The sequence below is a fragment of the Leptopilina heterotoma genome, unplaced genomic scaffold, assembly GCF_015476425.1.
Source record: "Leptopilina heterotoma isolate Lh14 unplaced genomic scaffold, ASM1547642v1 Lhet_228, whole genome shotgun sequence".
NCBI lineage: Eukaryota > Metazoa > Arthropoda > Insecta > Hymenoptera > Figitidae > Leptopilina > Leptopilina heterotoma.
This window is the reverse complement of record NW_025110946.1, coordinates 1,322,158-1,437,371: the sequence shown is the minus strand read 5'-3', so window position 1 is coordinate 1,437,371 and position 115,214 is coordinate 1,322,158. Positions and strand designations below refer to the sequence as shown.

The 115,214-nt window shown below is 29.6% G+C and overlaps 3 protein-coding genes across 3 annotated transcripts; 1 reads left to right on the top strand and 2 right to left on the bottom strand.

Moving 5' to 3' along the window:
• The first annotated feature begins 5,417 nt into the window (after positions 1-5,417).
• Positions 5,418-24,207, top strand: LOC122502365. Its single transcript, XM_043612385.1, has 2 exons — positions 5,418-5,667; positions 23,863-24,207. The coding sequence occupies exons 1-2, from the start codon at positions 5,665-5,667 to the stop codon at positions 24,205-24,207; spliced, it is 348 nt and encodes a 115-aa protein (XP_043468320.1). The 5' UTR covers positions 5,418-5,664.
• A 23,543-nt stretch (positions 24,208-47,750) lies between these two features.
• LOC122502347 lies at positions 47,751-104,286 on the bottom strand. The gene is made up of 4 exons (XM_043612358.1): positions 103,676-104,286; positions 50,204-50,635; positions 48,855-49,047; positions 47,751-48,622 (listed from the first exon to the last, which is right to left on the bottom strand). The coding sequence occupies exons 1-4, from the start codon at positions 103,871-103,873 to the stop codon at positions 48,450-48,452; spliced, it is 996 nt and encodes a 331-aa protein (XP_043468293.1). The 5' UTR covers positions 103,874-104,286; the 3' UTR covers positions 47,751-48,449.
• A 36-nt stretch (positions 104,287-104,322) lies between these two features.
• Positions 104,323-107,683, bottom strand: LOC122502348 (protein takeout-like). The gene is made up of 6 exons (XM_043612359.1): positions 107,499-107,683; positions 106,001-106,093; positions 105,775-105,925; positions 105,439-105,572; positions 104,860-105,009; positions 104,323-104,577 (listed from the first exon to the last, which is right to left on the bottom strand). Exons 1-6 carry the CDS (start codon positions 107,599-107,601, stop codon positions 104,426-104,428), a joined length of 783 nt encoding a protein of 260 aa, XP_043468294.1. The 5' UTR covers positions 107,602-107,683; the 3' UTR covers positions 104,323-104,425.
• Positions 107,684-115,214: the final 7,531 nt, after the last annotated feature.

The following is a 115,214-nucleotide window of genomic DNA, read 5'->3' as shown; positions in this document are numbered from 1 at the left end:
CTCGACGTTTTGGGGTCCCCTGAACCCAGAAATCATGGTCCGGCGATGGTGTCTGTCTGTTCGTCTGTCTGTCTGTCTGTCTGTAGACCAAAATCATGTAGACCAATCATCATGCAAATCATGTTTCTGCTAAGAGAGTTAGTATAATTAAAAATAACTTTTCAATTTTAATCATCAAGACCAAAAATTAGAGTTGTGCAAAAAGCTTGAAGCTTGAATCTTGATCGAGCTTTTTCGAGCTTTTTATTTTTCGAGCCGAGCCGAGCTGTGTAAAAAGCTCGAATAGTTTCGAGTACTCGAATTCACTCTAGTGCTCAAATTTAATCGAGTCCTCGAATTTACCCGAGTTCTCGAATTTTTCGAGTACGTGAAGTCACTCAAGTACTCGAAAATGTCGAGTACTTGATACATCGAACCGGCTTGGACTTGGCTCGTATCGACATTTCGAGCTTTTTGCACATCTCTACCAAAAATATGCATTTTAATCCACTTAATCTCCCAATCATCAGCAAACAAAAACATGTGATGAGAATGTAATCCTTAAAGTCGTAGTAACTTTAAGAAAAAAAATATTTTATTAAACATATAATAGGAAATAATAACAAGAACACAAATAATGCAAAACAATTTTAGACAACCGCGAGCCAATTGCGCGCGAAGCGCGCAACATCAAACGGAGCGCGAAGCGCGACGATCAATATTCGCGCGCCCCGCGGCGCGCTGAAACTTGCGAGCCCCCGCGCGAAGCGCGGATGAGAATGTGTCCGCGCTTGCGCAGACAGATTTTTTATTATTATTTTAATTATGTACATAATTTTTATTATTATTTTTATTTTGTCTATTTTTTTGGATAGACTCCCTGAAGAGGAAATCATTTAGATTTCGAAACGTTGGAGTAAATAAATATTTTATTCATTGTCCGAATGTTTTCGTTTAATTTGCCTTAATTTATAAAGGATCTCGGACGTTAAAGATTATTTAAGTAATTATATTATTATAACAACTTTCATTAAAAATTATTTAAAACTCTATTAAAACCAGAAACGGGAAATATTTGCATTATAAAACTGTGACTTCATAATGGTTCAAATGCCCACAATTAAATATTTGAACAAGCAAAGGATAGAAATAATACAGATGAGGAATTCCGCTCACGTTGGAAGAATAATTGTTGAAATGATACTCAGTAGTATGAGAAATTGGCGAAGTCATGTGTGCATACACATGACTCAGAAGAACGCATTCTTTACTTCGTAAACACAGTAAAGTCATTGGAGTTTGAAATGATGACAGTTGGAAAAAATGGCACTGTTTGCGAAAGGTCGTGAACATTACACGCACGAACGATAAATATTGTTTCAAGAACCTTGCGCGCAAGGCTGTTACATGACCGATGTAAACACCCACAAGTCCAAGAACATCCCTAAGGTCATCACCTTTACCGATTGTTTGAAAGCATAGAAATTGTCTATAAGATTTACCCGATATATGATAAAAGTGTATTCTTGTGGCTTTTGACACAAGAAAGGAACGTACCTCACTGCTACCCAAGTAGCACATAAAAATAATATTAACCTTTTAAGGACCAAATTTGTACAAAAATTTTACTTAAAGTTTGGCAATATTTTCCAAATAATAAGAAAAATTTGGCATCTGTCATTTCTTATAGCCTAAATGGTGCATCAAAGAATACTGTAAATTAAAAAATAAACAAATTATAGTGAGTTAATAAAAAAATGTAGATTTTTAATGTTAATTTTTTAATTAAAACTTTTTAGACAATTTATAACTTTTAAATATCTCCGAAAGGAACAAATATGGCGTCAAAAATGTCTAAGCTTTGATATGGTAACATAGATTTAATTAAAAAACAAAATGGGGGCACTGAAATATTAATTAAATTTAATTTTTAATAACAAATATACACCTATCCTATTGAAAAAATACACGTGTAGATTTGGCCATTATGTGTATTTTATACTTTGATATTTTTTCAAAATTTGAAGAATTTTTACACGTGTCATTTATACTTTACAATTTTGAAAGAATAACAAAGTATAAATTACACGTGTAACAATTCTTAAAATTTTGAAAAAATATCAAAGTATAAGTTACACGCGTATTTTTTCAATAGGGTAGTTTCAAAAAATTAAAAAACTTTACGGTCTAACTCAAAAATCGTTACTCGGGGGTTTTCGGGGTCTCTGATTACGAATCCGTTGTCGATCTTAAATGTGATTCCCCTGTTGGGTGCCGGACCAGCAACGAATAATGACACCATTTGTAGTCGGCAGCATTGTATATTATAGTGCCGAGCCGGCACTAATACACAACCGGGCCGGTACTATGCCGGCACCAAAAAATTACATTTCAGTCTACTTAATTGTTTAATTATTATTATTATTATTAATAATTCTTAAACAGAAACAGTAGATATATTAAATTTTGAAACAGATAAACATAAACAATTAATGAAAAATCTGAAGACTCGAAGAATTGAACTCCGGACTCTGAGGCTGCAAAGTCGACGCAACATCCGCTAACCTGAACCTGCATATAAAAGTAAATGCAAAGTGTGCTTATAAAGTTAAACTGGTATTCCAGCCGGCAGTAGTTTTGGGCCGGCACTGATATACAACCAGTGCTGTACCTGTCCGGTACTTGTTTTTTCAATTTTACAAATTTATTAGTTAATTTTTTACTTTTTTCTTGCACCAGTATAATACCGGCAAACAACAGGCTAGGTACCGGGCCGGCATCAATAAACAAATTGGCCGGTACTAATATAATTGCCGGCATAACTAATGAGGCTGTGTAAAAACACAAGTAAATTTACATACTGGGCCGGTACCAATATTGTTGCCGGTATAAATCCTGTGGCGGTTAAACATAATTAAATTTCGGTACCAGCCCGGTACTAATATTCTTGCTGGCGTAACTCCTGTGGCGGTATTAAAATATAAGTAAATTGTGGCACCGGGCATGCGAATAACATTTTAGAAAGAACGTGCAGCGTTATACACCAGTCTTCAGCCTACATAAGGGGTCGTCTATATACCACGTGGACAGTTTAGGGGGAGGGGGGGGGTTCGCAAAAAATCCACGATTTTCCACGAGGGGGAGGGGGGTCAATACAAATGTCCACGTGGACACAAAAGATTAATTTTATATCTTTTTTTTCTTTTTATTCAACTTTATTATTAAATTATTATTAGATTGTGATCAGAAAATATTTGTAATCCGAAATTTATTTAACTGTCAAAAAACGCCAAATTCTTTTTTAATTTATATTACAAAATCATTATCGTAAATACACAAATATGAATATATGCAAATTTGACAATTAGGAATACAAAGCAACCTCTACAAACTCTTACAAATCCAAAAAAAAAATAATTTCTATTATTGTTTATGTGAAGGCTTAAAGCTGTTGGATTTTAGAAAATTTAAGATTTGTTACCGAAGAGATTAAGTATTTCTACTAATATGATAATTGAAGATATATTTCTGCCAAAGTCCTCTCTATAATACTAAAAATGGTATTTACCTATTTAATAATATTTTAAGATAATTTAATCTTTATTGAATTTTAAAGAAGTTTGTTATAAAAAAATTTAAAGAATTTTTTAATTGTATTTCTTATTAAATATCTTTTTATTATTCACTATTTTAGAATAAAAAACCCGATTGTCCACGTGGACAATCAGGGGGGGTCAAAAAGTGTCTAAAAAGTGTCCACGTGGTATATGGACGACCCCTAACTTGGCTATACAAGTGTCTCTGTAGAATTTCTTAATAATAACCTTAACTAATTTTGCGTCTACAGAACGACTTGGAAATTAGGAATACTTGCATTTGCCTGGACAACCCGTCTAATGGGTTTTCTCGCAAGTGGAGAGGGAAACTGTAGAAAACCTCTCCAAGTATTTTATTCCCTATCACCCAATTCTAAAAGAGAAGAGTTTAATAACGAGATTGAGAGCGGTGTTCAATGCTTTATCGAAGACGAGTTCGGGTGTTCTTGAACGAGATGATGATGGTGAGACCGACTATTTAGGATGCAGTAATGGAACTGATGCTTCGGTTCATACTATCTGTGATTGCCCCTGGAGCGGAAATCGAGAAAATGTATCGTCAGTTTCTCATTTATCCTGATGATCGAAAATATCAGAAAATACTTTGGCGATTCGATTCCAATCAGCCGCTGAAGGTCTATAAATTGAGAACAATTACGTATGGCACGGCTTCAGCCCCGTTCCTGGCGACGAGATGTTCCGGAAGCAGCAACAGCATTGCGAAACGATATCTATGTAGACGATGCAATGACTGGAAGAGATTCATATGAGAAAGCTGATCTTCTGATCAAGGAATTGATCAACTTAAAATCCAAGGTTGGTCTGTGATTATGCAAATGGGATGCTCTAGTGCCAGAGGAAATGGAACAAAACTGGCGAATGCTTCGAACAAGCAAAGTAGAAAATTCTTCTAAAGTGAATTTAAGTTTTCCCATAATTCGACGAAAATGATTTTTAACGCTTCTTACCCCCACTTCACATAATATTCCGAAATGAGGAGCATGAGAAGGGGCAAAAAACTAATTTGCAGCTAACCGACAGATTAGTTTGGTCGGATAAATTCCTTGCTCGGACAACGTTGTAGGACCAAGGATACTTGGTTCGCGCCCATTATCCTGGGATTTTTCCGGCACGTGAGATAATCTGAGCGGGAGGTTTGACGTCGAGGTATAATGATGTGCACTGTCGATTATTGTCCGGTATACACGATTAGAACTCGACTGTCGATAAACCGATTGTATTCGGAGAGGTTTTCTACAGTTTTCCTCTCCACTGGCGAAAAAAACCATTAGATGGGTTGTCCAGGCAAATGCGAGTACTCTTAATTTTCAAGTCGTTCTGTAGACACAAAAATTTAGTATTAAGTTATTCTATAGACAAAAATTGTAAGAGAAATTGTAGAAACACTTGTATAGCTAAGATATGTAGGCTGAAGACGGGTGTATAAACAAATAATAATAAAAACTGATTTGCAGCTCCCACAAAAAATTTTACCGTTATCGCTATACATATGTGAAGGCTTACCACGTCTCGAGACAAATCGCTGAAAGGCCGCAAGAAAGGCATAAGAAGTCAAGTCTGAAACCAACTGCGGAGATGAACCGCGCGAACGCAATAAATAAATAAAGCTATGTGAGCTTTATGGCTTTTATAACCTCTGTCTGAACTGGTTTTAACTTTAAAGGGTCCATTAGAATCTACCAAAATACCTATGTGTAAGTGTGAATTAGTCTAAAACCAACTCGAGATGAACCGCGGGAACGCAATAAATAAATAAAGCTATGTAAGCTTTATGGCTTTTATAACTTCTGCCTGAACTGGTTTTAACTTCAAACGGTCCATTAGAATCTACCAAAATACCTATGTGTAAGTGTGAATTCAAAGACGCACTATTTAAAGTTAGACTTGAGCCGTTAAACACTACACGTAGTACAGTAATAGAACTATTTATTTTTATAATACAATGATGCAGTATATAAACTATTTGGTCTCCTTTATCCTCTAAACTAACCAAACGTATGTGATTTAATTAAACACTAGTCACTAATTTTGCGCGCTACGCACGCCCCCTGTCTTTCTGCTATTAAAAATGGTAATGTTTTTACACCGAAAAGTTCTAATATTATTCTAAAGATAAATACATAGTTATTAATAACATTTTATCTTTAAAGGATTAAATTTTGTAAACCTAAATTGTCTTTAAAAGATTAAATTATTGTTTTAAATTTTCTATACCTATTCTCTTTTTGAATAATATGTTCTGGTAATATAACATTATCACCTGCATCATTTAATTGACCATTGCCAACTTTAAGTAAAAAATCTACAAATTCCATTTCTTGTGGTAAAGCTCTCATTTTATCTGTTAATGTGTTTTTTAAAAATATTTCCATAGTTTACTATTTTTATTGATAAATTTACTATTTTTTATTAATAAATTTACTATTTTTGATCTAGTACCCCGTTCTTTAATTGGTAAAGTTTGTCGAAAATCTCTGCCTAGAATTACAATTTTACCACCAAAAGGTTCGTTGGAATTCATTATAGTTTTAATAGATAATCCATAATTTCTAAAGCATATTTTGGAGCCATTGGTGCTTCATCCCAAATAAAAATATCTATATTTTTAAAAAGAGGTCTTCTTTAGATTGAACTTCCCTCTCTAGGGGTTTCAAGACCTTGCCGTTGGTGGGAGGCGCACGAGAGGCTTTAACCCAGTGGGAGGCTACTTCTCGATATTTCTCGTGGGGACTGAGGGGTCGAACCCTTCAAAATAGGTCGGCCGCTACAGAAACTGCATCTTCTGTGTTTCGCTGGGCTGTCCCAGGGCACGGGGATTTAGAGAAATATCGAGAGAGACGGGATGGACAGAGGCTTCACCGCGGGATTATTCGGAAGACTTCCTACTGGTGGAAGTATAAACAAGAAGAAACCCTTCCATGGTTACGTTGGCTGTGCCTATCTTATCTTGGACGAGACTCTGGGATACCAGGTGACCTCTCAGATGTAATTTAGCCTTTTCCTTAAATAGAGGCTCTTTAAGGATTGACCTTCTTTTCCTCTTTTCTCGTGGGAGCATAATGGATACTACAGAAATTAATTAAAATAAAACCACACACGTGAGCGTCGAAGAGCCCTTTTTGGGGGATCACGATGCTGGCGATAAAGGTGTGAACGCGACAAAGGAGACCGTGAGTCAGTCTTAAATATGGCTGCTTCCGGGATCCACTGTATGCAGATTAACTTGCATCATTGTAAAGGCGCTTCGGCGATTCTAGCCAGGAACTTTACAAGGATGCAGGCAGATATAGCCTCTGTTCAAGAACCTTGGGTTTACAAGGGTAAGATTAGAGGTCTAAGTGTCTGTGGGGTGCTAGTTAGTTCACCACAGGAATCAGTTCCAAGAGCTTGTCTGATCTATAAAGGTCTAGACGCTTTCCCTCTATTAGAATTAACTACCAGGGACTTAGCTGTTGTTAAGGCTAAGTACTTGGAAAAGAACGGAAATAAAAGGGAGGTTGTAGTAGCTTCCGCTTATTTTCCGGGATCGGGGGATGACCCCGCACCACCTACAGAGGTGGAGAAGTTTGTAGATTACTGTCAACGGCAAGGTCTTCCTTTGATAATAGGTTGTGATGCCAATGCGTACCATGTCGTATGGAGCAGCTCTGACATTAACGACAGAGGCAGAAGACTTTTAGATTTTCTGATAGATACGGATTTAGAAATTTTAAATCAGGGTAATGAGCCAACTTTCGTAACTGTTAACAGAAAAGAAGTGTTAGATATTACGATCTGTTCCAAGTCTGTGTGGAGTGTTGTGAGAGACTAGAGGGTGTCTGATGAAGATTCCCTCTCGGACCGCAGACTTATTACATTCAGAATGGAATCGAAAGATCGGGAACATAAATGGGGACGTAATCCTAAGGGTACTGATTGGATTTCATATATTGAGAACCTCAAGGTTTCTATAGAGTGCTTCCCCACCTCTTATAGAACATATGAAGAGTTGGAACTCGTAGCGGAATATCTGCGAGATTCGATTTTCTGCTCTTTTGCAAGAAACTGTATAGCCAAAAAAGTGGACTCTAACAGGGGTAGCAAATGGTGGAACTCCTGTTTGGAGGGACATAGGCAAACAGTAAGAAAGCTTTTCAATAAAGCCAAGAAACGTAAGAATCAGCAAGCATGGGATGAATATCATGCCGCTCGTAATTCTTACAAGAAAGAGGTAGAGAAGGCACGGGGTGTCAGCTGGAGGAGCTTTTGCGAGGGAATCGAAAGAGTACCAGATGCATCCAGACTCCATAAGGAATTTTCAAAATTCACTGATTTAAAATTTTCCGCCAAATTACATAGTGAAAATTCTACCGATATTGGATCCGCCATTTTAAATTTTTGAAAAAATTAGGTCAAATTTATCATCAGCGACCCCAAAAACCCCCGAGTGACAAGTTTCAAAAGAATACAATCATTTTTTAAATTTTTTTCGTCCGCCCTATTGGATCCGCCATTTTGAATTTTTGAAATCTAAGGTTATATTTGTAACCAGCGAACCCAAAAAACCCCGAGTAAGAAGTTTCATGAGAATTTGTTTGATTTTTAAAAATAAGTCTGCCATTTTAAATTTTCGAAATATAAGGTTATATTCGTTATCAGCGACCCCAAAAGTCCCCGAGTGATAAGTTTCAAGAGAATACAATCATTTTTTAAGTTTGTCGTCCGCCATATTGGATCCGACATTTTGAATTTTTAAAAAATAAGGTCATATTCGTCATCAGCGACCCCAAAAACCCCCGAGTGACAGGTTTCAAGCAAAGTTAACTATTTTTGTAAATTTCCTCCATTTGTTTATAATATTGTTTAAAAAAAGTAACTTTGGTCGCCATTTTGTGGCAGCCATTTAAAAATTTAATTCCCAAAATAGTCCTATCTTGTAGCCCAACTATTTTTGACGCGATATTTATAACAGTAGAAGGTATGCTGAAGGGTTTAGCTATAACAAATTAAAAAAAAAACAAATTAAAATTCTTAAAAAATCGTGTTTTTTGTTAAAAAATGTTAAATAAATTGTTTATTTAACATTTTTTAGTTTTTTTCAGCACGCCATTCTAAAAAATAGCGATACATAATTTACCTCTTTGAGAATGTTGTTTTATCAAAACTCCAGCCATGTGGGATAAAAGGTAATTGTTTATGCAATTTGTAATTCCTTTAATCTTAGCACTGGATAAATAGTTTTTTTCACACAAAAAACCAACTTTATTTATTTAAGCCAATTTAAATTTTAAACTGACATGTGTCGATAACAGGAGCGACGTTTCAACACGTCTTTAATGCATGACTGCTCGAACTGAACTCCCAGTTCTCTCTTATCCAGGTTCGACTGTATTTGGAAACTTTTTTAACTGAATTATCTTAACTACATAATATTGAATTGAATGTCAAATGGACTTTAAAACTGAGAAATAAGAATTTTTTTTGCAAGTACACTACCGGCGGAAATTGTACGACCGACAACATCTCGAGCTATTAAAAAACACACCCGCACAAAAACAGTGATAACTCCGTCAAAAATGAAGCTAGATGTTTTTTTTAAATTGCATTGAAAAGCTTATTAAATTTTCAATGAAATGATACTATTTTCATTTGTATTCCATAAATAGGAAGCGAGATATCATGTTATAAACAAAAAAGAATAATTCTATTTTTTTCGCAATTTCTTACCCTGACTTTGACTCCTGGCAAAATTTAGAAAAGTTGATGAAAAAAATTGTTACTTTCACAGACTATTCCTTGCAATCTAAGCTTTAAGTAGAATCCAAGAACAGCAAAAAATATTAACGGGTTCCCGAGATATTACAAAAAGAGTCGGACCGTGCGAAGCAAAATTTTCAATGATCGTCTTCTCTAATTTACCCTTGAGTCAGTTACGTGGCTGTGAAAAAAAAGTCGAAAATAAATTTTATCAAGTACATGCTTACTGGGATCCTCTATGTAAATATCATAATAAATAATAAATTAAATTAAAAATTGGATCCCAGTAAGAATGTACTTAGCAAAATTCATTTTTACTGGGATCCACTTTTTAATTTAATTTATTACATAATGATATTTAAATAGAGGATCCCAGTAAGCATGTACTTGGTAAAATTTATTTTCGACTCTTTTTTCACAGCTACGTAACTGACTCAAGGGCGAATTAGAGAAAACGATAATTGAAAATTTTGCTTCGCACGGTCCGACTCTTTTTGTAATATCTCGGGAACTCGTTAATAATTTTTTACTGTTCTTGGTCTCTATTTAAAGCTTAGATTACAAGGAATAGTCTGTGAAAGTAAAAATTTTTTTCATCATTTTTTCTAAATTTTGCCAGAAGTCAAAGTCAGGGTAAGAAATTGCGAAAAAATAGAATTATTCTTTTTTGTTTATAACATGATATCTCGCTTCCTGTTTATGCAAAACAAATGAAAATAGTATCATTTCATTGGAAATTTAATAAGCTTTTCAATGCAATTTAAAAAAAGCATCTAGCTTCATTTTTGACAGAGTTATCACTGTTTTTGTGCGGGTGTGTTTTTAATAGCTCGAGGTGTTAGCGGTCAATCTGCTCGCTGCTTGATAGAAACAATAGGCAAGGTCACACAGCATGGTGGTATTATAAACAACTAAAAAGAAAGTCTAAACAGTAGCAAATATTATTTTCATACTACTTAAATTCAGCAAAGACTTGGTATTATGAATATTCTTTTCTGCTTCTTAAATTCCTATTTTCCAAATTTCCTGCTTCACTCTGATTCTCATTGTGCTTGCGATTAGCCTGTGTGAATATAATTGCTTTCGAAATTGGTAAATAATAGTTATAATACACTACAATTTAAAATACATTTTTTTATATTTAATAGGGGAGATTGGGGAATTGTGGTCCACCTCAATTATTTAATAATATTTACAAGTTTGATCATACAATTTTTTTAAATTTTCTTTTGTTTGTCAAAAGTAAAGTTTTCATTCGTATTTCATGACTTTACAACGCTTTACAATTACCTACAAACCGTTAACAAAAATCACCTGAAAAATTGTATTCAAATATTTATTTTTGGCCTTCATGTTTTTATTGTTTTTACAAGGATTTTCAAGAATTAATTATGGAAAATATTTTTTTAATTATTGTGTGTCATTGGTACTTTGACTCCAAAAAGAAATTTTACATTAAATTAAAATGATTAAATAACACAAAGCTTTTTGTAAAATGAAGCATTTGGGGAATTGTGGGACACTTTTTTGGAGGAAGTATTTGTTGCTTGTTTTTGGCTACTTAATTGCAAACATTATTAAAATCACTCATAGTTATAGTAATTTAACAAAAACAATTATATTAATTGTGATTCAAGCGATAGAGCTGTTCACCTAAAATGTGTAATTAATTGAGCCTAGTTTACTTGTTTAAATTGTGATTCCGATTAATTTCATTTTCTTGGTTTTTGTTTTCTAATTTTAAACTAATAATTAAAGATTTTTAATATTTCTAACCATTTAATAAATATATTTCATCGTTATTTTTGATTTTAAACTCAATTTAGGCAGTGTCCCCAACATTTTTAAAAATCATAAAAGTGCACTCTTTGGTAAAACTGAAATTTCTTTTAGATAAGTGATAGTTTTGGTAAACTGATTAAAACTAAAATTTCTTTTAGATAAGTGATAATTTTGGTAAACTGACTATGATATATAATAGTTTAGACCTCCTACTAACACGAAAAATTTGAAAATTTGAAGAAGAAAAAATTTTTGTGTAAGATATTGAGCTAAGAAAAAGTGTGGCCCAAAATACCCCAATCTCCCATAGTTATTGGAATTGACCATGGGGATAGCACTCGAGGCTTTTTTCGACGACACGTTTAAGATTTGTAAATTAATTTATAATATGAGCAAGAGAAAGTGCGTTGTTTCAAATTGTCCGGCAAAGGTTGAGAAAACATTCCTCGTCTTTCCAGCCAATAAGATCTTGGTAGAAAATGGATAACAGCGATTGACAGTCCGATTTTGAAAAACTTATCTTATGAGGATATTAGGAAGAAACAGTTAAAAGTGTGCAAAGGACATTTTAATGATAATGCGTATATGAGCGGAATTGTCAACCCTAATCTAAAGTTTGATGCAGTACCTACAGTTAATGTTTCAAATCCTAATATCATTGAAAAGGGAGTCATAATCTATAATCAAGAAAATTTTGAGTCTTTTTGTATTGATTTAAGTGAGCAACGAACAATGTCATCATTAACGTCAGATTTATCCTACTCCTCGATAAATAATGCGGATAAAGAAATAAGAGAATCATCTTTAAATTCCTCTTTGGAATTCCCTGAAAATTCAAATCTTCAGAATAAAGACGAGCGAATGATTAGCAATAATTTTCAATCACATTAAATAGACAATACCCTATATTAAAGAACCAGTTGAGACTAGTAGAAATTGAACGTGGATCTACTGGTGTCAACTTGCTTTCCAAATTGAAAAACTTTTCCGTGTACACGGAAAAAATTAATTTAGTACATTTTACGAAACTAATTTTGGAATAGCGGATACGGAGAGGAGTTTAGTATAAGATAAAACAGAATCAATAGTAATATATGATGACTGCGTTTCTCGAAAACTCAAAAAAAATTCTATGGAATTCACAAATGATCGGTTGGACGTTCTAATTCAAGAGTTTTGTAAAATGTTTAGCCTGAAGCGCATGCGCCACGGAAAAAAATATTCACGGAGAAAAAAACGAATAAAGCAGAAAAAAGAATTTCTTAATGTACCAATGAGCTCTCAAGACCATTTTTTCTCGTCTTCTATAGGAGATAGATGATTGGTTCGACACATGTGACTGCACTCTACAACGCAATGGTTCGCTTGGATTGGCTTATTTTATTCTGACACTAACTTAACGGAAATACGCATACATATAAACGAATTCTGACGCAACGCACATACAATATAACTCGCACTTGTAGATGAAAGAATTGAGTTTCTTTATATACTAACTGAGGAGATTAAAACTGCGCTTGTGAGAAATGTCAATATACTGAATATTAATTTTTAAAAAAATCATTTTTTTAAAAGTTATACAAAATATTTTATGGTTTTTAAAATAACATTTTTTGATTATAATTAGTTATAAAATCTCTATAAAATTTTTCAATTTTTAGAAAATAATTTTATTCTTAATTTTAAATTATAAATATATTGACAAAAAATTTTCAAAATTAAATTCAAACTCAAAAAATGTTTATATTAAATTGTCTAAAATTTGAAGTAATAACAGTTAAAACTTGAGAAATTAATATATATTGTCATCGGTAAATATTATGATAAACTATAAAATTTATTGGACTGTAAATTAAAAGAAATTAATAATAATTAAAAGTTTGGATTACAAAAGCACATAAAAAATGTTACGAATTTGGAACAATGAAATGTGAAATACGTAAAAGAAAACAATTATATCCAAATGTTACCGGCAGGTAAAGCAGTTCTCTTTTTCCTTCCACATATTATATCTATATACAGCAGACAAGTTAATATCGACGCGACGAGACAAGCTTCAACATATCTATTTATAACGCGACTTTTGGTACACCCCGTATAGAATTTTACGAAACTCTGTGTTCGAGGATTCACGATAGACAGCGAAGTGAAAACTCAAACCACGCGTTTTTAGATTGCACGAAACATTTTTACCATTTTCTGATAAAATGTTCACCAGAAAATACGAAACATTTCTACATTCAAGCTTGTTTTATAAATTACAACACTGGTTGCAGTTTCTCGAAAATTGTTCTGCTTAAAGTAGTGAAAGTTTCTGGGTTTTTGAAAAACTTCGTCAAGGAATCTTAAATATCCGCTAGTGCGAAATTAGTTTCGTAAAATCTGCTGAACTTATTTTTTCCGTGTAGCAATTCTACTGGTTTTAACTTGTAAATCCTATTTATGTAACTGAAACGGATATCCAAGATAAAATTAAAAATGGTTCTATCTTGGATTGTCCTCTTCAATTTTTTTTTGACTTGTTTTAACATGGATTTCCAATCTTATCATTTTTACTTGTATTTCCAAGTTCGCACGTACTACAAGTATCAGCTTGCATTTCCAAATACAAAAATTAAGTTTAAGTATCTACTTGGTTCAATTTGGATTCTCGAATACTACATTTCACTTGTCCTGTCAAATTAAAAATCAACAAGCTTGAGTTTGGAACTTCCAACTCCAAATTTATATAGCACAGTGAAGGATTAATGTCATCTTGGTTTAATTTAAATCGGGGATGCATTCTATTTGGAATTTCAAGTTCAAATTTAAAGAGTTTGATTAATCGCTAATTGGAATTCATAAAATTGTCATTTTCGCCAATTGTTATTTTATAAATTGTTATTTTTGCAAAGAATTATTATTACAAATTTACATTTTTACAAATATTTATTTTAGTTAACTGTTATTTGCAAATTTTATTTTTGCAAACTTGCATTCTTCGCAATTGACAGTTTTACAAATTGGTAGATACTTTTGCTAAATGTTATTTTTTGCGAAACTGCTTTGTTATGAATCATTATTTCTGCTAATTGTTGTTTTGCAAATTTTATTTTTTTATGAATTTGTTACTATTGCATAATAGTAACAAACAATGTAAATTGTAATTTTGTGAATTTTGTAATTTTATGAAAATCTGTAGTTCACAACAAAGCAAAAAAAAACACTTTTAACCTTTTTTTTAAAATTTGAAATTTTTGTTATTTTTTGCATTAACAAAATATTACAAAATTAAAAAAAAAATAATAACTCAAAAGCCATTTACAATAAATTATCGAAACTTATACTATTTACACAAAATTGTTCACTCTTTTAATAGAAAATATTTTCATGATTATTGTTAAAATTCAGTCTTTCATTAAAAGAAAATGTATTAAAAACAAATAATAATTGTAACGTCTAGACTGAATTTTCCACGACAATCAAATTTTTCCTATTGTGGTGTGGACGAGCGTTCCCAGTAATAAGGGGTGAATTAAAGTGGATTGGCACTTTTATGCCCTTAAATTCAAAACCAATTCCGTTTTTGTCCGCAATCTTAATGAATTCTTTTTCTATTGTTAAATTGATAATTTCTATCTAATTCAATTCTCTGTAACCACGTGACCAGAGTCTGAATTTACTTTAATGCCGTTTAAGGGAATCATTTTGTGTGGAGTTAATGCCTTTTAATTAACATTGAATTCTTTAAAGGGCATTAAAGGGGATTCAAATTCTGGTCACGTGGTTACAGAGAATTGAATTGGATAGAAATTATCAATTTAACAATAGAAAAGGAATTCATTAAGATTGCGGACAAAAACGGAATTGGTTTGGAATTTAAGAGCATTAAAGTGCCAATCCACTTTAATTCACCCCTTATTACTGGGTTTTTAATAAAAAATTCGTTATGTACATTCCAAATTGAAAATACAACAATTTTTTATTAGGGGCTTCAAGAAGAGACCCCAGATAGCACGCAAGCTTGCTGCAAACTTGCAGCAAACTTGCACTGTAAGTTTTGCAAGATTGCAGTGCAAGCATTCAGCAAGTTTGCAGCAAGCTTGAAATGTCTGGACTGCTGCAAACTTGCACTGCAAGCTTGCAGAAAGTTTGCACAGCAAGTTTGTAGAACGCTTTCAGCAAACTTGCTGCAACCTTGCTGCAAAGTTGCAAAATTTTTTTGTATGCATAAAAAATTATGTTTTTTTTTTACCTTTTTTTGCAAATAATTTTAATTTTATTGAATTTTAAAAAGGTACAAAAAGCAGAATTTTTTATGAATATATAAAAAAAATTTGCAACTTTGCAGCAAGATTGCAGCAAGCTTGCTGTGCAAACTTTCCACAAACTTGCTGTGCAAACTTGCTGCAAGCTTGCAGTGCAAGTTTGCAGCAGTCCAGACATTTTAAGCTTGCTGCAAACTTGCAGAAAGCTTGCACTGAAATCTTGCAAAACTTGCAGTGCAAGTTTGCTGCAAGTTTGCTGCAAGTTTGCAGCAAGCTTGCGTGCTATCTGGGACTACTGAGTATACCTCCTATATGAGTTTCATTGCAATTGGAGGGGTAAAACACATAAATAATTCAAATTGTTTATAAAATTGTTAATAAAAATATGGAATTTTCAAATTTACAATCATGCAAATATTTTCTTTTAAGAGAGTGAACAATTTTGTATAATCAGTGTAAGTTTTATTAATTTATGGTAAACGGCTTTTGAGTTATTAATTTTTTTTAAATTTTGTTATATTTTGTTAATGCAAAAAAATTTCATATTTCAAAAAACGGTTAAGAGTGTTTTATTGTTTTGTTGTGAACTACAGATTTTCATAAAAGTTTTAGCATTTTAGAAAATCAATGGAATTTTTTTAACACAGATGAGTCATTTTGCGAATTTTAATTTTTACGAATTTTCTGTTTTTTATTTCGCTTAATGTTATTTTTTGCAAAAAATTACAACGCGGTCAAATGACATTTGAGCAGAAACTTATTAAATATTTAATTAATATTTTTAACATAATAGCATATATTGCAAATCTATATAAATATTTTAAATTCTGCTTGTATTTTTATACGTACTTACAAAAATTATAATATTTTACATAAACTTACGTTTTTCAAAGTTGCAGTTTATATAGACAGGTCGAAAAATATTTCTCACGTCGATTCGATAGACGCGGTCGTTAAGCGTTTAGATAGATAGGTCATAGGTGCGGGGTTTGATTCCTATAGGGTACAAGTTTTAATTTAATTCTTCTAGTTTAATTAAAATGTTTGTATGTTTGGAGCGTGCTAAGAATATGAAGTTATTAATGGTCATAAGAATCTTTTATTATTTTTTCCACAAATATTTTTTTTCAAAACTATCTGTTCAATTGTAACCACCTTGGATTTCCAATTATGAATCGATATCCAAGTTGAAACAAGTTCATATTGTACAATGTAACCTACTTGGAATTTCCGGTTGACTGTAATGTTCAAACTGAAACCAGTTCCTTTTGAACTTGACATTCCGAATTCAAACCAGCTGAAAATACATATCTACTGGTTTGAAATTGGAACTTACGTGACAATAACCAAGTCAAAGCAAGTAGGCTCCTGATTCTACCCGCTTCTACTGGTTCTTTAATATAGGGTAATCATCAAAACCTAGAGTTTTTAACATCACAAAACAGAAGCAGATCCTCTTCCTTGAAACTTAAAAAACGTACCCTTAGAAAACCTTACAAGGTACAAAACCACGAAAAAGTGAGAAAGCGTTATTTTGACACAGCGTACCGTTTAAAAAGGTGCAATTGAAAGTTCTTTTTTATCGACTTTAAGATTTTAAATCTGGCGCCAACGCCAGTACATGTAATACTCGCTTGACTCGTGTATTACTTTATTTCCGGTATTATCACGGCTTCGTTTTTCGATTAGCGTCTGTCCGACTACTTCCGGTTCGTGCCTTTTGAGCGTCTTAACGAGACAAGAAAGTTTCTTTTATTACGACTGTTCTGTTAAGTATTTTATAATAAACGTTAGTTATTCTAAATATAAAGTGGTGTTCTGATCATTCTACTCATAATTGAATAAGTCAATAGGTTATGGAACCAGCACGCGTTCCCTGCGTTGTGTTCAGTGCATTCTTGTGAACATTTTTTTCTCTCAGCAAGATGGCTACCTGAGTGGTTTGAACAAAGAAAAGTTAAGAGAAGTGAGAGACGAAACTTACCCGGCAAAAAGGCTTGCATTAAAAAGTATTGATAAAATTGAATTCCTTTTAATTCCTTTTTTGTCCTGAGTTTCGAATTCCCAATAAAAGTATACAAACCCTACTAAAAATAAAATCAGGAATGGTCAGACAAATGGTCAGGCCGCCTGACCACTTTAATCCAGTTTTCTTACGATTCTGGATGGATCTCGTCAGAAATCTATCACAACTAATCAGGAGGAAGTTTAAAGTGGTCACAAGTTTGCTACTATCCCCTCCTCTTTGTTGACCCCGCCCATAATTGTTGACTATTTGAGACCATTTGTATCTCATTTTTGACCATATTTTTAAGCCACTTCTGTTTTATTTATTTAAACAATATGCAAAAAGTTGCAACAAATTAATTTTAAAAAATATATTTTATTAATTAATATCAGTTTGTTTACATACGGAACAACTGGAAACTAATTCCCGGAATTAAATTAAAATTTGGACCCTACGGGGATCGAACCCCGACGCATGACCTAACCTAGTGCCTAAACTAACTGCCCTAACGACTGCGACTACCGAACCGACTTACATATTTCTGGATTCAACTGTCTATATAAAGAGCAACTGTAAAATAGTAAAATTCATTTACCAATATTATCAATAAATCAGAATAAACTGTTAAATAATTTTTATTAATTAATTATATTTCAATTTAGTCATAATAGGTTATGTGAATTAATAAAAATTAACATTATTAATTGAATCAATAATAAATTAAGTCTTAACTTTACAATTTGGAATGTTTCATAAACTATAATACGAATACAGATTAATAATAATTATTATTATATCTGCATTTAAAATGAATTTAGTATTTAATATTAATTTAATTTAACATTATAATTTATAATAATAATGAATTATTAATGCAATATTGAAATTTTTATAAATTTAAAATTTAAATTATTAATAATCATTATAGTAAGAAATTATTCTATTAATGATTAATAATAATTTAAATATAACTGTATTTCAATTATAATGCAAATACTTCTCATAATAAGTACTGACTGGTATAGTAAATTACTAATATTATGAAACAAAATTTATTATTAATTAACTATATTAAATAATTACAAGTAAATATACATATATTAAATTAATATATTATAAATATACATTAAATAAATATATTAAATAATGTTAAAAGAATGGTCCGAATGTTTTGATTTATTTACCTACTTTTGCTGTATAATTAATTCAATAATTATACCAATTTGAAAAATGAGAACTTTTGTTAAGTTAGAAGAACAATTTTTATAATAGAATAATGTATTCTGAAATGTAAAAAATAAATTTGAAAGATTTTATATGTATATATAAATTTTCATGAGACTTTACCAAAATTAGAAAGATGTACCAAAATTTTTATAGGTTATGTGTTTACACATTTCAGAAATAGTCAAGAATTTCAGAAATGGTCAGGAATTTCAGAAATGGTCACAGCTTCGAAAATGGTGGGAGTAAAGTGGGAGGAGCTTGGAAAGTATTTGGTTAGGAATGGTGAGAAACGTTCGAAAACGTCAGAAGTGGTGAGACTGTTCAGGAATGTTCAGAAATTCTGACCATTCATGACGATTCCTGATTTTATTTTTAGTAGGGAATAAAAGATTTTTAATTCCCTTTAATATCGTCACATAAACGTTGACCAAGGGGACCAAGGTATAAGAAAGGAATTAAAAAGCACATAATTTTAGGTTAGGTGTAGAAAGGTATTCAATTTTAAATATAGGTATTTATAGAAAATGTGATGCTCAGGAAGTCAATTTTTTATGAGTAAGTGAAATAAAGGAAAGTAATAATTAAAATTAAATGAAGTTTTAATAAAAGTTTTACATTATACGTGATTTACATAAAAATCACACAGCACCAAAAATTTCTTGAAACTTGACAGGAAATCGCTCAGTTTATATTAGCAGACGAAAATTTAATAATTGGGCGAATATTGCATGCAACATTGATACAATATTGCCTGAACATGTCAAGTTATTATTCACAGTAAAATTATTGCTCAAGTTTGATATTCAATATTTCCTTATTATACGCCCCAGATAGCAAACGTGCCTGGCACGTCACAGGCACGATGGGCGGCGGACCGCGTGCCGGCTATTACGCACCGTTCTTGCCGTTCATTATTTTCAAGACCAAGTGTGCCTGCAATATGCCGGAATGTTTTCAACACTCTATAATTTGCTATTTATTAATTATTTTTTTTTGTTATTTAGTAATTACATTTAATATATTTTAATTATTATAACTTAAAATAATTATTAACAGAATTAATAGTTACATTGTTCCTTTTGAATTAATGTTGAATTATTATATTATCTGCTCTGGTATAATATATTAATTAAAAAAATGAATGTCATTCTTCTTAAAAATTTATATTTATATATAATATATAAAATTATATAATATAAAAAATTATTATAGATTATTAAAATAATAATAATAATAATTTTGTATTATTACGAATAATAAAAATATTTTTTTTATAAAAATTGAATCCTTATAATTAATATATGTACTAGTAAATAGTACGCGCGAAATATTTTGTTGAATTTATTATTATTATGCAAATAACAAAACATTTTATTTTCAAATATAAATTTTTGAAAAGTTTCAGATTCAAACTTTCAAAAAATTAAATTTTTAACTAATCTACTAATTAATTATTCTTGTTTATTAATTCCTAAATTTTCAATAAAATTCTTTCCGCAAAAATACAATTATTTTCATAAAGAACAATATTCTTTGTATTAATTAAATTATTTTTATAAATAAAATATTTCAAAAATTAAATTCACTTATTTTTAGAAATAATAAAATTTCACGAAAGAATTCATTTTTTTTAATTTTTAAAAAAATTTTCGATAAAATTAAATTATTTTCTAAAATTTTAATAAGTCCTTGGAAGCAATTCCATTATTTTTAAGTGTTGCAGTTAAATTAATTGCTAAATTAAATTATTTTTGTAAATAATAAAATTGTTCTGAAGAAATTTTATTTTCAAATTGAATTTTGAAAATAATTGAATAACTCTGAAGAAATCTATTATTTATGGACAATATTGTATTATTAAGAAGAAACACAAATCAATAATTATTTCTTTAAAGAATTTTATTAATATTTGAAAATAATTGAACTCCTGTGAAGAATTTTATTATTTTAGAAAATAATTGCATTTTTGTGAGGAGTTTTATTAATTGTTGAAAATAATTGCATTCTTTCCAGGAAATTTATTATATTTGTGAAAATGTAATTGAATTCTTGAATAAAAAAAATTAGTAAAATCTTCACAGAAATTCAATTAATTTCAAAAATAAAAAATTATTCCAATTTTTCGAAAGACTTCAATTATTTTCTAAAATTAGTAAAATTATTCGTATTAATTCAAATATTTGCTTAAATCATAAAAATTCTTCACAGAAATTCAATTATTTTTCTAAAATCTGTAAAATTCTTCTCAGGAATTGAATTATTTATAAAAATTAGTAAATGTTTTCACAGGAATTGAATTATTAAAAAAAAATTGAAAATAATTCTTAAAAAAAATTTAATTAGGGTTTTGAAATATTTTTTAATAATTCTTAGCGAGAATTTAATTATTTTCATAAATAATAAAATTCTTTGAAGGAATTTAATTATTCTAAAATTTTTTGCAAGAATTCAATGATTTTCAATACATTAATTTTAAAATTAAAAATATTGAAAAAGAAAAATTAATTATATTGCGTTTTAATAAAATTTTTCGAAATAATCAAATTTTTTTCTCAAATTTTAATAAATTTCAATTATTTCTATAAATAATAAAATTGTTTGCAAAAGTTCGCAATACTTTTTAATGAAATTTCTTGAAAGAATTCAAGTTTTTTAAAAACTTTTATAATATTTTTCGAAAAAAATAGAATTTGTTTTTAAAATTTCAATAAATCCTTTGAAACAATTCAACTTTTTAAAATTTTTAATAAAATTCATTGACAATTTTAAAAAGCTGAAAAGAATTTTTTGTTTAATTCAATTATTTGAAAATTTTCATTTCAAATTATTTTAGAAAAATTACATTTTTTTATAAAAGAATATATAGAAATACTTCAAAAAAAATTTAATTAATAGAAAAATTCTAATAAAATTTTATAAAAGAATTTAATTTTTAATAAAAGTTTAATAGTAAAATTATTTATGAAAATTATTAAGAAAATCGATTATATTCAATAAATTAAAGAAATTTTATGAAGGAATTCAATTATTCTCAAATTTTTTGCAAGAATTCAATGATTTTCAATATATTAATTTTAATGAAAATTAAAAATATTGAAAAGTAAAATTATGAAAAATGTTAGGAAACAACAACTAACTTCACACTGCGAACAGAACGAATGAAAAATCACAGTGATTAATATAGTTAATTCCTTATAATTAATAAAATAATAATTAAAATTAATAAAAATATAATTTTATCGGTTTACAAATAGCAGGCACGTTCGTGCCGGACCATTTCTGGCACGACTGTGCCAGACTGACGGGCTGGCAATATCGCTAGCTATGGCGCGCACATTCAGCTGCTTATGTGCCGGCATTTCGGTCCGATTAATCGGCCCGAGGTCCGACAAATACGCACCCTATTAGCGGACATTTTGTTATCTGGGTACGGACATTTAAATAACCTCACATTCTCCATGACTTTTACCACGCAATATTTATAACCTCGCTGGGCGAGATCCTGTCTAGTTTAGGGAAATTCTCGGTGCTATGTGGGATTTTATTTGCACTTTGGTAATTTGCACCCGATTATATGCACGTGGACAGTCGCAGTTGACGCCATTTATCACCAGTTACAAAGTCAAGCACATTACAACTGTCAATGAACAGAGCCATTTTCTTTTCTTTTTTCATTCTTTTCTCAAGTAACTTGGATTTTGATTGGTCAATTTTTGTTTTGTCACCAGCAAGCATTTGATTTACAAGGAATTAAAAGGCATTAGTTAGATCACAAATTTATTCCACTTTAAGTGATTAAAAAGTATTCATTCTAATATTGTAAACTTTGGGCATTGAAAAGGATTCATTTTATAGTAGAATTTGACTTAATAGAAGTATTAAACTTAGCGGACAAAAAAGGAATTCAGAAGTATTTAAAATTTTCGTCTTTTTATTGATGATGAAATAATTTTTAATACCTTTTTATTCAAGCCTTCTTACCGGGTAGTGAAAAATACGATTGTTTTGTGCTCAAGTGAATTTTTTTTTGCTGCGACTTCAATCTTTTAGAAATGATGACCGCGCTGCAGAGTTCGAGCACGCTTGCGAAGTTAGTGGAACGATGCAGAAAGGCGCTACACTGTAAAAAAATCTGCTGTAAATTTACTATGTCCGACGTTGGAAAGTTTGGTCACTATGTCCGACGTGGTATTTTTACACGCCGACTGTAATCTACATAACCTGCAAATATTTTTTGAAATAATATTTTCAGTCGTAACTTTTTGTATTTATGAAATATAGCCCAAAACTTTTTGTTATATTATTATTTACTTATAAATTAGCATATACTTTCTATAAATGTACATTATATACACTTTTTTAGAGTTATTTATAAAAACTTGAAAATTTTTTGAAAATCTTAAAGGAATAAGAAAATTACATTTGCCATGTAATTGTACAGATCGTGCGACGTAATATTACGTCAAAGTGTAGAAATACACGCAATGTAAAAATACCACGTCGGACATAGTGATCAAATTTTCCTACGTCGGACGTAGTAAATTTACACAAAACTATTAAATTACATAGTCGTATAATGTAAAATTATTAAAAATAGTAAAACTACTTTTGGAACGAAATAAATTTACTACGTACAACCTATAATTTTGATGTGTGAAATTACAAGTTTCGTGTTATTTTACACCAGATTTTTTTACAGTGTACTTATCGAGATGACTGGGAATCTTTTGTCTATTATATACGAGTGTAACGATTTTTTCTCTTCTTCACGAGATTATGTTCCCAAAGGTAACCGAGATTTCTCTTTAATGAAATTTTCTTCGTCTTATCCAGAGTTAACAAAAATGATTGGTAACAAGAGTATGATTGTTGTCGTCGACGACACACATAAATTTTCTTTTTCTTTGGTAGGTGTGTCACCAGCCACAGGAAACTGTTCCGCACTCAAAAAAAAAACTAGTAGATTTGACTACTTTTTAACTACCCTGAGTGATTCAATAGGTCCTCAACTGAATTTAAAAATTTATATTTACTACCGAAAGTAGTAAAAAGAACTAAGAATTTAGTTGATGTAATTAGATTTTGTAGTTGTTTTTGCAATTTAACTACTTTTTTTAGTTATATAAACTATTATTCTTCAACTATATTCAAAGTAGTAAAATCAACTACACAAAAATTGTTAGTAAAACTAAAAAAGTAATTAATTTGACAACTTTCAACTCAACTAGGTAATAGTAGTTAAAGATTTCGACCGAATTTTTTTCAGTGCGGAAACGATGAGGATCAAAAAAAAATTTCGAAGGACGATACAAATCGGATGCTGGCTAAACCGTCGGAGAAAATCGAAGAGTCAGAAACGGAAGTCTCTTATGCCAAGATTCAAGAAAAATTCGACAGTCTATTGGAGGGAATGGAAAAAATGATGAGCGTGACGATAGCCTTGCATTCGAAAATGCAAGAAAATATAAAATTGTGGTTCAAGCAGCGCGAGTTGGACGAGGAAAGAGCGAAAAAGATTAAAATCACTTCAGACGTAGCGCTTTCACCTAGTGAAAAAATCCCTTTAATGAAAGCAATAAACGAAAACCAAGTTCCGAAGCAAACAGAATAATCAATTTCTTCTGATAGAACGAGCGTAAACCCTCCCTAAATTTCGTCAAAAGAATCGAATGAACCTCGTTTTTATCGCAAATCACTTAAAAGAAGCTATTAAAATAGAATTGATACACTGAAAAAAATTCTTAGTAGATTTGACTACTTTTTAACTACTTTCCTTAGTTCAATAAGTCCCCAAAGATAATTTTGAACTTACATTAATTATCAGATATTTAGTTGAATGAAGTGATAATACAGTTGCATTAACTACTTTTCTTAGTTAAATAGGAACCAATGACAGTTTTGCAGTAGAATTAACTGCTGATATGTAGTTAAAGTTACTAAGATAACTCAGTAATAAAGTAACTACTGAAAATGGTAAAATAAAATTATTTATAATTTATTATAAATATTATCGAGTTGTATTTTTTTATATTTCCCCCTACCCACTTTTGTTTACCTATACCTTATTTATTTAATGTCTATATACCTAACGGAGAAAAATCTCTAAACGTCGGGAGTTGAACGCTCGACCCTAACATTCGTAAACCGATAACCCAACCACCTAACCACGCTCGCCCGCTTCGATGAGTTGCTTAATACTTAAAGGCATTCCAGACACAGTTCAACTGATAACTGTAGTTAATTTTACTACTTAAAGTAGTTGCATTTACAACTTCTCACAGTTGATAATCTTCTATAAAAATCTATAACATAAATTACATGGAAAATAATTCAACTCCTAGAAGAAGTAAAAACTACTACAAAATTAGTCTATCGAACTACTTTAAGTAGTAGAATCTACTACTTTCTGTAGTCATTTCTATAACATACTTGCAGTTACAAAGTTAACTGTAAAATTACATTAATTTAATTAATAATTTTTAACTACATAAAACAGTTAAAATAAGTATTAAAAGTAGCCAGACTAACTAAAAAAGTAGTTCGTTTTATTACTTTTTACTCTACTAAGGGGATGTAGTTGAAAATGTCTCATGTATTTTTTTCAGTGTAGGTAAGGACAATCACATGAAACATGACTATAAATTAGAGTCACGTATTAAATTTGATCATTTCTATGAGTTCTTAACTTCTGAGCTAAGAACCATAGACTTATTGTATGTAATAGACAAAAGTATTGATGTTCCGGACGGCATTAACGAAAGTATATTAGAGAAACACAAGTTCTAGGTTCGCGACATCTTAATCAACAGGATCGATAAAATTTATCACAATAGAATACTACAGATCAAAGACCCACTCGAAATGCTAAATAAAATAAAAGATATTAAACGTTGCGAAGTTAATGTTACGAGCGTTAGTGTTCGGAAACAATTATACGCGATTCAATATAACGCCAATCGTGAATCAGCTAATTCATTTCTTGACCGCTTTGAGGAAATATTACATAATTACGAAACAATTCCGGGTTCTACACCACTTTCTGATGACGAGAAACGCAACGCATTATATAATGCCATTATGAATCAAGTACCTGAAGTCCAGTCCGTGGAATTCATAACAAAAAATCAAAAAAGAAAAAGTTATTAAGATATGATCTTTTAAAAATGTTTAAAATGCAAGCAGAAGCTAATCGGTTACAAAATACAACAAATAATCACCCGGAATCTAAAACAATAACGGTAGCATCGGCTTCATTTACAAATTCAAATTTAATTAAATGGTCTAACGAAAGATGTTTTGAATGTGGGGACATGAGTCACTTGAGAAACGAATGTCCCCGCAAAGGTCAAGGTGTAAAGAAGTGTTACGAGTGTAATCAGTTCACTGATCATATAGCTGCTGATTGTCCTCAAAGGTTAAACAAAAACAGAACAAATCCGAATAAAAGCATTGCGGGTGAAAAGCGCTACAGGAATAACAATAATAAATATAAAAATCTGTCCGCGCAAGCGCAGACACATTCTAATCCGCGCTTCGCGCGGGGGCTCGCTTCGCTCGCAAGTTTCAGCGCGCCTCGGGGCGCGCGAATATTGATCGTCGCGCTTCGCGCTCCGGCGATTATTCCACACGTCGCGCTTCGCTTGCGGCGGTCTGCAATTGTTGTGCATTATTTGTGTTCTTGTTCTTGTTTCCTATTATATGTTTCGTAAAACATTTTTTTTTCTTAAAGTTACTACGACTTTAAGGATTACATTCTCATCACATGTTTTTGTTTGCTGATGATTGCGAGATAAAGTGGATTTAAATGTATATTTTTGGTCTTGATGATTTAAATTGTGAAGTTATTTTTAATTATACTAACTCTTAGTAGAAATATTATTTGCAGAAGCAGATTTCGATTTACGATTTTTAAATAAATTACAATTATTCATTACGCCCCTTAGCCATTATGTCCCGTTTTCCCTATATACGTGATTTGTAAATATATATCAAGTGTATGATTAAAAACATGTAAATTTGGATACAGTGAATGTGATATTTACCCATCGTTTTAACAAGCAAAAGTAAAACACCTCCACTAAGCTGAGACAAAAAGTCAAAAATTCGAAAAAAGTTTTTGAAAAAATTAAGTTTTTCAAAAGTTATCGTCGGACAGACAGACAGACAGACGTAATCGACAGACCATGTTTCTTGGATTCAGGGCACCTCAAAACGCAAAAATTTCATAAAATTAACAAATAGTATATTAAGCAACAAGGTACCGTAAAGGCAGCCTTTAAGTCCCGTGTAACTTACGATATTTTTTATTCCAAAGGCACAAAAGTGGCGATTTAAGATAGCAGACGACAGGGAGTAAAACTCATTCACTTGTTCGACTTCTATGAAAATGGCGGCATTTTTTTTCCATGAGCAAAAATAACGCATGGGACTAGCTGTTTTTTTTGTCCATGGGAAAAAAAGGTCGCCATTTTCATTCAACCTGAGGTATAAAAAGTCAATTTTTCATTAAATCGAATACCTCCTCATGTGATTAGAATGTAAAAAACCATTTCCAACAAGATAGGACCAAAAATTGAAATGTAAAAAAGGGTCAGACCAGCCAAACTGCATTAAAAAAATTTCATTGATTTTCTAAAATGTTAAAACTTTTATGAATATATTTTAGTTATAACATTTTAGAAAATCAATAAAACTTTTTTAACCCAGTTAAGCTAGCCTGACCCAAAAACTTAAAAAAAAAATTAATTTTCTATGAAAAAATGTTGTAGAGGAAAGTTGTTTGTATTTGTCTAATCTAAAGTAATATAAAGTTAAAAATAATGAAATTTGAAAAAATTGAATTTTCAAAATTTTGAAACTACTGTAGTTTGCGTAGTTTTCGACGAAAATGGCTGGCTAACGAACTCGATCTGTATTTTAACACTAACTTTGTGCATACAAAGTTGCAAGTTGATGCAATAAGTTTTTCAAGAGTTATCGTAGGGACACCATTGTGTCTACAGACAGACACGAAGACAGACATACGGACAGACACTTTTTTTAGACCATGTTTTTCGGACTCAGGGGACCCCAAAACGTCGAGATTTCATGAAATTAGCGAAAGTCAATTTTCGACCAAAACTAATACTTTCTCATATGATGAGAATGTAATAAAAAATTAGTTTTTTGCAAATAAGTCGAAAAGTTTTAAGTTTAGTGAAAAGTTGTCAACAGCAAAGTTGTAGCTGATGGTAAGACGAGAAAAAAAGTCTCTGGTAGCTAGCTCCCAGAGGCAATAGTTTTGGAGATAATTGAGTCGGAATATGGATTTTTTGTTAAAAAAATGATAAAAAATATATATATACAATAATTTTTCCGGAAATTACTAGTTTTTGATTAATGTGAGTGTTTTTTAAGCACAATGGGGTGAGAATATGTGGAAATTAATGTTATAATTTTTTTCCTTTGAGAAATTTTGATTTTTATCGTTATTTTCGGATTTTTTAGTATTTTTTTGCTATTTAAGAGCCTATAACTCCGAAATTTGACTTTCTATGAAAAAATGTTGTAGAGGAAAGTTTTTTTGTATTTGTCTAATCTAAAGTAATATAAAGTTAAAAATAGTGAAATTTGAAAAAATTGAATTTTCAAAATTTTGAAACTACTGTAGTTTGCGTAGTTTTCGACGAAAATTGCTGGCTAACGAACTCGATCTGTATTTTAACACTAACTTTGTGCATGCAAAGTTGCAAGTTGATGCAATAAGTTTTTCAAGAGTTATCGTAGGGACACCATTGTGTCTACAGACAGACACGAAGACAGACATACGGACAGACACTTTTTTTAGACCATGTTTTTCGGACTCAGGGGACCCCAAAACGTCGAGATTTCATGAAATTAGCGAAAGTCAATTTTCGACTAAAACTAATACTTTCTCATATGATGAGAATGTAATAAAAAATTAGTTTTTTGCAAATAAGTCGAAAAGTTTTAAGTTTAGTGAAAAGTTGTCAACAGCAAAGTTGTAGCTGATGGTAAGACGAGAAAAAAAGTCTCTGGTAGCAAGCTCCCAGAGGCAATAGTTTTGGAGATAATTGAGTCGGAATATGGATTTTTTGTTAAAAAAATGATAAAAAATATATATATACAGTAGTATAGCTAGGCCGGTTCTAGGACATATCGGTAATGTAGATTCCTACTTACCGACCGCGAGGGTAAGTTACAGGGCGTTAGTGGGGTATATGTCGGTAATTTACCGGACGTTGGTGGGGGTATGAGTGTCTGTCACTAGATGGCGTTAGTGGGGTATATGTCGGTAATTTACCAGCCATTGGTAGGGGTATAAGTTTCTGTCACTAGATGGCGTTAGTGGGGTATATGTCGGTAATTTACCAGCCATTGGTGGGGGTATAAGTTTCTGTCACTATATGGCGTTAGTGGGGGTATACATCGGTAATTTACCAGCCATTGGTGGGGGTATAAGTTTCTGTCACTAGATGGCGTTAGTGGGGTATATGTCGGTAATTTACCAGCCATTGGTGGGGTACCTGATTTGCATATATTTAAAGTAGTTAACCCTTTTAATTGACGTTAGTGGGGTATTTGATTTGCATATTTAACTTTCATTGTTAACCCTTTTAGTTTATGCAAATTCCACCCACTATCCACCTTTTTGTACGTAGAATATGCAAATACCACCCCCTCCCACCACCCACTCACCTATGTAAAATACATTGCTCTTAGTTAACCACCACCCCCCATCCACCCACTTTTTTTTCTATTATATACATATTTCCAATACTACCACCCACCACCACCCACTTAGTATAAACCAGAAATTTCAAAAATCATATAGAGAAGCGCAAGGGACTAAGCGTTCGCGAGATACCGCGCAGGCGTTGTGGGTAGTGGGAGTGGGTGGTGTGGTAAGGCCCAGTGCGCAGCAAAAGTGCGCGTACGGTTACCGCGTTGAGTGAGTGAAAGTTCCATGCGTCAGACCTGTCTGTCTGACTCTCACAGCTTGCTTTACTAATACTATAGCACCATAGGGATAAATGTATTGTCCAAAAATATGTAAGCAAGTTTCAACTTGTCTTTTTCCAAGATAACAATAGTATTATTTGAAAATCTTTAAACAAGTTTCAACCTGCATCTTGAATAGAATAAAGAGCTTGTCTAAAAAACCTTTAGACAGGCTTTAACCTGACTGTAGATGAGAACAAAGACATTCCTTAAAAACCCTTTTAGTGACGTCATTTTATGCGAGTTTGAATACGTCTTCTAAATGACTCTTCTTTTGAGGTAGTTGCGTGCGCAGTCGTTAAAGTGGGGGTAAAAGAGTGAGAGTTGAAGAAGAGTGGGATTTAAAAGGTATAAGGTAAGTTGGAATCCACATTCGACACTTCTGCTTCAGTTTTCATCATCATTAGTAACTCCAACAGAATCGACAGTATCAACAACTTCAGCATCTACAGCAACATTAGCAGTGTCAGCGGCTTTAACAACTACAGCAGCATCTATTCCTATAATAGGTGAATTTTCTTTCTTTAATTGAATCAATTTTTATTCTAAATTTGTTTTTTTAAATTCAATATTAAGAATACATCTTTTTTCTTTGCTTACAGATATTAAAACAATGGAGTTCCAAAAAGTCAACGCCATTGGTCGTATGGAGAGATTTCTACCAACGAAGCCACTTTCTGAGTTGACTGTGAATGAGTCATACAATGTAACTAAAATAAACAAGGTGCAGACGAAATATGGTTCCAGGATTGTAGTAGACCTGGATGCTGCTTTTACAACTTTTCTTCCGGCAAGGTTCGCAAAACTATTTGAAGCTGACCCTACCTCCTTCATAATGATGGAAGAAGCCGTGCAATCGGAGAAGTTGCGTTTAAAATATATTGGTGGTAAATTTAATGTTATTGAATTTGAATAAAAATAAATATTATAAGATTATACCGTAAAAATTATGTAAATATTTAAAGGCTTATAATAATAATAAAAAAAATTACTTTTAAATTGCTTCTTTTCTACCTTTTCTACCTTTTCTACCTTCATATTTCAAACAAGCTTTTAAATAATTAAATTTTGTATAAAATTGTATAAGTCAATTTTTATTAAAGTTAAAGAAAAAAAATTTGTTTTTTCAAGTATATAGTATTAAAGGAGTATGTATACAAAGAAAGAAAGACAACATTTTTAAAATTATAAAATTCATTTATTCAAATGTATATAGAAATTTAAACTTATTACAATAGTTTTTCATAATTTTCATAAAATGATTTTAAATTAGTATTCACATCATCCACTTCATCGATACCATATGAGAAGTTTCTCAGTTCACTCGTTACATTTTAAAACCAATTTCAAAGCTTAAATATATTATTTACTGCACAATTTTCAGTTTGTGTAATATGATGTGTACATGTGGGTAGTAAAAAATGCAGTTTTAATATTCTTAAACGCTGGACAGTCAATTTCTTCTAAATTGTGTACATTCATTAAATATTTTTCTAACCACTGCTTTTTTCACAACCTTTAACATAGATAGTCTTTGCTCCTCATAATACGTCCTGTAAAATGGTTCGCACTTCATTGTAACACACATCTCCAGCCATCCAAGGGATTGAATGATAATTGTTTGTAAACCACAGGTTTTCACGTTTGTAACGTCCAGGTAGTGAATTCCAAGCACAAGATGGTTCAAAGAGGTAAACTCTTGGTTGAGCATCTGCCTCCAGAGGAACTATGGCCAATTCTTTAAAAATAAACTCATTACATTGCTTTTTGAAACCTTGAACGCCTACTATAAACTCCATTTTAGATTAGAAATGAGTTTCTACTTCAGGAAGGTGTCTTACATACCTCTCCACTTCATTCTCCCCACCACTTCTTATAACTTCTTAATAATCCCAATGATTGGTTTATACTGTACTACACGATCATGTATAACGAGACAATATGCAGTTGTCTGCTCAGGCAACGTCATTATTCACGTAAAGATCAGTGAATATTTGCATGAAGACATCCACTGTTACAAGAATACATCTTATTAAGTTTAAAAATATTAATGTAAAAAAGTTATATATATATATAACGTTTCTTAAAGTTGACTTGAATTTTCTACAAAGTAAATTCAACTTTTCCAAATGTTAACTTTAATACTCTGTCTACTAATGTGACAGTTACCATCTAAAATCTTCTACTTGAGTTGTTGGATAGAAATTGACTACTGACACTTTTGCATCTACAGTTCATGCTTACACAGAATTCTTTAAAAACGGTTACAGTCATAAGCTTCTGCACCAGCAGTCTGGCATTCTGACTTAGTGAATTGATCACATGAATTCAGCCACATTGTGAGGCTTTACTAGATTTGATAGATGGTTAACTTTTTCAAATGTTAGCTTTAACTTTTATAAAAGTTAACTTTAACTTTTCCAGTAGTTAACTTTAACTTCCTAAAAGTTAATCTTAACTTTTTTAATAATGCATAGAGAAAAATGGAGTATTCAACAAACTATCTGGAGGGACAAACAGACTGTATTTAAGGTTAAATGTTTTGTAACCATCTCGGAGGGATAAATAGATACTTTGAAGATCAAGTTGACTATCTCGGAGGAAAAAGTTAACTATCTAGAGAATCAGGCTAACACTTAAAACCTAACCCTCTCACTTTGGCTATCCAGTTTTCTCAGTGTGAAGGAGCAGAGAGAATTCCTTGCAAACAACATATATACACCGAAAAAAATTCTTGTGAAATTTACAGGATTTCCTGCGCCATCTATGAGCCACGGTTGTAGTCAATCATATTTAAATGTAACTCTGTGATTTGTCTCTTTGTATTACTACAATTTTTATATTAGTTTTACCTATTCCGTTTTCTGTCTGATTCAACCATACTGAGTGTCAGTATTAAAAACCCAGCTTTCGTGTGTGAAACAGGATGTTAGGTGCGTTTGTTAAAAGCGTTGTGCGCAGACAAAACAGACGAAACAAACAAAATGGAATGGCAATATGGTTGTATTAGCCAGAATTATCACAGTAATCACGAATAATTTCTTTCAGTGTCAATTCGCCTGTATAAAGCACAACTTAACCTATTCGTATATTCTACAAAAGACCTTGTGTTTTTCACAAGAAATTTTTTTCCGTGCATGTATCCTGACGCGGTGGATGGGACCATGCATTCAAAAAGTGAGTTATACAGAAAGTGTAAAGTTGAGCCCCCAATTAATATCTTTTGCTTAAGCATACAAAAGTATGTGAATGACATGTAAGGTAGTAGACGAAAATACAGAGGGACTGATTTTTTGAAGTGCCTTCTATCTGCATGTAAAAAACTTCAAATTGACAAAAGTTTTACCGTTAAGAATAAAAAAATGTATAAGTAAAAACAATTTTTCACTTTTGTATATGAAAAAACAACTGAAAAACTATATAGAATTGTATTAATAACTAAGACTTAATTTTTTTGGACGTAAGGTTCCCTTTACTTCGTGAGGATACATATGAAATTTAAATTACAAGTTAATAAATTTAAACTGAAAAAATTGAATTTCTTTTAAATATTTAAAAATATGAATTCATGTAAAATATATACTACACTAAGAAAGCTTTGGGTCAGTAGCAGACTTTAGATAGGCTGCTACTGACTATTTTGGTGAAACGCTATAAGACTATACTTTTGGGTTGCTGCGGAAAAATTTTGGGCGCGTGACAGTCCTAAAGTTGTTAAGCTGCAAACCAATGGCGGTATCCCCACTACTTTGGTAAGCTGCTCACCAACATTTTGGACAGTCACACACCCAAAATTGTACGGCAGCGCACCAAAACTGTAGTGGAGCCGCTGTCACATATGTTGTTTCGCTACAGTTCCAAAGGTCTCTCAGTGTATATTTTGAGGTTATCATGCTTATACTAATTCAATTAAAAACGATTACAGTCCTAACACTCCAGCATTCTAACTCAGTGAATTGATAACATGGTTTCATTGACATTGTGAGGATTTAATAGGTTTGGTAGATGGTTAACTTTTCCAATTTTCAAAAAGTTAACTTTAACTTTTTCAATAGTTAACCTTAACTATTGTAAAAGTTAACTTTAACTTTTCCAATAGTTAACTTTAACTTTTCCAATAGTTAACTTCAACTTTTCAAAAAGTTAACTTTAACTTTTCCAATAGTTAACTTCAACTTTTCAAAAAGTTAACTTTAACTTTTCCAATAGTTAACTTCAACTTTTCAAATAGTTGACTTCAATTTGACTGGTATCATTGTTTTCTTAATACAAACAGTATAGTAAAAATACAATCTTTGTATTATAAGGACACAATGATGCCAGTCAAAATACTTTAACTTTTCAAAAAGTTAACTTTAACTTTTTCAATAGTTAACCTTAACTTTTGAAAAAGTTAACTTTAACTTTTCCAATAGTTTACTTCAACTTTTCAAATAGTTGACTTTAATTTGACTGGTATCATTGTTTTCTTAATACAAACAGTATAGTAAAAATACAATCTTTGTATTATAAGAAGACAATGATGCCAGTCAAAATAACTTTAACTTTTCAAAAAGTTAATTTCAACTATTTAAATAGTTGACTTCAACTTTTTAAATAGTTGAAATTAACTTTTTAAAAAGTTGACAATTGTGCTAAACAAGATATTCTTAGATGGTCACTTTAGTTACATAAGCTGACTTGGAAATATGTTAACATCATATAGGGTAAATGCATTAGTGGTCGGACACTTAAGGTCATGTTATTTAGTGGTCACGTGTCCCATATACTTTACTATAAGTCACGTGACCATTGAATAACATAACCTTAAGGATACGATCTTATATTATTGACAAGTAGCTACTTGCTTTTTAAGCTTATTATCGATTAAAGGAGTCTTTCAAGAATAAAAACTATATAAACTTGTTACAAATACTCAAGTATTTAATAAAATATAATCATTTTAATGAAAAATAACGACAGCTTCAGTAGGCGGAGTTTTTTTTTATTTTTTCTATAGTCGGACATGTGTCAGATGAACTAGGGATGTCAGATGTACTAGGGATAATATCAAAATTGTAGTATTTTTTCACCAAAACTAAATTGAACTTAAAAAAAGTTTATGAAAATATTGTATTTTTGTTAATTGATTTTGGTGTTATATATTGTAGAGTTAATTAATTCATAAATGAAGTCATATTTTTTTAAATAGTTTTATTTTTATGAAACGCTTATGTGTCCGGTACTAGAGGACTTCCCCCTACTTATGCTAACTCTCTGATATTAGTCACTAATATCAAGTATTGTCGAAGTTTAACGTGAGTGCATGCGTTGACTATGACAGCACGTTTCAATTCTATTGAAAAAATTCGTGAGTGTTTCCGAATTCATCTAAAATGGTTAAATTTGTAAGAAAATATTTCAGTGGTGTGGAATATGGAATCTTTGATTCCAATTTTTGTCAGTTAGTTAATGATTTTTGTTTGAGTTGATCAAAGACTAAACAATATATATATATATATTTATAACCTCAAAATTTTAAAGGATTGTATTTTCTTTTAAAATGACAGGTTAATGCTTACACAAGCTACTTTCATTTGACAATAAATTTTTTAAAAGTGTTGGAAAGTCTGTGAAATTTGTAAGTTAAATGAGACTTCCGATTATCGCCCAATAGAACGGCACTGACTGGTTTAAAAGACCTGAAATAGGTAAACAAACATTTTCCAACAAATTTTTCTCTGAACACAGATACTTTTTACAAAATCTGCATTCATACACTAAATACGCGTCTTCTAAATTATAATCACCGAAAAGATTGTTTAAATCCATGCGTAAACGTTATTGTAAAATGAAAAATTGGAAAGTAATGTAATTCAAAGAATACGACAGCTCAGCCATTGTGCTTGCTCTGCATACTTCTACCCTCTTCTGGCGATTGGCAACAATCTCTGATCGTATAACATTTTTAATATCAAAGATTGTTACCTCAACAATCAAGTTTCAACAATCTTCTAATAGTAAATCCCGTGTGGAAATTGAAAATGGGCTTTAATAATACCCTGAATAGATTCCTTTTCGCTAGTGAGGCTCAAACTAGAAAAATTCGTCACGACCTATCTAATTTCGTCACGTTTGAAATATCAGTTGATGATGAAAAATAGAGGTTCTAACTAGATCGCGTTGTCAGTACCTGAGTAGAATATCAGAATGTATGAATTTAACTAGAGGCATTCTAGTCAGGGCCGGATTGAAAAATTTAATAGGGATATAAATATATCCAGATAGATTTCCCTATCTGAAGATGAGGGCATTCTAGTCAGTGTCCGATTATCACCTATCTAGAAATTATTAGTGTGCTTGGCCATACTAATTCCTCATCAGCGCCCCTTTTTAAATAAAGCGAAGTAGGGAAATTTCTATACGGTATACTACAAGGATGTCCGTATATGTAGCATTAACGATGGTCACCCTAACCATATAGGAGTGATTACCCACTAGTACAAATTTCTCTCCGTGTATAAGATTTAATATTTATTATTAATTATCAACAAAACTTTGTGTTACTCATTGTGCTACTCAACAATGGTTGCATCTATAGTCGGACACCATGATTTTTTAAATATTGAATATCATATTTCTTGTTTAATTATTTTGTAAAATAACACTATTTTCATAAAATACGAACTTCACGCGTTCGTTCAAGTATATACTTTATATGGGTGATTAAATTTAAAATGTCATTTTTGATCCTACTAACTTTGATTTTTCGATGTTGGATTTTAAACTTAACGATACTCTATTTTTGTTGACTAGAATATATGATGGACAAAAATAATAGTGGTCGAGCAGGTGGAAGCAAATTTTAATTTTCACCAGGTGAAAAACGATAGGCAGAAATGATAAGAAATTTTCTGTTTTCGTTTATTCTTTTCTCAAATAAATTCTTACAACATTAAAAAGTTAAAATATTTCAAATTACAATAATGAATGTTTCAACATGACTTAAAAAATATTTGTAATGAGTTCTGCCATAAATTAATATACTTTTGAAGACCAAAAAGACATATGAACATTGAGGGACACCACTGACATTTTTGAAAGATTTCACTGATAATTTTTTTTGAATAGTGAGAATAAAATCAGCTTACAAATTACAATCCAGTATCAAATCTTCATTAACTTCATATAAGGAGTAAATTTTCTTTTGGCTTTTTCTTTGGCTTTCTGCCACCAACCGTACAAGTTATAGATGTGATAGAATGTTGTAATGTTTTTTCTTTAAGAAGCTATACATATCACCAATACTATTAACGCTTTATAAGGCAATTATCTGCACTAGGTTATTTAAATATCAGACATGATATTCAAAATTTGCGATAATTACTTAAAAATATGAAACTTACGGACAGGCGATTTTGATTTTTTTTCTAGCACTGAATCAAAATTATTCTGCTAGCACAATTACTATATAAAAATATAGACTCTTAGCTGTACAAAATAATTTTTCTGGTACTAAAAATGTGAGAATCAACAATTTTTATTATTAGGTAAAGTTCTGATTTCTTAAGTACAGACAAGGGACACCACTGACATTTTGCTTCTAATTCTTCTGCCAATTTTTTTCAGAGAACTTCTAGCGACTAAGAATTATTAATTTAAGTAAAAAGAGTGACTAAGAATATTAATTGACTTCAAAAACTTTAATATATAAACTAGTATTCCAGATTTTTGGGCAGGACATGAAAATGACATTTTAAATTTAATCACCCATATACTTTATAGTAATTATAATAGTGCATTATTATTTATTTGACAAAAAACTCAAGAGTAGTACTACTCAAAAGTGTTCAACTACTAGTACTGTTTTACTATACCTACAGATTAAGAAAACAATGATACCAGTCAAATTGAAGTCCACTTTTTGAAAAGTTGAAGTTAACTATTGGAAAAGTTAAAGTTAACTTTTTGAAAAGTTGAAGTCAACTATTCAAATAGTTGAAATTAACTTTTTGAAAAGTTAAAGTTATTTTGACTGGCATCATTGTGTTCTTATAATACAAAGATTGTATTTTTACTATACTGTTTGTATTAAGAAAACAATGATATCAGTCAAATTAAAGTCAACTATTTGAAAAGTTGAAGTTAACTATTGGAAAAGTTAAAGTTAACTTTTTGAAAAGTTGAAGTTAACTATTGGAAAAGTTAAAGTTAACTTTTTCAAAAGTTAAGGTTAACTATTGAAAAAGTTAAAGTTAACTTTTTGAAAAGTTAAAGTTATTTTGACTGGCATCATTGTGTCCTTATAATACAAAGATTGTATTTTTACTATACTGTTTGTATTAAGAAAACAATGATACCAGTCAAATTGAAGTCAACTATTTGAAAAGTTGAAGTTAACTATTGGAAAAGTTAAAGTTAACTTTTACAAAAGTTAAGGTTAACTATTGAAAATGTTAAAGTTAACTATTGAAAAAGTTAAAGTTAACTTTTTGAAAAGTTGAAGTTAACTATTGGAAAAGTTAAAGTTAACTTTTTGAAAAGTTGAAGTTAACTATTGGAAAAGTTAAAGTTAACTATTGGAAAAGTTAAAGTTAACTTTTACAAAAGTTAAGGTTAACTATTGGAAAAGTTAAAGTTAACTTTTTGAAAAGTTGAAGTTAACTATTAGAAAAGTTAAAGTTAACTTTTTTAAAAGTTGAAGTTAACTATTGGAAAAGTTAAAGTTAACTATTGGAAAAGTTAAAGTTAACTATTGGAAAAGTTAAAGTTAACTTTTACAATAGTTAAGGTTAACTATTGAAAAAGTTAAAGTTAACTTTTTGAAAATTGGAAAAGTTAACCATCTACCAAACCTATTAAATCCTCACAATGTCAATGAAACCATGTTATCAATTCACTGAGTTAGAATGCTGGAGTGTTAGGACTGTAATCGTTTTTAATTGAATTAGTATAAGCATGATAACCTCAAAATATACACTGAGAGACCTTTGGAACTGTAGCGAAACAACATATGTGACAGCGGCTCCACTACAGTTTTGGTGCGCTGCCGTACAATTTTGGGTGTGTGACTGTCCAAAATGTTGGTGAGCAGCTTACCAAAGTAGTGGGGATACCGCCATTGGTTTGCAGCTTAACAACTTTAGGACTGTCACGCGCCCAAAATTTTTCCGCAGCAACCCAAAAGTATAGTCTTATAGCGTTTCACCAAAATAGTCAGTAGCAGCCTATCTAAAGTCTGCTGCTGACCCGAAGCTTTCTTAGTGTAGTATATATTTTACATGAATTCATATTTTTAAATATTTAAAAGAAATTCAATTTTTTCAGTTTAAATTTATTAACTTGTAATTTAAATTTCATATGTATCCTCACGAAGTAAAGGGAACCTTACGTCCAAAAAAATTAAGTCTTAGTTATTAATACAATTCTATATAGTTTTTCAGTTGTTTTTTCATATACAAAAGTGAAAAATTGTTTTTACTTATACATTTTTTTATTCTTAACGGTAAAACTTTTGTCAATTTGAAGTTTTTTACATGCAGATAGAAGGCACTTCAAAAAATCAGTCCCTCTGTATTTTCGTCTACTACCTTACATGTCATTCACATACTTTTGTATGCTTAAGCAAAAGATATTAATTGGGGGCTCAACTTTACACTTTCTGTATAACTCACTTTTTGAATGCATGGTCCCATCCACCGCGTCAGGATACATGCACGGAAAAAAATTTCTTGTGAAAAACACAAGGTCTTTTGTAGAATATACGAATAGGTTAAGTTGTGCTTTATACAGGCGAATTGACACTGAAAGAAATTATTCGTGATTACTGTGATAATTCTGGCTAATACAACCATATTGCCATTCCATTTTGTTTGTTTCGTCTGTTTTGTCTGCGCACAACGCTTTTAACAAACGCACCTAACATCCTGTTTCACACACGAAAGCTGGGTTTTTAATACTGACACTCAGTATGGTTGAATCAGACAGAAAACGGAATAGGTAAAACTAATATAAAAATTGTAGTAATACAAAGAGACAAATCACAGAGTTACATTTAAATATGATTGACTACAACCGTGGCTCATAGATGGCGCAGGAAATCCTGTAAATTTCACAAGAATTTTTTTCGGTGTATATATGTTGTTTGCAAGGAATTCTCTCTGCTCCTTCACACTGAGAAAACTGGATAGCCAAAGTGAGAGGGTTAGGTTTTAAGTGTTAGCCTGATTCTCTAGATAGTTAACTTTTTCCTCCGAGATAGTCAACTTGATCTTCAAAGTATCTATTTATCCCTCCGAGATGGTTACAAAACATTTAACCTTAAATACAGTCTGTTTGTCCCTCCAGATAGTTTGTTGAATACTCCATTTTTCTCTATGCATTATTAAAAAAGTTAAGATTAACTTTTAGGAAGTTAAAGTTAACTACTGGAAAAGTTAAAGTTAACTTTTATAAAAGTTAAAGCTAACATTTGAAAAAGTTAACCATCTATCAAATCTAGTAAAGCCTCACAATGTGGCTGAATTCATGTGATCAATTCACTAAGTCAGAATGCCAGACTGCTGGTGCAGAAGCTTATGACTGTAACCGTTTTTAAAGAATTCTGTGTAAGCATGAACTGTAGATGCAAAAGTGTCAGTAGTCAATTTCTATCCAACAACTCAAGTAGAAGATTTTAGATGGTAACTGTCACATTAGTAGACAGAGTATTAAAGTTAACATTTGGAAAAGTTGAATTTACTTTGTAGAAAATTCAAGTCAACTTTAAGAAACGTTATATATATATATATAACTTTTTTACATTAATATTTTTAAACTTAATAAGATGTATTCTTGTAACAGTGGATGTCTTCATGCAAATATTCACTGATCTTTACGTGAATAATGACGTTGCCTGAGCAGACAACTGCATATTGTCTCGTTATACATGATCGTGTAGTACAGTATAAACCAATCATTGGGATTATTAAGAAGTTATAAGAAGTGGTGGGGAGAATGAAGTGGAGAGGTATGTAAGACACCTTCCTGAAGTAGAAACTCATTTCTAATCTAAAATGGAGTTTATAGTAGGCGTTCAAGGTTTCAAAAAGCAATGTAATGAGTTTATTTTTAAAGAATTGGCCATAGTTCCTCTGGAGGCAGATGCTCAACCAAGAGTTTACCTCTTTGAACCATCTTGTGCTTGGAATTCACTACCTGGACGTTACAAACGTGAAAACCTGTGGTTTACAAACAATTATCATTCAATCCCTTGGATGGCTGGAGATGTGTGTTACAATGAAGTGCGAACCATTTTACAGGACGTATTATGAGGAGCAAAGACTATCTATGTTAAAGGTTGTGAAAAAAGCAGTGGTTAGAAAAATATTTAATGAATGTACACAATTTAGAAGAAATTGACTGTCCAGCGTTTAAGAATATTAAAACTGCATTTTTTACTACCCACATGTACACATCATATTACACAAACTGAAAATTGTGCAGTAAATAATATATTTAAGCTTTGAAATTGGTTTTAAAATGTAACGAGTGAACTGAGAAACTTCTCATATGGTATCGATGAAGTGGATGATGTGAATACTAATTTAAAATCATTTTATGAAAATTATGAAAAACTATTGTAATAAGTTTAAATTTCTATATACATTTGAATAAATGAATTTTATAATTTTAAAAATGTTGTCTTTCTTTCTTTGTATACATACTCCTTTAATACTATATACTTGAAAAAACAAATTTTTTTTCTTTAACTTTAATAAAAATTGACTTATACAATTTTATACAAAATTTAATTATTTAAAAGCTTGTTTGAAATATGAAGGTAGAAAAGGTAGAAAAGGTAGAAAAGAAGCAATTTAAAAGTAATTTTTTTTATTATTATTATAAGCCTTTAAATATTTACATAATTTTTACGGTATAATCTTATAATATTTATTTTTATTCAAATTCAATAACATTAAATTTACCACCAATATATTTTAAACGCAACTTCTCCGATTGCACGGCTTCTTCCATCATTATGAAGGAGGTAGGGTCAGCTTCAAATAGTTTTGCGAACCTTGCCGGAAGAAAAGTTGTAAAAGCAGCATCCAGGTCTACTACAATCCTGGAACCATATTTCGTCTGCACCTTGTTTATTTTAGTTACATTGTATGACTCATTCACAGTCAACTCAGAAAGTGGCTTCGTTGGTAGAAATCTCTCCATACGACCAATGGCGTTGACTTTTTGGAACTCCATTGTTTTAATATCTGTAAGCAAAGAAAAAAGATGTATTCTTAATATTGAATTTAAAAAAACAAATTTAGAATAAAAATTGATTCAATTAAAGAAAGAAAATTCACCTATTATAGGAATAGATGCTGCTGTAGTTGTTAAAGCCGCTGACACTGCTAATGTTGCTGTAGATGCTGAAGTTGTTGATACTGTCGATTCTGTTGGAGTTACTAATGATGATGAAAACTGAAGCAGAAGTGTCGAATGTGGATTCCAACTTACCTTATACCTTTTAAATCCCACTCTTCTTCAACTCTCACTCTTTTACCCCCACTTTAACGACTGCGCACGCAACTACCTCAAAAGAAGAGTCATTTAGAAGACGTATTCAAACTCGCATAAAATGACGTCACTAAAAGGGTTTTTAAGGAATGTCTTTGTTCTCATCTACAGTCAGGTTAAAGCCTGTCTAAAGGTTTTTTAGACAAGCTCTTTATTCTATTCAAGATGCAGGTTGAAACTTGTTTAAAGATTTTCAAATAATACTATTGTTATCTTGGAAAAAGACAAGTTGAAACTTGCTTACATATTTTTGGACAATACATTTATCCCTATGGTGCTATAGTATTAGTAAAGCAAGCTGTGAGAGTCAGACAGACAGGTCTGACGCATGGAACTTTCACTCACTCAACGCGGTAACCGTACGCGCACTTTTGCTGCGCACTGGGCCTTACCACACCACCCACTCCCACTACCCACAACGCCTGCGCGGTATCTCGCGAACGCTTAGTCCCTTGCGCTTCTCTATATGATTTTTGAAATTTCTGGTTTATACTAAGTGGGTGGTGGTGGGTGGTAGTATTGGAAATATGTATATAATAGAAAAAAAAGTGGGTGGATGGGGGGTGGTGGTTAACTAAGAGCAATGTATTTTACATAGGTGAGTGGGTGGTGGGAGGGGGTGGTATTTGCATATTCTACGTACAAAAAGGTGGATAGTGGGTGGAATTTGCATAAACTAAAAGGGTTAACAATGAAAGTTAAATATGCAAATCAAATACCCCACTAACGTCAATTAAAAGGGTTAACTACTTTAAATATATGCAAATCAGGTACCCCACCAATGGCTGGTAAATTACCGACATATACCCCACTAACGCCATCTAGTGACAGAAACTTATACCCCCACCAATGGCTGGTAAATTACCGATGTATACCCCCACTAACGCCATATAGTGACAGAAACTTATACCCCCACCAATGGCTGGTAAATTACCGACATATACCCCACTAACGCCATCTAGTGACAGAAACTTATACCCCCACCAATGCTCAAAGTTAGCCATTACGCTCCGGTCTACACTACACAAAAACCTTGATACTAATACTTTAAGAATATTTTATCTGCTTCTGCAAATAATATTTCTACTAAGAGTTAGTATAATTAAAAATAACTTCACAATTTAAATCATCAAGACCAAAAATATACATTTAAATCCACTTTATCTCGCAATCATCAGCAAACAAAAACATGTGATGAGAATGTAATCCTTAAAGTCGTAGTAACTTTAAGAAAAAAAAATGTTTTACGAAACATATAATAGGAAACAAGAACAAGAACACAAATAATGCACAACAATTGCAGACCGCCGCAAGCGAAGCGAGCCATTTGCGCGCGAAGCGCGCTGAAACTTGCGAGCGAAGCGAGCCCCCGCGCGAAGCGCGGACGAGAATGTGTCCGCGCTTGCGCGGACAGATTTTTTTATCTAATTCCACTTTATATAACGCAATAATAGATCCAATTTTATGTTTTTAAAGAAATTTTTGAAAGGAGCTTCCGTCAAAAATGAAAGACTAATATAGGACAATAGTATAATATGCAAAACTATATAATTACTATAATTTATTTATAATAAGCACGTTATTAATTTTTCAAAAATTATATATTTTAAATTATGAAAGCTAACCTAATTTTTAATAACATTATTTTTGTTAAAAAAAATACAAAAATTTTTTAATCTTTTTGTAATAAAAATAATAATATATACAAAAAATCTATATAATAAATAAATAACCATGTTTAGATTTTTTGTAAAATAAAAATTGTAATTTACAAAATTTTTAGTAACCTTTAATGAAGTCCTTTTTCAATAATTTCAAAGACTGAATTAATTTTTTTAACCTGAACTTTATGTTCGAATTAATTGCTTAATAAAATATTAATTTTGTATTATTTAATCAATTTTCATATTCGCAATTAAAATATATTAACCCAAAAGAGACAAATCTGTTATCTGCAGGTTAAGGTGTAATTATATTACTATGCATAGTTCATACGATAGTCCAAACATTTTTCCGTGTATCTGGTTATGCAGTCTAACATAACCCATTTTGCGAAAACTCAGTATAAATCATTAAAAATAGATTAAAAATACTGATTTTTATTTTGAATAAATATATTTTTCTGTATCCCTTTGCCGAAAGTACTGTCTTCCCGGTCTGATTTGGCTCCGGGAATAGCGACTTTTGTGGCCGGCTCGACAGACCCAACGAGCGCTCTGATTGGTTACAAGAATTTCAACACACGTACATGTTAGCATAGCAACCACACAGACACGTTACTTACAGAGCTCACGTTTTGAAAACAACTGACAGTCATCAAAATAATGCATGAAATTTCTTATTTTCTTTTATTATTTTTTAATTATTAAATATATATTTGTAAAAGAAAATTTCTTGTTTACTATTTTTTAAATTTTACTTCCAATTATTTTTTACTTATAATTTTTTTTTCATGCCCGCCCCGACCAGCTAAGTCTCGGCTTCGCCTCGACTTTGCAAAAGTCGGGCGGGCAACTTATTGAGCTATTTTATTATTCAAACAATAATTATTTAACGTACTTTCGGCTGGGGATACAGAAAAATTGTATACGACACACGGCCAGAAATTTGGATACCCTAGCGAGCGTGATATATAAAGCCTCGGCTTCGCCTCGGCCTTATATATCACGCCGGCCAGGAAATCCAACTTTCTGGCCTAGTATCGTAATATACTATTTGCTAAATTCATTTAAATAAACGAAAATTATTTGAAAATAACTCACCAGAACAGATAAATCAGAATTTTTGTGTACTTGCACAGTATAATAAACATGAATTTCTTTTTCTTATATCTTCTGTGGAGAAAAAGGAATTTTCACGAAACATTTTTAAATTGATTTATTTTAAAATTATAAATTTATTTAAATTGGAATTTTTTTGGGACCTGTACTCATTAATTATTTAATAAATATGAAAAGTTATATAAATTTAACCTGATTTTCATTGAATTTTTATTTTCATGACTGGACTGAAGTTCATCACCTTGTCGTTCGTTTAAAGAAAACGAAAACGTTTAAAATTTTCATGACTAGACTGAAGTTAACTTCAGTCTAGTCATGAAAATAAAAATTTCATCAAAATAAGGTGAAATTTATAAAATTTTTCATATTTATTAAATAATTAATGAGTACAGGTCCCAAAAAAATTCCAATTTAAATAAATTTATAATTTTAAAATAAATCAATTTAAAAATGTTTCGTGAAAATTCCTTTTTCTCCACAGAAGATATAAGAAAAAGAAATTAATGTTTATTATACTGTCCAAGTACAAAAAAATTCTGATTTATCTGTTCTGGTGAGTTATTTTCAAATAATTTTCATTTATTTAAATGAATTTAGCAAAAATATATTTATTCAAAATAAAAATCAGTATTTTTAATCTATTTTTAATGATTTATACTGAGTTTTCGCAAAATGGGTTATGTTAGACTGCATAACCAGTTAGACATTTAAAAAAAATATTTAAAATAATGTAAAATATTTGGGGCTATAAACCACTAAAATGTAATACAATTTTATTGAAGAATATTATATATTAATCACATCATTTTTTAAAATCTTCGAGCAACCAGCTCTAGACGGTTTTCATTGGAATGACCCAGCAATGAGATGTAGGTGATAATTTTTAAGCGAATCCAAAATTTTTTTTAAAAAATGTCCGACATTGGATTTTCCATTTTGAATTTTAAAAAACTGACATCGGAATCGTCATCAGCGACCCGGAAAACCCCCGAGTGACAAGTTTCAAGCGAATCCAAATTTTAAAAAAACAAATGTCCGCCATATTGGATCCGCCATTTTGAATTTTGAAAAACTGACATCGGATTCGTCATCAGCGATCCTGAAAACCCCCAAGTATACATTTTGAATCGAATTTGCAAACTTTTTGAATGTTGGTTTAAATTTTGATTTTTTTACTATAATGCATTTACTTTTTCAAAACTTTGATTCCGCCATCTTGAAATCAGAATTTCTCTATTTTATATTTTGAAAGTTCAACTATTTTGCCCACCAATAGCATACTTAAGAAAGGTTTTAAAAAACTTTTAGATCTGAAAAAAAATATTTTTAAAAAAATGTACTTACTTTTTTGTGTTTTTTTTCAAAATAGCCGCTATATTGGATATTGTGTTGATCGAATCGCTATTTTGACCCCAGAATCTAAAAGAGCGACCCCCAAAACCTCCTACATCTCATTGCTGCTAAAATTTATTGACTATAAATACTTCAAATCGTGTATTGAAGTCCAAGTAAAAATTTTGGTCATTTGGGCGTTAATGGGTTAAAATCGGCCAAAAATATTTTTTTTCTATTCTGTATCGAAAAAAAACATATATGTATTTTTTTATTTTTGTTTAATTGACCAAATTTTCGAGTTATGAATTTTCGAAATTTTGGACTTTTAATTGTAGACCTATATTCAGTAGCTTATAAGTCCGAAAATATTGAGTTTAGGAAAAAGTTGTCAAAGAATAAAAGTTTTAGTTTTCATTCGAATTTTAATAAATGTAAACAAAAAAATTGTACAGCGTAGACCCTTTAATTTAAAACAAAGAACACTCAAATAGATTAAAAATTATACGCTGTAGACAGTTTTAAAAAGTTAATTGTAAAAAAATCCCACTGTGATGCTTGCAAGTGATTTTTGAAAATGTTTTAAAACTCATTTAACACATGAAGCCCATTTCGGGACTTTTTGGAAAATCTTCTCTATATTATAAGGTATAAATAAATTTAAAAAAAATAAAAAAAATCCGGCCCAAAGTTAAAAAAAATTAATTTGTTTATAAAAAATTTTTTTTTTTAATAAAAAATTAAAAAACAATTTTTTTGTTTACATTTCTTAAAATTCAAAAGAAAACTAAAGTTTTATTCTTTGACAACTTTTTCCTAAACTCAATATTTTCGGACTTATAAGCTACTGAATATAGGTCTACAATTAAAAGTCCAAACTTTCGAAAATTCATAACTCGAAAATTTGGACAATTAAACAAAAATAAAAAATACGTATCTGTTTTTTTCGATACAGAATAGAAAAAAAATATTTTTGGCCGATTTTAAGAGGTCGACTAAAATCTCACGTGGAATTGCCCATATGCATCACGAAATAGTGCGTTCACAGGTTATTTACATTATTTGAAATTCTTCATGGTTTCGGAAATATTTGACTTGTCCGGTTTAGCCCCAGTCTCCCCTATGAATGAAAAAGTAGATGGATTTTGGATGAAAGTGGGCAAGGGGCAAAATAGATGAATAAGAGTTGGATGAAAAAAGGGAGTTATTAGAAGTATCAGGAGTGGGCGACAACGTTGGGTATAATTAAGGCCAAAAAGGGTCAAAGAGACAAAAAAGGGAAGCCACCGGGCTTCCGTTTCCCTCTGGCAAAGAATGGATGAATTAATGCGTGATATGGAATTGTATATATTAGGTTAAACTTATTGTAAATTCATGTTAAGGCAAATGTAAATATAGGTTAAGATGTATTTGTAAAAAATTTTGTACTTGGATCCTCAAACACTGCTCGTTGCGGGGAGAGTAAATAAATATAATATCATTTTTTTATGAAAAGAAATATTTTTATATAGAAAGTATTGAGTAAATATTACATTTTTTAACAAAAATAATTCCATGAAGAGTTTAAGTGTTAATGTTTTTTTAATAGAAGAACATCAGTAGTACAAATAGTATATAAATTTGAAAAATCTTTTCAAAATAGTGAATGTAATTTTAGGCCTAAATATCTAAGTTAAATATAAACATTTTATTGTTTCACTCTTTTGTACTTTTATTAGACCGCATTAAAATTTCATCAATAAATTGACACACTCTTGAAAATGAATAGGTTGTTTAACCATTAACTAATATAAATAATTTGAATATATAATTGATAATAATAATTGTTATAATTATTATTTATTCACGTTAATTAGTTAAATAATAATAATAACTATTTATTGATTAATCATTATCAATCAATATATAATAATTAACTATTATTAATTAATATATTTTTATAAACTTCTTAAATCTCACTTTATGAAACAGCAAGTTTTAACGACATTTCTTAACAATCAATGATATATCACACATTTGAATATATAAAATATATTCCAAATACTCGTTTTGAGTATGGAAGTCAACTTTAAACTTTACAAATACTTATTACTCGTTAATAATAAATGCTTTACGCTTAATATCTAATAGTTATCACGCTTTGATTTATCAAATCGATATTGAACAGTAGTATAATTTTTGTTATTCATTTTTCGTTTTAAATTTATTTGTAAGAAGCGAGATGGATATTGTTACCATTTTCCAGTGACAGTTTTCTTTGATAACACAAGAATTTTTTGTCCTTTTCTGAATTCGTAAAAACTGATACCTGAATAGCAACCCAATCAGTTACAAAGCCCTCTGGTGCTCCCACGGCAATAAAATTGACACTGTCTCCTGAAAATATAAATAATTAAATTTACAATCTTTTAAGTTTATTGCTTCTTTGAAATTCGATAATTTCGATAATATTTAATATATTTATTTAATTGTTTTATTTTGATAATTTTAATATAAAAAGAGAGAGATAAAGTCGAATGTATCTTCGGTAGATGTTCAAACTCAAAAGCGTTAAAATTTCGATATTGTAGATTTTTATTATTCCAACTGATTTCAAAGAGTCACTTACCTTCGACGAAAATTTGATTTAAGTCCACATTAGCCAAGCATATTTTAAAAAGGAAAGCATTTTTTCGATGAAATAATACTGTTTGAAATTGATTCACTCGGAACTGTCCCAGTATTATTCCTAAATCTTCGTTGAAGATGTTTATAATAGTTCCAGTTCCAAAGAAAAATACTGTTCGAGCTTCATTTGTACACTAGAAATAATTTTTTTACATAATACAATAAAATTAATTAATTATAAATGAATAAAATTATACCGAGAAACTCTTAATTACAATAATTACTTTATTGCATTTCGATATATCTAATACAACATAATAATTTAGGGATAGTCGAGGTACGATGATGATAGTTTCTTATTATAATAAAAAATAGTGTTACTTTTATCTATTTATTGTAATTTTTAGAAACCAGAAGTTCGCATATGGGTAGTTCTACAAAAGAGAGAATTTGTGATGTCAAAGATTGCTATTTACATTAATAATTTTGATTAATGATTTGAAGTAGATAATTTAGTACGTTAAAGTAATAGATTTAATTTTTATAATTGACGAAGCCAAATTTGGTACAAAAAAATTGGAAACGGAAACCCAAGCACTTGGCAGATAGACTTAAATATATATATTTGTATTAGGTTAAGATTAAGATGTTACGAGTTGTAAGTTAGTTTTAAGGATTTTGGTATTAGAGTTTTGTCTCGAACCCTGCTGTTTGTGCAGGGAGAGAGCAATAAAATAAAAAAAACTTGCTTTTTATAACTTTTAGTCAAATATGGTTTAGTTGCAAACTTGACACTCTAATAAATTTACGATTTTCGTAAAGAATGTGTAAAAATGTTAATTTTTTTAGAAAAGACGGCTGACAAAAAATTGCTATTTTAGTGTTTGGTTTGTTTACATTTCATAACTTGGACATGCCCATAATGTTTCTACTATCATTTGTAGATAATATAATTATGTGTCTGAAGAAGTATAAAATTTTTGCGACTTGTTACAAAAAGAGACGTCAACTATTTCTTTTCATAATCATTATTAGAATTTTTCTAACTATATACCTCGATTACCCCTAAATTCTTATATTTTATTGTACATAATGATGAGCAATAAAGGGATTAGGGGCCGTTCAAAAAATACGTAACGCTATTTTTCGGAAATTTGGACCCCCCCCCCCTCCCCCCATATGTAACGCAATGTTGTATACATTAGCGCCATTTTTTCAGCTGACCGTAACAAATAGCTCGACCCCCCTCCCCCCAAAAAGCGTTACGTATCTTTTTACCGGTCCCTTATTGTTACCAAAAGTTTCTCGGTGTGTCTGAAAAAAATGTTTTCTAACCATTAAAAAACTTACTCGACTTATGCAATCGTAGATGTAGGATTTTTGTGGTTTAGGCTTTTCATCTGGACGTTTTCCTCTAAAAACAAGAATCGCAAACCAATTGCAAAGAAACTCGTTTTCTTCGGGAATGCATGGAATTGCATCAAAAAATACGATATCGTTTACTTGTAAAACTTCATTGAGAGATCTAGACGATGGAAGTCTTTTACCATCGATGTAATATTTACTTGCTAGAAAATAAACCATTTCTGAATTATGATCCGTATAAAGAACACCATGTCTTTTTTGAACATCACGAATGCATCCAGAAATATTTACAAGACCAGTTTTTAAATTTAATTGTTTATTGACTTTTTCTTCGTAATTTTGGCATATTACAATGTACCAAACTGTTTGACCATCATTGTTTTCTTGATTATTTAACACATGGCACGAAAATACTACCTAGAAAAGATCAATAAATAATTAGAAATCAATTTTAAGCCGATTGAGAAAAAAAATTTTTTTATTTATTTGATATAATCGATACAATTAATTCATGAAAATTATTTTTCCATTAATTAATGATAAATCGTCCAAGCGCCCATCCTGCCGGAAGGACGTTCCGAAAAAAAGGCTTTTAAAAAAAGGGAATTCAACTTTTCTTTTCTGGCACTCTTTGGGGTTAAAGTAGACGAAAAGACGAAAAAATACATATTTTTGACTTTTTAAAATAATAATATTAAACCATTTTTCAAAGCCTTCAAACTTGCTATGTTTTTAAACAGTGAAAAAAACATTTTTTCGTAAATTTAATGTAAAATCCCCAAAAATCAATATTTTTTGACCGGACGAGTCTCTTTCTCTTCAGAAACGTTCAAAGAATGAAACCTAATTTTTTAATTAAAAAAAATTCATTTTTAATATTTTTCAGTATATTTGAGTATAGACTCAGGCGCGCGTCCCTTAGAAATTGCTCTATAAAATTAATATGGAAGCAGATAAATATAAAACTAAATATATCGTTGGAAAGGTAATGAAACAAGCTTTCAAATGATGTAAATATCGAGTCTTTAAATTTATAAACCTGGGCTAGGTAGCCTCTTAAATAAAGCGAAAAGCGTCCTGCCGGCAGGACCGGGCTTCGTCATTCTGTGACTAAAAATTATGTGAATTTTTGGAACATGTAACTTCTTCAAACTACCCAGCCCTTAGTTTTGAACTTACAAGCTCGATATCTATATGCGCTGAAAGCTTGTTTCGTTATCTTTCCAATGATATATATCATTTTTTATTTATCTGAATCCATGTTAGTTTTCTTTAGTGATTTCGGAGGGACTCACCTGAGTCTTTTTCGTCCTGCCGGAAGGACGTTGGACGATCTATCATTAAGTATAATTTAAATTTCTAAAAGTACTTATGAAGCTTAAAATTTAGCTTAGTTTTTAGAAATAAACTTATTTTACGTATTGCATTAAATTATGTATTAATTGAGCAATTACACGGAAAAACAAAGAAAGAAAGATAAAATAGAAATTATAAACTGGGCCAAAAATGAGTAAGATCTGAAGTCGAATTTTCAAAATTCAAAATGACAGATCCAATATGGCGGATGACGAATTTTCGAAATCTAATTGGATTTGCTTAAAACTAGTTACTTTTTACATTTTTTGTTTTAACACATTAAACATAAGTAAGTAAATTTAAAATTAATTTCCCAGGAGGAGAAACTTTTAAATTCTCACATTAATGTACACTGAGAAAAATAAACATAACTGGGTACTGTCCGGACAGGAATGATCCCTGTCCAAAATTTTTTTTTTGTCCTTCCTGCACGAAAACTATGTTATTTCGGGCACTTAAAGTGGGCGCAAAGTAACTGATTCTCGCCCGGGGTCGAGGAAGCGGGCGCGTACTAAGTTCCTCCTTATAACCCATCAGTCAATAAAGTAACCATTATAGCCCTAGGGAGATAAAGGGTACATTATTGACCGCTCACAGGTCAATAAAGTACCCTTTATCTCCCTAGGGCAATAATGGTTACTTTATTGACCAGCTGGGTTATATGGGAGAACTTAGCATACACCGGTACAGGTAGCATAGAGTAACCATAATACGCCTTTGTTGTATAAAGCAAAGTATGGAACAAGGGAGGTAAGTCCGAGTTTATGTACCGAGCACAATATTGAAAAATGAGTCGTAGCACGAGCGAAGCGAGTACTACGACTCATTTTTCAATATTGTGCTCGATACATAAACTCGGACTTACCTCCCTTGTTGCATAATGTACTATTACGCCCGCTTCGCTCGTGCCCTCAATGCCATACTTTTCATGCAGTTAGAAGTTAGAGTTAAAAATTATGTTCGCAACATGGGCGCAAAGGTGATTACGACTTTGGCGAGATCACCTATTTTGCGCCCTTGATACGATAATAATTATTTCGTTTAGACAGTACTCTTTGCTTTCTGGACAGAAACCATTCCTGTCCAGGCAACTTGCCGCATTAAGAAAACAGCCACTGGTAAAAATTTCGGACTAATTCCGGATTAAATACGGACAGATTAGTACGGATTAGTCCGAAAATGATCCACGCTAGTCCGATATCAATCCGAACAAAAACCTGATTTCGAAAACACTCCGGAGTAATCCTGAATGTCTACGAATTCAGTCCGTAATTAGTCCGCAACAATCCAAATTTATGACCGGTGAATAATTCTTCTAAAATAAGTACGGAATTATCCGATATCAATATGTAAAGAATACGGAATCAGTCCGCAACAATCCGAGTTTATCTAGTTAAATAAAACTTAATCCGCAAAATGTCCGGAGCAATCCGAACTCTGTAAGCAAGAAATCTAGTATTAGTCCGCAACAATTTGAAATTAAGTATGGCAAAATCCTATTCCGAAAGAAGTACGAAACAATCCGAAAATTGTCTGCAACAATCCGAATTTAATCCAACTAAAAGGTATAATCCGAAACAAATACGAAATAATCCGAAATCTGTACACAATCAATCCGACATTAGTCCGCTTCAATTCGGAATTAGTGTGGTAAAATTATACTCCGAATAACAAATACGAAACAATCCGAAATATGTATGCTAAGAATCCGATAATAGACGGCCACCCGAATCATATTATATCCCTGGTAAAAATTTCGGACTAATCCGGATTAAATCCGGGTATATTAGTGTGGATTAGTCCGAAAATTGTACGAAAATGATCCGCGTTAATCTAACATCAATCCGAGTGAAATTGTGAATCCTAAATCAGTCTGGAGTAACCTTAAATGTCTATGAATTAAGTCCGTAATTATTATGCAACAATCCGAAATTATGTCCGTCAAAAAACTCATCTAAAATAAATACAAAATAATCCGAAATCAATATGTAAATAATACGAAATCAGTCCGCAATAATCCGAATTTAATCCAGTTAAAAGATTTAATCCGAAACAAGTATGGAACAATCCAAAATCTGTATGCAAAGAATCCGGTAATAGTCAGCGTCAATCCGAATAATATCTGATCAAGACACCACAGTCCGAAAATAAGTCTTATTATTATAAGAATTTGTAAATATATATGGGTGAATCTCTCAAAAAAGACAAATGACACGTTCAAGACATTTTTCTAAAAAATATTTAAAATTAATAAAAATAATAGCAGCCATATGATAGTATTTAACACGATTTAATCAGGTCATATGAGAAAAAAAATAAAAAATTTATATTATCTGAAATATCCATATTCATATGGTGCAAAAACTCCATTCCGTTACCGTGCATGAAGCTAATCTTACTCAAAGAATGAATATTACTTCCCATTTAAAATCTAATTTCATCCCTTGTTTAGTAATATCCCAGTAAACGAAAACTAATTGAAATGAATTAAAAAGAATTCACAAAGAGCTTTCGTGAATCCCGCTTTGTGACAAATACGAATTGGAGCCATGATGCAATTTTCCTGAATTCGTGAAACTGTATTGAACTTCCGAACCTTCTATCCGTACCAATTCACTAAACAAGTTTTGAGCCTTTAATTTTTTTCAATTCGTTAGCACGAATTCAATGCATTCCTTGGCCATTTCTTTCGAATGCGAATTCGTTTGGACAAATTGGTACATATTGAATTAAATTCAATTGAATATACAAAGAGCTTGAGTGAATCCCGCTTTGTGACAAATACGAATTGGAGCCTACCAAAAATGTTAATTCGTTTCAATTCATTTGAATTAGTTTTTTTTTACTGGGATTTATTATTCTTTATTTTATTTAAATCCGGAAAAGGTAAGGCAAAATATTTCAAATTCTATTTTCTAGAATTAAATTAGTTTTGTGCGCCATTGAAAACTCCATTCCGTTACCGGTCACAAATATGAATATTAAAGGCAAAAAAACATGTTAGGGGAGCAATACAGAGGTAAATAGTATTTAGAATACTAGTGTAATTGAAGATCAGTGCGAATTAGGATGAAAGAAAAGAAAATATTCAGTATAAATGAGATTTTCAGTTGAGTAGTCGGCATCGACAGAAAGAAAACTCCATTCCGTTACCGCAGTATATTCTAAATTTTGTAAGTAAATGATAAATATTATTATTAATTTATAGAATATTCTTTTATTTGAATAAAATATAGCAAATACTTTTGATTGTTTGTTAATAAAATTTTATCTTTTTACATTAGAATCAATATATTTCGGAGCTATCGAAATTAGCAAAACTCCATTCCGTTACCCTGACGGAGGGTGTTGACTGAATGTGCGCTTATAAAGTGCACATTGGGTGCACATTTTTTTAATATGAAAATATTGGATAAAATTGATGAAAAATGTTGAAATAAACATTTTCAGTGAATAAATAAACATGTTTAGAGTAAATAAAAAAAACATTTATGATAAATAATGTTGAAACTAATTAATTATTAATAATTGAAGTGTGTAATGTTTGAGGGTGAGTCAAACAGTGCATGCCATTTCTTTTTTTTCTTGGTGAATAAATGCTTATAATATAAAAAAAGTGTTTGAAATACATAAAGAAATGTTTAAATTATTATACGTTTATTTTATCTTGTATTGTTAATTGTTATTTATTTAAGAAAAATAATTTCTTATAAAATGTGTATTTTCTAGTGAGAAATCTAGTAACATTAGTTTTTCTATGAACCGGAAGCCGTGAATATTTGTATGTTTAAAGGTGCAATCACACTTTTCTGTTGAAATCCAGTTCACAGCTAGTTAAAAAGGTGTTTCTACAATAACCTGCAAATGCATTTATTTTGTTTGATACAAAATAATTGCACAATCTGATTATAAGTTTCTTTAAATTAGTAAATTGAATATAAATTATCATCAATTCATATGCAGAGAAAAATACATGTCTATTTTTTTGCATCTGCCTCGTGCATTTTTCACTTATTTATTAGAATTATTAAAAGTTTTTTTTTGAACTTGACATGTAAACATAACCTATTATATTTACATTATTATCCGTGAAATAAATTCTTTTTGTCCACATCTAAAGTTTGACTTTTGTTTTGTTTGTTTTCTTGTTTAGAAAATACGGATGTATTTTTCATGATTTATAATAAAATAATATTTTAAATTGGGAAATTTTAAAAAATTATGATTAACAAATAAATGTTGTTTTTTGTACGATTTTTATAACAAATTTTGTTTGAATGATCTGAATTATGCAAATTTTTTGTATTTTTATCTATAAAAAATATAAGAAAATTGTTAAAAAATTATCATTAAGAAATAGGAGATGTATCCAATATAAATTTTCATAAGAAAACAATTTGAATTACAATTGCTTTAATAAAATTCAAATTTTTTTAAAAATACTTACAAATTCTATTTGTCAATTGCAAATTTTTTGATTTTTATAAATGAAGGAAAACATTTTACTTAAAAAAATGTTCTGTTACATTTCTTTACGAATTTCTTTAATTGTAAAATTATTCAAAAACAATCATTTCTTTTTTAAATATTTAATTATTATTATTTTTCCACAGGAATTAAGATTTTTAAAAATGTCAAATTCAAACTTTTTTGAAATTAAACAACGCTTATAAAAGTATTATTATTTTATGTTAAGAATATTGTTACTGTAACTTCTTAAAAATTATTTCTAGCATTTGAAATCAATTATAATTTTTTAGAATTTTTAACTAAAACTTTTGTCTAAATCAACAATTTTTAATAACTTATGAAAAAGTTCTTTGAGAATTTTTAAATACATATTTGCTTTAAAATTCAATTTTAAGAAATTTCGATTATTCGGAAATTCTTCAATTAAATATATTAGAAACTAAAAACGATAAATAATTCAAAAAAATTCTATTAAACAAATTAAGAAAAATTAGTTCTATAGAATTCTTAATTAAAAATATGAAAAGTTTAAATTTTCAAAGATTATATTTTGAAATTCACTTTTAAATCCATATTTATTAGAAATTTCTAAGACAATTCAATTATTTAACTATAAAAATAAATATTTTATTAAACAATTGAATGTTTCTTAAAATTTTATTTTCTAAAAAAATTTTATCAACAAATTTTTAAATAATTGAATTCTCTTCACAAATTTTAATAAAACTTTTTTAAGAATAATTGCATTTTTCGAGAAATTTGATGAATATTGTATTAAAAATAATTGAAATTTTGCCAAGCATTTTATAAAAAGCTTTGAAAATAATTCAATTTTTGAGAAAAATTTTATTATTTATAATGTTAATCGAAATTTTGACAAAAATTTTTGAAGATTTTTAAACATAATTGAATTTCTGTGAAGAATTTTATTAAAATTATTTTGAAAAAATTAAATTCTTAAGCAAAGAATTGTATTAAAATTTTTGACAATAATTTTATTCTTTAAAGAAATTTAATTAAAAATTTATTGAAAATAAAACTTAAATTCTAGTAAATAAATTGTAGTAAAGGTTATTAAAATAATTAAATATCTGATAAATTTTAATAAAATTTTTAAGAATAATAACATTTTTCGAGGAATTCTACTTTTTCTACTTGCTACGAAACTAGAAAAAACAAACAGGAAATTTTTTTCGCTATCAACAAAGTTTTTTCTAGTTTCATAGAAAGTAGAAAAAGTCTTTATAAAAGGTTTGAGAAAGAAGCAAAGATATCCGAAGATTTTCAATAAAAAATTTTGAAAATTGATGAACTTAGCCAAAAATAAATATAAAAATTCCAAATCTTTACAAACAGGATATTTTTTTACTATCAACAAAGTTTTTTCTAGTTTTGTAGCATGTACCGAAAAGTCTTTACAAAAGGTTTGAGGAAAAAGCAAAGAAATCCGAAGATTTACTATAAAAATATTTAAATTCGTTGAACTTAGTCAAAAAAAAAAATAGGAAATTTGTAATTTTGTATTTTTCTGTCCAAGTTCATCAATTATTAAAAATTTTTCAGAAAATCTTCGGATTTCTTTGCTCCTATCTCAAACTTTTTATAAAGACTTTTTCTACTTGCTACGAAACTAAAAAAAACTTTGTTGAGGAAGAAAAAAATTTCCAGTCTTTAAAAATTTGGAATTTTGTATTTTTTTGTCTAAGTTCATCAATTTATTATTAAAATTTTTTCAGAAAATCGTCGGATTTCTTTGCTCCTTTCTCAAACTGTTTCTAAAGACTTTTTCTACTTGCTACAAAACTAGAAAAAACTTTGTTAATAGTGAAAAAAAATTTCCTATTTGTAAAAATTTAGAATTTTGTATTTTTTTTGTCTAAGTTCATCATTTATTAAAATTTTTTCAGAAAATCGTCGGATTTCTTTGCTCCTTTCTCAAACTGTTTCTAAAGACTTTTTCTACTTGCTACAAAACTAGAAAAAACTTTGTTAATAGTGAAAAAAAATTTCCTGTTTGTAGAAATTTGGAATTTTTATTTTTTTGGCTAAATTCATCAATTATTAAATTATTTTTAGAAAATTTTCGGATTTCTTTGCTTCTTCCTCAAACCTTTTGTAAAGTCTTCTTCTTCTTGCTATGAAACTAGAAACAACTTTTTTGAGTAAGAAAAACATTTCCAGTGTTTAAAAATTTGGAATTTTTAGGGTTCCGTACCCGGTAGGAACCCTATTAAAACGGTTATGGAAAATGACTATGTACCCCCCCCCCTAGCGCTCACAGTTTTTTACCTAAAGAGCTGAAAACTGATACACTTTTGTATTTTCACGTGTAGATTACAGAAAAAATATAGTAGAAATGATTAGAATTGATCTTCATTGCGTTTTGAGCGAAAACCTAATTTTTTTTTTAAATTTTTGACAATAATTATACCTATGCTAGTTCTCTCAATTCTTAGTCTAGTGGACTGGCGTTATACATTTTTATTTATTTTTTCGTCTAGATTTCAACAAACATACAGAAAAAATTATTGGAGTTCATCTTCATATTTTTTTTTGCGAAAAACTAAAAAAATATTTCGTTTTAGAAAAAAAAGTGTGTACCCCCCTCCTTGGTTTTCACAATTCTTGGCCTATTGGACTGCAGTTTTGCTTATTTTATGTAGTTTCGTGAGTAGATTTCAGGAAAAATAAACTGAACATGATTGGATTTTATCTTCATATTTTTTTTAGCCAAAAACACAAAGTTTTTAAAAATTCTGTCAAAAATGCGTGTTTTTTACCCTAGCGCCCACAGTTTTTTATCTGAAGAGATGAAAATTGGTTATTTATTTATTTTCACCTGTAGATTACAGAACAAATACAGCGAAAAATATTGGAGTTGTTCTTTATATTTTTTCAGCAAAAATGTAGAAGTTTTAAACGTGGGTATGGAACCCTCGGTTTTAGTACGAGTTCTACTCGCACTTGTCCGGTTTTTGTATTTTTTTTGTCTAAGTTCATCAATTATTAAAATTTTTTCAGAAAATCGTCGGATTTCTTTGCTCTTTTATCAAACTTTATCTAAAGACTTTTTCTACCTGCTACGAAACTAGAAAAAACTTTGATGATAGCAAAAAAAATTTCCTGTTTGTAAAAATTTAGAATTTTTTTTTTTTTATTTTTTTTTCTTTTATCTTTTTTGTAGACTCTTTAAGAGTTAATATTTTTATCTTCATCATTGTTATGCATATCATTGTTATATTTTTTATATTAAAAAAGATTTTTCAAAAGGTTTGAGGAGGAAGCAAAGAAATCCGAAGATTTTCTAAAAAAATATTTAAATTCGTTGAACTTAGCCAAAAAAAATAGGAAAATTCCAAATTTTTAAAGACAGGAAAAATTCTTCTCCATTATCAAAAGTTTTTCTAGTTTCGTATCAAGTATAAAAAGATTTTTCAAAAGGTTTGAGGAGGAAGCAAAGAAATCCGAAGATTTTCTAAAAAAATTTTGAAAATTGATGAACTTAGCCAAAAAAATAAAAATTCTAAATTTTTACAAACAGGAAATTTTTTTACTATCAACAAAGTTTTTTCTAGTTTCGTAGAAAGTAGAAAAGTCTTTAGATAAAGTTTGAGGGATAAAAAAATTTTCAGTCTTTAATAATTTGGAATTTTGTATTTTTCTATCTAAGTTCATCAATTATTAAAAATTTTTCAGAAAATCTTCGGATTTCTTTGCTCCTATCTCAAACCTTTTACAAAGACTTTTTCTACTTTCTATGAAACTAGAAAAAACTTTGTTGATAGCAAAAAAAATTTCCTGTTTGTAAAAATTTAGAATTTTTATTTTTTTGGCTAAATTCATCAATTTTTAAAATTTTTTCAGAAAATTTTCGGATTTCTTTGCTTCTTCCTCAAACCTTTTAAAAATTCTTCTCTTCTCTCTTTTTAAAGACTGGAAATATTTTTCTCATTCAACACAGTTTTTTCAAGTTTCGTAGCAAGAAGAAGAAGACTTTACAAAAGGTTTGAGGAAAAAGCAAAGAAATCCGAAGATTTTCTGAAAAAATTTTGAAAATTGATTAATTTAGCCAAAAAAATGTGAAAATTCAAAATTTTTACAAACAGGAAATTTTTTTCGCTATTAACAAAGATGTTTCTAGTTTCGTAGAAAGTAGAAAAAGTCTTTACAAAAGGTTTGAGCAAGGAGCAAAGAAATCCGAAGATTGTTTGCCAAAAAAAAGGCAAATTCCAAATTTTTAAAGACAGGAAAAATTCTTCTCCATTATCAAAAGTTTTTCTAGTTTCGTATCAAGTATGAAAAGATTTTTCAAAAGGTTTAAGGAGGGATTTTGTAAAAATTTAGAATTTTGATTTTTTTGGCTAAGTTCATCAATTTTCAAAATTTTTTTAGAAAATCTTCGGATTTCTTTGCTTCCTCCTCAAACCTTTTGAAAAATCTTTTTATACTTGATACGAAACTAGAAAAACTTTTGATAATGGAGAAGAATTTTTCCTGTCTTTAAAAATTTGGAATTTTCCTATTTTTTTTTGGCTAAGTTCAACGAATTTAAATATTTTTTTAGTAAATCTTCGGATTTCTTTGCTTTTTCCTCAAACCTTTTGTAAAGTCTTCTTCTTCTTGCTACGAAACTTGAAAAAACTGTGTTGAAAGAGAAAAATATTTCCAGTCTTTAAGAAGAGAGAAGAGAAGAATTTTCAAAAGGTTTGAGGAAGAAGCAAAGAAATCCGAAAATTTTCTGAAAAAATTTTGAAAATTGATGAATTTAGAATTTAGAATTTCCTTTATTTTGTTCTAGGAAAACCATGAGAACAATTTTTAAAGTACAATAAAATACATAATATACATTATTCATATAATAATAATTCATAATTTAATCTTAATCAAAAGTTGCATAACAATGATGAAGATAAAAATATTAACTCTTAAAGAGTCTACAAAAAAGATAAAAGAAAAAAAAAATAAAAAAAAAAAATTCTAAATTTTTACAAACAGGAAATTTTTTTTGCTATCATCAAAGTTTTTTCTAGTTTCGTAGCAGGTAGAAAAAGTCTTTAGATAAAGTTTGATAAAAGAGCAAAGAAATCCGACGATTTTCTGAAAAAATTTTAATAATTGATGAACTTAGACAAAAAAAATACAAAAACCGGACAAGTGCGAGTAGAACTCGTACTAAAACCGAGGGTTCCATACCCACGTTTAAAACTTCTACATTTTTGCTGAAAAAATATAAAGAACAACTCCAATATTTTTCGCTGTATTTGTTCTGTAATCTACAGGTGAAAATAAATAAATAACCAATTTTCATCTCTTCAGATAAAAAACTGTGGGCGCTAGGGTAAAAAACACGCATTTTTGACAGAATTTTTAAAAACTTTGTGTTTTTGGCTAAAAAAAATATGAAGATAAAATCCAATCATGTTCAGTTTATTTTTCCTGAAATCTACTCACGAAACTACATAAAATAAGCAAAACTGCAGTCCAATAGGCCAAGAATTGTGAAAACCAAGGAGGGGGGTACACACTTTTTTTTCTAAAACGAAATATTTTTTTAGTTTTTCGCAAAAAAAAATATGAAGATGAACTCCAATAATTTTTTCTGTATGTTTGTTGAAATCTAGACGAAAAAATAAATAAAAATGTATAACGCCAGTCCACTAGACTAAGAATTGAGAGAACTAGCATAGGTATAATTATTGTCAAAAATTTAAAAAAAAAATTAGGTTTTCGCTCAAAACGCAATGAAGATCAATTCTAATCATTTCTACTATATTTTTTCTGTAATCTACACGTGAAAATACAAAAGTGTATCAGTTTTCAGCTCTTTAGGTAAAAAACTGTGAGCGCTAGGGGGGGGGGTACATAGTCATTTTCCATAACCGTTTTAATAGGGTTCCTACCGGGTACGGAACCCTAAAAATTCCAAATTTTTAAACACTGGAAATGTTTTTCTTACTCAAAAAAGTTGTTTCTAGTTTCATAGCAAGAAGAAGAAGACTTTACAAAAGGTTTGAGGAAGAAGCAAAGAAATCCGAAAATTTTCTAAAAATAATTTAATAATTGATGAATTTAGCCAAAAAAATAAAAATTCCAAATTTCTACAAACAGGAAATTTTTTTTCACTATTAACAAAGTTTTTTCTAGTTTTGTAGCAAGTAGAAAAAGTCTTTAGAAACAGTTTGAGAAAGGAGCAAAGAAATCCGACGATTTTCTGAAAAAATTTTAATAAATGATGAACTTAGACAAAAAAAATACAAAATTCTAAATTTTTACAAATAGGAAATTTTTTTTCACTATTAACAAAGTTTTTTCTAGTTTTGTAGCAAGTAGAAAAAGTCTTTAGAAACAGTTTGAGAAAGGAGCAAAGAAATCCGACGATTTTCTGAAAAAATTTTAATAATAAATTGATGAACTTAGACAAAAAAATACAAAATTCCAAATTTTTAAAGACTGGAAATTTTTTTCTTCCTTAACAAAGTTTTTTTTAGTTTCGTAGCAAGTAGAAAAAGTCTTTATAAAAAGTTTGAGATAGGAGCAAAGAAATCCGAAGATTTTCTGAAAAATTTTTAATAATTGATGAACTTGGACAGAAAAATACAAAATTACAAATTTCCTATTTTTTTTTTTGACTAAGTTCAACGAATTTAAATATTTTTATAGTAAATCTTCGGATTTCTTTGCTTTTTCCTCAAACCTTTTGTAAAGACTTTTCGGTACATGCTACAAAACTAGAAAAAACTTTGTTGATAGTAAAAAAATATCCTGTTTGTAAAGATTTGGAATTTTTATATTTATTTTTGGCTAAGTTCATCAATTTTCAAAATTTTTTATTGAAAATCTTCGGATATCTTTGCTTCTTTCTCAAACCTTTTATAAAGACTTTTTCTACTTTCTATGAAACTAGAAAAAACTTTGTTGATAGCGAAAAAAATTTCCTGTTTGTTTTTTCTAGTTTCGTAGCAAGTAGAAAAAGTAGAATTCCTCGAAAAAAGTTATTATTCTTAAAAATTTTATTAAAATTTATCAGATATTTAATTATTTTAATAACCTTTACTACAATTTATTTACTAGAATTTAAGTTTTATTTTCAATAAATTTTTAATTAAATTTCTTTAAAGAATAAAATTATTGTCAAAAATTTTAATACAATTCTTTGCTTAAGAATTTAATTTTTTCAAAATAATTTTAATAAAATTCTTCACAGAAATTCAATTATGTTTAAAAATCTTCAAAAATTTTTGTCAAAATTTCGATTAACATTATAAATAATAAAATTTTTCTCAAAAATTGAATTATTTTCAAAGCTTTTTATAAAATGCTTGGCAAAATTTCAATTATTTTTAATACAATATTCATCAAATTTCTCGAAAAATGCAATTATTCTTAAAAAAGTTTTATTAAAATTTGTGAAGAGAATTCAATTATTTAAAAATTTGTTGATAAAATTTTTTTAGAAAATAAAATTTTAAGAAACATTCAATTGTTTAATAAAATATTTATTTTTATAGTTAAATAATTGAATTGTCTTAGAAATTTCTAATAAATATGGATTTAAAAGTGAATTTCAAAATATAATCTTTGAAAATTTAAACTTTTCATATTTTTAATTAAGAATTCTATAGAACTAATTTTTCTTAATTTGTTTAATAGAATTTTTTTGAATTATTTATCGTTTTTAGTTTCTAATATATTTAATTGAAGAATTTCCGAATAATCGAAATTTCTTAAAATTGAATTTTAAAGCAAATATGTATTTAAAAATTCTCAAAGAACTTTTTCATAAGTTATTAAAAATTGTTGATTTAGACAAAAGTTTTAGTTAAAAATTCTAAAAAATTATAATTGATTTCAAATGCTAGAAATAATTTTTAAGAAGTTACAGTAACAATATTCTTAACATAAAATAATAATACTTTTATAAGCGTTGTTTAATTTCAAAAAAGTTTGAATTTGACATTTTTAAAAATCTTAATTCCTGTGGAAAAATAATAATAATTAAATATTTAAAAAAGAAATGATTGTTTTTGAATAATTTTACAATTAAAGAAATTCGTAAAGAAATGTAACAGAACATTTTTTTAAGTAAAATGTTTTCCTTCATTTATAAAAATCAAAAAATTTGCAATTGACAAATAGAATTTGTAAGTATTTTTAAAAAAATTTGAATTTTATTAAAGCAATTGTAATTCAAATTGTTTTCTTATGAAAATTTATATTGGATACATCTCCTATTTCTTAATGATAATTTTTTAACAATTTTCTTATATTTTTTATAGATAAAAATACAAAATATTTGCATAATTCAGATCATTCAAACAAAATTTGTTATAAAAATCGTACAAAAAACAACATTTATTTGTTAATCATAATTTTTTAAAATTTCCCAATTTAAAATATTATTTTATTATAAATCATGAAAAATACATCCGTATTTTCTAAACAAGAAAACAAACAAAACAAAAGTCAAACTTTAGATGTGGACAAAAAGAATTTATTTCACGGATAATAATGTAAATATAATAGGTTATGTTTACATGTCAAGTTCAAAAAAAAACTTTTAATAATTCTAATAAATAAGTGAAAAATGCACGAGGCAGATGCAAAAAAATAGACATGTATTTTTCTCTGCATATGAATTGATGATAATTTATATTCAATTTACTAATTTAAAGAAACTTATAATCAGATTGTGCAATTATTTTGTATCAAACAAAATAAATGCATTTGCAGGTTATTGTAGAAACACCTTTTTAACTAGCTGTGAACTGGATTTCAACAGAAAAGTGTGATTGCACCTTTAAACATACAAATATTCACGGCTTCCGGTTCATAGAAAAACTAATGTTACTAGATTTCTCACTAGAAAATACACATTTTATAAGAAATTATTTTTCTTAAATAAATAACAATTAACAATACAAGGTAAAATAAACGTATAATAATTTAAACATTCCTTTATGTATTTCAAACACTTTTTTTATATTATAAGCATTTATTCACCAAGAAAAAAAAGAAATGGCATGCACTGTTTGACTCACCCTCAAACATTACACACTTCAATTATTAATAATTAATTAGTTTCAACATTATTTATCATAAATGTTTTTTTTATTTACTCTAAACATGTTTATTTATTCACTGAAAATGTTTATTTCAACATTTTTCATCAATTTTATCCAATATTTTCATATTAAAAAAATGTGCACCCAATGTGCACTTTATAAGCGCACATTCAGTCAACACCCTCCGTCAGGGTACCGCCAGTGGCTTTTCCTTTTTTTGGAAAGTAAATGAAAATTGTTATTAATAATTCTTAGAATAATTTTTTATTTTTATAAAACTTAACGACCAATATTCATTATTTATTAAACCAATTTGTTGTTTATAGGAGTCATTCCATTACACAGCCCCACAAAAAAAGAAAAGTACCCTGCGCGAAAGTCCACAGTACTATACCCCTATGTATTTTGATGCGCTGAACACGAATCCGAAGTCAGATTTGCTCCATCACGTCAGGATTTTTTTCTAACCTCAAAAAACATGTCAGATTTTATGTAATTTATGTAAAATAAATTTTTTTTAAAAATTGATGAGATTTGTCTCAAACTTGTTTCTCGGCGGTTTTTAAGATCGCTGATTACGAATCTGCAGTCAGTTTTTAAAAATTCAAAATGGCGGATCCAATATGGCGGACAAATTTAAAAAATTTGTTGGATTTTCACTTTACTTGGTATATAGGGGTTTTCGGGGTCGCTGATTACAAATTTGCAGTCAGATTTTAAAAATTCAATATGGCGGATCCAATATGGTGGTCATTTTTTCGAAAATTGATTTATTTTGCTTTAAAATGGGTACTCAGTGGTTTTTCGGATCGCTGATCACAAATTTCAAATCAGACTTTAAAAATTTCGGATAACTGGTCCAATATGACTTGATATGCAAGCATTTTGGGAGTCGGTGAATTTAAAAGTTTCGAAAAGTTTGTTGGTAAACATTTATGCAGCAGCAAATGCAGATTTTTGGTAACCTGAATGCCTAAAGTAAAATGTGTTTATCGAGACGACATCTAGGAACATTTCTAGAGAATTAGGCATAATTTCTGGATGAAGTTCAATTCAACAATTGCAGAATACTTACTTCTCTTGGACGCAGGCCTGCTGGGACATAATACAGTATTGAATTTCCGTTGTGCTTTGGCACAATATTAATCCTGCTGCTTCGATAGATGTAGTAGGCGGCGATGACAACTGCCCCGAAAGGGGATGTGCAGAATGATTTGCTTCCTGTCTATCGAAGTAACGAAGCCAGCGAAGGCGCGTTGCCTTGCAGGGGGACGTTAGGGTGTGAGGATGATTCCGTAGTGTGTCCTACGACGAGTTGACAATGTCCTCGTCAAAGTCGGAAAGCTCTCATACTTAGGCCTAGGGAGGTATGAGAGTTATCACCCCTAGGACGGTGGACTCGCCTGCGATCGGACCAGGATCTCTAGCTTGCGGGCATTTTCCTAAATATCATGGCTTTCAAAAATCAAAACAATAAAAAAACTTCAAACGCTTCAAAAGTTCTTTTTGGTGTGTCAACCTCACAACATACATGTGACAGCAATGCAGATGTATTTTGTTACGTATGAGGACAATTTGATATCCCGAAGAATCGCAAATTAATTAATGAAAACATTAAACAAATTTACAAAGATTGTTTTGATTTTGAGATAGTCAATCAGAATAAAAAATGGGTTCCACATACAATCTGCAGTTCCTGCTACACAATGTTAACTCGTTGGAATGATACGAAAGAGGATAAACACCTGAAGTTTAAAAAACCAACATTGTGGAAAAACCATTGAATCGAGAAGATTGCTACTTTTGCATGACCAATGTAAAGGGCTATAATAAAAATAATAAAAAGAATATAATTTACGCATGTGTAGTATCTGTGACAAAACCCGAAATATTAAGTCATTTAACTCTTTCTTCTGCAAATATGGAAATCGACAGTTCACCATTAGAGTGTGTACTTTCCGATATAAGTGATGAGATTAGTAATATTGTAGAAGACAATGATGATATTTATATTCCAGATGGTTATCAGGAAGAAAAGGTTAAAGAAGGCTTTACGCAAGAAGAGCTTAGCAACCTCATCAGCGATTATAAATTGCCCAAAGATGTAGCAGAATACCTAGCTTCAGTTTTAAAAAATTGGACAAGTGCGAGTTGTACTCGCACTGCAATGGCGGGTTCCGTACACAAATATTAAAACAATACTTGCAACATTTATCGGTAATTGGTAGAATTAAAATAAACAATTAAGAAAATATATTAAAATCATATGATAAAAAAAATTACTAAAAAAATTAAAGTATTGTATAAATCTAATATTGTAAACAATAATAAGCAGAGGAACAAAATTTTCAAAATTATAGTTCCTCTGCTTATTATTGTTTACAATATTAGATATACAATACTTTAATTTTGTTAGTTATTTTTTTTATCATATGATTTTAATATATTTTTTTAATTGTTTATTTTAATTCTACCAATTACCGATAAATGTTGCAAGTATTGTTTTAATATTTTTGTACGGAACCCGCCATTGCAGTGCGAGTACAACTCGCATGTGTCCAATTTTTTTTTATTTTTAGTTAAGAAATTAAAGTCAGAAAACAATCTCTTATTTATTCTCTTAAAATTTCACTCTTCCTTAAAATATTTAATGCCACGTGTTTAAACTAAAAAAAATTAAAAAAATTTTTTTTTTTTGAAAAAAAAATTTAAAAAAATTTTTTTTTTATTTTTCTTCAAAAAGTTTCTTAAATAAATTTTTTGTCGTCAGACTGTAATAATACACCAGGATACCAATTTCCAGCTCATTAGGTCAAATAATGTAAAAGTTAGGGAAAACAAATTTTTTTTTTTAATTTTTTAGTTTTTCCTTGACAACGCTATGGCCATCATTACATATCAAGTTCTCTATATTTTTCCTGTAATATTCGAGTAAAAATACACCAGCATGCAAAATTTCAGCTCTCCATGTCGAATAGTTTAGAAGTTAAGGGGAGGGGAATGGTCACTTTTTATGCATTTTTGGCCAAAAATCTTGTTATTTCCTTGACAACGCTATGCCCATCACGTCCAATCACATTCGCTATATTTTTCCTGTAATCTACGAGTGAAAATACATATCTGGACCAAATTTGAGCTCTTTAGGTCAAATAGTTTAGCCGCTAGGGGGGGGACACGATTTGGCTACGGACGCAAGAGTCTCACCAATAGGGTTCCGCCGTTACACCGTAGGTGTACGGAATCCTAAAAAGAAAAGTTTGTTATCTAAAAGCACCACAGCTTACTTTTATCGTGACAGAGAAAAGGAATTTCGGAAATATTTTACAAAAGACGATGAGCTTTCATTAGTATATTGTTCTGACATTGAAGAACTAATAAATGAATTGAAACCAAACGTATATGAAGATCAACATTGGAGGTTATTCATTGACTCTTCTAAAAGAAGTCTAAAGGCAGTGCTAATTCATAACACTAATGTTTTTGCTTCAATTCCTGTAGCCCATTCCACTGAACTTAAAGAAGCTTATGAAACTGTCAAATTAGTTTTGGAGAAAATTAAATATAAAGAACACAATTGGCAAATTTGTGGAGATTTTAAAATTATAAGTATCATGTTGGGCCAACAAGCAGGTTTTACGAAAACACCTTGCTTTTTATGTTTGTGGGACAGTAGAGATAGAAAAAAACATTACGTACAAAAAGAATGGCCCAAAAGAACATCCTTTACACCAGGTTCTAAAAATATTATAAAGAAACCTCTAGTTGAACCTACAAAGGTAATTCCAACACCTTTACATATTAAACTAGGGGTAATGAAACAGTTTGTAAAGTCTTTAGATAAAGAAGGGAAATGTTTCAAGTACCTGGAACAAAAATTTCCAGAGATATCTGATGCTAAATTGAAGGAAGAAATTTTTGTTGGCCCTCAAATTCGCAAACTAGTAAAAGATGAAAAATTTATCACAGTAATGAGTAAAAAGGAGAAAGCTGCCTGGCTTAGTTTTAAGGGAGTTATTGAAGACTTTCTAGGCAACCATAAGAGCGAGAATTGTGAACTAATAGTGAATGGTATGATCAAAAACTTTCAAAAATTGGGATGCTTGATGAGTTTGAAGCTCCATTTCCTACATTCACATCTAAGTTACTTTCCCAAAAATTTAGGAGACTACAGCGAGGAACAGGGAGAACGGTTTTATCAAGATATTAATGAAATGGAAAGCAGATATCAAGGCAGATGGGATGTAAATATGATGGCTGACTATTGATGGATGCTAAAAAGGGATATTGTTCCAGGAAGAGTAAACTTAAAAAGAAAACCACTGCACAGGTCTTTCGAAGACAAACGAGTCCGTTACAATAAACAGACATAAATATAAATTACATTATTTTCAAACGGACATTTTGATTTTTCAAAATCTAATTAAAGATTTGTTACCAGTGATCCGAAAAACCACTGAGTACCCATTTTAAAGCAACATAAATCAATTTTCAAAAAAATGACCACCATATTGGATCCGCCATATTGAATTTTTAAAATCTGACTGCAAATCTGTAATCAGCGATCCCTAAAACCCTTATATACCAAGTAAAGTGAAAATCCAACAAATTTTTTTAATTTGTCCGCCATATTGGATCCGCCATTTTGAATTTTTAAAAACTGACTGCAGATTCGTAATCAGTGATCTTAAAAACCCCCGAGAAACAAGTTTGAGAGAAATCTAATCAATTTTTAAAAAATTTTGTATTTTACATAAATTACATCATAAAATCTGACATGTTTTTTGAGGTTAAGAAAAAATCCTGACGTGATGGAGCAAATCTGACTTCGGATTCGTGTTCAGCGCATTAAAATACATAGGGGTATGGTACTGTGGACTTTCGCGCAGGGTACTTTTGTTTTTTTGTGGGGCTGTGTTATATTTCGACTAAAGTCGTTGCCGACTAATTTTAAAAAATTGTAATATTTTGCAGGAATGATTTTAAAGATATTAGAATCACCGAACAAAAAGAATTTTTTAAATATTTTTTATATTTATTGTAAAATAAGCATCTAATGTATATGAAGTCGTAAAAACTGTCACATTTTCATCTATTGGAAAATATTAAAGAAAACACATAATTTACTATAAAAACGTAAAAAAATTGTAAGAATTTATTAAGAATGAATTGTTTTATTATTATAAATTGATAGAAACAATTATTAATAAGAAATATTAAATAAAAAATGATTTTAAAGTTCACCTGCCAAATAACCTACTTTTGCAAATTTCATTCACTAAATGTGAGAAAGAGAAATCATTAAATTGAATAAAACCTTATGAAATATAAAGTACCTGTGATTAACTTTTAGTTTTTCTTATCACTTTCTTCTGTTTAATAAATTGAATTGAAATTCACTAAAACACTATAGAGTTCAAAAGGAAAATAAAATACACTAATAATAAAGTAACTTATTTACAAATACAAGTTTATTTAAACATTTGTTTAAATGTTAATAAAATAGATATAAAGTCAATATATAGAAACACTTTGTTGTTTTTGTATAAACGCACTTATTGTTTTATATAACGGAAAGTTCATTTAATTAAGTCCTTTTGAGATCACTTTAACACTTAAAAATGTCAGATATACAGTAAAGAGAAGTTCTAGTTAAGAAAAAACCCACTTTTATACACAATTATTAAAATTGCTTATTAAAAGAAAAAGATATTAAGAGTACACATTTTATCAGCGATGACCAAAGGTTCGCAAAGGACTGACTTTGAAGTAATTAGGAGATAAAAGCGGGGAAGTGGAGAGTGGAACCAGGTTTCTACGAAGAATAGGGAAAGAGACAAGGCAAAATATTACAGAAAGGCGAATATGACTCACACTTTGTTTTAAATGCGAAATTAATTTGATATTTTCGAATCTGCTTCCTTTCCTTTTTCAACATTTTCCGCCCACCATGGCAACATCGTTGACAGAATGATTTTGAGTAGTCTGGATTTGATCTGGAGAGTCCTTTTGAGAAAGTCCTGGCAAAATTGCTAATTTAGAGATAGGTCGTTTTAATATAGATGAAGCAGTACGTAAAGTAACCACATGAGTTCGACCATCATTTCCAGGATGAAGAGTGATTATTCTAGCTAGAGGCCACTTGTTAGGTGGTAATCGTTCATCTGATATAAGTACTAATGATCCTTCCTTTAGAGAGTTCAAGGGATGATGCCATTTGGAGGTGGATAAGAATCGTTGAAGGCATTCAGTGGACCATCTTGTCCAAAAATGTTGTACTCGCTGTTGTAGAAATTGCCATCTAGCAAGACGAGAACTGGAGAAATGCTCAAGAGATGGTTCTGGAATTGAGTTGAGTGGTTCTCCAATAAGAAAGTGTCCAGGGGTGAGAGCTGTGAGGTCTTCAGGGTCATCCGAGAGTGCTGAGAGAGGACGTGAGTTTAGAATAGATTCAATTTGGATTAGTAGAGTAGTAAGTTCTTCAAAAGAAAATCTTTTTCCAGTGAGTGTATCTAGTGATCAATTAATTATTGCCCAATTTTCGTAATTTTTCATTTTTCTGGGCAGAAGTTATTTACATTTTAAAATCGTGAAAATAAGCAAAGTGCCAGTTTTAATTGCTTATTTTTTAACATTTATGAAAAAAAGGAAGAAAGTGATAAGAAATTTGCAAAATTAGGTTATTTGGCAGGTGAACTTTAAAATCATTTTTTATTTAATATTTCTTATTAATAATTGTTTCTATCAATTTATAATAATACAACAATTCATTCTCAATAAATTCTTATAATTTTTTTTACTTTTTAATAGTAAATTATGTGTTTTCTTTAATATTTTCCAATAGATTAAAATGTAACAGTTTTTACGGCTTCATATATATTAGATGCTTATTTTACAATAAATATAAAAAATATTTAAAAAATTCTTTTTTTCGGTGATCCTAATATCTTTAAAATCATTCCTGCAAAATATTACAATTTTTTAAAATTAGTCGGCAACGACTTTAGTCGAAATATATAATGGAATGACTCATAGAATTGTTTATAGAACCCATAGTTTATCAATAATAAATCATACTTAACCCTCACGGGCTCGAGCCGGGTCCCTCGGACCCGGAGGAAAGTTTTTTTGATCTACTTCCGGTTAAAAAAATATTATTGGAAAATCAACTTCACATTAGGCTTGGGGACGTAAAAACACACATTTTTCATCAATATAAACAATTCTTTATTTATAAAATATTCTGGAAAAATTACCTTTTAAGTCGAACATACGTAAGGGCTCAAGCCGGGTCCGAGGGACACGGGCTATGAAAAAAAATTTAAAAATTTGCAATTTTTATGCAATATTGGATTTATTTATGGTATTTTTATCAACAACTGCCATAATAAGTGATAACATATGCTTAATACATCCGTAAATTTAATAGAACAAAAAATGCACATTAAAAAAATCTTGCTTAATAAGTATGTAGTTCGATTTATTCAAAATGACTCATTAAATTTATTAAACAAATTTTAGTTATATATTGATTACTTTTTAATATTTAAAATTTTTTATGCAAATATATCATTAAAATTGTATTAAATATAGAAAATATGAAGCACTTTGCTATTAAATTTTATTTTTTATTGCATTGAAACATCCGGGTCCCTCGGACCCACCTTGTGCGCGCATTTCAAAAATCGAACTCGAGCCTGTGAGGGTTAAGACGGGAATAAGACGAATTTTAATATTTAAAAAATAAAACTGTTCCGTCTTGAAAAGATAAAGTGAGCGGGTTTACCCTGGAAAATTGTAATTTCCAAATTTGGTATATGTGTATTAAAAAGTTTCTCTAAGTAAATCTACAAAAGATAAATCAAAAAATCTTTTTTATTTTTTTAGTAGAAATCATAAGCTTTTAAATGACATAAATTAACTTGGATTTGGAGAATAATTTCCTAGATTTTTACCGATCTGAAAAAAGTGAGTAGGTTTACCCCAGTCTCCCCTACTAAATTTTATATTGTTAGAGAAATCTGTGTTTTCGATTAAATATGTGTTTAAATAGCTTCTTAAATATGTTTATAATTAAATTAGTCATATATTAAACGTTTAACGTATTTAACATTAGCTTTGTTTAAATTATTTTAATGCTTATATTTTATAAATTATATACCAATGAAAATAAAGTATAGACGTATACGTATTTAAGAATATATTAAATTCATATAATCCACACCTCTAAATGGTTTTAGCTTTTTTTAATTATGTTTTTCAATTTTCTTGCTATTATGGTTTTTTATTTTTTTCTAATTGAAATCAATTATCTTTAAAAAATTGTTCCAAATCCGGCCTTTATTTTTAATTTTTTTATCTGACCCTTGAACTAACATTAACTTTACAGATGTAGAAAGAAAATAGTTGCTTTGGAGAATAATTCCAAAACAATGGAATTTATGAAAATGACTCAAAAACTCAGCAAAATTCAGAAACTATTTGTGCAAATGATTTTGAAAAATAATTTTAAAAAAGTTACTACTGAAGAAAAAATTCTATCTCTTTCAATTTATAAAACTTCGCCAAAGGCCTACAGATATTTGAGAAGATTGCTTGTCAACCTTCCTTCTGCGAGCATCTTAAAATTAATTGTCAAAAATATTCCAATGACTGCTGGAATTTCGCAAACCACTAAACAAAGATTGGAAGAAATGTCATCAATGTTTAAAAATGATAAACAAAGGACAATGATTATCATGTGGGATGAGTTAATGTTAGCTTTGGAGTTGCAGTACGATCCTCAGGCGGACAAAATAATTGGTTTCGAAGATTGGGGCTACAAAAGAAGTGACCAATATGCGGACCATGCATTATTCTTTATGCTGAGGAGCGTGGAGACTGGAGACAATTTACCCATATCATTAAACTTTTGTACTGGGACAACTGTTTCCACGCAGCTTCAAAGATGCATTAAAGAAGCCATTAAAGTCGTTACAGAAGCTGGCTTAAAAGTGATTGCATCAGTTTGCGATGGTGCTGCGACAAATGTTAGTGCTATCAAAACACTGATAGAAGACACTAAAAAAATACACGGATTAGAGTATGTCCTAAAGAGTCAGTGATTCTATATCAGAAATTTTTTTTAATTGTTAAATTTTAAAATATTTTTTTTAATGGTTAACTCGACAATTTTAACCGCAACCAAGTTTAGTTCATTCATTTGTTTTGCTTCAAATTTCTTTAACTTTTCAAAAAATTTGGTAACTAAAAATATTATATTTTCTAAAGTGATAGAGAGTCCCCCTTTTTTATTGTTGAAATAAAATCTTAAAAGTATTCTCTATTTGATTATTAAAAAAAATAAATAAAAAAGATGGAGAACAAATTTTTTTTTAACCCCAAAAATTAAAAAGTTAATTTATTTAAACAAATTATATTTTTTAATTAAAATTTTGATCATTTATCTAAAGTACAATTCTTCAGGTAAACTCTCCTCCAATTTTTATTAAAATCGGTTCATCCGATCGCGAGTAATTAGCTATTTACTAAAACGCTACAAATTACTTTGACCTTGAATAACTTTGGCAAATATTCGAATTTCGGAAAACTATTTACAAGTTTTTATTATGCCATCATAGGCTATCGAAACATATAAGAATGAGAAAAATCCACCGACCCAATTAAAAATAGGGGCCCACTTCAGGAATTCTTACCCTTATTTGAGTCTTTTGGGGTTTATATTTTTATATATGTTATAACGGGTGTCTTACTATTTTTATAATTATTTGAGAAATTACTCTTAATTTTGTTACTCTAAATGAAGTTATTTTATTTCAAGAATTTATTTATGTTTACTTCAGGATCAACTAATTAAATAAAACACACGTTACTTTGTTGTTTTGAATTTATGCCCGAACGCCAGAGATATTTTATGGAAAAATATTCAAACCTATTATTTTAATTAATTTTATGCTAGCTCAATCTTTTCAAGGAGAGCGCGGGGTAAGAGAAATCACCAGTTAGTTTGTTTTAGTTTTTGATTTAATCACAAGAAATTACAGGTCCAGACGGGACCTGTTTAAAAGTTACAAAAATGACATGTCGTGAAACAAAGAAAATTGACAAGTTTATTCTTGATCGAATATTCCGTCAGGAGACAACACATTATTACTTTTGAGACTCACCGGAGATGCGTAGACGCCCCCGCATTGTTCCTCGGCTCATCTTATCAGGAGGTTTACACACAATATGAATTTTATTTAATTTTTATAACAAAATTGGTCCACTGCGACCTGACATTAACAGACGTCAAATTGAGAATGAATTAAATGGCCGACGGGGACGCTGAAGCAGACGCGCATCTCTGCTTCGTGGTGAGTCTCACGCGCACTTGATACAAAGATTTTCGGTAGGTAATCGATGCGCGACAGTAAGTAATTCAGGTCATTTATCGACCGTCGAAAAAGAGTTCATCAAAGTTCGTTTAGTCTCCGCGAGGGGCACTGCGCGACGACGTCCGATTCGCAAGATGGCTGCAGCCAGTGTTTTGACAGCTGATGTCCTCGTCGATGGACCTTCGCCTTTTTGTCACTTCGCATGACCCGCAATGATTACAAGTAAACACATTACTTGTTGTAATACGAAGCAATCTTTCGGCAGTGATCCCGAAGATTGAAAATCCGGATCTCGCGATGACAGTTGACATAAAAATGAAAAACCGAGTATCACCCTCTTATGTTTACAGAAATTGTGTTGACCAGCGATCTGACGGTTCGCTAAATTACAGTTTTAAATAACAATATTTTAAGAGAAACTAAATTTTACAATGGTGGAAAAATTTTAAAGTAAGTTTTCTCAGAAGGAGAAAATGATTGTTGATTCTCAGTTTGACGTGAATCAATAAAATTTAAAGTCTATTATTTAAGGAATATTAATTTGTACGCGGCAAATAAAATGCCGCGTTACAATGTATATATATTATATTTTACATACAGTAGGATCTTTCAATAGTGCAGTTCTGAACAGTGCAGTCATTAGTGATTTGAGTAGACGAGGGGTTCCGGGAGGCAAAGGGAAAGGGAATCTGTGACGTCAAATACAGTGCCGTCGGTCATTTAATTGTTTAGTGTCATTTAGTGGTGCCAAGTATTTAGGAGTGGGGGACCATTTATTTTCTTGACACGATCCTAAATTATTACGTTTATGCACTCTTCAAATAGTGCACAATATTCCCGACGACTGCACTATTGGAAGATCCTACTGTATATTATAATTTTATATTTATATATATTTACACAAACTATTTAAAACACCGCTCTTAGTCGAATCCGGAGTCACGAACTATTTAATTTAATTACTATTATTAAATTTTTTAATATAGATTGATTTTGAGTATTTTACAATGTTTTAAAACATCGGACATATTAGATCCTCTGCTTGAAGTTTTAAGAACTAATTTGAGAACTTTAAATTTCTTTGGTCGCCATTTTCGAGCCGCCATTTTGAATTTTGAACTTTTGATTAAATATTTGGATTTAGAGACCTCAAAAACCCCCGAATGAGCATTTTCAGCCAAAGTCGTAAACTTAAAAAAATCTTGGTCGCCATTTTAAAGCCGCCATTTTGAATTTAAAAAATTTTAACCAAATATTCGAATTTAGCGACCCCAAAAACCCCCAAGTAAACATTTTTAGTCAAATCCGTAATCTTTTAAATTTTTTGGTCGCCATTTTGGAGCCGCCATTTTGAATTTTAAATTTTTGACTAAATATTTGGATTTAGGGACCTCAAAAACACCCGAATAAGCATTTTCAGCCAAATTCGTAAACTTAAAAAAAATTTTAGTCGCCATTTTGAATTTAATTTTCAATAACGGATTTGGATTGAGACGCATGCATATCCCCTAATCGCCAAGTCGTCGAATGATCAAATAATCGAATGCCAAGTAATCGAATGGACAAAACGTCGAATGCTAAAAACATCGAATCGTCATTTAGTCGAATGATAAAAACATCGAATCGGCATTTAGTCGAATGTTCAAAACGTCGAATGATTAAAACGTCGAATGCTAAAAACGTCGAATCGTCAATACGACGAATGTTCAAAAAGTCGAATTATCAATTCGTCGAATGTTAAAAACATCGAATTGTCAATACGTCGAATGTTCAAAACGTCGAATGATAAAAACGTCGAATGCTAAAAACAACGAATCGTCATGTAGTCGAATGCTAAAAATATCGAATCTTCAGTTAATCGAATGCTAAAAACATCGAATTCTCAATTCGTCGAATGTTCAAAACGTCGAATGTTTAAAACGTCGAATGCTAAAAACGTCGAATGTTCAAAATGTCGAATGCTCAAAACGTCGAATGATAAAAACGTCGAATGCTAAAAACTTCGAATCGTCATTTAGTCGAATGATAAAAACATCGAATCGTCAATACTTCGAATGCTAAAAACATCGAATTGTTAATTCATCGAATGCTTAAATCATCGAATTTTTCATTCGTCGAATGTTCAAAACGTCGAATGATCAAAACGTCGAATGCTAAAAACGTCGAATTCTCAAATCGTCGAATGCTCAAATAATCGAAACGCCATCTGTTCGAAATGTCAAGTAGTAGAATGGTAAAGTAGTCGAATGGTAAAGTAGTCGAAACGCCATCTGTTCGAATTGCCAAGTAGTAGAATGGTAAAGTAGTCGAATGTTCAAAACGTCGAATGATAAAAATGTCGAATGCTCAGAACATCGAACTGTTAATTCGTCGAATGCTCAAAACGTCGAATGATAAAAACGTCGAATGCTAAAAACATCGAATCGTCAAAAGTTCGAAAAAGTTGTTTGTTTTAAGTTAATGTCTACTGAAGACAAAGAACTTTTTCGAACTTTTGACGATTCGATGTTTTTAGCATTCGACGTTTTTATCATTCGACGTTTTGAGCATTCGATGAATTAACAGTTCGATGTTCTGAGCATTCGACATTTTTATCATTCGACGTTTTGAACATTCGACTACTTTACCATTCTACTACTTGGCAATTCGAACAGATGGCGTTTCGACTCCTTTACCATTCGACTACTTTACCATTCTACTACTTGACATTTCGAACAGATGGCGTTTCGATTATTTGAGCATTCGACGATTTGAGAATTCGACGTTTTTAGCATTCGACGTTTTTAGCATTCGACGTTTTGATCATTCGACGTTTTGAACATTCGACGAATGAAGAATTCGATGATTTAAGCATTCGATGAATTAACAATTCGATGTTTTTAGCATTCGAAGTATTGACGATTCGATGTTTTTATCATTCGACTAAATGACGATTCGAAGTTTTTAGCATTCGACGTTTTTATCATTCGACGTTTTGAGCATTCGACATTTTGAACATTCGACGTTTTTAGCATTCGACGTTTTAAACATTCGACGTTTTGAACATTCGACGAATTGAGAATTCGATGTTTTTAGCATTCGATTAAGTGAAGATTCGATATTTTTAGCATTCGACTACATGACGCTTCGATGTTTTTAGCATTCGACGTTTTTATCATTCGACGTTTTGAACATTCGACGTATTGACAATTCGATGTTTTTAACATTCGACGAATTGATAATTCGACGTTTTGAACATTCGTCGTATTGACGATTCGACGTTTTTAGCATTCGACGTTTTAATCATTCGACGTTTTGAACATTCGACTAAATGCCGATTCGATGTTTTTAGCATTCGACGTTTTGTCCATTCGATTACTTGGCATTCGACTATTTGATCATTCGACGACTTGGTGATTAGGGGATATGCATGCGTCTCATTTGGATTCAGCGACCCCGAAAACCCCCGAGTAGGCATTTTTAGCAAGATTTGTTAACTTTTATATATCTTTTTTTTCGATGGCGCTATAGCGGTCATACACACTGGGGGAACGAATCATTTTTGCCTCTATAGACGTCAAACACTATGAAGGGGTTAAGAAAAAAATTGGACAAGTGCGAGTTGTACTCGCACTGCAATGGCGGGTTCCGTACACAAATATTAAAACAATACTTGCAACATTTATCGGTAATTAGTAGAATTAAAATAAACAATTAAAAAAATATATTAAAATCATTTGATAAAAAAGAATAACTAAAAAAATTAAAGTATTGTATATATCAAATATTGTAAACAATAATAAGCACAGGAACTATAATTTTGAAAATTTTGTTCCTCTGCTTATTATTGTTTACAATATTAGATATACAATACTTTAATTTTTTTAGTAATTTTTTTTATCATATGATTTTAATATATTTTCTTAATTGTTTATTTTAATTCTACCAATTACCGATAAATGTTGCAAGTATTGTTTTAATATTTGTGTACGGAACCCGCCATTGCAGTGCGAGTACAACTCGCACTTGTCCAATTTTTTTTTATTTTTAGTTAAGAAATTAAAGTCAGAAAACAATCTCTCATTTATTCTCTTAAAATTTCACTCTTCCTTAAAATATTTAATGCCACGTGTTTAAACTAAAAAAAATTAAAAAATTTTTTTTTTTTGAAAAAAAAATTTAAAAAAAAAATTTTTTTTTAAAAAGTTTCTTAAATAAATTTTTTGTCGTCAGACTGTAATAATACACCAGGATACCAATTTCCAGCTCATTAGGTCAAATAATGTAAAAGTTAGGGAAAACAAATTTTTTTTTTTAATTTTTTAGTTTTTCCTTGACAACGCTATGGCCATCATTACATATCAAGTTCTCTATATTTTTCCTGTAATATTCGAGTAAAAATACACCAGCATGCAAAATTTCAGCTCTCCATGTCGAATAGTTTAGAAGTTAAGGGGGGGGGGGGGGGGGGGGGGGGGGGGGAATGGTCACTTTTTATGCATTTTTGGCCAAAAATCTTGTTATTTCCTTGACAACGCTATGCCCATCACGTCCAATCACATTCGCTATATTTTTCCTGTAGTCTACGAGTGAAAATACATATCTGGACCAAATTTGAGCTCTTTAGGTCAAATAGTTTAGCCGCTAGGGGGGGGACACGATTTGGCTACGGACGCAAGAGTCTCACCAATAGGGTTCCGCCGATACACCGTAGGTGTACGGAACCCTAAAAATTGATAAAATTAATCAACAATTTAATTTTTTTCATCAATAATAAAATTTCTACAGGAATTCAATTATAATTTAGAATATCATTTTTAAACGTTTGTTGGTCGTTTGATAGTGATTGATAGTAAATAATAAACGTTTGATAGCAATAATTACAAAAGGAAAACATAAATCAAATATTGCAGTGCTACTTTCACAATGCACCCCAACTTAAATAAAAAGCTAATTTATCGTTTGCAAACGTTTGTTGGTTGTTTGATAGTGAATGATAGTCTATTTTAAAACGTTTGATAGTTGAAATCCTCTATATTATATTAAGTTAATGTACGACCGACCGACCGACCGACTCACACCTCTTTCTATCTGTCTAACATCTATTAGAATACTTCACTCACACACATGTCCAAAAAACATATGCCCATGTATGTTACACATACATATCGTCGGCTTAGTGGAAAACTGTACCATTTCAGGTATTCGTTATAAACTATACCATTTCAAAAGTTTGTTATAAAACATACCATTTCGATGAAGATCTATAAAAGCGTTGCACTAAAGAATTTCTAATGATTAACAAGCAATTAATTTAAATTATTAGAAATTTTGAATTAATACATTGAAAAGATGAACAAGAGTATATTTAAGATATCGTTTTTTAAAAAAGCATAACCTTATTTTATGTCTAGCAGCAGTGTTGACAAACTTGAAAAAAAATCAAAAAACTTTTTTTCTCGAAATGGTATGTTTTAAAACAATTTACCGAAATGGTACAGTTTATAACGAATACCTGAAATGGTACAGTTTTCCACTAAGCCGACGATATACTCTAAACACATATGTACATGTCATGTCACGCATGCGCAGTAGTATCCTATCAAAGTTAGGCATGCGCAGTAGTGTTCTACCAAAGTTAGGCATGCGCAGTAGTGTTCTACCAAAGTTAGGCATGCGCAGTAGTGTTCTACCAAAGTTAGGCATGCGCAGTAGTGTTCTACCAAAGTTAGGCATGCGCAGTAGTGTTCTACCAATGCTAGGCATGCGCAGTAGTGTTCTACGAATGTTAGGCGTGCGCAGTAGTGTTCTACCAAAGTTAGGCATGCGCAGTAGTGTTCTACGAATGTTAGGCATGCGCAGTAGTGTTCTATGAATGTTAGGCATGCGCAGTAGTGTTCTACGAATGTTAGGCATGCGCAGTAGTGTTCTACGAATGTTAGGCATGCGCAGTAGTGTTCTACCAATGTTAGGCATGCGCAGTAGTGTTCTACGAATGTTAGGCATGCGCAGTAGTGTTCTACCAATGTTAGGCGTGCGCAGTAGTATTCTACCAATGTTAGGCATGCGTAGTAGTATCCTATCAATGTTAGGCATGCGCAGTAGTATCCTATCAATGTTTTGCATGCGCAGTAGTGTTCTAGCAATATTAGGCATGCGCAGTAGTGTTCTATCAATGTCAGGAATGCACAGTAGTGTTTTATCAATGTTACGCATGCGCAGTAGTGTTCTATGAATATCAGGCATGGGCAGTGGGTTTCTATGAAAATCAGGCATGCGCAGTAGTGTTTTATAAATATCAAGCATGCGCGCAAATCACCCACACATATACACTAATCACATGTACATGTATGCTCACACATATACATAAATTACATACACATGTATACTGACTCATATGCAGATATAAAATCATACATATACACAAATCACATGTATAGATTTAATAAACGATTGATAATATAAGTTGTTGAATTTTTTAATTTTGTGTATTTACTTATTTATTTGTTTGATAGAAATTAACAATAATTTTTTAAATGGATAATCAGTGAAAAATGACTGAGATTTCTGTAAGTGTAATTTTCTGCTGATTTTCAGTAAAATTATTTGTTTGACAGAAATTTACAATAATAAAAAAGACAATAAAATGACAATCAGTGAAGAATGACTGATATTTTAGTACTTTTCAACTGAATCCAGTATAGCGGACGAAAATGAAAGATTTAGTAAGAGAATACGTAAAAATAACATTTCGTATAATGTACAATGACAATTTTTTAAAATGTCACTTCTTAATTTTTGTCTTATTACACAATGATTTTAAATAAAATAATTTTTATTCTTATAAATATTAATAATTTTTTACATTTTCTAACCACTATAACCCAGTGTACACGTACTGGAACAATTCTGGAACCGTTCCAGAACTGTTCTTTATTTCCATTAACTGTTCTAGAACGTGCACACTGGGAGGTTTTAATTTTGTAAATGTTCAAACTCTGGTTTAGAAAGAAAAATTTATATTATTATACAACTATATTGTCTAGACTTGCAAAAACCCAAAGTCTAGACAAAGTCGTAACAATATTGTTACAATATATATTGTAACAATATTGGTGACGGTGGTCTGCGTAAGAATAGTGCAGTAAAAATTTCAAAAAAACATTTCTCAAAAAAATTAATAAAACAGCATTTTTATATACTCTGCGAGATAAAAATTCCTAAAAAAAGTGTTGAAATTATTTGATTGGGGAGCGTTTACAAATGATGTCACGCAATTTTTCGGGATTTTATATACCCCCCCTCCCCTCTGTCACGCAATTTCATGCAATTTCACATGTAAAAATACATTGTGTCACGTTTATTAGAGACCCTCCACCCTCGCCCAAAAAACGTGACATCATTTATGAACGCTCCCTTGCAAATATCTTGCAAAATATTAAAAATTTTGTAAAACTTTTTGGCACACTTATTTAGGACCCTAAACACTATCAAATTACAAAGTACCCAAGTAGCACGGAATATAACCTTAAGGTACTACTACACTTTAGAAGGCTCTTAAAAGACCAAATTTAAAAAATTTTTTTCTTAGGTCTTTTATTATAAATTTTTAAAATACTTTTTTGCCTATATTAGTACATATTTGGAGAATAAAAATAATGGTTTGTTTTTAATTTTTATTTAATTTCATAATCTGCAGACAGCATTCAGATTGAAACTCCAAAAAGTTAGTTGTCCAATTGCGGACAGTTTATCTCAAGATTGACAAATCGGAAACAAAAAATCTAAATTGCTTTTTAAAAAGGAAGGTATCTTGCATAGAAATCTACCACCATTAATAAAAAATGGACTAAAATAAAAAAATAGCAGATGTTTCAATAATTTTTGTCAAAATACACTATGTTTTTCAGTATTTTTCTTGTCTGCAAAAATGTTTTTTTTAATTTTTTGACCATTTTCTGGTAAATTCTCACACAGGACATGCTAACAAACAAAATGAGTTATTATTTATTAAAATCGGTTCAGTAGATTCAGAGATAAACTATCCGCAATTTGAGAAAACGTTATTTTGAGAAAAACGCGTTTAAACTTAGATGTATCGTTAGAGGCCATCCATAAATTACCTAAAATTCTTTTGCAAATTGAAACCCCACTATTTTTTTTATGTCAGACACTGTTACATACATTAGCACCAATGTTTCTACTGGTCGTAACAAAAAGCTGGACCCCACCATCCCCATTTTTTTTTAAAATTTACTTTTATTTTTTACAATTGGTTTTAAATACTTTAGAAGGTGTTTTTTGAAGTCATAAGGAGTTAAAAAATACAATAAAAAAAAAAAATTTTTTAAATTCTTAAGTGTAGTAGCACCTTAAATTGAAGGGAATAATGCATTTTATACTGGGAATATTCCAGTGGAATGTTCCAAAGATCTTAAAGTAATATTAAAATGTCCGCCGCACAGGAATATTCCAAGATAACATTTAGGGAATGTTCCACGGTAATATCGAAGTAATATTCCAGGATGATGTTGAAGGAATGTTCCACCGTAATATTAATGGAATATTCCAGGGTGATGTTGAGGGAATGTTCCCAGATAATATTAAATATGTTGAAAATACCATTGAATTCGTTTTTACTAAAAGAAAGAAGATAAAGAGAAAAAAAGTCAAATTTTTTCAAAGTATGAAATTTTGGAATATTTTCAGGGAATATTCCCTTAATATTCATTCAACATTACCTTGGAATATTATATTAATATTACGGTGGAACATTCCTCAACATCATCCTGGAATATTACTTCGAAATTACCGTGGAACATTCCCTCACACGGAGAAAAAAGAATAATCAAATTTACCCTGAGGAGTGTCAAATTTGAAAAAGTTGATACTGTTCTGTTTACAACTTAACCTGAGGAGAGTTAAATTTACATCATAGTAAAATTAATTATCCTTAATTATTCTTTTTTCTCCGTGTAATGTTATTTTGGAATATTCCTGTGGGGCGGACATTTTAATATTACTTTAAGATCCTGAAACATTCCACTAGAATATTCCGAATATGAAATGTAATATTCCCTTCATTTTAAGGTTATATTCCGTGCTGCTTGGATATAAACAAAACCAAAATTTCGTCGGTGCATCCCAATGGGAAATTTACAACTGGCGGAGTACTGCGCCAGCACTGTCAGCTACGCTGACAGACAGCACTGGCATAACGCTGGCGAAGTACAGCCTGACCGTGCTGCCAGACAGCGCTGGCGCAGCACTGGACCAGTGCTGGCTGAGAATATTGCCTCAATAAATGGCGTATTGTTATTATAATTAGTCGTAAATTCATAATTATAAATAATTTAACAACAAAATGGTAAATAATAGTAATAAATAGTTATTATTCACAAAATATTTCTCTTCTTAAAGAAATTGTATTAAAGATGGAGACTAACAATGGATATAGTAAATGAAGTAGAAAAAATTGTTTATAACATGTATAACATTTAAAAATTAAATAATAGACAATTACAGTAAGTGTGCATTAGATTTCCATATTTTAGTACCTAACGATTGGGATCTAGAAATATCGCAAACCTATGAAAATAAACAAAATTGCTCACGAGAGGGGAACCGAACCTACGACCTACGGACTTACAGACTAACGCGCTAACCACTATGCTAACGACACATGTGTACAGGAAAGTTTTAATATCTCAGTATCATTCAGACTTACAATTATTGAATCAAAGATGAGAAAGAAAAAGATACGTTAGAAATAATAAATTAAACTAAATTTTTAATAATAGAATTAAATAACTTTACTTATTGCATTTAACATTTTACAAGTGGTAATTTTTAATAATTTTTTATTCATAGTAAGAAGTATAATAGTATTTTAATAAGAACCAAATTATTGTTGACATTGAAGTTTAAAGTTTGTTTATAATTTTAATTTGTTTAAATAATTTATTATTTATAAAATTAGACAATTATGTTAAATTATTATTAAATTAAATAAAAATAAAAAATGAATAACTGAAAAGTAAAATATTAATTTTATTCAATAAATTTGTATTTATAAACATTCATAAACTTTTTTTATAATTTTTTTCAAGTTTATGTCAAAAAAGCAATGTTGGTAAAGAGCGTCGTGAACAATTTTTCTATATACTTAGTCAGCATTTGCCGCCGTGAAAATCGACACTCCTTTACAGAAATTTGGTTAAAAAAATTTCTATTTAAAAGGTTCATTTTTTGATAATTAGAAATGATTTAAGGCTTAATTATTTATATGTTAAAAATAACGAAAATCACAAAATATATCTTGAAATATTTAAAAGTTGGGTATAAATTGGTTTTTAAAAACATTATTATTTAATAGTTAATTGCAACTTTCCCTTAATTTTACACTTTAATTTGATAGCTTAATAGTGAACTAATTAAATAAAAAAAAATTTATTTAATTTGCATGCACAGTTTTCGGGCTTTTAAAGTTTAAAAACTTTAACATAAAATATCTCCGTTCGTCGTTTTTTGTTATACGCCCTTCTTGCACCCAACGCTTCAATTTGTGTTTAAAGATTTTCAATGCGATAAGAGCAATTGTTTAAAAGATAAAAAAACACAAACTTTTAGAGGCAAGAAAGGAGATATTTAAAAAAATCCTTTTTTCCCCACTTAATTCACATCAATATCAAACATCGGAAAAAAACCTCGATACATCGAAAATATCAAAATTAAAACATCGATGTTTCCGATGTCGATATCCCATCATTACAGAAAATCCTATTAGTAAGAAAAGAATAGACGTATATCTTCATCCTTTTCTTACTAATTATCCAGAGAACTAACATTCAAAACCTAACCTTCTAAGTTTAACCCTCCATTTTTCTCTGTGTACAAATAAATATTTAGTTATTTCAAAAAAATTATTTTATTGATGCAAATAAATATTTATTTTAATTAAAAACTATCCATTATTGAATCCAATAATTTTCATAATTGATTTAAAGCAATATTTATTAGATCAAATTATTCCATTTAATTGACTTAAGTAATTTGTATTTGGTTCAAATAACTATTTATTTGATACCATAAATTAAAATATTTATGTCCAGTAATTATTTACATAGTTTAAAGAAATAAAAATAAATAAGTAAAAACAAATAAGTTTAAATACAACCGAACGAGCGTTAGCGAGTGAGGTATATGTCGCTAGTATTAATAAATATTAAAATTACTAAAAACATTCACCAACCTGACATACCGAACTATGCGCATGCGCAAAACATTTTCCACCGGCAAATTCAAATAATATTCAGAAATCAAGATTTTTTTATTCAAAAAAAGGAAACAAATATAATACTTTAAGTATTGTATTCGTTTGTTGGTCGTTTTGTAGTAATTGATAAACGTTTTTTATCGTTTGTTAGTCAAAAATAAAAATTCTACAATCATTTTCATGTTGATTTTAAAATTGTTTATGCATTAATTGCTATACAAAAAAATATTTTATATAAGAATTTGTAAATTTAATATTTTTGTGTGGAAGAACACAATCCACAAAATTTTTAAATGTTCACTTTTTTCCGTAAATAATAAAATTAATTAAAAATGCTAATTAAAATTTAATAATGGAGTGCCATCTTCACGCTACACTGCATTTTTCAAATTTTTCAAATTTTTAACTTGTATTCGTTTGTTGGTCGTTTGATAGTAATTGATAGTCGTTTTTTATCGTTTGATAGTCAAAAATTAAAATTCTACAATCATTTTTATATTAATTTGAAAAATAAAACGTATAATATATACCAACCCCCAAAGAAAAAATAGATGATTTAGACCAATTAAAATAAATTTAAACTTCTCCTTTTTAAAGAAAGATATTTTTATTCGTCGGTTCAATACAGTAAAATTGAGAAAATATTAAACTTTATAAAATATAAAATTTAGTCTCAACCCCCTCACGAAAAAATAGACTGCTATATATTAGCCAATAACAAAAAGATTCAAGCTCCTCCTATTCAAAGAAAGAAGTTTTTTTATTCGTTGGTTTAGTTTAACAAAATGGAGAAAATTAAAATTAAAAAAATAAAACATACATTCCCAACCCACAAAGAAATAAAAATGTGTAATTTAAACCAATAACAGTAATAAACAAACTCCTCCTATATATAAAATCAATTTTTCTATTTGCTGGCTGAGTTAAACAAAATTGAGAAAATAATTTAAATTTGAAAAATAAAACGTTTAATGTCCCAACCCTCAAAGAAAAAATGGATGATTTAGACCAATTAAAGTAATATTTAAACACCTCCCATATTCAAAATCGATTTTTCTATTTCTTTTGGGGGTTGGGTCTAAATTTTCTATTTTTTAATGTTTAATATTTTCTCCATTTTGCTTAAGTTAAACAACAAATAAAAAATAGCTTTCTTTAAGAAGGAGGAGTTTAAAATTTATTTTGGTTGGTCTAAAACATCCATTTTTCTTTTGGGGGTTGAGATTATATGTTTTATTTTTTAATGAGGCGCAGTAATTCTTCCCAAAAGACATTTGCTCGAATGGACATTTGATCGAATAGACATTCGATCGAATAGACATTTGATCGAATGGACATTTGCTCGAAAAGACATTCGATCGAATAGACATTTGATCGAAAAGACATTTGCTCGAATAGACATTTGATCGAAACGACATTCGATCGAATAGACATTTGATCGAATGGACATTTGCTCGAAAAGTCATTTGATCGAATAGACATTTGATCGAATGGACATTTGCTCGAATGTCTTTTCGATCAAATGTCTATTCGATCAAATCACTTGTCGATCAAATGTCTATTCGATCGAATGTCTTTTCGAGCAAATGTCCATTCGAGCAAATGTCTATTCGATCAAATGACTTTTCGATTAAATGTCTTTTCGATCAAATGTCTTTTCGAGCAAATGTCCATTCGATCAAATGACTTTTCGATCAAATGTCCATTCGATCGAATGTCTTTTCGAGCAAATGTCCATTCGATAAAATGTCTTTTCCAGCAAATGTCTATTCGATCAAATGACTTTTCGAGCAAATGTCCATTCGATCAAATGTCTATTCGATCGAATGTCTATTCGATCAAATGCCGTTCGATCAAATGTCCATTCGAGCAAATGTCTTTTAGGAAGAATTACTGCGCCTCATTTTAATTATTCATTTTTTCTCCATTTTGTTTAACTCAATCAACAAATAGAAAAATTGATTTTAAATATAGGAGGAGTTTGTTTATTACTGTTATTGGTTTAAATTACACATTTTTATTTCTTTGTGGGTTGGGAATGTATGTTTTATTTTTTTAATTTTAATTTTCTCCATTTTGTTAAACTAAACCAACGAATGCAGTGTAGCGTGAAGATGGCACTCCATTATTAAATTTTAATTAGCATTTTTAATTAATTTTATTATTTACGGAAAAAAGTGAACATTTAAAAATTTTGTGGATTGTGTTCTTCCACACAAAAATATTAAATTTACAAATTCTTATAGAAAATATTTTTTTGTATAGCAATTAATGCATAAACAATTTTAAAATCAACATGAAAATGATTGTAGAATTTTTATTTTTGACTATCAAACGATAAAAAACGTTTATCAATTACTATAAAACGACCAACAAACGAATACAATACTTAAAGTATTATATTTGTTTCCTTTTTTTGAATAAAAAAATCTTGATTTCTGAATATTATTTGAATTTGCCGGTGGAAAATGTTTTGCGCATGCGCATAGTTCGGTATGTCAGGTTGGTGAATGTTTTTAGTAATTTTAATATTTATTAATATTTCAACTATCAAACGTTTAAAATAGACTATCATTCACTATCAAACAACCAACAAACGTTTGCAAACGATAAATTAGCTTTTTATTTAAGTTGGGGTGCATTGTGAAAGTAGCACTGCAATATTTGATTTATGTTTTCCTTTTGTAATTATTGCTATCAAACGTTTATTATTTACTATCAATCACTATCAAACGACCAACAAACGTTTAAAAAAGAAAAAAGTTAATTTTATTAAAGTCGTGGTGCTAATTTCACATCCATACTCCGATGATTAATTTGACTAACTCGGAGGGAAAAGTTAACTATCCACAAAATCAGGCTTACACTCAAAACCTAACCCTCCAAGTTTGACTATCCAGTTTTCTCAGTGTATGAAAAGATATTAGAAATAACTTAATTTGTACAAACTTAAGAGGCATTTCACGTCAGAAATATCACGATTTGTAAAGGGTATGCCGATTTTCGCAAAACTTCGTGGGATTATAGTTCTATATAAAAGACTTTTTTTTTTGAGTTCCGCTCGAACTAGCATCGAGTTCGCACGTCTTTTCTGTCGTTCTTATATTTGTTTAATTTTGTGTTTAACTATTAATCGTTTTTCTACCTCTTTTTTTTGTTTTGAGACCCCCCGTGCATTGTGGTTCAGTGGACCTCTGTTTGGATGCTTGTGTTGTGTTTCAGTGCCCTGGGATAACTCTTGTTTAAACTTTTTAATTTTTCACTGTGAAATAATTTGTGATTTCTCTATCATACTTGAGATTTCTCATTGATATTTGTGTCTACGTGTGTGTTCAACTTGGTTAGTGCCTTTTGTTTTCAATTGAACAATGACTGCAGGGACGTCATTCCTGAAACAGAGAATGAAAGATGGAAATATTTGTTTCTATCAATTAAGGAACTCACAAACTCTATAGCAGATTTTAAACAACAAGGCCTTACCTCGTCTCGGCAATTGGAATCTCTAGGAAATAGAATGACTAATAACGAGGAAAAAATTCGTTCCATTACGGATTCAAATCGTGATAAAAATATTATTCTGTTTAACCTGGAGGATTCAGAAGAGATCAATAAAAATTTATTTCAAGCACTACACAAGCTTTTTGACAACGTCAAAGTACAAATACCAGACGCTGCAATCACGGATGCCTTTCGCTTGGGCAAATCTTTAGGCAGTCGCCCCGTGTTGATTAAATTTGTGGGGTCCAGATGGGTCAAATTGCTTTTTTCCAAAGTTAAGGAAATTAACGAACTTAACTTGAGAATTTCCAACGACTTTTCTAAAGAGGAGAGAATTAAGCGCAAGAATTGGCTGGATTTGATTGGACAACTACGTGCTCTTGGTTATAAAGCTTTCTTAAAAAGGAACATTATCGTAGTTAACGATAAGCCTACCAGTGTGGAAGAAGTTAACAAGCTGTTGGCCAAGAAAAGCTCCAGCAACTTGCATGAACATCACCTATCCAATGTTCAGGGCGCATCTTCAAATGGATTCTCGACTCCTCAGGCTCCTACCCCTATGGGCAGAGGCCGACCTGTTGGATCAACAAAGAAAGTCAGGAAACCCAGGGCCACGACAAAGCTTGAAAATTTTTTGGGCAACACTTCCCCCTCTCAAGAAGATGGTACTAATAATTTGTCTCGTCCCAATACCTCAAAGAGATTGGTCCTCTCAGAAAAGGGAAAAGAATAGCAACAAATTGATTCACTCCCGGCGCAGCTTCTTTCTTCTCAAGGTCGACTGATTTTTTGGAATATACATGGCATTAAAAACTTTAAGGATTTAGAAAGCAAGGTGGGAGTCAGTGACATTTTGTGTTTTACTGAAACATGGATCGAACACGACAGACTCATCGCTCTTTGCAACGCAGGTTTCCAGGTTTGTGTTTCTCCCGCTGTTAGAGACTTTTCTCGTGGTAGAGCTAAGGGTGGCCTTTGTATCGCTTTTAATAATAAATATTATGAAGTTGTTGTTATCTCTTCTCAAAGTAATTTTTTATTTGTTAAAATAATCTCTCAAATATCTCAATTCATTTTAGGTCTAATATACGAAGCCCCCGATAGCAATTTTAATTTATTTATTGAAAATTTATCGTCTACTCTCGATATGTTAATGTATACGTTCCCAAACATTCCCGTCGTGGTGGGAGGTGATTTTAATTGTAGAGTTTCGAATCTTAATCAGTTGGACCCTGCATACATTCAATTCTCTTATTCTTTTTTCTCGGAGAGACATTCTTCAGATGTTTTCGCCAATTCTAGGGGCATACATCTTGTAAATGTTATGGAGACTAGCGAATTTATTTTATTGAACGGGCGCGCGCGCTCTGACTCGCCGGCGAATTTTACTTTTGTTGGTCCTCAAGGTAACAGCGTAATCGATTTAATTTGGTGCAATATCAACGCTCTCAGTCTTTTCACCGACCTCCGAGTTTTGCAGATCCCGACTCTTTCCGACCATTTTCCGGTTTCTTTATCTTTTGTGGGGACCCAGCAACCTGATTTGAGTAGGCGTTCCACTTTTCCTGTTTGGAAGTGGGATTCTGAGAAGTCATCTCTTTTTGCTGAGTCCATAGCTTGGAGGGAAGTGGTGGCGGAGGTGGACTCGGGGGTCGATGAAATGAATGGGTTTCTCACAAAAACTATTAAAAGTGTAGCGCTTAATTTAGGAATGCAAAAAAATGTATCAAATCATGTTCAAAATAATAAAAAACCATGGATCGATAAAGATTGTAAATCAGCTAGATATACTTTCAAATCGGCATTAAAGGTTTTTAAAAAAAGCAATTTTTCTATTATTGCGAAGGCATCTTTTCTGAATGCGAAAAGGGAACTAGCTTGGTATGACTTTTTGTTGAAATGTTACCCAGTTGTTAATGTTACCTTGTGTCCAGCTGTGACTCTGCCCATACTGTCTGTCCCCATGCTCGACGAGTGTATTACAACTAATGAATTGCTTAAAGTTTTAAATAACTGTAAGAATGGAAAGGCTCCTGGTTTAGGTGGCCTTAATTACGATTTTTATAAGAATTTACCACAAAATTGGGTTTTTTATATGGAAAATTTATTCAATAAAATTTTTACTACTGAAATAGTTCCGAAAGACTGGTGCAAACTTTCTACCTTTATGCTATATAAGAAGGGCAGCTCTGTTGATCCGGAAAACTACAGGCCGGTCACTTTAGTATCTTGTGTGGCTAAGATATTAACACAAATTCTGTGTGATCGGCTTGCACGTTGGACTTCAGAGTTTAACTTTATCCCGGAATCGCAGAATGGGTTTAGAAGGGGCAGAAGCTGTCTGGATCATATTTTTACGCTATCATCTATTATTCAAATTCATTTAAGTAGACCAAACACAGCAGTTTATGGCGTCTTCGTCGACCTTAAAGGAGCCTTTCCATCCGTTGCTCATCATTTACTGTGGAACAAGTTGCACTCGCTGGGCATGAGCTCTAAATTCATTAAGATTTTATTAAACTTTTATGATTCCTCGACTACGCGTATTCGAACAGGCGAGGGATTTACTAAGGATACTCGAGTTACACAGGGAGTTCTCCAGGGTGAAGTGCTGAGCCCTCTATTATTTCTTGTTTATTTTTGATATAGAGGACTTTTTTGTTGGGCAGGGTTGCAGAGGTCTATCCATTAACGAAAAAGCAGAAATCCTAATGCTATGTTACGCTGACGACTTTGTCCTGCTTTCCGATACTCCCTCCGAATTGAACAAAAAGCTCAGAGCTCTGCATTTGTACTGTACACAAAACAATCTCACTGTAAACGTCGAAAAAACAAAAATTGTCATCTTTAGCAAATCTGGAAATTCGTCAGCAAAAAGGTTTAAATCATTTAAGTTTTCAGATAAACGTATTGAAGTCATCGAAGAATACACATATCTGGGTGTTGCTGTGGGCTCGGTCCTTAGGGTGATTCACACGTGTGCAATAAGTTCTTTTTTATGCTATTCAAGTGTGGGGTGTAAATTACCTAGACCGATTAGAGGGTGTTCAGCTACACGGAAAGAAAAAGTCCGTCAACCATTAATGGATTAGTATATTACTTTGAGACGGGACTCTTTTTCCGTTGATGGTTACTTAACTTTACTTAACGATTGAAAACGAGTCATGGATTGATTAGAATGCCAGTATGTGACCAATTGTTTTAGATTTAATGCTGAATTGTTATCAATGGCTGTTTGAATGTTTACGAATCATTAGTGAAAGTTTGTGAAACGTTAGTTGACTCGTATTCTAAATCGGCGCTCTTCACTAGCGCATTGTTGCGCAGTGTACCGATGCGCATTTCTTCCGGTTTCTCTATAGTCCATGTGTTTTTGCTGTCTGCTATACATATCCCTATATACTATTATGTGTAATGTGAATATTTAACTTAACTAATAATTTGCAGTTGAATTGCGTCTAGAAATTGACCTCGATAAAAATATATTTTCTTTTATATTTCTCGCTAATTAAAAAGTAGTTATTAGTGCAAAATCATTTCTCACAAGTTGTGAAAAATTTTGTTATTTGGTATATAAGAACAGTTCGCTTCTAAACTTAAAATGTTATAAGTGTGCGTTTCTACGTGTAGTTATTATAAGTGCGAAAATGTGTTGGAAAATGTGTTGGTCTAAAGCGTCTAAGAGTGTAAATAAAATATCGGAACTGTGCAACGAAAAAAATGTGTTCATTCTGTACCAAATAGTGTCTAAAATTAGGGATAATTCTGAAAGAAGTTGAATTTTTTGAATGCTTTTGATAGTCATAGAAAATTTAATAGACAGTTTTCTAAATTTTAGTGAACGAGTTTTATATATTGATGACAGTTTTCTAAATTTTAGCAAGCAACTCGTCACTGATTGTGACTCAAAGTATGTTATCCATTCAATGATTTTGTGTCCCGTCTCAAAGTAATATACTAGTCTATTAATGATTGACGGACTTTTTCTTTCCGTGTATCATTTTATAAGAGACTCTGATCCCTGCCTTTATGCACGCCAAACTACGCTGTCAGGCTAGAAACGGGCTCTCCACATATCGCGCTTTTAATATTCAAGATGGTTCTTTCTTGGCTTAACAAGATAGCTAAAATGGAGTCTTTTAGATTTCCAAAATTGTGTCTTGAAAAACTAAAGTCCCTGGCCTTGAAGGATCCTTCTTCGAGATTTAATTGGTTTTGTCAGATAAAAAGGTTTTTTGTGGACTGTGGTTTGGCGGGCATGTGGCTGGATGTGAGCCTCGAAGCAGACCCGCTTGATACAAAATTACTTTTAGATAAATACGAGCTTTTTCTGAGGGAAAGGGACATGTCGTCTTACGCGCGCTCCAGAAGCTTGCAATTATACCCGTGTCTTTCGCTTGGTACCGGCCCACAGTCGTATTTGCGCATGAAGTTGCCTCTATCCTTCAAAAAAATAATGGCTCAAACTAGGCTGATTAATATCCATGTTTGCAGAGTTATTTTTGATAAAAAGAAAGTTTATCGCTTTAATTTGGAATCGACATGTAAATTCTGTAGATTTGAGAATGAGTCTCTGATGCATGTCCTGTGTGGTTGTTTATCGTGCAAACATATTTGTGAGTCTCACTTCCCCGAGCTGAGGAACGACGATTCGTTAGTTTTTTGACTAAACGTTTTATCTTCAAATAATTACATTACTATTAAAAATTTTATTATTTTAATTAAAACAATTCTATCCGCTAGACATAAGTTATAGTTCGGTAGCGTGCGTTTATTTCTTCCTTGTTGCTACATACTATTTTGTAAATATATATATATATATTAATTTACGAGCGAAACCCTCTTGTACGCATTAATACATGCATAAACAAGTGTAATAAAATAAAATAAATAAAAATAAAAGACTTTTTTCCCCCAAATTTTTTTTAAAAAAATTCAAAATTGTTGAAGATACGCCATTTTGAATTTTAATATTAATTTTATAAATTTTGAATTTTTCGAAATATTGTTTATGGATTTTTATGAAATTTACACATTTTTCAGGTAAAAGTATGTACTATAAAATGCAAATAAAGTTAATAAAAAAAAATTAATTTTGAATTAAAAAAATTTAAAAAAATTTTTTGTTTATTTACTCCTTTCTGAGAAAAATGTTATTAACATATTTGGATTCATTGTGAATTCACCTTTAATTTCATAAAAAAAAATTGATGGAGACTCAACTGGTTCCAGAGATATTGAATTTTTTGTAAAAAAAAAGCGTCGCCGCGCCATAGCACCAAACTGCACAAGTCGCGTAGTACGTTACCGCAGTCGTGCATTGCTGCTGTAACTATGACTATTTTTTACAAAAAATTCAATATCTCCGGAACCAGTTGAGTCTCCGTCAATTTTTTTTTATGAAATTAAAGGTGAATTCACAAGGAATCCAAATATGTTAATAACATTTTTTTCAGTAAGGAGTAAATAAACAAAAAATTGTTTAAAAAAATTTTTTTTAATTTTTTTATTTAAAAATTAATTTTTTTTTATTAACTTTATTTGCATTCTAAAGTACATACTTTTACCTGAAAAATGTGTAAATTTCATAAAAATCCATTAACAATATTTCGAGATATTTAAAATTTTATAAAATTAATATTAAAATTCAAAATGGCGTATCTTCAACAATTTTGAATTTTTTTTGAAAAAATTTGGGGGAAAGAAGTCTCTTATATAGGACTATAATCCCACGAAGTTTTGCGAAAATCGGCAGACCTTTTGCAAATCGTGATATTTCTGACGTGAAATGCCTCTTAATTTTAAATAAAGAAATAATTATTAAATTAAATAATTAATGTTACTGTAATATTACATTTGTATATGAAGTAATTAAAAATGACTATAAAATGCATATCTAATGATTAAAGAAGAAATTTTTTTCTTATTTTATAAAAAGAAACTTTTTTGAGAATTTTTCCTAATCCTGTAATATTATAGTACTATTACAGCGTAATATTACTGTAATGAACTGTAATATTACGTGCTACTTGGAATAACTAAACTAAAATAGCATTGTACATTACCTAAGCATAATTCGCTCGCACTCATGTAACTTGAAAGATGATACTACTTTATGGTATACGTAAAACTTAACATTTATATCAATGTTTAAATTTCATATTTTCGAAAAAAATAACATATCATTGAAATCGTTAGACGTTGTAGATTCTGAATATAATGTTTAAAATTTTCAAAATATGTTATAAAAAATTTTCTAATTTTTTTTTGACCCTTTAAACTCACTTTTATGGAAACCCTCATAAATGTGAAACCGAAGAAAAAAATTTTACCTAAAGTCAGATGTTTAAGGGGAGCTAAGACCACGACTCAAACTCATTTTTTCTATCGAAAAAGGCGTTTCTATATTAAAAACCACACCAACTTTTTCATTTTTACAACATTCTGCGCGAACTAGACGAAAAATCGTCCTTTGCCGAGGTCATTCTCTCTTTGAACAGAGTATAGTAAAATCGAACTTAAAATGCATTAAAATGTGAATAAAAAACAGAAAACACATGAAAATGTAAACTCCAGTTCCAAATAAAAAAAATAGTGGGGAAAGTATTAAAATAGTACATTGCGTAACAAGTGTGAACTAGCGGCCTTTTTGGAACGAGTTACGAAAAAGTAGCGCGAGTTCCAAAATGCCGCCACACGTGTTGCGCACGATACTTTTCATAACAAAATCATAAAAAGGCGTTGACACTGAAAACATATTTAATTGAAAAGAATGTTGAGAAACGCGTACATAAGATTCGGAACACAGATCCACTATCAAGCGTATACGTTACTAGTTGATCGCGCGGGGGGGTTCGGGGGGTCTCCCCCCAACGGGGTCCAGGAACGGAGCCTCGGTCAGAGGGTTCGGGGGGCGAAGCCCTCCGACTACAAAAAAACTGACTCAAAAGAATAATAATAATTTTCGACATTTCAAAGAATCGCATTTTATAATATCCCAAGCCACTGAACGCGTCGGAGGGCGAAGCCCCCCGAAACCTAGTCGTATACTTCGACGTACTAATAAAAATAATATCATTAAAGAATAAAAACAAAATTTTTCACACGAGCGATCGCGAAAAGGAGGTTAGAAACTCTCAGTATTTGACAGATGCTGTGTTGCAGCTGTAAGACACGGTAAAAGTAGGTAACTGAACGAAAACATAATCACGCCTCTACTGGACGAAATTGCAACTACTCGAGCGTTACAAAAATACTCGAACAAGTACAAACAAAGCTCTTTTTTGAACTGAACTGTCATTCGCAGTATTTTCCTAACTACTTACTAAAAAGTCATTCACTTGTTCGACTTATATGAAAGTGGCGGCCGTTTTCTCCCTTGGGCAAAAATAATGCATTTTTACTCCCTGTCGTCAGCTATCTAAAAGCGCAATTTTTGTGCATGTGGGATAAAAAATGTTTTTACACAAATTTATTAATGAAAATTGGAAAACAACACAAGAAAACTTACTATTTGAGATGAACTTTCGAATGGAAGAAACAAAAACAAGATTAAAATAGACTTTGTGTAAAATAAACCGTATTAAACTTCATGATTTCTGTGGAGAATCGAGAAAAGTGCACTTTTGGGTCATTTACAATTAAGTCATAACTTTCGTTTAAAATAAAAATTTTTTTCGATTATAATATTAATAAAAAACATGCTGAATATTAATTGTGGAAAAGTTTGAAGCAGATTAGAAAATAATTGTTAAAGTTATTTAATAGGGAACAGTGGGGAAACAAAAGTGACCACTGAGTGAAGAATCACCTATATAATACTTTCTCTCTAAATTTGAATTAGTAAAAATGTTTACTAATTGGACTAAGTGACTGACTTTTTGCTTTTGAATTAGTAAATTTTACTAATAAATAGTCGTTTCTACTAATTTAATAGTAAAATTTACTAATTCGAAAGCAAAAAGTCAATTACTTATTCAAATTAGAAAATATTTTTACTAATTCAAATTTAGAGAGCTTAATATTCAGTTATTATCTAGAATTTTAACTGAAATTCATGTTTAAATCAATTTTTATTGAAAAATTCTACGAGAATTCAATTATTTAAGTACAAAAATAAATAATTTATTGAAGAACTGAATGTTTTTTAAAATTGAACTCTCATTTAAAGAATTTTGTCAACAAAGTTTTAAATAGGTAATTAAAATTCTTTTGACGAATTTCAATAAAATTTTTAAGAATAATTTCACTTTTCGAGAAATTAGATTAAAATTGTATTAAAAATAATTGAATCTCTGTAAAAAATGTGATTGAATTGAGAAAATTTTTTGAAAATAATTGAAATTTTGCCAAGAATTTTATTAAAATTTTTGAAAATAATTGAATTTTGGAGAAAAATTGTATTATTTATAAAGATAGGGTAAGTGTGCCAATTATGGCGCGGTTCTGGTTTAGCCGTCTTTGAAATAGAAAATTCAAAAATTATAATGAAAGAAGTAAATTTATGGCTTATTAAACTAAAAGCCCGTGTCATATAGATAATAAAACTTTTATAAAAACTTTATAAAAATTAATTATTTAAACAAAATTAAAGCAATAAGAATTAGGACTAAAAACGTCAATTATGGCGCGGTTGAGTCAATTTCGGCGCGCCAATTACGGCGGGGAAAATAACGTGTATTTAGAGGTTGTGTTGCGCCCCATAACTGGAGCACGCACATTCAATGAAAATGTGCCAATTATGGCGGGGCACAATTTTTGTACTTAAATAATTAAACCAATAATAGTTCAAATGTGTTTTTTTTCGTACAATTATATCGAGTAAGGTCGAAAATAACTTTTTCTATCATTTTCAAATAACTATATTATTCTAAAATAGTAAATAATTCTATTTTTTACAAAGTCGCCATAATTGGAGCACCCGCCACAATTGACACACTTACCCTAATTGAAATTTTGAAGAGAATTTTTTTAAACTCTTGACCATAAAAAGAATTTTATTGCTTTTGAAAATAATTGAATCTTGGGACAAATTTTATTAAATTTCTTTATAAATAATTGAATTCTTTTGTGAAATTTTATTGAAATAGTATACATTGAAAATAATTGAATTTTGATAAATTATTGAAATTAATTAAAGGGCTTAGGGGGTTAAGTGTGCAAAAACTGCCCCCGCATCTATTTTTCTCAAATTTGGCCCATATATTACTATCCATATAACTATAACTTTCTGCAATTTTGAACTCAAAATTCGCTTTTTTGGGGGAGTTATGGAGGGGGAAAGCAAAATCAAAAAACTTATTTTTTTCGAAAACTACTGAACCGATTTTAATGAAATTTTAAGAGGTTGTAAATATAGATAAAACGATTTTAGAAAAAAAAATCAAAATTTTTTTTTCAAAAAAAATTTTTGAAAAAAATTTTCAAAATTTTCAAAATTTTTTTTTAGGGTTATTTTTTGAAGTGACCACTTTCTCTTTTGTTGTAAAAAGTACCTTATAATGTCCCCTTTAACATATATTTTTTCCAAATTTTTTAAAAATATAGTTTTTGAGTAAAATGTCAAAAACCATGGTCATGCTATTTGCCACGTACGGTAATGCACATATATACATAGGGGCGGTATTAATCCTACACAAATAAACTCTACACAAGAAAATTCTACACCGCTAACTGTACACGAGAAAACTCTCAAAAGAATTTTAAAAAAACTAATGCTACACAAGTAAATACAACATCCTAAAACCCTACACAGTAAACTGAAAACTAAAAAACTCTCACCGTAAACTGCACACGAGTAAACTCTACACATGCATGAAAAAATGAAAATAACATTTTCAAATAATTCCACACAAATAAATCCTACATTAGTAAACTCTCCACAGCTATAAAAATGAGTTAATGAATTCTTTTTATAATACTACACAATTAAATACTACACATGAAAATTGGGCGGTATTAATCCTACACAAATAAACTCTACACAAGAAAATTCTACACCGCTAACTGTACACGAGAAAACTCTCAACAGAGTTTTAAAAAAAATAATGCTACACAAGTAAATACAACATCTTAAAACCCTACACAGGAAACTGAAAGCTTAAAAACTCTCGCCGTAAACTGCACACGAGTAAACTCTACACATTCATGAAAAAATGGAAATAACATTTTCAAATAATTCCACACAAATAAATCCTACATTAGTAATCTCTCCACAGCTCTAAAAATTAATTAATGAATTCTTTTTATTATACTACACAATTAAATTCTACACATGAAAATTGTCATTAATCATTTTGGTTTATGTCTAAATTTCTACACAATTAAACTCAACATTTGTAAATTCTACACATAAAATGAAACTTAATAAACCCTACACAAGTCAATTCTACACATTATGTGAAAATTAAACTCCACACGAGGTAACTGTACACATGTGTCATTTGTTGTTTGGAAAACGTTTCTCTTTTGTCTCTTTCGTAACGACATTTAATTGTTAACAACAAATGACACATGTGTACAGTTACCTCGTGTGGAGTTTAATTTTCACATAATGTGTAGAATTGACTTGTGTAGGGTTTATTAAGTTTCATTTTATGTGTAGAATTTACAAATGTTGAGTTTAATTGTGTAGAAATTTAGACATAAACCAAAATGATTAATGACAATTTTCATGTGTAGAATTTAATTGTGTAGTATAATAAAAAGAATTCATTAATTAATTTTTAGAGCTGTGGAGAGTTTACTAATGTAGGATTTATTTGTGTGGAATTATTTGAAAATGTTATTTTCATTTTTTCATGCATGTGTAGAGTTTACTCGTGTGCAGTTTACGGTGAGAGTTTTTTAGTTTTCAGTTTACTGTGTAGGGTTTTAGGATGTTGTATTTACTTGTGTAGCATTATTTTTTTTAAAATTCTTTTGAGAGTTTTCTCGTGTACAGTTAGCGGTGAAGAATTTTCTTGTGTAGAGTTTATTTGTGTAGGATTAATACCGCCCCATATACATATGGGCAATTTCATGTGATAGGGTATAGCCAAATAAGTATGGAAAAAGTGACCCGAATATATTTTTCCCCATTCATTCCTACCCACTTAAAAATAACTTTTTGAAATTTTTAACTCAAAATTTTGAGTTTTTTGGAACTTATGGAGAGGAAAAAAAATCGAAAAACGCATTATTCTCAAAAACTACTTATGCATTTTTTGGATTTTTATTTGGAAATAATTTTTTTTGACATCGATTACAGATTTGTATTCAGAAAACCCATTAGTATTAATTTGTAATTAAATAAATAATTAATTAATTAACCATTTACATACAACATAAAAATGTACCGGGTAAGTTTTTGAGTTATTTACCGTGACACACCCTAAAATCATGTCGGACAAAATTTAAATATTGAGTAGATCACACAAGAGAATGAAATGAGAAAATACATAAAAATGTCACTTTAATAGAACTAGAAAATCTTTTTTTGAAAATTTCAAAAAATTTTCATTTTAAAATTTTCAAAAAAAAAGATTTTTCAAATTTTTTGAAAAAAAAATTTGAAATTATTTTTTGGAATCTCTTTAATTGTCTTTTCAACATATTCAAAGCTGATTAAAATGCATACAGTAGTTTTTGAGAATAATGCGTTTTTCGATTTTTTTTCCTCTCCATAATTTCCAAAAAACTCAAAATTTTGAGTTAAAAATTTCAAAAAGTTATTTTTAAGTAGGTAGGAATGAATGGGGAAAAATATATTTGGGTCACTTTTTCCATACTTATTTGGCTATACCCTATCACATGAAATTGCCCATATGTATATAATTATGTGCATAACCGTACGTGGCAAATAGCATGACCATGGTTTTTGACATTTTACTCAAAAACTATATTTTTAAAAAATTTGGAAAAAATATATGTTAAAGGGGACATTATAAGGTACTTTTTACAACAAAAGAGAAAGTGGTCACTTCAAAAAATAACCCTAAAAAAAATTTTGAAAATTTCAAAAATTTTTTTCAAAAATTTTTTTTGAAAAAAAAATTTTGATTTTTTTTTCTAAAATTGTCTTATCTATATTTACAACCTCTTAAAATTTCATTAAAATCGGTTCAGTAGTTTTCGAGAAAAATAAGTTTTTTGATTTTGCTTTCCCCCTCCATAACTCCCCCAAAAAAGCGAATTTTGAGTTCAAAATTGCAGAAAGTTATAGTTATATGGATAGTAATATATGGGCCAAATTTGAGAAAAATAGATGCGGGGGCAGTTTTTGCACACTTAACCCCCTAAGCCCTTTCTACAAAGAATTTTATAAAAATTAATTTGGAAAAAAATTGAATTGTTAAAAAGAATTTCATTAAAATTTTTGAAAATAATTTAATTCTTTCAAGAAATTTATATTAATTAAAAATGTATTGACAATAATACGTAAATTCTAATAAATAAATTATAGGAAGGCTTTTTAAAATAATACAATTTCTTTGATGAATTTTAATAAAAATTTTAAGAATAAAATTACTTTTTTCGAGAAATTCGATTAAAATTTGTATTAAAAATAATTGAAATTTTGCGATGAGTTTTATTATTTCTGAAAATAATTAAATTATTGCGAAGAAATTTATAAAGAATTTGTAAATAATAGAATTCCTGTAAAATTTTTATTATTTAATTATAATTCATTCAAAATTAAAATTTTATAAAATTGCGAATTAAAACTTTTTGAAGTTTATCTATTTATGAAAATTGTAAACGCAACTCTTTTAAAATTGAATTATTTTTGAAATATTTAAGTAAAATTAGATTTCAAGAATAAGCACAATAACATTAGAAAACAATAATTTTCCAGGATTCCGATTAAAATTCCCTGACATTTCCAGGTTTTCCAGGTTGCGTGGCAACCCTGTCTTTTTCTAAAAAAAACTCATGATTTTAACAAAATAAGATTCTAAATCGATGAATGTCCAAATATTTAAAAATGATTTCGTAAATTTTAAAATAGAGTTCTAGAATTCCAAAATCGTGTTCAGAAATTGCGGAAAGGCGTACTTTAAATAATAAACATATAGCACAATTGCCAAAAATCAAGTTTTGAAATTTTCAAATAAATGTGCAGTAATTAATTAAGTACGAAAACAATAGAAAAAAGTGCACATGTAAAAAATATTTTAAATATTAAAAAAGTAAGGAAAATTTTGTATAAAAATTGTGATTATAAAATAAATATTAAATAATTTTTTCATGTGTTTAAAAAAAATTAATATTTCGTTAAAAGTGGTAATTAACAAATAGAAATTAAAATATGAATTTCAGTTAAAGAAATACATAATTGAAAATAAATTAATTTTTGTTTTGTTTTATTTTATACAAGTAAACTTATAATAAATACTTTTTGACATAATAATCAGATTCTGCACTACATTCTAGCTAGTAAACAAAATAATTTTAATAAATTTACCTTGGATCCAACAATAATATAATCAGTGAGATGTTCACTTTCTGGAACGTGTTTTCCATAATAGAAAAATTTGTTCTTCCATAATAAAGCTTTTTCAATTTTGTTGTTTAATTCAAATTCTATTTCCGCTTTATCCAATCCAATCATATCGGAGACAGTTCCAATGCGATTAAACAAATATTTTTTGTTGTTTTGCATGTTTTATGTAATTATTTGTAATTTTAAGGTTATAATTACAACTAATTGTCTTACTATTATTATTGAAGACGATTAAATTTTCTTATAACCAAGACAATTTAAAGTAGTTTCCATTAATTACAATAATGCAGAGTACAACAATACATATTTTTTTTATGTAATCCAATTAATCAATTAACTCTAATCACTCTAATCAAAACAATTTCCAAACAAAAATGCCTAAAGGAGGTAAAGATACAATCCAATGTCAGCGTAAAAACGTATAACGTGAATATAGCACATATGACAGAATCAGGTTTACCAATATAAAAATTGGCGACGAAATTCAATTCTTTTCAAATTTAACAAAAACAAAAATCTTTAATAAAATCATTTATCATGCATTAGGGACAAATAAATTTCAATTTGTTTATAAAATGTTTGATTTTATTTTCTTACACGATTTCTTCACATGCAAATTTTATATATATATATATATATATATATATATATATATATATATATATATATATATATAAATCTTTGACTAATATTTAAACTTGTCTTAAAAAATCATTCTGGAAATATTTCTTTCAATGTTACTCGACTAAATAATTCATTTCCTATTTGTTTGAAAACTAAACCAAAACTAGTTTCATATGAAGATTGAAGTTCTTTAAATAATATATCTGAATTCTCATCCAAGAATTTTTCCATTGGTGGAGCTGAAAATTATTATAAATTTTACTAATGTATGTAATTATGTAATTATTAAACTCTTAATTATTATTTAATTATAATTAATTAATAATTTAATTAATAATTATTTAATATTAATTTTTATATATTAAAGATCATTGGATATTATAATTTTGTAATAATATAGGTAGTAAAGCTATAATATATTATAAAATTATGATTATAAATATATATTTATCTACCTTTTATTTAATGAACTCTCTTAAATTAAGGGGAAAAAATTAAGAGAGAAAACTTGGGTAACTTACCTAAGACTGGATCTCCATCGAAAAGATTTTTAAAGATTAAATGAACTTTTTCTGGTATAAATTTGACTTTAAAAGTTTTTATTTTCGCATATTCCTCTCCATTTTTTGTATATTTTTCAAATTGTAAATTGACCCTAGTAATCAGATTCACTGAAATTTCATAAATATTGTTAATATTCTAACATTAATAATATTTCTAATAAATTTAAAAAATTATTAAATTTTAAATGTAAATAAAAATGTAAATTTATAATTTATTTATTTATTTATTTATTTAGTAGATAAACAGGTGAAAAATACCCTTTACATAATATAATACATATGATACATATGAGTAATATTGTTTAATTTTGTTTAATATAATTAAACAATATACTAAAATTAACATTAAGAAATAAATATTGGTTTATAAAATTAATTAAATTCTTTAAAATTCAGTTTTGAAATTTTCGTTTAGAATTTGATTTCAAAGAAATTGAAAAAAAAAATTTTTAATGAAAACAAATTGAAATGAAAAATGAAAAATTATTACAATACATATTAAAGAAAACTTAAAATTTTCTTATGCCTAATACTTACACATAGTAATGTTGGAGTCTCCGGAACCTCTTATTGGTAATAATAAAACTTTTCCTTCAACTTTATACTTTCCTACAAAATCAACTTGAGGGTTGTATGCTTCAATTGAAAGTATAAGTTTGTCCCAATCGAAACTAAAATATTAAAATTTTTGAAATATTAATTCTTTTTATTTCACGTATCAGTAAAATAAACAAAATCAAAAATTTATATTCCCAATAAAAAAATATTTTTAGATAAATGGTATGTAAATTAAATGAAAGCTTCCCCTTGAAAGTGTAAAGTATGAAAATTACAGTTGATTCATTAAAAAAGATGCATATTTAAAATACGTACTTGAAATTTCGTTTTTCTAAATTTTTCGTGAGACCATGAACTTCAACATTTTTATATTCTTGTTTAACAGACACAGATCCGCCTGCTTCGCCGATTGAAATACCGCTAATTTTAAGCGGGTCCAGTGGCAATATTTTATATGCTTTTAAACCTGTTGAAAGAAATTATTTAGAATAAATAATAATATTTTATAAAAAATTACAACATTATTTTTATATTTTTATACCTTTCCCTAATTTTCTAACTGCATCAATTGAAGCATCTCCTAAGCATTCTATCCATTTTGGATCAGATTTCTTGCATGATATGAAGGTTTCGGCTAAACGACGCAGAGAACGTTTTATTATGTTATTAATATAGAAATGTATTTATTGCTCCTAATAAAAGTATAAAATATACTTTTTACATTCTCATTACATAAGAAAGTAATATTTCTTCAATAATAGATTTATATAAATATAGGGGAGTATAGTCGAGGTTGGACCACTGTCTAGGTAGAGGCCATTCGCGTTTTTTTGTCAAGTTCACTAGCGCCACCTACGCGCATGCTTGTCGAAGCTTGTCTTAGTGAAACCTAGCTTTTTGTTCAATTACATTTTCTGAGAATCGAAAATTGTGTTTTCTGTGACGTCGGTACAAAAAAAAAGCTCAAAAAAAGTTTTGTGCATCATGTGAAAAATCATTAATAAAAGATAAAAAAAAAATTGAATCGTCAAGGCAAGCATGCAGAAATTTTGTGGGACTTATGGTTGAAAGAAAATCAAAGTGAAAAATCAAATCTCGAAACGTATTTCTTTTTCGTTACAACAATTCGGTAATGTTACTTTCTGTCAAGGTCGGCCACTTTGTGTTTAAAATGCGCAAAGATGAGGACGAGCTACTTCATTTTCAAAAACTGCGATTCTGAATAACTCATAATATAATTGATCATCTTATTAATATTTTTATTTAATTTTATTAATATTTTAGTGCAAAATTTTTTTTTTATTTATATTTATTTTTCTATATTGTTTATTTTTATTATTTTGTTATTTCATTAAGATACAAACTGTAAACAATAAAGAATCAATTTTCCGTAACTCCAAACATGTTATTTTATTTTTTAACGATTAATGCCCTTTGAATTTTAAACATGGCCGACTTTTTCATTTTAAAACCAATCAATTTACTTTGTACAGACAATATGTTCCTATTAAACTGGACTTTCCAACCATATACTTCAATTGTCCAAATTCATTTTTAAAAAAAAATATAAACAAAAGTCAAAAATTGGGCCGACCTCGACTATGTTCCCCTATATATATAATTTTTTCAATTCAAAAAATGTTTTCTAATGAGTTTAAAAATAAGAATTTAAATTATATTAAAATTTTCTGATGTCAAATTAAATTACTTAGAGGGTTAGAATATTGTCCTATAAATCGTTAGTTTTATAATAATCTTAGATTTATTATTTATTTATTACTATTTATTATTAAATTTCAGTATATATTATTAATATGTGAAATTTAAAATTAACAAACTTTTGAACTTTATTATTACTACTTAATAATGTATTTAATTATTTATGGATTTAATGTATTTTTATAATAAATTTGAAAATAATTTCAATAGATTTCTATTTAATTATTGAAAAGTATTATTTTTTCATTCTTAGAAGTTACAATTTTTACAAAGATATTCTTTATAGGGATCTACTTTTTTTTAAATTAACATTTACTTACGCAAATTTGCCGCAGTGGTTGCAGCAACAAATATTAAAAGTAATCCTGCCACAATTGTATTCATATTTGATGATATGTTTAAAGAAAGTCTTACATACCACATATATTAATTATTTAACAAATTTTTGTTATATACGTGAAGGTATTCAAAGTTTAAAAATCAACTGATACTTTAGCTCGCTTATCCATAATATATATGAAGGCTATCCCCTCTCAAGTGCGCTTAAGGGTATAAAACATATATTTCTATATATCTATATGAATTCATTAAAAACCAAGCAATGGTTCCTTTTTTACATCTCACATGTGATTCATATATTATGAAAAATTCTTATTCCTTCTACCATTTCATTTTTTTCCTTTTTCTTTCTTTTACATTAAAATTTTTTAATTCGAATATTTTTTTCTTATAGAAATTTTTATTTTTAATTTCTAATCTAACAATAATTAATTTACTCTACCATAAACTAATTATCAATAAATTATATATTTTTATTTTTAAAATAGTTTATTACATGAGCCGCCGGAAAGTTAAGTTTAATTTATTTTTTCTGTTTTCAAAAGATAAATTTGGCTAAAATTTATGTTTGAAACATTAATTTTTTAGATATTACATGCCAATGGAAACGTCTGAACAAATTTTATATTAGTGGTTTTACTTTTCGGCAGCTCACATATACAATACATATATAAAGTAGATATTTATCCACGCTTGAAAATTGCTTTACCGTCCTATAGAAATATAATAAAATTTGTTATTGCAATTTCTTTATAATATTATAAAATTAACAATTTTTTGAACAAAATCCTAAGAGTATACTCAATGAGATTCTATTGTTCTTCTTTTTTTATAAGGCAGATTTAATTTGTATAAATTACTACATTATAGACGCAAATAATGCAAAAAATATTATAAAAAGAGTTATTGCTTTATTCTATAGCAAAGGTTAAAATTATGAAGTATTGTGATTTATATTTATATATATATAAACTTGAAAAGAAAACTTCAATAGATATTAAATTAAAACAAATAAAAATGATTTTACGTTTAAATTGAAAATACTTTTGATTTGAATATTTCTTTATTTTATCGGGAAACATTAATTTTTTTCCATTTTTCATTTCAATAATCGACGATTTATTAAACTGCTATTAAGAACCACTACTTTTCTAATATATTTTATAATATGACTCAATGACACTTGTAATTAATTATTACAAATTGTTTACTTATTACGCGTAACGAAAGCGCATACATAAATTACGTGAGATTTAAAAATTAGAAATAAATTTATAAAATTAAAATTTATTGTATACAAGTATACAGCTTTGTTTATCACTAGAAAATTTGGTCCCAATAACGGCACATTTGTTTAATTTAAGGAAATAAACCGTATAAAATATTATAAACTAATTAGTTAATTAATTGAAAAATATAATTATTTTTATTATTTATTAAAAACCTTGAAAAATCAACAAGATTTTTCATTGTGCTCAGTATGAAATTAAAATATCAAAATACTACAAGACTTACTTTTATTTTTAATATTAATTGTAGATAAAAATTTTTTTAGAAAATATAAAAATTGACTCATTAAAAGAATATTGCTTTATTGAGGTTAATTTTTGAATATTTCAAATGGAGTAAAGATCATTTGAAATCCAGTTTCTATTAAACATTGATTACTGCTTAATTGACCAAGAAATCTTAAGTTCTCAATGTCCGACAATAAAAGTGCTTAGTATGTATGCAGAAAACAAGAAAATTAGTGCAAAAAAATACACATAAATTTAACTCTAATATAAACTTCTCGATTTCTGAGAAAACTTTATTCACATTGATATCAAAAAATAGTTGTTGTAGTAGTTACTTTTAAAAATAATATATCCGCAAGAGAATATTTTAATAATCTAACGAATGCTTATTTAATAATATTGTCAGTAATAAAATCGATACTTTTATATGTTTGAGTGATTTAACATTAAATTAAAAACTTTGATGCATATTGTAAATTAAATGATAAAGTATAGTTATTTTATGATAATTTAAATCTCATTTCAACTCATTTCTTGGTAGTCGCACACAAATGTCAACAGTTGTTAATGATGATAAGAAATTTGGAAAAAAAATTTATACACCTTTAAAAAAATATATTATTTTTAAATTCCGAATGTCGAAAGAGTAGGTATTTAATTGTTTAAAAAAAAATACCTGGAGGCGATTTTCTATTAATGACATCTACAGACATCTAAATAACCTTTATTCATATAAGTTTATCCCCTTTTTATTGTTACATGAAAGTAAAACAACATATTTTATTCATGTTTATATATTAAATATATTGATTTCCAGAGATAGTAGTTTTTCCTTTCTTATTCTTTCAATTTAAAAAAGCATATTTACTTGAATAATAATTGCATTATTTTGACTGCCGGAATGTGCGTAAATAAAGAAAATATTCATAAAATGTGAGATGTAAAAAAAGGAATTCGTCTTGACACAGTGAGAAGTAATCTCTTGCAAAAGAACATAACAAAATTCCAAGTTTTTGTAACTTGTATCAGCTTAAATAAGCAATAAAACTTCTTATACTTCATACACACAAATTCGTTTGCAAAATTTTAATATTTTACACTACGTTGCTAATTTAAAAACGTCATCTGAAATATTGACCTTTTAAGTTTGAGTCAACTTTTCAAGGAAAACATCTTCGGAACATTGAGTTCAATTAGTTTTTTTTATTGTTATAATGTTATTTTACAACTATTATTTTTTCAGTCTTTCTGAAGAGAAATAATTTTTAACTAAAACGTTTTTTTTCGTGGATAATATAAAGTATAAAAATAAAAAAATTAAAGGCTTTTATAAGATTAGATATATTATGTATATTATTATACCTTATTTTTGCTCTTGAGATAGAATTTTATAAAAAATTCCTATTAGAATTTTATTTCTAACATTTTTTTAACGAATGATGGATAATTTATAATTTTTTTTTGTATTTTTATATATATTTCTTACAAAATTTCCATTTTTATCAAAATTTATTTCATTGATGTAAAATTTAACCAAAATCGCGTATTCTTAATCAGTATATAATATAATAAAATGAATAATTTATTATTCGACTAGAATTCTTTATCAAAAGGAATGTTACACTATTTTTTTCAACAATATTGAAATTATCTTTTAAAAAGTCCTTCTTATCTATTTATTACTTCTCTCATTTTTGTTACTAAATTTTTTCAGTACTTAAAGATTTAAAACAAAAATTGAAATACTTTTAAATTTAATTTGTTTTTAAAATTAACTATATTATTAATCTTCATATTCTTTCATTCAATATTCTTTTCATTCAAATTTCATGCATAATTTTTATTTCTCAATAACAATATTGTTTACAAACTCATTTTTTCATTTTGGGAAAAAAACATTACATAGTACCCAGTGAAAAAAATTCGATACACGGACCGAGGAGTTCGTATACGAGCTCGGTAGCTCGTATGAGAAATCAGGGTGCGACCGTCTGTACCATGTGACGTATGCGCATGATACGCTCGTCTCTCGATAGAGGTAGCACTAAATTTGCGGTTTTATTCAAATAATAATTCAATTAATAATCTAATAAACACATTTTAATTTATTGAAGTTTTTACGTATAGTTTAGAATATTGGCAAGCAACATGGGCAAATCGACAAAATACTTTCCCACAGTAAAATCTTAAGTGGAAAAAATCATAAACTCAAATACAATAGAGCATGCAGTGGAGGCGACGAAACTTAATCCTTCCCGTAATAAATATTTTAGGATTATTTGAGTATAACACTAAAAATAAGTACATGTTTTAGTTATTTGTCACGTTTTTGAAATTCACATTTATGGTTTTATTGCTTCTTAAAGAAACTCGAGTAAATCGCTCATCTGGTTACCATGAAACCCCAAGACCCTTTTTTTTGCCTGAGCAATAAAAAGGGGATGCTTTTGTTTCGTCATCCCTACTGCATGGACTATAGTTAGCAAAAAATCAGAGACACCTATACTTTTCCGCCTTTTTGGGTTTTTTCTCTTTTTAACGAATTAGAGTAAAGGAGGCGTACATTCGCCTTCCTTCCTGGCACTCGGGGGTGGGGGCGGAGGCCCCCAGGATGGGACCGTAGGGTCTCGGAGGAAAACGAGAAGTCAGAAATTGTTCTACTTCCGAAGTATTAACTTGTTCAAGGAATAAAATAAAGTTAAAATAGAACCAAATTGGAAGTCTTTAATTTAATCGAAATTTACTAACAATAATCCCTGACAATTATAAATTAACAAATTAATAGTTTTTTCACCGCGGGAGTTGAGCTTCTTAGCTCTTTGTTGTGGAAAACGAACATTCATCGTCGAGGATTCCGCTTTGAATTTAATTCTAAAAATTAAACTCTAAAGTATATTAAATTCACAATTGAAATTTGAATTTTGAGAGTTTTACCGCGCGAATCAGACTCGGCGCGTCACAACCAAAAACATAAGTCCCGAATGCTCATTATGCCGAATACATAATTTAGAAATGACTAGATACGCGAATCCTCAATAAACTAAATTATATATTGAATGAAATTCAAAAGTCGAGAATAATCATTCAATATATTCTGCATAATGAAGAATATTATTTTACACTAATTCTTTTTCTCAAAAATTTGAAATTATTCTAATTTTTATGTTTGGAATTTCCACTTTACCTACATTTTATTAATTTGAATTATAATTTAGTAGAATATTTAATTGTCCAAATTATAATTTGGCAGAATGTCAATTCGATCGATTTTATATTTGCAAGAAATTTAATTTGACCGAATATCAATTTGTATGAAACACTTTTTTGTAGAATTTTAATTTATCAGAATTGTAATTTCATAGAATATTAATATTGCCAAATCTAATTTTGGTAGAAATCTTCTTTATCACAATGATCAATATTCGAATCCTCAAAACTCCTAATTCTATTTTTTATAGGAGTTTTGAGGATTCGAATAATGATCATTGTGATAAAGAAGATTTCTACCAAAATTAGATTTGGCAATATTAATATTCTATGAAATTACAATTCTGATAAATTAAAATTCTACAAAAAAGTGTTTCATACAAATTGATATTCGGTCAAATTAAATTTCTTGCAAATATAAAATCGATCGAATTGACATTCTGCCAAATTATAATTTGGACAATTAAATATTCTACTAAATTATAATTCAAATTAATAAAATGTAGGTAAAGTGGAAATTCCAAACATAAAAATTAGAATAATTTCAAATTTTTGAAAAAAAGAATTAGTGTAAACTAATATTCTTCATTATGCAGAATATATTAAATGATTATTCTCGACTTTTGAATTTCATTCAATATATAATTTAGTTTATTGAGGATTCGCGTATCTAGTCATTTCTAAATTATGTATTCGGCATAATGAGCATTCGGGACTTATGTTTTTGGTACAGACGGTCGCACCCCGAGAAATCTCTCATATGAGCCTTTTCCGTAATTACCCAACGGGCACACTTCTCTTTTTGATAACTTCTAGTTATCGTTTTGAGTAGATGTTAACATTTTGATGCCTTTTAGTTATCGTGTGCCGCCTGGGTAGAAGTGTATAGCGATGCTTGTATACGAGGTGACTTTTAAAGCATTTTTATTAATGTAACACTATTTTAAAGTAAATGTAGATAATAGAAACGAATTTTCTCATCTAAAACAAAGCTAAATTCATAAGGGAAATGAAGTTTTAAGAAAAAAAGGATAATTTTGTTCAAAAAATTTATTCACACAGAAAAAAGGTTAGAATTTGATAATTCCTTGTTACTCTTACTTACCGACATTAGATATTTCTCGGATTCAGTAAGCACGATTTTGTATTAGCGGTAGAATAAATAAGTTTTTCTTCATTACTAATTAATAATATATTATTATTTATTTATTATATAAATGTTCTTCTATAAAATAATTAAATTTAATACAAAATCGTGCTTACCGTATCCGAGAAATATCTAATGTCGGTAAGTAAGAGTAACAAGGAATTATCAAATTCTAACCTTTTTTCAGTGTGAATAAATTTTTTGAACAAAATTATTCTTATTTCCTTAAAACTTCATTTCCCTTATGAATTTAGCTTTGTTTTAGATGAGAAAATTCATTTCTATTATCTACATTTACTTTAAAATAGTGTTACATTAATAAAAATGCTTTAAAAGTCACCTCGTATACAAGCATCTATACCCAGTAAGAAACGAAAAATTGAAAAGGATTGAAATAATTTAAACTCTGTATGGTGTAGTAGAAATTATCCAATACTTTTGAATGCCATTTCTGTCCAATACTTTTCTATACCATGATAGGACCACGTTTCGTCTAAAAATGAATGCTATTCAATTCTTTTTGTAATTTTTAACAAAGACAAAATTTTTTTCTGAATGCTTTCCAATCCCATCCGAAATTATTACAGCCTGTCATTATATCACTTTTCAATTTTTCATTGGAACCGCGTTTCTGCATGCATTCAAGCAATCTTCTGGATTTTTGTAATTTATAAGATACATACAGTGGCAGATTTTGTAAAAAGTGTTTGTGTTCAAAGAAAAACTTGCTGAAAAATTGATTGTTTACCAATTTAACGTCATTTAAACGAGTCAGGGCCGTTATTCTGTTAGACAATAAATCATAACCTAAAAATTTCAGAGACCTTTAAACACTTTTAACCCTCTTAACTGATAATTTAATAATTATTCCTTTTTAAAATAGCAAATAAATTCATGAGTGCAGTTATTTGAAAGTTATTTGAACATTCTATATGTCAACAATATTAGTATTATATTATTATACTACTGTCGCGGAATTCAGAAGCATAGGGCAGAAATGGTATTCAAAAGGATAGAATTTTTTTAATGCTTCTTAATCTTTGCTTTCTTACTGGGTATTCAAGAGGATTGATATCGTTACTATTTATATTGCTCTCACTGGATAGAAAAGTATTGGACAGAAATGGCATTCAAAAGAATAGAATCTTTTTAATACTTTTCAATTTTTCGTTTCTTACTGGGTACACTTCTCATTACGGAAAAGGCTCGTATGAGAGATTTCTCATATTTCTCATACGAGCTACCGAGCTCGTATACGAACTCCGCGGTCCGTGTATCGAATTTTTTTTACTGGGTGGAGCTGTGCAAAGTAATTCGAACCGAACTGTTCGAATTTTTTCGCCTAGTTCGAATGTCGAATATTCGACATTCGAGTTACTACAAAATTCGAACCGAACCGAGTTGTGTTCGGTTTTAGTACGCTAAAATGTCGAATTCTAAAATTCGACATTTCAGTCGCTCAGTTCGAATGTCGAATATTCGACATTCGAACTAGCCCAGTTCGGATGTCGAATATTCGACATTCGACATTTCAGCGCCCCAAAACCGAACTGAACTCGGTTCGGTTCGAATTTTGCACAGCTCTATTACAAAGGTATTCCCGTTTCTTAATATTTTTGTAGAAAATTTTCAATTTTCATAAGGAAATAATTTACATAATTATTTTCTATTTCTTAATTACAATTGTTTTAATAAAATTCAAAATTTTTTTAAAATAAACGAAAAAATGTTTATAAATATTTAATTATTATCTAAAATTTTAACTAAAATACATTTTTAAATCAATTTTTATTAGAAATTTCTACGAAAATTTAATTATTTACCTA

What these genes read in the sequence shown, in the direction of transcription:
- LOC122502347 (XM_043612358.1), bottom strand. Translation starts at nt 103,873, where the DNA reads ATGCAAAACAACAAAAAATATTTGTTTAATCGCATTGGAACTGTCTCC. An exon ending in TCTACGATTGCATAAGTCGA is followed by an intron (nt 49,048 to 50,203) that starts GTAAGTTTTTTA and finishes AATTATTTCTAG; the next exon opens with TGTACAAATGAAGCTCGAAC. An exon ending in AAATCAAATTTTCGTCGAAG is followed by an intron (nt 48,623 to 48,854) that starts GTAAGTGACTCT and finishes TTATATTTTCAG; the next exon opens with GAGACAGTGTCAATTTTATT.
- LOC122502348 (XM_043612359.1), bottom strand. Translation starts at nt 107,601, where the DNA reads ATGTGGTATGTAAGACTTTCTTTAAACATATCATCAAATATGAATACA. An exon ending in AGACTCCAACATTACTATGT is followed by an intron (nt 105,010 to 105,438) that starts GTAAGTATTAGG and finishes ATGAAATTTCAG; the next exon opens with TGAATCTGATTACTAGGGTC. An exon ending in CGATGGAGATCCAGTCTTAG is followed by an intron (nt 104,578 to 104,859) that starts GTAAGTTACCCA and finishes AATAATTTTCAG; the next exon opens with CTCCACCAATGGAAAAATTC.